Below are 144,179 nucleotides of genomic sequence, written 5' to 3'. Positions count from 1 at the left end.
TCTAAGAGAGTAAATCTAAGGATTGAAGTGGAAAAAGTGAGTTTTTAAGAGAAAGAGAGAGAGACTCTCGGTTTTAAGAGGAAAAAGAGTAGAAAATTATGAGAAAGGTCTGGTTTGGATCTATTTATAGTAATAGAGAATAGCCCTAAGGTTAATGAAAAATGATAAGTCCAAAACCCCCAAAAGTAGGGCCCATTCAAACCCCAAAATTCTGGAAAAAAAAAAAAAAAAAAAAACATGCAAGGGTCGACCCTTCGATGAGGGGGGTCAACCCTTCAGGTAGAAAAGACAATCTAGCAGCATGCGACCCTTAGACAGGAAGGGTCGACACTAATTTCCAGCAACTAACACACAAATTCTGCAATATATAAGGGTCGACCTTTCCCAGACTAGTGTCGACCCTTGAGACCAACGACAAAAGAAAGGTGATGACACAACCAAGGCTAGTGTCGACCCTAAATTCTAATAACACCTCCAGAAATATTACAACATGCAAGGGTCGACCCTTAGGAAGGCTAGTGTCGACTCCAAAACAGAATTTCTAAGTTTCCAAGAAAATTTTTGACAAGAATAAGCACGAACGAAAAAACCCAACGAGTTTAAATCGGATTGTACTCCTTCAAAACCAATATACAACAACTCCAAAGACTCCCAAAACGAAAATAAAGACAATAAACACACCCTCCAATAGATTAAAACACCCAAGTGTTACATTACCGCCCATTGTTCTATCAAATGGATGATTGAATTGGTTATACTTTTGAATAAGTGCATGGCATAGGAATTTCAAAATGAGAAAACCTATCACTGTATTTGGTTTGAGTTTTCTGGATTAAGTTTTTTGAAAATTGAGTTTTTTGATTTTCGTGTTTTTTTGTTTTTAGTGAATATTTTTAAAATTTTGAACATTTTTTTTACTTTTTTAGATGCACCTTACTTAGATGTGTCTAAAAAGTAAAAAAATTGTGAAAAAATATTTTAAAAAATTAAGAAATACAAAAAAATACAAAAAATATACTAAATTCTTGTATTTTTTTTTTGTATTTTTGGTATTTAGTGAATTTTTAAAAGATTTTTTTTACAATTTTTTTACTTTTTAGGTGTATTTATGTTAGGTGTGTCTAAAAAGTAAAAAATTTGCATAAAATATTTAAAAAATTCAGTAAAAACAAAAAAACACGGAAAATAAGAGTGTAGAATTTTCTGAAAACTGTTTTTAAAAAATGGAAACCAAGCAAAGTGTATGATTTTTGGCATTGGCATCTCATATGCATTGCACCTCTTGATATTATTAAATTGCATGCACTTTATTTAGATTATCTCTGCCGGGCTTTATGCTCATCCCTTAGTGGAAACCATTTTCAAGTGATTGTGATATGCCTCAACTGAAGTGAAGGCAAGGAAGAACTTTTGGAGCACGAAGCTCGGTTTCTATTTGTTTTCTTTTTGTAAGCTAAGGGCTTTTCGTGTTTGAGTGTGAACACCATTTTTGTGTAACCGGGCAAGGCCTTGGAACTTGTAGCCAATATGGCATTATTTTGTACTTAACTTGCTTTAAATTTCTATCATCACATGCTATAGATTTATATTTTAGAAATAGTGAATGTATGAATGCATGTGATTTCTTTTATGATTCTTACTAGAAAGTCATGAATAGAAAAGAAAGGGGTTTTGGTCCTTACATTAATGAATGCAATATGTCTCATTCTCTCTCTCATGTTAATGATGGAATAATTGAGAATTAGATCATCTTGAGATAAATTGGGTTTATTGGATGTATATTTTTTCGGGGGACGTTACACTATAAATTAACATTTTTTACTTTTTAGTTTGAAAATTAATTAATTTAAATATTCTAACTATAATTATAATTTTTTTAAAATTAATATTTTTTACTTTTTAGTTTGAAAATTAATTAATTTAAATATTCTAACTATAATTATAATTTTTTTAAAAAAAAAAAAGAAGAAGAAGAAGAGAGAAATCAATCTATACGTAATTAAATCTATAAATATTGTCTAAACGTATAGAATTATTTTTGACATAAATTATTTTGTTAACCAATGCCTATTCCATGGATAAAAATAGATAAAATCTCTAATTTGACATTAGTATTTTTTAGTTGGACTGCTTAGACCGGTCCAAAATGGTAATTTTATATTCTATTTAAAAATTTACAGATTTTGTATGTTTAATCAATTGTGCATAAGTAAAAATTTTGTTTGAAAAATAAGTAAAACAACAACTATTTAAAGTTGTACATTTTATTTACATATATTTAAGATAATTGCATAAGAAAACATATATTTATGCTACTTTTGGATAATGATTAAAGGGAAAACAAAATAAAAACAAAAATAGTTTTTTTTTTTAAACAACCACACAAAAAAAAAAAAAAAAAACAAAAACAAAAACAAAAACAAAAAAACAAAACAAAACAAAAAAAAGTTTATTTTATTCATTTTCATTATATATATATATATATTTAATTTAACCGATCATATAACATATAACATTTTATGTTTTTTCATATTTCATATTTCATATTTCATTTTTATTTATATTTATTTTTAATTTTTTTAAAACATTTTTAGAATGGGTGATATATATAAGAATTGAATAACAACATCCACTACTAAGGGTCATCTTAGTTGGTAAGAGAGTTTGCTCATCTATTCACTGATTAGGGTTCAAATCCCCTACCACTCAAGAAGAAGTTCGATGATTTAAGTGGATCGGCTAACTTTTTTCAATTTGGCTTGTATGGGTAGATCCAAGGGTCCTGCCTTGGAGGTATTCTAGGCAACAAATAAATAAAAATAATAACAATTTGGTCCACACATTTTATTTTTTGAAAACATTTTAGATATATTTTTTAAATGATATTTTTAAAAATTGATATATAAGTACTGAAAAAGAAATTAGGAAGCTTAAAAAAATAGCTAGAATAATTATAAAAAAATAAAAATAAAGTGTAGTATAGATTTAAAACTCGTGAAACGCTGGTTACAACAAAAATAAAATTGGTCATACAATTTTGATAAGTTATTTCATATTTATAAAAAAAACAGTGATTAAAAAAAAAAATCTGAATGTGGAAATAAAGAAAAAGAAACCAAGAGGGAAGAGTAAACAATAATTATAGAAAACAATGGAATGGAAATATAGCATTACAGTTCGGTAAGTGAACAATTTTATTTTTTATCTTTTTTTGGTGGTTTTTTTTTTTTTTTTTTATAGAAAATAATTCGAAGTCACATTTATAATATAAATTACAAAATTGCTTGACACGAGGGAATTCAATCTATTACTTCCAACCAAATATGATTGAATTGGTTTAGTAATGTTGTAGAATAATAACATTTTTAACATATTTTTTCGTGTTTTTTTAAATAAAAATTCTTACAATTTTTTGAACTCTTATGTTGTGTTTGGTTGGAGGATTTGAGGAGGGATTTAGAAAGAAAAATGGAAAGAGAAAAAGTGTATGAAACTATGTGAAATATAGGCATGATTTATTCACATTTCACCTACCTTTTTCATTTTCCTTTCCAAATCCCTCCTCAAATCCCCCAACCAAACACAGTATTAGAGATTTTTAGTATAAAAACATTCAAAAATTTAAATATATAAAAGTAAAAAAAAAATCCAGTAAAAAAAATGCTAAAATTCTCTTTGTATTTTTAGTTTTAGTTTCAGTTAAGACTAAAAAGCGCATAGAAATAAAAAATAAATAAACAATAATTTGATGCAAAGTAAAAGATGAAGGAAAAAAAACTAGTAGAAATTTAATTTTACTTTTTTTAAAAAATTTTTAGTTGTATTTAGAGTAAAAATTTGAAAGATTTTGATAAAAACTAAAAACTAACTTAAGACAGAATAAAAAATTAAATAATTCACTCCTAAACAATCATTTCATAAATTTTTTATTTTTTATTTTTTCTTTTTTGAAAATTTGTGTATTTTATAATAAATAAAGAATAAAGAAGCTTTATGAGATTTTTTTAACTTGAAAAATAAAAGATTTTAGAGAATAATGAGAGAAGATAAAATGACACAAATTTAATGAGTTGAGCATATATATATATATATATATATGGAAAAAGGTTGAGACCCCTTTTTTTCCTTGACTCCTATCACCCCAACGTATTGAAATTGGTCAACTTTTTACTTTTTGCTTTTTATTTTTTTTTTCCTAAAATCACTCACTAACATGTGTCTGTGGGGGTTGTGGGGATAAAAGAAAAAAGGGATCTCTATCATTTCTATGCTTGGCAAGTTGGATTTTAGTCTTGTTTTTGGCTAAAATCTACACAAAAACAAAAATAAAATAGGTTAAAATAACTAATAAGATAAAATATCATATTAAATTCATAATTATTTTATTTTTTCTTTTATAAACATCATATCTAACTACAAAAAAATTCAACTATATTCTCAAATACAAAAATTTTAGCCTACCAAAATAATTAAAAATTAAAATAACTTACTAAAATAACAATTTCTCACATACCCACACACACATACACACACACATATATATACACGCACACATATAGATAAAGAGACTACAAATAAGAAAATAGAATAATTAAAACATAGTGTGTAAGCATCGGACATGTGGCAAAGAGTTACATGGATAGAAAATATTATAAATTTCAATTTTTCTATTAAATAAATGATCAAATATCTCACATAAGTATGAAAGACCCCACACCTATATGAGACATTTACTCATATATTTAGTAAAAAAATTAATGTCCCTAATATTACTCTACATGGACATGACACACTTTTGAAGCATTCTAATATAAGCTTCTACTTTAGCTATATCTTACTAGTTTTCAACCCCGTTCTATGCAAAGTTTCTATTTAAAAATTTAGAATTTAGAATTAATAATTAATAATTGAATACAATATTTTTATATTTATAAATATAAAATTATTAAATAAGAAGGATAAATTACGGGAGTAATTCTCATATTTTGGTCATTGTGTTAGTTTTATCCCTGCAATTTTAATTTATTCAATTTTGATATTAAATTTGTGATTTGTTTCAATTTAGTCCAATTGATTGCAATTCTTAACATTTTTTTCATAATTTACTCAATTTTGATATTAAATTTATGACTTGTTTCAATTTAGTCCAATTTATTACAATTCTTAACATTGTTTTATGAAAAACGCGCATATAAGTGGCTTATGTCATATTTTTAAATGCAAAATTATAAAGTTACTCAATTCAATGAGTTAATCTCAACTAATTCAATGATTATTTTCCGTCAAAAACACTAACCAATATGACACAATGGGTAAAATATATGGACCACCTGTATGATTTGCCTAAATAATAAATATAAATATATATACCAAATAGTTATGCAGTCCAAGTATAAAAATACTTTTAATTTTTTTTTAAAGAAAAAAAAGAAATTTTAGTTTACAATCTCTGATATTTAGATTTTATAAAATAAAGACATGCAATATTTTCATAATATTTGAGATCCCTCAATATTTTTACAAAAAAATTTCGATATAGAAATTTATGCACAGAGAAATTTAGACAAAGTAAATTGTCAAAACAGTTGTCTTCAATTTAATTCATATTAGTTCAAATAATAATAATAATAATAAATTAAATCATGTTGAGATGTTTTGTAAACCTCAAGGGATTGACCTAGTGGGTGCAACTTGCAATTTGCGAGTGTACTCTCTCCAAGTTTCAAGTTCAATATTGACTAGCTGCAATAAGTTTGAATCCAGTTCATACATGATATAGGGAATTATCTTGGTTCCAGTTCATGATATAAGGAATTAGTTGAGATGTGCTTAAGTTGTCCCGGATACCCGATTATGGGAAGAAAAAAAAAAAAAATTAAACCACTAGTTGCATCGTTTTAAAATAATTTTGCCACTACACTTTAAAATAATTTTGTGGAACCACAGCACGGATACATTATTTTAGGCTCACTAGATGGGCCATTCAATGTCATGGAAGACGAAGCATTTTTTGGCCATTAGACGGGTTAATTAATGCCACGAACGCAATGTATGGGCCATTTAATTCTATCAAAGGTAAAGTTTTTTTAGGTCACTAAATAGATTATTTAATGCAATAGAAGGCATAACATTTTTTTTTAAAACAAAATGGTCCTACAATTTGAAGGTCCTTAGAAAATTGGAAGTTAGATCATATAAATCTCAAGCTTTTGATTTGGGCATGGCTTCTGTCCAGTCCTTAATCGGACTGGACCGTATTGTTGGGTCCGTAGGGGCCCACCACGGGTCCCGTTTTGATAATCTGAACCATTAAATGTGTAGAACTCGTCGAGTATTATATGCCTGTAAAAAATCACGTTGATCGGTTATCGATAGCTATGTGATCAAAACAGATTTTTGTTAACCGTTAATTTATTCACCGTCTATTTTTTTTATACAAAACTGATTTGATCATATAGCTACCGATATCCTATCAACGTGATTTTTTACAGGCTTATAGTACTCAATGAGTTCTACACATTGAACAGTTCAGATTATCAAAACGGAACCCGTGGTGAACCTCCACAAATCTAACAGTACGGTCCAATCCGAGTAAGGACTGGACAGAAGCAATACCCTTTGATTTTGAAGTAGTAATAATGGGCCACAAGAGACTTTGTTTATAATGGCATTTAATACTTGAGTGTTGACCCACGTTGGGGGTTAAATTTTGGGCCAAAAATTTTAGGGGATTCTATTTAGGGGCACTTACTAATAAGTTCTATATATAAAATTTAAGATTTGTCTAATTCTAAAACAAAATATTTACAATAATTAGTCTTACATATTTTTGATTGTAACCAAAAACTCTTTTTTTATTATTTTTATCTCTTTAAAAATGCTGCTACATCCAACGACTTCTGTCAGACTCACCGAAATATTCAACATCACCGGAAAGTCACCGGAGCATTACCGGAAGTTTCCCGGAATGTTTTGAGTATCGCCAGAAGTTCAGCAGAGTGTTCTGAACGTTATTGGAAAATGTCAAGAATATTATCGGAAACTCATAGGAATATTCAGAATATTGCCTAAAAAAAAAGAATAAATGGAGAAATTATAGTTAAAAAACATAACAACAACAAACAACTAAGCAAATAATCTGTAATATTGATCAAACCGAAAAGTAAGCTTTGAAACTATAAAATGTCACAATTTCAAAGCATTATTCTACTAAGATAGAAAACATGTTATTAAACTGTAAAATTTTACAGTTCTAAAGAATGTTATGAATCTGCAAATTTTTCCAATTTTAAAACATGATTCATTTCAGCACAAAAAAAACTGAAACTGTAAAATTTTACAGTTTTCACCACCTGTAACTAAAACTTTAAAACAACTTATTCAGAATTTGAAATTTTTCTCCATTAAAAAAATAAAAATAAAAATAAAAAGACATGTATAACAGAGAAAATGTAGAAAAATTGAGAAATCGAAATAAATAATAAATATAGAAAGAATATTGTACTCCGGTAGCTATTTTTGGTTTAAATCTAGTCGAATCTCATGTAGATCTGAGTAGATCTACATCAGATTTGAGTAGATCTACTTCTCTTCTTCGCCGTCGGTGAGAATGAAGTAACGAGTTGATGTCGATGGTTGGTAGTTGCTGGTGAACCCCAATCAATGGTGGTCGTCAGTCACCAGTGACTATATATTAAAAAGAGAAAGAGAATAAGGAAGGTGTGATCACCGGTTGTTGGACATGACAAAGAAAAACAAAAAGGAAAACGTAAAAAATGAGAAAAAAAATACATAGAGAGAGAGAGAGAGAGAGAGAGAGAGAGTAGGACTTTTGGGTCTACTCAAAAAGTTGTTGGATAAATAGTATACACATATTTCAAATAGGACCTACGAGTAATTTTCCCTTCTATTTATACCCAAAAAATTATTCAATACGTTTAATTTCTCTATACTCCTTACTAAATTATTTATGGTTATTATTTAACATACACCCTATATTTTTTTCACAAATTACCCTTCAAAATAAAATTATAATTTATGATACACCTAAACAATAAACAAATCAATTTAAAAAAAATCTCCCTCTTACTGTCATCAAAGACTCCATCATTGAAGTGGTTGGTGCTTTGAAGGTTGTGAAGTTGGTAAAGGATTTGGGTCTTAGGCCCCATTTGTTTTCAGAGGTAGAATGGAGGGGATTCATAGTGAGGGGATTCATAGTGAGAGGATTATTAATGAGAGGATTAAGTAAAATTGTGTTTGTTTTAATAACAGTTTGTTAGGTTTTATTTCTTGGCAATCCCGTTTGACAAAACTCCTTTGAGTTGTAATTTTATTCGCATTTTTATTTCAGTGAGACTTTGAGTGTTTAGATGCGAATCCAACCTGAATCAAGCCTTTCAGAGAAGTTTGTGTTGATAAAGCTTTCAAGATTGCCACTTCGCTGATTATGACGGGGATCGAGCTGCCTATCCGATCATTCAAAGTTGCCTATCCGATCATGTTATATTTTTCCAGTTTTTCCAGTTTTGGCCTGTCCGCTCGAGCGGGGCATCGGGCGCTCGAGCGGGGATTGGAAGCTCTCAGCATCTCTGCAGTCGCCTGTAAAAATACTGGAATGTGTGATTTTACGCTCGAGCGGATGATCCTACGCTCGAGCGCATCTCAGTTTGTTCGCACGCAGTTTTTGGTCAGTCCGCTCGAGCGGGCTGTGTTGAGCTCGAGCGGAGATGGCGGGACAGATTCTATAAATTCGCGTGTTGGGACAGATTTTAGGAGAACTGCTCCAGATCTTCTTTTTGGTTTCTAGGGTTTATATCTGGGGATACTTTGGGAGTTTTCTTTGATGTTTTTATTGAGTATTCAACTCATGATCTAAAGAGAGTACATCAAAGGTTTGTTTGTTATACCAAAAGAGAGAGTTATTCTTCAGTTGTGGATTCTGAAGAATTCGAGCCTGAAGCTTTGGTGGAATCCGGAGTGGCTCATCAGAAAGACAATTCCGTGGTGAAGATGGGGTTGGAAGAGGCACATAGAGGTTGGTTCAATTAGGCGTTGTGGATTCGCTAGGTAATTGAGAGTATACCTGTGTAATTCCTTTAATTCTTCTTAGTGGATTGTCTTGTGGCTGTTGCCCGTGGTTTTTTGATCACAGTTGGAGGTGTCCAATTGTGGTTTTTTCCACGTTAAAATCGTTGTGTCTCTTTGTCTTGATTGTTTGATTGTTTGATTGGGATTGTTATATTCTGCTTAAAATTGATACATAATCACAAATCAACATCTAGGGGTTTTCTAGATTTTTCAATTGGTATCAGAGCGGGTCGTTCTATTTTTTTAAAAAAAATATTTTCTTTTAGAACGAGATCTTGTTTGATTTGTGATAATGGATACAATTCGTGAAGGAAATTCTATGGTTCGACCACCCCTACTTGACGGATCCAATTATCCTTTTTGGAAAGCTCGGATGAGATCTTTTTTAAAATCTATTGATGAAAAAGTTTGGCAATCCGTCATGAATGGGTGGACTGAACCAACAATTACTGTTGATGGAGTTACAATCCCCAAACCAATTGATCAGTGGGACACAACTGATTACCAAAATAGTAGCTGGAATAGTAAAGCTATCAATTCTCTCTTTTGCGCCGTCACACCTGAAGAATTTAGTCGTATTTGTAATTGTGAAGTCGCAAAAGAGGCTTGGGATATCTTACAAACTATTCATGAGGGCACTCCTTCTGTTAAACGCTCAAAACTTCAAAGGCTCACATCTAGGTTCGAAAACCTTTCAATGAAAGATAGTGAGACCTTTGATGAATTTTATGCGAAGTTGAGTGACATTGTAAATTCCAGCTTCAATTTAGGTGAAAAAATTCCAGAATCCAAAGTTGTGGGAAAAATTTTGAGATCCTTGCCCGATCGGTTCCAACCAAAAGTTACGGCTATTGAGGAGGCTCAAGATGTTGACAACCTCAAGCTGGATCAGTTGGTTGGAAATCTCCAAACTTATGAGGCACACAGGAATTTCAAACAGAAACAAAAAGATATTGCTTTTAGTAGTGCTCATAAAGTTAGAGAGGATTCTGATGAGGATTGTGATATAGATTCCAAGATTATGGCTGCTTTTGTTAAACAATTTAAAAAATCTTTTTTGAAAAAGAATCCTAATCTTTTGGAATCTACTCATTCTCATAAATCTAAAGGCAAAGATAAACTCAAAATTAATTCTATAGCCAAGAAGGAGAAAGGAATGATACAAGGAAACTCTGAAAGACTCCAATGCTATGAATACCAAGGATTTGGCCATTTTGCTCAAGAATGCCCCACTCGTTTGAAGAAGAAGAAAGCCCTTGCCATCACTTGGGATGATGAATCTGAATCTGATGAAGATGAAAGTGACAATGAAGGTCAAGGCGAAGAGGGTCATAAACAATGTCTTGCTTTCATGGCGGCTTCTGAAGCTGAAGGACAAACAGATTCTCCAAAGAGGTCAGTTGAGAATATCACTGATGATGAATCCTCGGAGAGCGATCATGAAGAGCTTGAGCAAGCCTATGAAAAGTTGTATAAGGAGTCTCTTAAGTTATTCAAATTGAATGACAAACTCACAAAGAAACTCAAAGCATGTGAATGTGAGAATGTCAAACTTAAGGAGGAGATTTCCGAGGCCAGGATTAATGCCATCAAGGTAGCTGATGGTCGACAAGTTCTTTGTACAAAACTGTTGACTTGTGAGACAGAGAGGAATGAGCTACTGCAAACCCATGCCATGTATGAAGAAAAGATTGAATCTCTCGAGATGTCACAAGTTGCTTTGGAAGAACTAATGATCAAGAAAGAGGAAGAGCTCAAGTGTGCTATGGCTACCATTGGTCTTTGGAACAAAGGATCAAAGACTTTGGAGGATATCATTGGGTCTCAACAAATGAGTTGTGACAAGAGTGGCATTGGCTTTGGTGGTAAGAAAGAGCAAAAACAGATTGCTTCCCCATCTTATGATACAAGAACTCAAGGAAAGGGAGGACAAAAGATTCAACAAGATGAAAGACTTCTCAAACTCCCTAGAGTTGGTAAGGTAAAAGAAAAGAAGGTACACCCTGTTTTTATTTGTCATCATTGTGGTATGCATGGTCATATTCGCCCTTATTGTTATAAGTTGCATGGGAGAGTGCCTCAAAAGGGTAGAAATTCGATTTACATGTCTAGGCGGAATACCAAGATTCATGCGGGTGTTCACTACACCACGACACTTACCAAGACCGCTAGACCTGATTTTGTTAAGACCAAAAAGATTTGGGTGAGAAAAGTTGACTTGTGTTAATTTGTTTGGTCGTTTTAGTTTATAGGTTTTTTGTGTGTTTTTTTTCGGGTCTTTTAATGTGTGCTTGTTTGTTTTTTGTCTTGCTTTGGTTAAGAAAAAAATTGAAAAAAAAAAAAAAAAAAAAAAGAAAAATTCCAAAAAGATTTTCTTAGTATGGTTTTGTCAAGCTTGAAATTTTTGAGTGGTCCTTGGTACATATTGGAATTGATAAGAAAATCCATTACATGTTAATATGTGTGTGCTTTCTGTGGTCATTACTCATTTTGGAGTGTGTGTTCTTTGATTAGTATGTCCCATTCTGTACACATTCTTAGATTAGCAAATTCTGGAGTCTTCCGCCCTAGTGATTATTTTTTTCTATGGACTTCTGTCATTGATCTTTTGTGTTTCTAGAGGAATTGACCTATACTAGCATATCATGGGTGATGTTGAGTTTCTTAACCACCTACCATCTTTTTGCACCTCCATGGCTTTCCCCTTAATTCTTTGCAATCTAGCCATGAGGAAAAGGCTACCTCAGAGTCACCAACCAGGCTATCCTTATTATATCCATGCTTCTCTGGTTCGGTTTCCATACTCTTGAGCGTGTCAGCCACCAATGATTGTGCAAAAGAAAAAGAAAAAAAAAAAAAAAAGGAAAAGAAAAAGGAAAAATACGCACAAGAAAGAAAAGAGAAAATGTGAAAAAGAAAGAAAAGAAAAAAAGAGTGTGAAAAAAAAAAAAAAAAAAAAGGAAAAAGATTCATTGATTGAGGGGGAGCCTCCGCCTTTACTCACCAAATACCCATTGATTCCTAGTGGTTTGACTTTCCTTTGTCGTGCTTAAGATTCTCTTGTTGGAGGTCCAGCTTTCATATCACTACTAGGATTGAATCTAGTGTTTGTCGAACTCCGAGAGTCACACACACACTTTTTATCATGGGATCTATGCTTTTCACATAATGCATCACTTTCTTGCATGAGGAATCTTCTACAGACTGTGCACATTGTGTTTTCTTGTAATGGTGCTTCTTGGATAATCTTATGTGTTTTAAGGTACTAATCTGAAATTCCTTGCTTGCTCCACCATATTATCTTTTTGTCGTTTTCTTCTTGTTCACTGTTTTCAGTATTTGTGGTTGCTTTTAGTGAGGGGGAGTTTGGTTCATCTTGATTTAGGTGTGTAAGTGAGTTTGGTTTTTCATTGCAAGAGTTGTTTAGCATGAACACTTTGATATGTTTGATAAGGGAGATTGGCTATATTGTTTTTCATGTTGCTATGCACTATTTGCCCTTCTTGCATGCCCCTGATATTTACATCGTCATATCATTGCTTGGGGTGGTCTATGATCTTGCTTTTGTTGTTTGAGAGTTGTTTTTCATGAGTCTTAGTCTTCATCTATTCATGTTTTCCATCTCATGTTTCAAGTTAATCTTGTCCTATGTTTATTGTTTTTTCATATACTCTTGTGGGACTAATAGTTGTTTTGGAGATTGTGGCACTAATAGCTGTTTTGCAGATCATGACCTTGAGAAAGAAGTTGGCGTTGTTGGCTGTAATGGGTTGGGGTGTTTAGGATTTTATTTGTTAGGTGTGTTTTGTCACGGCATTGCCAAAGGGGGAGATTGTTAGGTTTTATTTCTTGGCAATCCCGTTTGACAAAACTCCTTTGAGTTGTAATTTTATTCGCATTTTTATTTCAGTGAGACTTTGAGTGTTTAGATGCGAATCCAACCTGAATCAAGCCTTTCAGAGAAGTTTGTGTTGATAAAGCTTTCAAGATTGCCACTTCGCTGATTATGACGGGGATCGAGCTGCCTATCCGATCATTCAAAGTTGCCTATCCGATCATGTTATATTTTTCCAGTTTTTCCAGTTTTGGCCTGTCCGCTCGAGCGGGGCATCGGGTGCTCGAGCGGGGATTGGAAGCTCTCAGCATCTCTGCAGTCGCCTGTAAAAATACTGGAATGTGTGATTTTACGCTCGAGCGGATGATCCTACGCTCGAGCGCATCTCAGTTTGTTCGCACGCAGTTTTTGGTCAGTCCGCTCGAGCGGGCTGTGTTGAGCTCGAGCGGAGATCGCGGGACAGATTCTATAAATTCGCGTGTTGGGACAGATTTTAGGAGAACTGCTCCAGATCTTCTTTTTGGTTTCTAGGGTTTATATCTGGGGATACTTTGGGAGTTTTCTTTGATGTTTTTATTGAGTATTCAACTCATGATCTAAAGAGAGTACATCAAAGGTTTGTTTGTTATACCAAAAGAGAGAGTTATTCTTCAGTTGTGGATTCTGAAGAATTCGAGCCTGAAGCTTTGGTGGAATCCGGAGTGGCTCATCAGAAAGACAATTCCGTGGTGAAGATGGGGTTGGAAGAGGCACATAGAGGTTGGTTCAATTAGGCGTTGTGGATTCGCTAGGTAATTGAGAGTATACCTGTGTAATTCCTTTAATTCTTCTTAGTGGATTGTCTTGTGGCTGTTGCCCGTGGTTTTTTGATCACAGTTGGAGGTGTCCAATTGTGGTTTTTTCCACGTTAAAATCGTTGTGTCTCTTTGTCTTGATTGTTTGATTGTTTGATTGGGATTGTTATATTCTGCTTAAAATTGATACATAATCACAAATCAACATCTAGGGGTTTTCTAGATTTTTCACAGTTGTTAGTGTAGGAATTGTTAAATTATTTTTATATAAAATAATAAAAAAAATATAAAAATATAAAAAATTAAAGATTAATGTTTATAAAAAAAAGTCCCAATATATAAAAAATAAAAAAATAATAAAAAAATTTCTAATCCCCTCACTATTTTTCTAATACCATCTCCACCTCCTCCATCTCAATCCCCTCCCCAACCTCCATCTATATCACCTCCACCATTCTAATCCCGTCCCCAACTCTACAAATAAGCACAACACTAAATAACACCTCCACCATCCTAATCCCCTTCCATCTACATAACCCAAAACAAACGGGCCCTTAGGGATATATACTTAGAGAAGGATTCTCGTACTGTCATCAACTGTATAGAGGCCCAAACTGAAGATCTTTCTGCTATTAGGGACTACGTTGGAAGCATAAGGTCAGCGCTACGGAGTTTTGCTATTGAAAATATACGAGTGTAGATGGAAGAAGTGCCAAGCTCTTTGTCAAAAGTGATTGCTGAGGAAGCTATCAATTCTATGTCTTTGGGTTTCATGCCCACCATAAAATAATAATAACAAACAACAATGATGATAATAAGTGTGAGTTTTGGTGGGACGAATTGGAGTTTTGGAATGAAGAAGAAGATGTAAAAATAATTAAAATTTTTGAAAGAAGATGAAAAAACATGAATATTATACAGGGAGCAAATATTCCGGCAAGTCCGTACTCCTTTCTTCCAAGCTCCTGCCTGTCCGATCGACCTGCGAGCACAACGGCAGTGAGCTACCCGGCGGTGTGTGGTCGGAATACCCCTCCGACGATCAAGTTAGACGCACACAGGGATAGAGAGAGAGAGAGGATTGAGTGTTTAGTGTAAATCTCACCAAATGTTCATCTGCCTCAGCGTGGGGGACGCAGACTTGCTTATATACCTTCTGCGCCCCAAATCTACTCCCATTAGCCTCTCGACACGTTGTGCTGCTATCCCATCTATCAACACAAATCTAGCTGAATATCACCTAACTGCCAGCCCACACCACTGGGAGCTCAGCAGCCGGGTTGCAGCATCTCGGCTGTCAACGGCCGTGCTGCGCAACTAGCCAGAGCGCTCCGCTCACCAAGCTCAATGACGACCGAGCTCGGTTGCATTCCGGCTTAGCCGAGCTCGGGATAAGTCATGCTGGTTAGCCGTCGGCCTTCCTGCCGAGCTAACGCATGAATCGTTGAACCCAGTGAGGCAGCGGACATCTCGGCCGAACCTCACTTGACCGCTAGTACGACATCAATTACACAACTATGCCATTACTGAGCAACTATGCCATTACCGAGCAAGTAGCTCGGTTTCACAGCAACTGTGCCATTACCGAGCGAAAATCCTCTCTGGATAGGCCCAGGCTGCCATGGCCCAAATGTGTTCGGCCCACAATTTGTCCGGCCCTTACCACGGCAAAATACAAATCATAAATCTCCCTCTCAATTGCCTCTTAATTCCATCCGCGCAAACGTGATTGGGATTACCTGTTCTGTCCGGGATAACTCTTCTTCGGTTCACAGTCTGCTAAATGATGACCGGGCTAGTTGACATACCTGTCTTCAAACTTGCCCGGTCGACGCCTCGACTTGCCATCCTGTCTCTTCAATACTGATGCCGCTGTCAATAGGGACACGTGTCGCTCGCTCATTGGCCTCGAGCAGCCAACCGTCCCTTCACATTCAAATTTTTGGCGGTCTTCCTCTCATATACATGCCATTTCCTCTTCATTTCATTCTTACTGTTCCTCCTCCATTCCAAGCGTTCCAGAGCTCCGGTGCCTCTTGCAAGCCTCGTTCCTGCCTTTCCTTGCATTTGTGTTCGAGGAGGAAGCTCCTGCCCTTAACTGGTAAGTCCTTCGAGCCTCTTTTTTGCTATTTTCATTTGGTATTTCACATATTAGGGCACAAAATCCGTAGGTTTTAGGACATAACCCTCCCAAAACCCACACTTGCCCCTGTTCTCTTCGTTGTTCTTCAATCCCAGTGATGAACACATGAACATACGAAGAACTGGAGCGGACCGGGCTCCAAGTCGCCTTTTGATCCAAAAAATAATTAAACCGAGCAATTTACAAGTTTGCCAAAACCTTAGTAGAAACTGAAGTAGACAGAGGGCTTGGCCGCCTGACTAGGCTAACAACTGGTCTGCTTGAGCGACAGAGCTCCTTGGTTTGCCCTCGCGACCAAGGTGGTCTGGCACTCTCCATGACCGAGCTAAAGTCAAGCTCGTTTTGCGCGACCGCGCGTCCACTTACACTTGCCATCTTTTTCCTGCAGAGTCCAATGGGACCACTTACCAATTACCGAGGCTCTCAAAGACCGAGCAGCTATTAAACTCCAGTCTGTGCCAAACCACCTCAGCCGAGCTAAACCAGCCGGCTACACATGGGGCGCTTCCGCTTCCTTATTAATACTCTGGCTGCCCTGGCCGCATTTCAGGAAGAGTACGGTATCCCGGCCGACGTTCACCTAGAGCTCGGCGAAATTGAGACAACCCCTTGGGACAGATTAGACCAGTGCCCCTTTACCGTGCTATCCATCATTAAAGGAGGCCTCCGCTTCCTAGTCAACCCACTGATGACCGAATTCTTGCGCCACACTGGGCTAGCACCAACTCAAGTCTCAACCAACACTTACCGAATAACCAATGGGGTCCACGAGTTAAACAACCGGCTAGGAACCAACTTAGGTTTAGCCGAGATACTTCGTCGATACACCCTTGGGCACACGGGCGACGGCCTCGCCTATTACTTAAAAATTTGACCAGGCAAAGAAAAAATAGTGACCGGCACCCTAGACAAGGACTTACACGACGACGACTTTTTCTGGGTGTCTGGCAACTATGAAATGGCCGACGTACCGGGTTGGTTTATTAGCAAGAACTTCGGCGAGACATGTAAGCCGTGCTAACTGCTCGGTCAATTTATCTTTCTTTACTATTCTATACTTGACACTTTTCTTCTTTCTTTTGCAGCGATCCAAGCCTTGCAAGTTAACTACTACTACCCCAACGAAGCAGCCATCAGGACCGTGCTCTGTTACCGCAACCGGGATTGTAATGAGCCCCTCGGCTACACTCCAACATACTGGTATTCAGCTCTGCGCTGGAGTAGAGTCACTAACTTTCTCCGCGCTCTATCTTCGCCGCCAGATCCCACATTGCCAGACGTCCCCTTCATTCATTTAACCGATGTAGAAGAAATGGCCAAGAGGAGCCGCATTAAGAACTTGATCACTGCCACCTCGTCCGAGATCCCGAGCGTTCCAGCCAACTCTACGGCTACCGGTCAGCGGGACCGTGGTTACGTTGGCTTCTCCCGCCGCCAGGCAAGCCAGCAGAGACTCCCGCCGGGCTAACAAAAGGCCTCGTGCGGACCCTTCTGCCGAGCTAGTAACCGAGCTCAACACCGAGCAGCCTGCCATCACTGTCGACCCAACACCGGCATAGAGGCCCCATCTCAAACACCGGGGCAAGGAGATCCCGGCAACAGCTTCCGTTAAGGGCGACAAAGAGCATCTTCTCGCCTTTGACCTCACCAAGGCCCTTCTCCTACCGAGCGATGTGGTCGGTAGCAACCATGTTCCAGACACTCGGTTGGTAAAGTCGTCGGTCAAATCCATGGCTAGGGTAAGAATCTCAAACTTGTGCTCAAAATTTCACCAAGTGTTTGTTCGGTTTTCTTTCTGATCAATCTCTCTTCTTGCAGGCCATCCAGAAGTAGCACTTGGTTATGGAGCGCATTTACCGGCTTCAGCAGAAGGCAACTGACTCTGCCAGCCAAGTTCAAAGCCTCTAAGCCGAGTTTGGGAGAGCCCAGTCTTCATTGCAAATGGCGAACTCCGATAACTCTCGGTTGCTCAGCCAGCTTGGCTCTGCCGAGAAGGAGAGAGACGCGATTCGGGCCGAGTTAGATGCGCTAAAACAATCACGGGAAGAGGATCTGAAGGGTGCAAACAATGCCGGTTTCCTTGAGGTCGAGGAGAGTTACACAAAGCAGGTCCGCGCCACCTAAGACATTTTCTTCAAGGCTGGGTGGAAGTCTTCTTGTGAACATCTCGGCCAAGGACCGGGGACCAACGTGTTCGCCACTCCTCCAGCTGCCTCCCTACCGAGCTATCTCGTGCCCTACGCTAACGACGTATTCGCCGCGTTGTAGGCTGAGGCAGAGGAAGAAGATGACGAGGAAACCAAGGAAAATGCGGAGGGAGAAAATCACACAGTTCAGCCCGGCAAAACGGAGACCGGTGTCCAAGACCAAACACCAACTGTCAACCTGGAGGTAGCCGAGGACGAATTCACTAACCTTTCCCCCCTAGCTTAGTTTTCTGTCTTCTTTCTTTCTTTTTGGTTTACACATGTAACCGGGCTATCCGCCCCTCATCTTGTAATTACTTTTCACATCAATGAAAAAGCTCCGTTTTCTTCAAGTGTTTGCACGTTCTTCATGCTAGATAACGTCAGCTGTCAGAATATCTCGGCAAGACTAACCACTTTATCTAACTTATCTAACCGGAAAAGGCATCGCGGTTTCCAGCATAAAGTTGAGTAAATCATCAACCGCGTTAAAACATCTCGGTTAAAATCACATTTTTGAACAAATCATCAATGAAATTAACCGGAGTAAAACATCTCGGTTTTGAATCGCAAATTTGAGCAAAACATCAACTCATTCAACCGGAGTTAACATCTCGGTTGAGAGTCTCAGAGTTGAGCAAAACATCAACTCATTCAACCGGAGTTAATATCTCGGTTGAGAATCTAAAAGTTGAGCAAAACATCAACTCATTCAACCGGAGTTAACATCTCGGTTGAGAGTCTCAGAGTTGAGCAAAACATCAACTCATTCAACCGGAGTTAACATCTCGATTGAGAGTCTCAGAGTTGAGCAAAAAATCAACTCATTCAACCGGAGTTAACATCTCGGTTGAGAATCTAAAAGTTGAGCAAAACATCAACTCATTCAACCGGAGTAAAATATCTCAGTTTTAATTTCAAAGTTGAGCAAATCATCAACTCATTCAACCGGAGTGAAACATCTCGGTTGAAAATCTCAAAGTTGAGCAAATCATCAACTCATTCAACCGGAATAAGCATCTCGGTTGAGAATCTCAAAATTAAAAAGCAACAATCAGAATGCTAAGGCAAAGATGAGACGCTTCTATATATTGACAAAAAGAATATTACATTCTGAAGTGTAAGGCAAAAAATTTCTTTGCACAAAAAAGAAAACAAAAGCTAAAAATAGTACAGCTTGAGGTTGGCCGCATTCCATGGCCGGGGTATTCCTCTTCCCTCCAGGTCCTCCAAGTGGTATGCCCCATTGCCCGCCAGACTGGTAATCTTGTAGGGTCCTTCCCAGTTTGCCCCTAGTTTGCTTTCACCTGGCACCAGGGTATTGCCCATGACCTTCCTCAAGACCCAGTCACCTACTTTGAACGATCTGGGGTGCATCGTTTTGTTGGATTTTCTTGAAAGCTCTTGTTGGTGGGTGGCCACATGGATGAGAGCCTTTTCCCGGCGTTCTTCCACTAGGTCCAATTCCAGGGCAATGACTTCGGCGTTCAGTTCGAAATCAAAACTTTCACTTCTGAGGATGGGCATACCAACTTCCAAAGGGATGACCGCCTCCATGCCATATGCCAAGGCAAAAGGAGTTTCCCCGGTTGATCGGCGTAGAGTCGTTCGGTATGCCTAAAGGACACTTGGGAGTTCCTCGGCCCATTTGCCCTTGGGTTTTTCAAGCCTTTTCTTCAACCCATCAAGAATGGTCTTGTTTGATGCTTCGGCTTGACCATTAGACTGCGGGTAAGTCGGCGTAGAATTGTAGAATTCGATTTTCAAGTCTTTACAAAATCTTCTGAATAGGCGACCGTCAAATTGGGTGCCGTTATCAGAGATCAGAATTTTTGGGACGCCAAACCGCGTTACCACATTCTGCCAGACAAACCGTTTGACGTCTTTCTCTTGGATTGTTGCCAAAGGCTTTGCTTCAACCCATTTGGTGAAGTAGTCTGTGGCCGCGATGAAGAACTTCCAGTTGCCTGGTGCAGTTGGGAGTGGCCCCACTATATCGAGCCCCCACATCGCAAAGAGCCAAGGGCTAGTGAGGGGAAGAAGTTCTCTGGTCGGTTGGTGAATTTGGTGGGCAAACTTCTGGCACTTCTCACACTTACGAGCATACTTCTGCGCGTAGGCTTGCATGCACAGCCACCAGTAGCCTTGCGAAATAGCTCGGTAGGCCAAAGATCTGCCCCCTATGTGACTGCCACAGATGCCTTCGTGAATTTCATACAGGAAGGCTCCCATGCTGCTTGGGTGCACACACTTTAAATAGGGACCGGTGAAAGACTTCTTGTATAAAGCGCCTGATGGAGCGAGCCAAAACCGCTCTGACTTCACCCGGACTTTATGTGCTTCCTTCTTGTTGGCTGGAAGGGTCCGTTCTCTGAGAAAGAGGATAATAGGGTCCATCCAAGAAGGACCTAGCTCGGCGCAGAGTACTTCTGTCTGCCCGGTTTCCTCAATGCTGGACCTCAGTAGGAACTCAACCAGGAGAAGGTTGGGAGATGTGCCATCGACCATGGAAGCAAGGCCGGCCAATTCATCTGCTCGGCCGTTTTCTTCTCGGCCAACCTGTTGGACCCTTATTGCCTGGAATTGCTTGATATGGTCTCTGACTAGAGCCTGGTACTTCATCATTTTGTCATCCTTTGCTTCGTAAACCTCAGAAACTTGGTTTACCATAAGCTGGGAATCACTGTAAACCATTAGCTCGGCTGCGTGTATCTGAAGCGCGCTCTTGAGCCTGGCCAAAAGCGCATCGTACTCAGCCTCGTTGTTTGAGGTAGGGAATCCGAGGGTGATAGAATGTTAGATAGTCAGCCCGTTTGGCGAAATCAGAACTATACCTAGCCCGGCACCGTAACGGTTCGAGGCTCCATCAACAAAAAGTTTCCACATTTCGCCAACAAAGAGCTTTCAACAGTCTGAGGGGTCCTGAGAGGCTTGAAGGTTGATGGGATCACGGTTGTTCGGCTGTTTGGCTTCAATGAGTGGTACCATTTCAGCCCCCCTCGGCGATTCGGCGCTAGACTCAGCAAGTTGATCCGCAATGCCTAAGTCCGTAGGCGAATCGTCGGGTTGCAGTATTATGTCGACTGCAGGCTCTGTGCTGAGCGGTTCCACTTCTTCCCTCCTTGGTGATGCGGTACCGGACGGAGCAGGTTGGTCGGTGATACCCAACTCCGTGATCGCATCGTCGGGTTGTGGTATTGTACTAATCGAAGGTTCTTCGATGGGGCGCGCAAGTTCCGCGTCGCCGTCATCGCCTAGCTGTGTTATTGTGGTCTGGCCTGCATTCACCTCCTCATCTGCCACGACAATATCCATCGGGCATACCGGATGAGTTTCAGGTGAGAATTCAGCAACGAAGTCGGCCAATGTCTAAGCTTTTATGGCAGTTCGTGGCTGGAATTTGACGTCGAATTGTCCCAATTCAACCGCCCACTTAAGGATTCGACCGGAGAAGTCCGCCCGTTTGAACAAAGCTTTGAGGGGGAACTCGGTCAAAACGATGATTGTATAGGCATGGAAGTAGTGCGCCAATTTCCTGGAGGCCATCATCAATGCCAATGCAAGTTTTTTCAGCGGTAAGTATCTCGACTCTGCCGGTAGCAAGGTTTTACTGACGTAGAAGATAGGGAGATGCTTGATTCCTTCCGACCGGACAAGCATCGCACTGACCGCATGCTGTGAAACGGCCAGATAAAGGTAGAGCTCTTCGCCGGGCTTCGGTGTTACCAACAGTGGGGCTGAAGACAGATACTCCTTGAGCGCGGCCAAAGCCTGGTCACACTCTTCATCCCAAGAGAACTTTGATTTCAAAGCTTGAAAGAAAGGGCGGTGTAGACACCCCATTTTTGACCAACCTTAAGACTCAGATGTCACCAACTGAGTGCTCGGTGATGTTGCATATTGTGCTCGTTCTGAGGTTTCAGAGTCTCGGCTGCGAGCCTTGCCTCCTGACTTCGGGGCTCTTTTGTGCTTTGCCTCAGTTTGCGAATCGGGTCCCATTTTCTCTGTTTTCTCTTCCCGAAGGGAGGGAGAGGTCTCGTAGACCATCTCTCAATGGCCATAGGCTACGTTTTGTGGTCGTAGGCCATTTTTCCCGTTTGGAGCCCGGTTGCCGGTTTTCGGAGCCGTCGTCCGTGCGCCTCGGTTCGGGACCGCTCAACTACCTCCGTTCGCTCCGGTTTTTGGCACACACCTTATTTCCTCCCTTTTTAGGGACACTGTGGCTCGAGAGACCAACTTCGTGGTCAAACGCCATCTCCGGTGCTTAACAGTCAGTTTTCGGGGCCCCCAGACTGCGCGTTTTGGCCCCCGAACCATCGTTTTGCATCGGTTTGGGTCCATTTTTGGTGGAGACCTTATTTTCATTGTTAGAAAGGTTGTAGAAGGGTGGGAGGCCAGCAATTGTTCTGAAGACCAGCTTTATTCCTTCATCGCTCTCCATCACCCGTTTTCCTCCCTAGAAAGTTGGTGTTAACCACTCTCGGGCCACTTTCACATATTCGTGTTGCACACACCTGGGAAGCCACCAATATTGGTAGGCTGACCAGCAATTTTCTCTGATCCTTTTGAACCCCTCTAAAAAGTGGGTTTTTCTCTCTCCTGGTTCACATTTTCTAGATTTTGACCACATATTTGTGTTGTGCACACATGGGAGGCCACCTTCTTTGGGTGGCCGGCCAGCAATTCTAATCGACCCTTTTGACCCCTGATCGGCCGGCCAGGGGGGTGGTCGGCGGCCCCCTGAACCTTTTGAACCTGGCCGGCCATGATCCTCTCTCTAAGTGTATTCCAGCTGTGCCAGCTGTTTTTCTCCAGATCTTGTATCTGAGGGGCTGCCTTTTTGGGGGGGAAATTTGAATTTGTTTTTCCCCCCCTTTCCTTGGCCTCTCTTCCTCTTTAAAACCAGCACTCTACCACCATTTTGAAGGGTTAGAAAATCAGCTGAGGTACCATTATAGATACAACCATATATCTATCTCTTCCAAACTTCAAAAACATCCTTGACCTTGCACCATTTACCCTACACCTCATAACCTACCACCTCCATCACTCATTCCAGCACCTTGGAGGCTTTTGGACCAAAAGCTCCTGATTTGCTACTCTTCAAGGGTAAGCACCTATTTTCCTTAAACTTGCATTTTTTTACTTCATCTATAAGCTATACTTGCGAGCATTTTTGGGCTCCGACCCGAACTAGAAGTAGTCTTATTTTGAGCTTATCTTCATGTTTGATCAAGGACTTTTCTCTGTTTGAGGTCTCCTCCTCACCCTTTGTGTTTAATCTCTCTTTTAAGGCTTATCTTGCATGATATTTTAGCCTTGTTTTTGAACATTTCTGGGCTCCGAGCCAAACTTTAAAGTGTCTTATTTTGAGCCCCTCTTCAACTTTGTTGAAGGGCTCTTCACTGTTTAGGGCCAGATACTGCCCCTTTCCCTTTATCTCTCTTTTAGGGCTATATTTGCATCATATTTTAGCCTTACTTGTGAGCATATTCAAGATTTGCCATAAACTGTAAAGTATCTTTTTTTTAGCCCCTCTTCAACTTTGTTGAAGGGCTCTTTGCTGTTTGAGACCTTTTACTGCCCTGTTTGCTCAGTCTCTCTTTTAGGGCTGTTTTTTTACATGATACATTAGCCTCATTTGTGAGCCTTTTTGGATTTCGACTTAAACTGAAAAAATTATTGTTTTGACATCATCTTCATGTTTGATTAAGGTCTATTCTCTGTTTGGGGTCATCTTCCTCCTATGCATGCTTCATCTCTCCATGATTAAGCCCATGCATTAGAGCATTTGCGTTGGCCATGGTTTGGCCACTTAGCCACTGAAATCTAGTGGATTTTCAGTGGCTTAGGTGTAGTCTTGAAGGCCAAAATCAGAGGGGGGGGGACCCCCTCTCTCCTTGTCTTGTTTGGTGGCCTTTTTGGCCTTCCAAAGGACCCCCTATTTGCAAGCTTCTAAGCTTTGTTACAGGCCTCTTTTAGTGGTTTTTAGGACCCCTATAGGCCATTTCCAGAGTTGTTTTGTCCTTGTTGATTGTCCATCTTGCATGTGCTTAATAACCCCTTATATGCCCTTCCAAAGGAGCCCCTCATTTTTGCATGTGTTGGCTTCATTTTAGTGGTTATTTGAGCATATTTTGGCATATTTTATTCACTATTTTTTTGCTGGTTTGGTGAGATTTCATATGGTTCATGTACATGCCATACAACTCTTGTTTGCTACTCAAAGTTGCATGCTATTTTTGTCCACCATGCTAGCATCTTTTGGCCATGCTTTGAACTAGAAATGTTCATGTTTTGGGACTGCCTTGGCTCTGTCTTTGTGCTTCATGATCAAATAATGAATGCTTTGTATAGCTATAGGTCAATTCATGTGCCTAGTTTTGAGTTTCGGGGCTCATCTCATGCATCGGGTGCCATATTTCCGTGATTCAGGACCATTTTGTATCATATTTCAGTACTAAAATTTGCATGTTTGCATACCATGTTCCATGCCTTGCCATGCTTTGGTAGAGTGACATTTGATGCCTTAGGCTTGGTCCTCGGTTTGTGTGCATGTGTGCACGCATTTCGAGTGTCTCATTTTCATCTAATGGCCACTGATGCGAGTGTGGCTGAGGTCCACTCATATTGGTGTAAGCCCATATTGCATTGTGTATGCCATCTTAGTCTATAGCATTATGTATGCTAGGTTGTATGTTAGAGCATTGTGTATGCCATGTTACATCGAGCATTGCGTATGCCATTTCGTAGCATTGTGTATGCTAGGTTACATGTTAGGATTGCATTCATGCATGTCATGCATATTGCATTATGTTTGGGATAAGAGTTAGCCCAAGCACGGGAAACGAGGGACGTTTCGTACTCCGAGTGACGGAACGTGTCTCAATTCCCAGTTGCCGACACTCCGGATTAACCATGATGGAGTCTCGGCCTTGTTATGTTTATATGTGCATTCATTTCATATTGAGTCGTGCAATTCGACTCCTCGGCCATCATGCATCGAGATGCGTGATTGGTGACACGAGGATCGAGGTATGCATACATATGTGAAAATACTTTGCCATGCCCCTTTCTTGCTCTCTGTTGCAGCAAATCAGAAACCGGCAGTCTTTTGGAGCTTCGTGCAATATTCCGGGCTTAATTGTAAACAGAGGCTAATTGGGGCATTGCAAGGGATTTCCGCGCAAAGGCAACTCGAGCATGCATCATCCATCATTCGGAACAGAGCTGAGGCGGTCTATGGATTTGCGTGTCATTTACTGCTTTCCTAGATTAACTTGTTAATTAATTAGGATTTTGTACTTATTCGGACTGTTGTATTTATTTGGACTGTATATTATTTATTCGGACCCTCTGCGCGAGGGCAATATTGTAATAAGTGTGCGTGTGTGTGATGCATGTCTTCCAACCCCACGTCTTTCTCCCTTTTATTTACCAGCTTATGATGGTTAGATTAGGGCATGTTTCAATTAGCATACAGTAGGATAGCATGTTTGCATTCATTCATCTGTATTACATGCACTGGGCTCGGCGCATCATACTAACTGCATTGTATTTCCAATTCCAAGTTAAATACATGTTGGCTGTAGCATTTCATATGCCATGTTTAGAGTAGCCGAGCCTGCTATAGTTGCATTTTTGCATGTGTTGCATTAGGCATTTCTGTATAGTTAGGATCATGCATGGATTTCTAACCTAGCTTCTGTTTTGGCTTGGAGTACTCGGTAAGTTTTATACTTTAGCATCCTTGCATGCGTGTGAGTGACTGCCATGAGAGCATGCTTACCATGAGGCTATATGCTTATGTGATATACCTGTCTGAATGCCTGTGGGTGAAGGTTGGGTTATTTGGATTGGAACAAATCATCAACTATGAGTTTTAAGCCCACTAGATAATGGCAAAATCATGTTTCCTCAAGCCCACCTGAGGATGGCAAATCTACGTCTTAGCCTACTTGCGAGTAGCATCATCAAACCATTTTCAAGTAAACAAACATGAAATGTTTCGTTCCAATTCAGGCGATCCAGTCTATACTTGTATGTTGTGCGCATCACATAGTAAACCTAGGCTAATAACCGGAATAAGAACGCATAAATATTTTCAAAACTAGATATCATGGTTAGTAGAGGCCGATCTTTGATCGGGCGAGCGGGAGTGCTCACGAAGTGACCTTCCCCAATCGTACTCAAGTTCCCGAGCCGAGACAAATTTGGTGATGACGGACACGTGGCCTTAGGCAACGAGTCAGGGTTTCCTAAATTTCTCAAAATAAAAATATTTAGGTGGCGACTCTGTATCTGGCAAAGCAGTCCATGTTTGGCACTTCTTTCAAAAAAATTTGTTTTCAAAAACGATTTGCCGGATTTGGACTCTTTGATGATTTCATCGGTTTTGCGTTGCAGTCTGTGAGATTAGATACAGGACCGTGACATTGAGTCCTGAACTGTAGTGAGCCCAATGAACAAAACGAGAGAGATTTCCCTCCCGGGACGTTCGAGGGCACGTCTACAGGTGGCAGCGATCTAATGACCGACTTATGAATCGGTTAAGCGCGGCGGCCATGCCGGCCAGATGCTGCACGTCCTTAGCCGAGCTAGGCTGCTTTAACTCTTGTACGACTCGGATTTGTGCGGGGTCTATCTCGATGCCTTGGTTTGTGACTAGGAAGCCCAAGAATTTTTCGGATCCCACGCCAAAGGCACACTTAGACGCTTTCAAGCATAGCTTGTGTTGTTTGAGAATGGCGAACATCTCGGCCAAGTCGGACAAGTGGTCTGCTTGATGCCGGCTCTTAACCACCATATCATCAATATAAGTCTCCATTGTCCGACCTAGCAGAGGAGCGAACATCTTGGTCACCATCTTTTGGAAAGTTGCCCCGGCATTTTTCAAACCAAAAGGCATGACTCGGTAGCAGAAGAGTCCCCTCGGTGTATTGAAGGAGGTGATCTCGCGGTCGGGGCCATGCATGGCAATCTGATGATAACCGCGGTAGGCATCCAAGAAACTGAGCCTGTTATGTCCAGCCGTTAAGTCCACGAGCTGGTCTATTCTGGGCAGTGGAAAGCTGTCTTTAGGGCAAGCTCGGTCGACGGTCTTATAGTCGACACAAACTCGCCACTTCTCATTCTTCTTTGGTACAACAACTGTGTTTGAAATCCACTGAGGGTAGTGCACTTCCTAAATAGTTCGTGCCTCAAGCAAGTTCTTCACTTCCTCTGCAACTACCTCGGCGTGATGCAGCGCCGATCTCCTTGTTCGCTGAATGACCGGCTTGGCTCCGGAGAAGACGTTTAGGTAATGGCAAATAAAACTCAGATCGAGGCCGGGCATGTCATAAGGCGACCATGCAAAGACTTCGATATTGGCCATCAACAACTCAACCATCTCGGTCCTTTCTTGTGCGGTAAGGCTTGAGCCGAGCAAGAAAAACCTGTCCAGACTCTCTGTATCAATTCGCACTTCGACCAATTCTTCGACGGCTTTGTCCTCGGCCCTAGTGCCCACATCGTCAAGGACTCCTCGGTCTTCCGATCCCTCTATCATTTGGATGAAGCCTTTGGCAGCTCGGCTCCCGTTGACTGCCACGAAGTATTGCTTCGACATGACTTGATCGCCCCAAATCTCCTCAATTGCCCCCGTAGCCGAGGGGAATCTCATCACCTGATGGAAGGTCGACGCTACGGCTTGCATAGTGTGAAGCCATCCCCTTCCAAGGATCAGGTTATAAGTAGATGCACCTGCAACACTCAGAACTCCACTTGCTTGACCACGGATCCCGCTTTGACCAGCAGGATAATTTTTTCCAAAGGCCACTTAGGTTGTGAGTTGAAACCAACCAGTGGCGAAGTTGTCGGAGCCAAGTCTATATCCCGGAGCTTGAGCTGTTTGAATGCGTTGTAATACATGATCTCGACCGAGCTTCCCTGATCGATCAAGATGCGCTTGACATCGAATTCTTTGACGCGGAGTGTGACCACTAAGGCATCGTTGTGCGGCATCTGAATGCGCTCTAGGTTGTAGAGAAACTGATCACGTCTTTTTCTTCAGTCTTGTCCCTTTTGATCGCGGGCTGGACCGACAAACTTCCCTCATGTGCTCCGCTTTCTTGATCATACCTCGGAGTTCACATACACGCGCCGGTTCCACAATGCCATGGATAACATTAACAATGCCCTGAGGGGGTGTCTCCAAGTCATCTGGTTCACGTAGATCAACCGGGGCTTGATTTGCCTTCACGCCCCCGTCAATGTAAAGGTCCAGGTATCCAGCTGGGACTAGCTCTTCCAAGTGTTGCCTCAAAGGCAAACAGTCCTTTGTCTGGTGGTTGCACTCCGAGTGAAATGTGCAACGGTACCGCGGATTGAAACCTTTTTGTCCGTCGCCCAACTTAGCAGGAAACCAGACATAATCCTTGTCACGGATTTCACTAAGTATGCGATAAATTGGAATCTTAAAAACCGTAGTAATGCCTGTCCTGGCCTTCAACCTTCTGTTTGCATCAGCGACGTCATTCCGGGGGTAGTCATCTCGGTCATTTCGACGACCCCAACCCCGATTTTTGCGATTTGAGCCACGGTCTGATTCCTCTGCGCGATCATTTGAACGGTTTGTCTCCTATCCGACCGCGTGTACCTTGCCAGCCGACCTCTTGTCTGTTGCTACCGGTGTTGCCTTCACGGTAGATGCTGCCACATCATCTTCTACTCGGATGTGCTCATTAATGTGCTGCATTAGCTGGCCCATGGATGTCGGCTGGTGCATCGTAAGCGAGTCCCGCAGTCTATGCCCGACCGGGAGACCACGCTTATACTGCGTGATTGCAAGGTTGACCGGGCAATCCAAGATCTCGTTGAAGGTTTCCCAGTATCTGGAGTTGTATGCCTTGAGCATGTCACTCGGCTCCATCTTGACACTGAGAAGGTGGTCAACTTCCTTCGGCGTCTTAGTGTTGGTTTTGAAGCGCAACACAAAGGCTTCCACCAACTGATGCCACTTTTCTATGCTCCCCTCCAGCAGCCTCTCAAACCATTTCAAGCCCAGCTCACCCAAGCTTGATAGGAAGATAAGGCACATAAGGGCATCATTTCGCCTATGTCCGGCCATGACCTGTCGGAAGTGGCTTACATGCATATAAGGATCGGTTTTTCCGTCGTAGAGCGTGAACTTTGGCTGGTGAAACCCTGCCGGAAGCGGTGTTGTTTCTATCTCCAGGGAGAAAGGAGTGGCGCTCAGCCTCGCCAAGTCTGTGTCTAAAAGGAGAGGCGCAACTAGGCGGGGTGGAGGCATTCCTACCTCTTCACTGGCGTGAACCCAATAAGATAGCCGCTGGAACGCCGGCACCCTCTGAGCCTCCCGCCGGCAAGCCCGCTCCTTTAAGACTACCCGCAAATCCTCTGAACGAGCGGAATAAGAATACCTCAACGTCGTCGCCGGACGTGAGGGTTGATAGGTGCTGTCTTGCGCGCTGGACTTCGCTACGTGCACGTCGAAATCTCTAACCTTGTAACTTCTGGTGATTGAGATGGATGGAGTACGCCGCTGGCTCTGACTGCCTGAATGGCGGGGTCGGGTGCGCTCACTGTGGTTTCCTACTCCAGCTACACCCTTCTCTTTGACATGCCGCTTAAGATCCTCCATCTCCGCCGCCATTCACCGGATGACGGCGTCTTGGTCCCTTAGCTTGTGTTCCAGTTGTCTGGCATGCGATTCTCTCCGCCGCCGGTGACTGTTTGGACTCCGTGAATGACCAAAGCTTCTCTCGCGCTTATCTCATGCGTCTCTTGAATGTCCCCCTGGAGAAATCTCCAAGTCCGCCATGGAAAGGATGGCGGGATGTCTTTCTTTCCGTCTGCCTGACTCCGGGGTAACTCCGTCGATGGCAGACAACGGAATCTCGTCGTTGTTCGCCATGGACGGCGATCAGATGAGCCTGGAAGACAAGGTTTTGTTTGTCATCCTTCCCACAGACGGCGCCAATTGTACGGGGAGCAAATATTCCGGCAAGTCTGTACTCCTTTCTTCCAAGCTCCTGCCTATCCGATCGACTTGTGAGCACAACGACGATAAGCTACCCGGCAGTGTGTGGCCGGAATACCCCTCCGACGATCAAGTTAGACACACACAGGGATAGAGAGAGAGAGAGGATTGAGTGTTTAGTGTAAATCTCACCAAATGTTCATCTGCCTCAGCGTGGGGGGCGCAAACTCGCTTATATACTTTCTGCGCCCCAAATCTACTCCCATTAGTCTCTCGACACGTGGTGCTGCTATCCCATCTATCAGCACAAATATAGCTGAACATCACCTAATTGCCAGCCCATACCACTGAGAGCTCGACAGCCGGGCTGCAGCATCTCAGCTGTCAATGGTCATGCTGCACAACTAACCAGAGCGCTCCACTCGCCAAGCTCAATGACAACCGAGCTCGGTTGTATTCCGGCTTAGCTGAGCTCGGATAAGTTATGCTGGTTAGTTGTCGGCCTTCCTGCCGCGCTAACGCATGAACTGTGGAACCCAGTGAGGCAGCGGACATCTCGGCTGAACCTCACTTGACCGCTAGTACGACATCAATTACGCAACTATGCCATTACCGAGCAAGTAGCTCGGTTTCACAGTAACTGTGCCATTACCGAGCGAAAATCCTTTCTGGATGGGCCCAGGCTGCCACAGCCCAAATGTCCGACCCTTACCACGGCCCAATCCAAATCATAAATCGCCCTCTCAAATATGAAGGGAGGAAAAAAAAAGTTTATTTTAGGGTTTAATGTATATTATCCTTATTAGTAAATTTATGTTAGAATATAATAAGAACTAAAAATTTAAAGTTTTAGTTGGGCGTATTTAGTTACTATTTGGGTGCAAATAGAATCACATCTCCAAGTCCAATAGAACCGAAGTAGTGAGCCACAAAAAGCCATTTTAAGAATTGTTAAAGTCAACTTTGATCGGTCCTTTTTTTTTTTATAGGTCCAAACTCAACATATCATGCTATATTTAGACCCAAAACAAATTCAATACTCCATTAAAAGTCCTCAAATTAGTAATCAGACTAAAATACCTTTAGAGATCACCCAATTTACATGCGCGCAACCTTTATCCACGATCATGTCACACCACTTTAATGCTTCCACTATCACACCTCCATCGCTCGACTCTACATTCCCAGTCATCCATATTTGCACTGTTCAACTCCTCCATCTCTGAAACCCTAACCACAACACGAAGCCATTAATCTTCTCCAATCGGCAACTCTCAAGAATACGAAAGATCATCGCATTCAAACACCATCACGACTTTGAAGAAGCTTCACAATTTCTCACTTCCAATTCACAAAAATGGGGAAAAAAGGAAAGATCACATTTCGAAAATCCTAGACTTTATTTTTCAGTCAAGTTTGTAAATTATTCTTTGATATTCTTTATATATCATATTATTTCAACAACACTTTCATAAGCAAACCTTTATTTAAACACATTCTACGTACTTCCAATATATAAACCCTATTTTTACACATTGTACCTACGATTCAAGATCTTTTTTTTGTTTTATTCTTACTTAGATTATACAGCTTCACCAAATGTTACAAAATTTCTTACACGATCCCCTGTTTTTACACATTCTAGTTATATAATCCCCTGTTTTTACACAGAGTACCTGTTTTTACACATTTCAACTTCTTATTCTTGTTGTTATTGCTTGTTATTGTTGTTGTTGTAAGTATTGTTCTTATTATTATTACAGTTATTACAGTTTCATTGAATACTTCATGTTGTTGTTGTTGATCTTTGTTTGTTTGTTCTTCTTCTTCTTCTTCTTCTTACTATATTTGTTATTGTTGTTTTTTCTTTTATTACAAACTTCAAATTATACAGTTTTGTTCTCAGTATTGTTCTTGTAGTTATTCTTGTTGTCTATTGATTGTCAACTAATGTTTATAAAAGTGAAAAATTATATAGTTTCATCACTCTAAAATTAAATATCTAAATTTATTAAAACTACAAACAAAATTGCAAAATTATACAGTTTCATCACTATTCATATCAAATAGGTAAACTTATTATGAAAGTGCAAATCAAATTACCGAATTATACAGTTTTGTCACCATTAATAACAAATAGATGTATTAAATTGCAAATAAAACTGCCAAATTATACAATTTTGTAACTATATTACTCAAATCCTACTTTTGCTTTCCTTTTTTTCAAAAATAGCTATTGGAAGATATTGGAAGAACAATTAGCAAACCTATATGCCCAAAAATACAATTAGAGATTTAAGTATCTCCCCTTTTAACACTCATTCACCTGTATCCACCAAAAAGCCACCAACATCTCTCCTTCCACCAAAAGACCCAACAACCACCACCAAAAACAACTAAAAGAACCCACAAAACAACTACACCACCTACAAGAAAAAGCCTAAGAACTAAACTACAGACCACGACCACATAACAAACACCAAGTTCTCCTCCAACTGCAAAGAGAGAGAGAGAGAGAGAGAGAGAGAGAGAATGCTAACAAAAAAATAAGATGCTCCTCTAACAAAAAAAAAGAGGAAAAGAAAGCTTTAAGAAAGCACATCAACTCTTAAAACACAAACCAAGGCACCCAAAGGAAAAAAAGGAGCAATCCCTCTAACAAAGGCAACCAAAGAAAAGAATTCAAAAGCGCAACGAACCAAGGAAGCCAAAGAAAAGAAATAAACAGTCCCTACAAAAAGAGTTCAATAGTTTAATTACCGTTCCAACATCAAAACGGTAATTAAGTTGTTCAAATGGATCAAATTCACAAAATTACAAAAGACTGAGCTGCAAAAAATTCCTTTTTGGGCCATCATAAATGCTCTCTCCTCAGCACAAAAACTGAAGGCCTCTTGGTGCAGATGCTATAATTCCATTGTTGCAGAAATGACAGCACTCTACCCAAAAAAAAAAAGCATTTATACTTGGCAAAAAGGAAATAAAAGTTAGAAATAGTGATGTGCGGCCTATATTTGGCATCGACTGTGGAGAAGACAACATAGTACCAAATCCTATGTAAGGCCAAAGGATTTTGAGCTTGAATTCTACAAAAGAATATGCAAATCAGTTAAGAGAATAGATGCCAAACTATTGACCAAAAAGTTTCTAGTAACAAAAGAACGAAAAACAACCAACGACCGTCAAGATCTTGTAAGGGTCCTCACCCTTTACTTGTGCCTAAAACTCCTTATGCCTACAACAGGACATACTCTCAGTTGGAGTTTCCTCAACTATGTTAAAAATCTTAACAACATTAACAAGTACAATTGGGTTGAGGCAATAAAAGACATACTGATGAATTCGATGATAAGTGCAAACAATAACTCAAGGCATGTGACTGGATGCGTCATACTAATCTTGGTAAATACGCTACTCAACTATTTCACACAAAATATCAAGCATCCAACTATCTCAAACTATCTAACATATTTCAATATTTATTACAGTAGTGGTATTGCAAGCACAATAAACTCTTCCAACCATCAAACAAGGAAGGCTTTCCAACGTTTATGCGGTAAAACCTTGGCAAAATATACTCCAAGTGGAAATACATCAGCATTGCTGACTTTGAGAAGGTATTCAAACTCTTATATACTCTTAAAGCACAAATCTATTGAACACTTCTTTCACATTGATTACAATAAAAATCATGTTATGAAACTGTAAAAGTTTGTAGTTTTAAAGTACAAATCTATTCAACACTTCTTTCACATTGGTTATAATAAAAATCATGTTATGAAACTATAAAATTTTATAGTTTGAAAACACAAATCTATTCAACACTTCTTTCACATTGATCACGGTAAACATTATGTTATGAAACTGTAAAACTTTACAGTTTCAAAGCACAATTCTATTAAACACTTCTCTCACATTGGTGACAATAAAAATTATGTTATGAAACTGAGTAATTTTGTAGTTTTACTGATGTATGAATAATATATGGCGCATTGTTGGACTGCATGTTGACCAAAATGCTTTAACCCCAATTAAACAAGAAGTAAAATTATTATATATCAATTACAACACATCAACATACTCTTTAGCAAATAAAGATGACCATAACAAGGAAGAAGAAGAACTTCTACAAAGTGATAAGGAAGAATTTGTCGATGAAAAATCACACACTGCAGTAAAAGAATACCAATTAGAATCAGAATAAGAAGAACAAGAACAAAGAAAGAAAAGAAAGTAAGAACAACAAAAGTAACAAATTGAAGAAGAAGAGAGTGAATAAAAAAATTTTAAAAAAATAAAAAGTGATGAAGAAGAAGACACCAATGAACAAAAACATAATGACAAACAAGAAGAAAGTGATCAAGAGAAAGAAGAAGACACTGATGAAGAAGAGGGCCAACAACAAGAAGAAGAACAAACAAACCAAACAGAAGAAGAAGTCCAAGAACAAGAGATAACAGACCAACAACAAAACCAACTCTAAATTTTTTTTTTGAAAAAAAAAAACAGAAGCAGACCAACAAGAAGAAGAAGTATAAGAAGAAGAAGGAACAAACCAACAAGAAGAAGTCCAAGAGAAACTGGAAACATTTTATGAACAAGGTAAACTCTTGTCCAATTATGAACCAAAACTGCAAAATTTAATAAAACTAATCAAAACAAAATGCAAAAATTTTATAGGTGATAAGCAAGCATAGACATTAACCCAAAAAGATGACAAGGAAAAACTCATAGCATCCATGAGAGCACAAATACGGGAAATGAAGCAAAAATTCAAGGCTGAATTGAATAGAAAGTAAGAGGAGTTGAAGACTATGTCCGCCAAAAAAACTACAAGCACAGTTTCATACCAAAAAGAACATCCTTAAGAACAAGTAGAAAAAAGTCCTAAACAAAGATCAATGATTAAGAGAATGAAACAAAAGTCAAGAAAATGAACACATAAGCTAAAGTTTGAATACCAACCAATGACAAAAGTCAAAGAAACTATGGAGAAACAAAAGGAGAGAAAAGAGGGTAGTGATGAAGAGCCTACTAATGTAGCAAGCCAAAAGAGAGTACTGATGAAGGAAAAGAGAATGGTGGAACGAAAAGGCGAAAGAAGACATCAGCAAAGAGGAAGAAGCTGTTAATCAAGGCAAGCCAAAAGAGAATGCCAATAAAGGGAAGGCAGAAGTTGAAGTGGATGCTAATTTGGGAAATGATGATGATTTCCAAGAAGAACCCATCAAAAACAAGCCACTCATCTTACATTCCGCAAAACAAACAAAGTTTGGCACAACCTATCCTATAAAGACCAGGACCAAATTCAACTTATCAACAACACACAATCAACTGCATGTGTCTAGCCCAACAGTGAAAATGAAAATTGCATAACCTTTTTAGATATATGCAGATTGTGCAACAAGGAAGCCCTATACGAAAATGTAAGTCTTAACCTGCACAATCTACAATTTCTACACATGTTCAGCAAACTCTTTCACTAACCTAGCATATTCTCATACATAACATGTTTCAGGTCATTGATGCCTCTGCAAAAATGAAATTGGCACTCCAACCATCACTCGAAGACTTTGAGAACATGATCTAGACTTTGCAAGAAATCCATATGTAGGAAGAGCTTACATCTTCTCGATGCTCATCAATGTAAGCAAAACTATTAACATACTTTTCAATATTATTCAAATTGTAAAAAAATTTATTTTCATAACGTGTCTTACTGCATAACTTTATAACATATTTCAAACATATATAAATTACTGACTCCACTACGAAAACAAGATCAGGCATTGAGAGAAAAAACAATGGACCGCCATTTTCTGGAAGTAATAAAAAATAGATATAACTATTTTCCAATCAACCATGACAATCGTTAGACCATTGTGATTTTTGAAAAGATGATAGGATATGGAGGCACTACAACTCTTTAAGACCAGGAAAAGATTATCCGAACAAGCACTTTGAAATTCCAAAGGAAATTGTAAGTCAAACAAAATTTCTTACATAGTTTCATTCCTTTTAAAACATTTAAGCACCTTGTTACAACTAACAAAAACAATCACTAATTCTTTTGTAGCAACAACGTCAACTCAAATGAAATAGGGAACTATTCAATAATCAAGGAAACATGTTATCCTTTCAAGAGTGTGAGTTAGTAATTACATCTATTGAGGAATGCCTACAACAAACCCCATACTTGTAAGATACAAGATTAATAACTAATGTTTCAATAAGCTAAATTTTCTAATTTCACCTAACTAATTCACTAATCTATAACTTCGCAAGAATGACCGTGCTATTGCTGTCTGCAATGTTATCAACCAATATGTCAATTGGCAACCTGTATAGAAGATACTTCAACCAACTGAGTGGATCAAATTTCAAACAGAAATCATCAGTCAATTCCTCAATTATATGAACCGATCTTGGAACCTCAAGCATTATCAATGTTGACAAAACATACCAAATGATAGAAACAACTAATTTGCTAACATTGCAAAACATACCAAAGGATAGAAATAACAGTAATTGTAGATCTTAAGTTTCTAGAAACAACTGATCAAAAAAAACTTTGTAAAAACAATGAACAAATTTATTGACAATAGAAATACATATATGAACATATTTTTGTACTCTTTTTTACGTATGCAAGTAATTTTTGTTAACAAGTACTTTTTGTTTTTTGTTGATTGATCTTGTTGTTATAGTGGTAGTGTTGATTGTTGTCATTAATGTTATTGTTGTTGTTATTCTTCTTGTGGTTGTTCTTGTAATTGTTATTGTCGTCACGTTTGTGGTTACCTATAAATTAATACAACACATGTTGTTTCTAATAATTTTTAAAATTGCAAAATTATACAGCTTTATCACTTAAATAAATAGATAATTACATTTCAAAATTGTAAATGAAACTACAAAATTATATAATTTTGTCTCTAACAACATTATATAAATATCTTTTTATGAAACTACATAATTTTGCAGTTTTACTACATAATATATGCGATTATTGTTCCCTATGTTTTTTCAACTTTAAATTGTTGTTGTTATTGTTGTTTCTAATAATTCTTACAACTGCAAAATTATGCAGTTTCATTACTCAAACAAATAGATGAATTACATTTCAAAATTGTAAATAAAACTGCAAAATTATAGAGCTTTGCCAGTAAGAACATTATATAAATATCTTTTTTATGAAACTGTAAAAGTTTACAATTTTGACACTAAAACATCTAAAGTTCAAAAAAAAAAAAAAAAAAAAAAAAACTGCATGCATTATCTAAGAAAATTGCAAAATTATACAATTTCAATAACAAATTTTCAAAACTTTTCTCAGCATTTCAAAAAATCAAAAAACCAAGCAACTCCACCCAAAAAAAAATGTTACAAAAAAATTTCAATAACTAAAAAACACATCAAAAAAAATGGAACCAACTTTATTCATTACTTCAATAATGCCGAGTATCATATTTTATTATCATAATTTCTCAATTTCAAATACAAATCTAAAGAATAGACCATAGCCTCAAATATAAGCCTTACACGTTTTCTTATTGTGATTCACATATTTCAAGCACCTCCCACACTTGATTTACTTCACATTCTCACCCCTGAATGATATCCTCTTCTTCTTGTTCCCCTAGGTTACGTCTTCGTTATAAGAGGTTTAATAATTGAACTATCGGCACAATAAAAGTCAAATCTCTCACTTGAAGGAACATGATAAACAAATTCTTTGTACAACTTGATAAGTGCTAAAGAGTGTATAATTATTCTATTATTTTTTGATATTGATACACTTTTATAATATTAATTGCGTCATTTTATTTTTAGTTATGAGTTTAATAGCGTAATTTTACTTTTTGTAGAATAACTTGTAAATAAGTAAAAGTTTGGGTTGATTTGCAATTTTTAGAAAGAAAATGATAGAGACAAAAGAAGGCAACCATTTGAAAATGCTGGGTTTGTGAATAACGCAAAAAGGGAATGGAATGAAGACTGAAGATGAAAAATATGTTTTGGACAACCTCACTGTTTTGGCCATAACTTTTGATTTCAAATTCAGATTCAGATGAGGTTTACATCTGTAGATAGATATATCAGAGATCTACAACTTTCATCTTTTACAAAACTTCCCATTCCAACTACTGCAAGGTCAAAAATGAGCTGCAACTTCAAATGAACTCCAGCCGCCTTGTTGACAAAACTGTCCAGCTTCATTAATTTGGCCATAAGTTTCAACTCAGAAATCTGATTTAGGTGAACTTTATATCCCTAGAAAGAAGACTCACAGACCTACAACTCTTATGCTTTGAGGAAAACGTGTTTTTACCATCTAGGGGGACAAAAATTTAGTGGAATAGTCACCTGTTTGTAGAAAAATGTAATTTGGCAGGTTTGTATTCTTGTTTAGTTTTGTATGAATCTCAATTGAGTTATAAAGAGTTGTTAGCAAACATCATTGCGTTGTTGTGAGTAGATCTCCGAACCTTACTCATTAAAACTTTCATTTACAACTGGTTGTACCCAAAATCAAATTCCGTTTCGAATCAAATTTTCATAAACTCTTTGGACTTGCACATAAATCCCTGTAGAAATGACCTTGGGACTTCCAAGAATTACTATGCTTGATGATGACATTTTCTTACGCTTGGGAACCCAATTACAATGAATAATAAAAACCGACAAGCACGACTTTTTAAAACAATCCACCTTTAAAAAAAAAGATCAATGAAATCATACACATCTCTGTCACTACTACGCAAAGCATGCACAGTGTGACAACAAGAAAAACCATTAAATTGCCACTAATGGAAAGAACAAGTCCGTCCACTAGTATCAACATAAAAAGAAATAGAAGAATGAACCTCAAGCACAGTATTAATAGCAACGATCGCATCCCAAGACTTAGCTAGTTTTAAAGAGTCCACTAGTTTCTTTTCCATAACTTGACACAATTTGATAATCCATCTTTTAGATTTAGCTCTCCTATTGGACAATTGAGTTATGATTTGAACCATAATCATGTCAACCATACAAGTAATAGGCAACTCACAGGCATCACCAATGTAATTATCGTAAGACTCAGTAGCATTAGATGACATCACACCATATCATTTCTTTCTAAAAAATGCATTTACCCACTTATCATTTCACAAACCATCCAACATAAGATCAACTCTACCATTCCAGGCAATACGCCTCAATTTTTTCATATAATTTTGAAAAGAAGCAATAGTTAGTGCATAAGCACATTTAACCAATATTTTCAGCAAAATCAGCTTATAGTTAGTACGAAATCCTACCAATTTGTCAATCAAATTTCTCTTCAAATGGTTCAAGCAATATATATGATGTGCATTGGGAAAAACCACCGCAAGAGCATCTCACAATCCGTGTTGGCGGTTGGACACAGAGGTCAATCTCCGACTCAAACCAATAGCCTTCAACAACTAACTTAAAAACCACATCCAATTATCTTGATTTTTAGAATTAACAATCGCAAAAACCAAAGGAAACAAACTTGAAATCAAAATATCATGAAACACCAAAAATTAGCAGTCTCACAAGACAATAACAGAAACCAAAATCCTCCAACCACCAAAAAACACTAAGAAACCAAAACTACGCTAACTGCAAATAAATATATACATTGATTACCGTCTTTTGATGTTGCTGTAAACAAGTGCCCTTTGTAACGCCCCTTTAAGAATGCATCATCAATAAATAAAAAAGGACGAAAAAATTGAACTCCATACAAACATTTATGAAACGCCACAAAAACCTCCGAAAACAACCACTACTATCCACATCTAATTCAAACACACTTCCGAGATTCGTTCTCATTCCTGTCTCAAGGCACCATCAAAATTGGTCGAAAGAATATCCAAAATTACCAAACAACCCACCTCTTGCCTTATTAACTATTAACCATGCAACTCAATAAGAAACATCTATTTCATATTACTTCTTCAACTTTTTTTTTTAACTTCAATAGGACGAGTCAATGAATTATCACTAATGTCATTATACACAATATCAGATACAAATCACTATAACAAAATTCAAGTTTTATAGTTTGCAATGCCTACAGTAAAAACTCATTCACAGTATGCAAGCAAATGTCGTTATACAGCATGCCATAGAAAATTGATCGTTATTTACGGCTGTAGCTCGATTTTTCGTGCCCCCTTTCGAGAGACGAATAAGCCCTACAGTATCAGACTCTCACGGTTCTGAATCTAATCTCACAAGTGCAATGTGAAATAAAAAAACACCAAAGAGTCCAAATCCAGCAAAACTTTTGAAAAATCGATTTTGAATCAAAATGCCAAAAGTGGACTGCTTTGCTAGATACAGAGTTGCCACCTAAATATTTTTGAAAAATTTAGGAAACCCATGACTTGTGCCAAAAGCCATGTGTCCATCATCACCAAGATTGTCTCGACTCGGGAACTTAGGTACGAGAGGGGAAGGCCATGAATTAAGCACCCCCGCTCCCACGATCAAAGATTAGCCTTAACTAATCATGATGCGATTCTTTTCTACATTATATACTCTTATTCTGATTTATTAAGCTAACTTACTCTGTGATGCGCACACAAGTATAGACTAATTTGTAAAAATTGGAATACTTGATTCATGTTTATTTTGAAAATTGTTTGGAATATGTACCACTTAAAAAAGTGATCACATATGAACATTAATCAAATTATTCTAATTCAAGCAATTAACCTTCATCCACAAGCATTCAAGCAATTTATCATTTAAGCAATTAGCCTCATGGCAAGCATGCTAGACATGGTAATAATCACACTCATGCAATTATGCCAAAAGAAGTAAAAGCGCACCTAGTACTCCAAGCCAAAAAAGATAACAAAGTTAGAAAAATGCATGATCCTAATTATGCAATATGACTAATGCAACACATGCGATATGCAATTACTAGGCTCGGCTACTAATATGACATATGAATCAATTTTGATAGCATGCAGTCTAAGCACGTATTCAAAGAAGTATTTAAACTAATAATGCAAGTTAAAATAATGAACCGAGACTCAGTGCATGTAATACAAGTGGATTCAATCATGGAGAATGCTAAACAAAACATGATGCCCTAATCTAACCATCATAAGCTAGTAAATAAAAGGAAGAAAGACGTGGGGTTGGAAGACAAACACATAATTACATTGCGCTCTCACGAAGGAGAGTCCAAATGAACTAACTAGCTAACTAATTAAAGCTAAGCTAATTACAACAACAAATGAATAATTTAGTTAAACCACTTACCTACTTATTACAAACAGAATTAATCAACTAATCTAACTAATTAAAATAATTACAACACAAGACAAATTAGCTATTCTAACTAATTACTTACAAAACCACTATTTTAATCACAACACTAATATATTTGTAACACGGATCCCGAGGATCGACGAAGGGCCCATGCATGAATGCGGTTTCCACCCGAAAAAGTCACTATTTTCTACTGCTGAATGCCTCTGTTGCACAGTAGAACACTTGCACTGATTTCCAACTCCAGGCCAACTGTGTTCTGCTTCAAAAGGACACTGCTTGATTTTGCACTAGTGGCCAGCAAAGGGCCCACCGTCCACTAGTGATAGCTTGTTGGCCACAGAAGGTGGCCTGCGACCACTGCTGACTGGGTTGTCCTACTGCAACAGGGAGCAAATAGAGCAGAGACAGTGTATTCTCAAGGGTTTGTTTGCACAATTTACCCCTCATTATCATTTGAATAGCTCAAAGGAGTAGTAAGTTTAATTCACAAACCACCAATGAAAACAATTTCATTGCATGATGGCTTATGAATCAAGTGTGCAAATTCAATGAATACAACAAAACAAGACTCTCAAAATCACCTCCCTATCATGAAAGATCAAGGGAAGTAGTTGACAATGAATCTTGAACTGTTTTCATCACTAATGAGTATGAAACGACTCAAGATTCAAGGGTTCAATTAACGTCCGATTGAACCCTAACCAAGTTATTATCTTACACCTTTTTTTAGCCTCAATTTTAATACTTTATTTTAGATTACCATTCATTCTTTAGTCAATTGAGTTCAATGGTGAGCTTTAAGTCCTCTAATAGAAAGAAGCATCAAACCAAGAGTTGTTTTAGTCATGAAAGAGACATTATACCATTGGTAATGAACCTCCAAAGGAATTATACTATTAAGCACGACATCTCAATCTCATGCTTAAACAAAGTAGTTTGAAACCATTTTCAAAGCAAAACAAAGCCAAGAAATGAGGGAGGTTACAGAGGTGATTAAGAGTGATCACAAGTATGGAAAGTCATAAATAAATGCAATCAACTCAAATAAGGTGGTGTCTAAGGCCTAAAACACCAAACTCAAGAGGATAATTACACTACAAGCATGCAAAACAAAGCTCAAATGCAACAAATAGTTAAAAATAGTCCTAAATAAGTCCTAAAACTTGTTGGAATTAAGACAAAAATAGCTAGAATAATAAGCTAAAACATGGAGCAATTTAAGCTAGTAAACAAGCCAAATTAAGGGTGGCTAACCCTTTCATTTTTGGGACTTCAAAACCACTTATTTAGCCTCTGAAAACTTCTAAAAATCAGTGGTAAAAGCTCAAAAAAAAGTTGAGAAAAGAATGGAAAACACAAGGGCAAAAGCTTAGAGAATAAGGTTCAAGGAATGGTGGTTAACCCCTCCAACTTTAGTAGCTTTAAACCACAAGTTTCAGGCCATAAAAATAGTTCAAAAATAGTAAGAAAATATGGAAGAGAAGTAGTGTAGAGATGCTCAAAATTATACCTCTTGAAGTAAGGTTACTCTTTTGTTCACAAACCAACAAGTTCTCACTCTCAAGGGCTGAAATTTGGACTCAATAATCTTAACAAAGAGAGCTCTAATATTGGTTTAGAAAGTGTAGAGAGAGGGTGTATAGGTTGCAAGATAGAGATAGAGAGAGAATTTCAAGTTTTGGAACTTTTGAAAATTTTTGTAACCTTAAACCACAAGGGAAGGCTGGAATATGTAGAAAAACAACACTTCAGGTCGAAAATATCATGCTTGAAACAGTTGGAGCTTTTGGGAGACAGTAATTAAAAATATCTGTGTTTTTCCCTAGTGGCTGGCAAGCCAGAATTGCGAATTGCCGGCCACAAATGGTGGCCTGCCGCCCACAGAAAATCTGCTTCCAGACCCGACTTCAAACGGGCATATCTCCTTCATCTGGACTCGATTTTAAGTCATTCTTGAGTCTAAATTGAAGCCCCGAAAGTATACTTTCCAATGGTGAAAGCCTCAAATCTAAATTCTAATTGTGCTAATAGATATGCCTATTTTAGTGAAGGTTGCTCATTTCTATCTTAACCGGATTAATGCCTAACTTCAAACAACCATATCTCCCTCATCCGAACTTGGCTTTAGGAGATTCTTGAGCCTAAATTGAAGCCCCGAAAGTTCACTTTCCAATGGTGATAGCCTCACAACTAAAGTCTAAATTGTACAAAGAGATAGGCCTTATTTAATGAAGGCTACTCAGTTCTCTCTTAACAATTTCAAGCTCAACCATTTCCCCAACTCGTTTTCTTCCCTCTCCTCTTATTTTCTTCAACTCCAAACCTCTAAATAAGATGTTTTTAAATATTTTTCAAAGATTTCACATCCTTTTCATTTATTTCCACTTTGTCCTTGCTTAGTTTACCAAAAGTGCAACATTTAACGAGATGCGAGCCTTGAAACATCGTAGAAATATTTTCAAAAATATTTTGAAAGAGAGGATTTTAAGGTCTAAAATAGTTTTGGTCCAAAATGGGGTGTAAGGTTGGGATTTAGAAGTTCTTCTTGCTGAAGAAATCGAATGTTTGTATAGCGTAACTTTCATCATCGAGTGATCAACCTGAAGTACCCAAGTTCTAAGGGCAATCAAAAATGGGATGTCTACACTTGCCCCTCTTTGATAGAGCCCAGAGTCATGAAATGACGTGAGTGAATGTCAAAGCCCGAAGACGACCCATTTTGACAAGGCCGTAAGACTTAGGCAAACAAACAAAATGCAGATGCAGTTTGTTGAACCCGAGGGTTGCCTACGTATCCCATTGTAAGGAATCAAACTAACGTAGTTCAGAGACAGAATGCAAAATAAGACACAATGCAACAAAACAATGTAATGATATACAATGCAACGAAATAATCAAACCACAAGCAGTGCAAAACCACACAAATACCATAAAGGGATGGAGATACAAAATCAAACTACGTTTTATGTAGAAAAGACGTGGGCACAGCCAAATGATGCCTAACACAGGCTAAGTGCCTATACCCTCAATACTGGCCTCAGCGCGACATAAATGCTTACACATAACAGAACCATGTTTCAACATGAAAGGGGTGTGAGCACATGCAAAACTATGTTTTTCGTAGAAAGAGAAAGAGTACAAGTAATTGGGTGGGATGATATAAGTGAAGAGTGATCTGCTGAGGAAAAATCGTGATCCTAAATGCTGAATGTAACAAAACAAAGGACGATGCAGTGGATGCAATGGATGAAGTGAATAAAAGGCATAAGCCGAACCACATTCTTGCCTAAAAAAGGCATAGACACAAAATAAACCACGTCTAACATAGAAAAGGTGTTGACACCCTTAATACTGGCCTCAACGCAGCATGGGTACTTACACATGACAGAACCATCTTTCAACGAGGAAAATGTATGAGCTCATGACAAACTAAGCTTAACATGGAAAGGATGCATAATGATAAAACGGTATGATGTAATGGATGTGATGGATAAGGTGACATACTCCAACCGTGCTGAAATCGTGAGAGGAAGGAAACGCTCAAACTACACTGAAATCGTGAGAAGGGGTCCTAAGAAAACCGCTCAGGGTCGCATTCCACGTGTCCTGAGATAAATTTCAAACAGAGAAGAACACTCTAACCATGCTGAAATCATGAGAAGAGGTCTTAAGAAAACCACTCAAGGGTGCATTCTACGGGTCCTAAGATAAATTCCAAATACGCTGAAATCGTGTTAGGAAATGAACACTCTAACCACCTTGAAATCTTGAGAAGAGGTCCTAAGAAAACTGCCCAGGGACGCGTTCCACGCACCCTGACCACTTAGGGACGCGTTCCATGTGTCCTAAGATAAATTCCAAACACGCTAAAATTGTGTTAGGAAAAGAACACTTTAACCACGCTGAAATCGTGAGAAGAGGTCCTAAGAAAACCTCCCAGGGTCGCGTTCCACGCGTCCTGAGAAAAATTTCAAACATGCTGAAATCGTGAGAGAAGGTTCTGAGACGATGTGATCGATGCAAAGAGCATGATGAGATTATGCGATAGATGCATAGGAAATGCAGTAATCAAACAAAGCAGCACTTTAGAAAGTACCTCATGGGGTGAGTGGCGATGAACTGCTCTACTCTGACGGGGATCTCCCCCTCGTGTTCTTTGAACTTTTACCTTCAACTCACAGTTCAAAGGCCCTCAAATGCTGACAAGGGGTAGCATCTGCAAGTAAAAACGACGGATGCTGTTTTTCTTCCTGATCATATTCACAACTTTCCCTACTCTCCAACAGGATGACAAATTAGGTTAGTTCAGTATCCAGAATTGAGCCGCATACACACTACCTCAACCTATGGAGCTGCCATACATATTTCAAGCCGAGGATACACCCCTGGGTGTTTAAACCAGACTTTAATCTTGGAAATTCCAAACCTTTGTGTTCTAGGCATCGCTATTCGAACTCTAGTTTCCACCATCGCAGTTGATCTCCTAGAAACTCATTGCAAACACAACTAAGATAGCTCTGATGGGGAATGGTGTTCGGGGATAGCACTTTGATTTCCATTTTGGCTTGAAGCAGGCTTGAGCTTGAGCTTGAGCTTAAGCTTGAGATACATTCATACTTTGGAGAAATGACAAGGCCTGAGAAGGTGCATCCGAAATACAATCTTGAAATTTTCTGAAATTGAAATACACTAAGATGGTCCAAATTTTCCCTCTTTTCTTTTGCTTTGCAGTCTGGAACCTATATAGCTTCAGATAGGTCCTTGTTCTATTACTCTCTCTTTTGATCAAGGGTGGACCCTGCAATTTATAAAAGAAGGAATTCTATTTTGTACATCATGTTGGAAATGGCACGACACTCTGAGCACAAAACGATTTATTTTTGAAATTGAAACTAAGAATAAATTCTTAATCGGGTATTGAGCCTACGACTGACCACCATCAAAATGACTCAACAAAGGAAAACAAAGTAAAACAACTTAAACACAAATATTTACACTCAAAACGACTCAAAATAAGAATCGAGACAAACAAGAACAACAAAGACAACACTCGGATGTTTACCACCAGTAGGAGACCTCTCAGTTTACGGGGAGCCCACTTCTTCTCCAGGTATTGTTTCTCACACTTTCTCATTTGTGATTCTCACATCACTTTGGCACTCAATCTCTTTTTCTCTGAAAAGCTCTTTCCTCACTTTTTCTCTCATCACACATCTCTCTATTCTTTAATCTCTCTAATTTTTATCCCTTCCCAGATGTGGTTGACGAATAAGCTGAAAGTTGTGGACCCTATAAGGGTGGTCGGATATTCTGCTCTATTTCCAGTTCAGGCTTCGCACTTGGCTTGATACCTCGCTGCTTGAAGGATGAAAGAGTTTGTGGCCCCTGTTACTAGCTTCAGTTGTGCCCTTTCTGGCAAGTACGTTGATAACGGGGAAAAGACAAAAAATCTGACTTGACTGTGCCCCTAGTTCATCATTTTGACCATTTTTTTTTTTAGCTTCCTGTTAAAACAATTTTGACCAACATGAGAGTTAGGTTAATATGCTTGTTCAACTTTCTGCTTTGAAATCATGCAAGTCAAATTGTGAGCATTGAAAATTTTCCTTTTTTTGATCCAAGAAATGGTCCAGTTTTGAAAAAAAAAATGAAATAATTTATGAGAAAATTAGTCAACCTCATTAAAAATCCTCAAAAACTGTTTTTGCAAATGGCCACTGCTCAACCAACGAGGAATTAACTCTTGAGATGCACAACCTCAGATCTGGACTTGAATTGTCTTGTAGCTGAATCTTCCAACGGAATAAGACAATCGATTTTGAATGAAGATGAGCCAATTAAAAATGGATAGGATAGCCAAGTTGAACAAGGATCAGCCAATCAACATGGATAAGATAAGCAAGATGAAAATGGTTGGGGCCGAACTTCAGGATGAAGCTTTCTACGTATCTCAAATATGGGAATCAGGCCTGACGTAGTTCCAGGGCTGACGTAGTTCCAGGGGTTATGGTACACTCGGGTATTAACACTTTCCTTTTACGCTCTAACTTTTGCCAAAGCCGCCCTTCTGGATTTTCAACCTTGCAATCTCTATTTTTCCTTTTCATTTTTCTTTTTTTTTTTTTCTTCTTTGTTCTTTGTTTCCATTTTTCCATTTTTGTTCTTTTTTTTTTCTTGCTCTAACTTTTGCTTTGGTCTCCCTTCCAAGTTTTCGACCCAGCGAGCCTCTCAAGGATAAAAAAAATTAACTTATCCATATTGATTGGTCGTAGAATCTCTAAACCATCTGAATCTAGGAGAATGGCTGCTGTTCACTGATAATGTAGCCTTGATGATGTAAGGGCCCATTCAATTAGGTTTGAATTGCCTCTAGTGACATGGATAGGAACTTGATTGTCCTTCAACAAAAATTTCTTCTTTCAGATTTTGGGATTTGGCTTTCTTATCGATCTCCATTGGCTTAAGAAATGACCCAGTTTTGAATCTTCGAGTGTATCTGACCTTTTTTGCCCCTAGTTCAAGGGATGCTTCTCAACCAACTTTGCAAGCTTCCTTTGATGACATCTGACCTTATTGCCCCTAGTTCAAGGGCTGCTTCGAATCTGGCTATGCAAGCCTTACATTGTGGTTGATTGTTTGAGCATTCTGCATCAAGAGTCAAGTCTCGAGGCCGAGAGTGATCCTATGCTGTATAATCTCAAGATTAATTCCAGGTACGTCTTCATAAGACCACGCAAAACATTTTTGAAAATTTTTAATAAAGTAACTAGTCGCTCGTGCTCTTCTAAAGACAATGTAGAACCAATCTAGATCAAGTCAGGATCTTTCTCAGTACTCACACTAACAGACATGATTTCACTCATCAAGGACTTAGCAGGCCTCTCTTTCTCTCAGTTGATCAAATTTTTATAAATCCCGAGGAATTCCTTCCTCTTTGTTTTCATCACAGTTTTGAAAAACTTTGGTCAATGCAATGATTTAAAAGCATGGAGAAGTAAGTGGAAAAGTACTGTCATTTCATTTAGATCTTCTGGCGCAATTAGCTCAATGGTAGAAACAGACTCAAAGAGTGGAAAAAAAAAAACAAACAAACAAAACAAGACAGTGATGTGATGTGATGTGATGTCCGAGTTAACATGTATGAATCACCTGACTCTAACACAACAAGACTGACTCAATACCCAAGTCTAAAAGTAAAATAAACAACATTTTCAAAGTGCTAAAAAGTGCGTGCCATCCACCACATTTGGAGTAAAATGAGCGCCATTAACAAGTGGTTCATCCCCGATCACACAGTTATATTATCCCCCAAGTTCATCGATCCAGTGCCGATAGACTTTGTAGGACCCGGTGGAATGATGACATTATTGTCAATCAGATCTTAAACTTCATGGCGACAACGAAAACAACCATCAGTGTCATGACCGGTTTGTTGATGGAAGGCACAGTACTTGGCAACATTATACTTGGATAAAAGGGGATCAGGGAAAGGCTGAGGGTCAAGGAGCTTGAGATGGCCTTGTCCTATGAGGATTTGGAGAACTTTGGACAAGATCATGTAAAGGAGATTGAAGGTGCGGTTTCCAGTCCTGCCAGGGTTGACAGAGGGGTTGGCAGGTGTTGATTGGGTTTGATGACCTCTTATGGGTGTAGGGTTGGAGCTGAAATGGGTGTTTCTGGTATAGTAGCCCTTTTCATGGTTTATCCATGGATTCAAAATGCTCCCAACCAGAACGATAAAAGTGTCATCCACAGTCTTTGCAACAACTGCAAGCACTTGCTATTTGTTCAACCCTTTGACTTTTAACGCCTTAATAGCCCACTGAAGATGTTCATAAGGATCAATACTTGCCCCGGCCTTGTTCTTGCCCCTTGCCTCCATTTTGCCAAGGGATTGGGTCGCTATATCGGAGCAGAGCCCAGTTGTTGTCAACATGTCATAACCCAGACTTGAGATAGCTTCTAATTGGCCATTTTCAATTGCAGCTCGCCTCAAGATTGGAGAGCATTTTGGCGTGAAAGTTCTAGCATGTGATGTGGCCGATGATGGAGCCAAAATCCCAAAGGCTAAATCTGCCATAGTTCTCTGAAAATCTTCAATCATGGTCATTAGCTCAGAAGTAGTGGATTCATGGGTTTAAGATGATTGGGGTTCAAGTGCATCCATCGTACACAAGTCCATGCTTTCTGGAATGAACACCTCAAGCTTAGGTAAATGTGCCGGGGTGATGTATATGCTAGGGTCAGATGGATGGTAGTGTATGGATTAGGTTGAGGTATAAAGATAATGGGTTAGTGGTGGCCTAAAGTCCCTTTGGTGGAGCTATGATCTTTTCGTCAATAAGATCCTGAATCTTATGACGGAGGCGGATGCAACGGTTTGTATCATGGTCGTTCTGTTGGTGATAGGCACAGTATTTAGAGGGGTCATGTCTTGGTAGAAGAGGATTTGGAAGGGTCGAAGTTCTAGGAGGTCTAGGTATCCTTTTTCTAGCAACGTTTTCAAGGCTTGAGAGAGACTCATGTAAAGAGGATGTAAATTTTGGGCTTGGGGCCGAATAGAAGTGGTGGGTTTTGGGCTATTGATAGGAGTGGTGATAGTGTTTACTTCTGATCATTTCACAACTGTGCTACCATTGGAGCTGTAAACAAGATTCCTCCTTATAGGTTCATTGCCTTCCACAATGATTCCTTGCCTGATGGCATCCTCAATTTGAACCCCAATTTCATGGAGATCCTTAAAGTTGAATAATTGGACTATCGTTTTCTGCAATAGCCTTTCGTGCAGATTTCTGACAATTATACGAACTTGTTCTTTCTCTGGAGGCCTGCTTGCCATCATAGCCGCCTTTTCCCTCCATTGAATAACAAACTCTGAAAAGCCCTCCTCCAGTTCCTGACACGTTGCCTTAAGATCACGAGTTGTGACCTTGATCTGCATGTTGTAGAAATATTGGGCAACAAAGGATTCAGCCAACTCCTGCCAGCTCTGTTTCATAGAGTCCTCTAATTTAGCATACCAAATGGCAGCTATTCTAGACATGGTTCGGCTTAATAGTGACAACTTCTGTACTCGAGTCAAACCCATTGGTTGTGGGATATCAGAAAACAAACGCAAATGCACCATTAGATCTCCAGAGCCATCGAAGCGGTCAATATGCGGCATCTTGAACCACTTCGGTAAGGTAACCTCCGATTCAGTGTGTCCATCCTCTATGTCTGGAAAAGAGTTAACCCCTTGTGCCTTTTTGAACAGCTTTTCCAGCTTGTTGACTTTAAGCGCGGTTCGATCAACCTCGAATTCGAACAATGCCTCGGTTTGATACACTGGGGCTCTGGAAGTTTGTGCTGGGATAGGTTCTGCTTGGACTGGGAAAACCGGAACACCCTCGGTTTGTGGATCTTGAGCAGTAGTAGCATTAGCTATGGTACCAGGCACAGGGATAGCCGCGGTGGGTACATGTGATGCAGAGGCCGTTGCTGGCTGCGGTTGCTATTGCTGTAGGCTAGTTATAACCTCGGCCTGACGGGTCGCGTCATACTAGAGGAAGTCAACTGTTTGCTGCAAATGGAGTAATAATTCCTCTAAATTTGTCGGAGGCTGAGCCATTATAAGGGTAGATGCCCGAGATGAGCTGAACGAAGATAATCTAACTAGTGAATGTCAGAACAATGGAACTGGTGAACCCTATATGGCCCTCTTTCGTCTCGCCACCGGCAAAAGTGAAGCAAACACTGGCTGCCTCTGAACTAAATTTTCAACCTGACAAAGTTTATCGACACGAGTCCAGAGTACCTGGGGAATATCAAAGCCTTCTGAAGTTATGGTTCCAGGCCTACCTTGCAAAAGAGAAAACAGATAGCACCTCAGCCCAATTTCACTAGGATAGATATGATCACAGCTGAATGAATGTACTCCCCGTTGCATTCTGCCCAAAATAGATACCAACTTTGCAATTGATTTGCACATTCCTGTACAATTTCACTGTAAAGCACATACTAGTTAAAAAGAGCCAAAACACCCCTATGAGGGGGTAGAGTTACCACTGTCCTAGTTTCGTCAAGAACTAGGGTTCACTACTCAAACAAAGTGGTTTCACGCAATCCTATATTCGGATAAGCATCCTGTCCTAGTTTGGAACAGTCTTTATGGCTTTTCGATATGCAACTAGGCCAAGTGGTCAAAAAAGGATACCTCAGCAAGACTACCTAATATACCTCTCACACCTAACACCCAGAAGTGAAAGAATGATCAAATGGTACAGCAGTAGTCCAGATCCAAGGGTTGTGTTCCCATCATGGCGAGCCCGTGACCGGTCAGCCTTTTGGCAAGCTTTAGGCAAGCCTCCGAACCATCATAGCGAGCCCGTGACCGGTCAGCCTTTTGGAAAGCTTTAGGCAAGCCTCCGACAAACCGTTCAAGAATAGCAGATGGCAAACACAGTGACTTAGGCGCACTAATACAAATGCAACGCAAATAGACATATAAGTGTAGATAAACTTTTACATCATGAAGTTCAAGTCAAGTTCCCTAAATTCCCCAGAAGAGTTGCTAGAAACTGTAGCTCGACTTTTCGTGCCCCCTTTCAGGAGATGAATAAGCCCTATAGTACCAGACTCCCGCAGTTCTGAATCTTATCTCACAAGTGCAATGTGAAATAGATAAACACCAAAGAGTCCAAATCCGGCAAATCATTTGAAAAATCGATTTTGAATCAAAATGCCAAAAATGTACTACTTTGCCAGATACAGAGTCGCCATTTAAATATTTTTGAGAAATTTAAGAAACCCATGACTCGTGCCAAAGGCCATGTGTCCGTCATCACCAAGATTGTCTCGACTCGGGAACTTAGGTACGAGAGGGGAAGGCCATGAATTAAGCACCCCCGCTCCCACGATCAAAGATTAGCCTCAACTAATCATGATGCGATTCTTTTCTACATTATATACTCTTGTTCTGATTTATTAAGCTAACTTACTATGTGATGCGCACACAAGTATAGACTAATTTGTAAAAATTGGAATACTTGATTCATGTTTATTTTGAAAATTGTTTCGAATATGTACCACTTAAAAAAGTAATCACATATGAACATGACTCAAATTATTCCAATTCAAGCAATTAACCTTCATCCACAGGTATTCAAGCAATTCATTACTTAAGCAATTAGCCTCATGACAAGTATGCTAGACATGGCAATAATCACACTCATGCAATTATGCCAAAACAAGTAAAAGCGCACAAAGTACTCCAAGCCAAAAAAGATGACAAAGTTAGAAAAATGCATAATCCTAATTATGTAATATGACTAATGCAACACATGCGATATGCAATTACTAGGCTCGGCTACTAATATGGCATATGAATCAATTTTGATAGCATGCGATCTAAGCACGCATTTAAAGAAGTATTTAAACTAACAATGCAAGTTATAATGATGAACTGAGCCTTAGTGCATACAATACAAGTGGATGCAAACATGGAGAATGCTAAACAAAACATAATGCCCTAATCTAACCATCATAAGCTAGTAAATAAAAGAGAGAAAGACGTGGAGTTGGAAGACATAAACATTATAACATTGTGCTCTCATGAAGGAGAGTCCAAATGAACTAGCTAGCTAACTAATTAAAGCTAAGCTAATTACAACAACAAATGAATAATTTAGCTAAACCACTTAACTAATTATTACAAACCGAATTAATTAATTAATCTAGCTAATTAAAATAATTACAACACGAGATGAATTAGCTATTCTAACTAATTACATACAAAACCACTATTTTAATCATAACACTATTATATTTGTAACACAGATCCCGAGGATTGACGAAGGGCTCATGCATGAATGCGGTTTCCACCCGAAAAAGCCATTGTTTTCTGCTCCTAAATGTCTCTACTACACAGTAGAACACTTGCACTGATTTCCAACTCTAGACCGACTCTGTTCTGCTTCAAAAGGACACTGCTTGATTTTGCACTGGTGGACGGCAAAGGGCCTGCCGTCCACTAGTGATGGCCTGCCGGCCACTGCTGACTTGGTTGTCCTACTGCAACAGAGAGCAAATAGAGCAGAGACAGTGTATTCTTAAGGATTTGTTTGCACAATTTACTCCTCCTTATCATTTAAATAGCTTAAAGGAATAGTAAGTTTAATTCTCAAACTACCAATGGATGCAATTTCATTACATGATGGCTTATGAATCAAGTGTGCAAATTTAATGAATGCAACAAAACAAGACTCTCCAAACCACCTCCATATCATGAAAGATCAAGGGAAGTAGTTGACAATGAATCTTAAACCATTTTCATCACTAATGAGTATGAAACGACTCAAGACTCAGGGGTTCAATTAACGTTCAATTGAACCCTAACCAAGTTATTATCTTACACCTTTTTTAGCCTCAATTTTATTACTTTATTTTAGATTACCATCCATTCTTTAGTCAATTGAGTCCAACGGTGAGTTTTAAGTCCCCTAATGGAAATAAGCATCAAACAAAGAGTTGTTTTAGTCATGAAAGAGACATCATACCGTTGGTAATGAACCCCCAAAGGGATTATACCATTAAGCATGACATCTCAATCTCATGCTTAAACAAACAAGTAGTTTGAAACCATTTTCAAAGTAAAACAAAAGCCAAGAAGGGAGGGAGGTTGCAGAGGTGATTAAGAGTGATCACAAGTATGAAAAGTCATAGATAAATGCAATCAACTCAAATAAGGTGGTGTCTAAGGCCTAAAACACCAAACTCATAAGGACAATTACACTACAAGCATGCAAAACAAAGCTCAAATGCAACAAATAGTTAAAAATAGTCCTAAATAAGTCCTAAAACATGTTGAAATTAAGACAAAAAAATAGCTAGAATAATAAGCTAAAACATGGAGCAATTTAAACTAGTAAACAAGCCAAATGAGGGGTGGCTAACCCCTTCATTTTTGGGACATCAAAACCACTTTCTTAGCCTCTGAAAACTTCTAAAAATCAGTGGTAAAAAGCTCAAAAAAAAGTTGAGAAAAGAATGGGAAACACAAGGGCAAAAGCTTAGAGAATAAGGTTCAAGGAATGGTGGTTAACCCCTCCAACTTTGGTAGCTTTAAACCACAAGATTCAGGTCATAAAAATAGTTCAAAAATAGTAAGAAAATATGGGAGAGAAGTAGTGTAGAGATGCTCAAAATTATACCTCTTGAAGCAAGGTTACTCTTTTGTTCACAAACCAACAAGTTCTCACTCTCAAGGGCTAAAATTTGGACTTAATAATCTCAACAAAGAAAGCTCCAATATTGGTTTAGGAAGTGTAGAGAGAGGGTGTATAGGTTGCAAGGTAAAGATAGAGAGAGAATTTCAAGTTTTGGAACTTTTAGAAATTTTTGTAACCTTAAACTACAAGGGAAGGCCTGGTATATTTAGAAACAGTCCGACTTCAATCAGGCATATCTCCTTCATCCGGGCTCGGTTTTAGGTCATTCTTGAGTCTAAATTGAAGCCCCGAAAGTCTAATTTCCAATGGTGGAAGCCTCACATCTGTATTCTAATTCTAAGTGTGCAAAAAGATAGGCCTGATTTAGTGAAGGCTGCTCAGTTCTCTCTTAACGGTTTCAGGCTCAACCATTTACCCCAGCTTGTTTTCTTCCCTCTCCTCTTATTTTCTTCAACTCCAAACCTCTAAATGAGATGTTTTTAAAGATTTTTCAAAGAGTTCACCTCCTTTTCATTTATTTCCACTTTGTCTTTGCTCAGTTTACCGAAAAATGCAACATTTAACGAAATAAAAGCCTCGGAACATCGTAAAAATATTTTCAAAAATATTTTGAAAGAGAGGGTTTTAAGGTCTAAAATAGTTTTAGTCTAAAATAGTTTTGATCCAAAATGGGGTGTAAGGTTGGGATTTAGAAACTCTTCTTACTGAAGAAATCAAATGTTTATACAGCGTAACTTTCATCATCGAGTGATAAATCTGAGGCGTCCAAGTCTTAAAGGCGGTCAAAAATGAAATGTCTACAACGGCATGTAGGTGAAGTCATAAAAAGTAATAAATTAAACACTAATGGCATACTTTGTATATCGTAAATAATTTTTATGACATTTTTTTCATGCTATAAATCATTATTCTTTTCAAGACATAATTTTGCGTGCCGTAGAAGATTATTGTTAATATATTTAAGGCATATTTTCTATGTCGTATATAATCTTTTTTTCTTGCATGTCATAAATCATTACACTTTTCACAGTATAATTTTACATGTCGTAGAAGGTTATTTTTAATATATATGTATATGTATAAATATGCACTAATTATATTGTTTCTATATCTCCTTCTATATTTTCATTTTTATTAAAAGCCATAAGTCATTTGTAGTCTCAATTTTAAGCTCATCATAGCAACAAGTCTAAATCCATAACACAATCTATAATAGAAAAGTTTAACACATAGAAGCTGTCAAATGCCTTCAAAACACAATCCATTAGAAGTTCAATAAAAAAAATAAAAATTAAGAAAATTGCCATAAAAAAAATTGTTATAAAGAGGCTATAAAAGGCTAGTCATTAAGATGCTATATGCACCAATTTCCTCCAACACAAGATGCACCGTTTAAAAAATAAAAATAAGAATAATAATAAAAAAAAGAAGCAAAAAAACCAATTTTGAAACAAATATCATTTTTTAAGAAACAAATTTTGAAACCAAGCAAAGATTACGGGAAAAAAAGGGGTATACTCATAACACCAAGGCAAAAGTACACCCCCAAAAGGAAACATCAAGAATGTTTTCATAGGCTGGGTTCTATGTAGCATCCTTCTTTAATTTAAGTTTCTCATCTACAACTACACATAATATATATATTAATCAGTGTAAGAAAATAGATAGTACAAAGTTTTAAATAGAAAAACATGTTTAAGTAACACTTGGGTGTTTTAATCTATTGGAAGGTGTATTTAATCCCTTTATTTTCATTTTGGGAGTGTTTGAAGTTGTTGTATATTAGTTTTGAAGGAGTACAATCCGATTTAAACTCGTTGGGTTTGTTCGTTTGCATTTGTTCTTATCTAAAAGTCCCTTGGAAACTTAGAAATTCTGTTCTAGGGTCGACACCAGCCTTCCTAAGGGTCGACCCTTACTTGTTGCTGAAATTCTGGAAGTGTTGCTAGAATTTAGGGTCGACACTAGCCTTGGTGGTGTTGACACCAGCCTTTTGTTGTTGGCCTCAAGGGTTGACACCAGTCTGAGAAGGGTCGACCCTTGTATATTGCAAAATCTAAGTTTATGTGCTGAAATTTAGGCCAAGTTTGGGGACTTTAAAAAAAGCCAAAAAGCCAAAAAGTTACTCAAAAAGTTAAAAAGTTAATACTATTCACCAAAAGTCAACAATTACGGCTGCACAACTCCCAATTCAAATTTTTCCCTACAAATCAATTTTTACAATTTTTTATTACACATTTTTCAATAAAAAGTCAAAAAGTTAACCCAAACATCCATATTTTCAACCTCAATTTTTTAGTCCAAAAAGACAAAAAGTGCACTTTTTTAGTCTTCCCAAACTTGGCCTTAGTGTCGACCCTCCCTGTCCAAGGGTCGACACTTTGCCTTGACAGCATTGTCATTTTTTCCTGAAGGGTCGACACCACCACACCAGGGGTTGACATTTGCGTTTTTTTTTTTTTTTTTCTTCAGAATTTTGGGGTTCTTATAGGCCCTACTTTTGGGGGTTTTGGACTTATCCTTTTCATTGACCTTAGGGCTACTTTTCTACTACTATAAATAGACCCAAAACACTCCTTTCTCATAATTTTCTTATCCTCCTTCCTCTCAAATCATGGGTCTCTCTCTCTCTCTCTCTCTAAACTCAACTTTTTTCCACTTAGATCCTTAGATCTACTCACCTAGAAGTATCTTCTCACTTGGGTCCTTTGAGAAAGGTTGTAGAGCGCATCAAGGGCTTTCTATTGATCTGAGAAGTTCGTGGTTTCATTGACCTTGGGTTTTCCAAGTTTTTCTCTTCACTCCTTTGAGGTAGGGACACTTTTACCCTAGTATTTCTTTGTTTTGAAGAGATTTCATGGTATGGTTGTGACGTATGAGCTAGTTTGAGGGTATTGTTGGATTAATCTTATGTTTTACACAAATAAACCATTTTACTTGACTCTTGCTTGAAATTTCTTTACTCACTACAACAAAAAACACAAACGGCGACTAAAAAAAAAAATTCGTCACTGAAAGTGCATGAAATGGCGACTAAAATGGAATTAGTCGCCGAAAAGCAAGGTTTTAGCGACTAAAAGAGTATAGTCGCTGAAAAGCAGGGTTTTAGCGACTAAAATGAAGTTTAGTCGCCGAATATAGGGTTTTTAGCGACTAAACTTTGTTTCGTAGCCAAAAGTCACAGTTTTTGGCGACTAAAATACTTTAGTAGCGAAAAGTTACGGTTTTGGCGACAAAAAACAGGTTTAGTCACCGATTATAGCAGTTTTGGCGACTAAAAACAATTTAGTCGCTGAAAGTGGGAGTTTTGCCGACGAAAATCCATTTTAGTCGCCCAAAGTAGTGGTTTTGGCGACGAAATTTCTGGATAGTCGCCAAAAGTGCTGATTTTTAATTGAGAACTTGTTTTTTAGCGACAAATAAATAATTAGTAGCCCAAAATAATACAATTAGCGACTAAAAAATGGTTTTAGTCGCCAAAAGTCGCCTAATTTTTTTTTTAGCAAATAATTTATTTTTTGACAAAAATTATATTGAATTAAAAAAATTATATTTATAAATATTATTTTGTATTAATTGCGGTTAATATAGTATATAAATAATATATATTGCGTATATGATCATATGATGATATACTGGCAGAGTGGAGGGAGTGTTGTGCAAAGGGTTTGGCGTGTGCAAAGGGTTTGGCGCAAGTTCGAAACCTGTTGGGAGCAGCGGATGCAAAAAAATTTTGTTTCTGAAAACACTTTCAGCGACTAAAGTGAATGGTCGCCAAAGGTATAAATAATAAAATAAAAAATGAACTATTGGCGACTAACAGTTTAGTCGCCAAAGGTATAAATAATAAAATAAAAATGACTATTGGCGACGAAATCTTTAGTCGCTGAAGACATATATATTGGCGACTAACAGTATTTTAGTCGCCAAAGGCATTCGCGACCATTTATTGGCGACAACACGGGCGACTAAACTTTTTAGTCGGGAAAAGTGAAATTTTGACATTTCTACTCTACCACTACCACAACTTCACCATTAATCTCCTCGCCGCTACCACCACCACCACCATCATCTCTTATCCACCACCTTCACCACTACTGCCACTCTCTATCCTCTACAAAAAAAAAAAAAAAAAAAATCATTAATTACAAAAAATATATATTTTCACAAAAAATATTTTTTTTTGACGACGGCAACTCTCGTCGCAAAAAAAAAAAAGGAAAGTTAAACGACATTATTTTGTTATTTAAATTTCATTTCTGACAAAAAAAAATATTTTTTATTCCCGCCTGTTTTTGTTTTCCATTCCCACTCTATTCTCTCTCTCTATCTCTTCTATCCGTCTCTCACTCATCTCTCTCTCTCTCACCACCCATCTCCTCTACCACCTTCACCACTACTGCAAACGTCATGCCACCACCACCACTACTTCCACTGTCGCCACTTCACCTCTACGACTACCATTGCTAATACCATCGCCACCACTCCACTACCACTACTGCCACTACTACTACCATTACCTCTCCTTCACCCCTGCCACTCCATCTACACTACCACTACCACAACTTCACCACTAATATTTTTCGCCATCACCACCACCACCACCACCACCATAATCTCTTATCCACCACCTCCACCACTAATGTCGCTCCCTTTCCTCTACTACAAAAAAATAGTTCATGATTTTTACTAACCAAAAAAAATAGGCTGTAGAAAAATATTTTTCATTGACCACAGAAAATAAACTATTATTTTAGTGGAAAATATTTTTCTTTAAAATATTACCCCTATTTCTACCAAATAAAAAATAATAATAATATTTTTTTAATTAAAATAAAAATGAAACAAATAAATTTTCAATCTTAGTAACTAAAAAAAAAATGAAATTTTTTTCATTAACTACAAAAAAAATTTATTTTAACAAAAAATAATTTTTTTTAACGACAGCAACCCGCGTCACAAAAAAAAAAAAAAAAAGAAGAGTTAAACGGTATTATTTTATTGTTTAAATTTTATTTGTGACCCCCCCAAAAAAAATTTTTTGTCCACCCCCCGTCTCCCTCTCTTTTTTTTTTCATTCCTGCTTTTTTTTTTTTTGCCATCCCCCCTACCCCTCAGGTGCAAAACCAAAATCCCTTATCTCAACATCACTGTCTCTCTTAATCTCTTGTTTCTGCACCGATTACCCTCTCACTCTCTCGTTGTTCATCTCATCGCACTGATTATCATCGCACAGCCGATCTACTCACAGGTAAACTCTCTCTCTCAATCTCTGTCTCTCTCTCTCTCCCGATCGTTGATTTTTTTTTTGTTTTATATATATATATATATATATATATCTGATCTGACCTAATCGGCTCCCTCACTCTCTCATCTCATCAGTCTCACACTCACTCTCTGGTTTTGCATCTCTGCACCGATCGACTCACACACAGGTAAATATGAATCTGTCTGTTAATCTGTGTTTGTTTTGGCACACCGATCGACTCTCACACTCACTCTCTGTGTTTGTTTTGGCCTCTATTTGGAATGTAAATATGAATCTGTTATTAATCTGTAAATTTGAATCTGTTTTGGCCTCTATTTGGAATGTAAATATGAATCTGTTTTGATCTTAGTTGTGTCTTAGTTGAATCTCTTTGTTTTATTAATTGTGTTGTGTCTGTTATTAAATCTGAAATCAGAAAAAATAGGTGGAATAATTTTGGTCTCTAATTGTGGAATTCATATTGTGTCTGTTATTGAATCTGTTTTGGCATCTAATTGTGTCTGTTATTAATTGTTTTGTTTGGAATTCAGATTGACCAACTAGGTGGAATTCAGAAAAAATAGGTGGAATAATTTTGGTATGAATCTGTCTGTTAATTTTGGTATGAATTTAATAATAGGTGGAATAATCTGTATGAATCTGTCTGTTATTAAATATTTAAGAAAGTTCTCGCCAATAGTGATGAAAATAACAGAGAAAAGTAGTATCCAGAACAGAATTGATAAATGCTGACTGACTAAAACGATTGAGTAAGCACTCCATAACTTGAAGAAAAACCTGCAACATGATTAACTATAGTTAGAAAACTATTTTGTTGAGTGCTTTCATATTTAAAATATTTAGGGAAACTTGACCAATGACTTTTAGAAGACTTGATCACTGATGGCTCCCAAAAAAAATAAGTTCATTATATATTTGGAAAGACAATGAACAGGCCAAATCTTAGTGGATTTGTTGCCCTCCATGCCATATTGGTCATGAAAAAGTCACGCAATGTTCAAATAAGTATTACCAGCCCAGATTAGAGGCTTATATCAAACTCCAGCTACCTTCCTCAATTTTCAATCTTCCTCTGCTTGAATTTGCTATATTTTTTTATTTCTCTATTTTTTTGTTTTGAATTTCCTATAGTTTGCATTTTGAAAAAATATTACACGGAAATGCTGATTTTGTACTCATCTTCATTCTTCCACACAAGGTTTTGTGACCAGAGATTAGTCATTTAGCAATTCAAGCCTACAGTAAAGAAACTAGTCTCAGAGTTGGGCAACTTGGTAAGCAAATAAATTTTCTTTTATGATTGTGCTTCAGCTGAACACTCACTGCCCAGTTAATTTCATGAATTTGTGTCTGTTAGTCTATGTCTGTTTACAGTCAAACTGAATCTGTGTCTGTTTACATTCAAACTGAATCAGTTTACATTCAATTTGTTTAATTGAATCTGTGACTGTATTTTATATTTTATTAATATTTTATTATTGAATCTGTTTAATATTGAATATTGATTCTGTTTAATATTTTATTAATCTGAATCTGTTTAAAGGAATTCAATATTTTATTAAAAAGGTCCAAAATAAAGATTGACAAAATAGGAGAAAAAAAGGTTTAGAAATGGACTATAATTGCTATAATTGCTTTAATTTTGCTCTGTTATGTTATTTGTTTATTTTTCACTTTTGTTCCACAAGTTTGGTCATAAAAGAGAGATCTTCATTTTACAATTTCAACTAGTGTTTTTGGTGTCTTGTATTAAATAAAATGAACTTGAGATTTCAATGACATTGTTTGGTATTGTTTGGTTTTGCTATTTTGGAATCTGATTTTCATAATTCTGCTTGTGTTTGGTGTAATATGGAATGAAATGGACTATAATTGCTTTAATTTTGCTCATGTTTGGTGTTTCATAATTTTGTGTTTTAGGCATATATAAGAAAACTTTGTTCATAAGGTTTGATAAAACTAGAGTTTGTCATAGTTTTATGTATATCATTTCACACCTAGATTCAATTAGCAAATATTCTGAAGAAGCAAAAAAATAGCAAGGGGAGTTTAATGTGTATTTTGTTGGGAAATAATTTGAGAGAAGTGAGTGGATCTATAAGTGACACCGAAAAAACTTGAATGGTGTAGACTGTATTGTTTTAGACTAGCACAATACATTGATCTATAAGTGAGTGGATGTATACATATTACCCCTACTCTCTTTGTTGTGTCGTGCTTAGTATCTAATCTTTTATTAAATGTCTTGTTTCTCAAATAATATTGTCATTTTCTACAAGTGCATATCTTGAGTTTTAGATCACTTTTTTGTTTTATTATTAAATTATTCTAACTTAAGAAAGTTTGAAATCATTCATGCCTTGATGATTTATTTTGGCTTCTACAAGGGTATTAATATCTTTTGTAGCTTTATACTATTTTTGCATAAGAGTATCCTTATTGTATGATTTTTAACCCTCAGGATAAAAGATGGAAATGCTGAAACACTCTATCCTAGATCATCCTTTGCCCTTAATTGTACTGGTAAAGGTTTATTTACGTACATTTCTTTTGAGTGCACTATTTTTGTTCACTTCAAGGTGGTTTTGAAAATTTAAAGCTTCTTTGATTCTCTTTTCAGGTGATGTCTGCAAAGGAGATGTTGTTTTGTTTACACAGAAAGTATACAAGAAGTAACTCACTGGTTTCTGCTCTTGTTTTCCTTCTGTATATGAATCTCTTGATTTCCATCGTAGTTTGTAAATCATATTTGCTCGGTAAATGAAGGAGCTAATTCCGAACAGGTTTATATCCAAACAGGTTTGGAAAGAGAACTATTGTTGGGAAAGTTGTTAAGGAAAGCTATGGTGCTGCCAAACAACAACATACATTTACAGTAAGTTTGGGACATGTGTAGCGATGAGTCGCTCAATTACTCAAGCCTCTCTTTTGCTAATGAAATCAATAATCTAGTGTTTTTTTCCTTTTCAATTTCCTTGAGTTAAACATTGTCATAGTTCATCCCTTATAAGTTTTTTTGCACAAAAATTCAGGATCTCCCTCTGTTTTGTCTTTATTAGAAGTTATTATTCTGCCCCTGTTTCTGTGGGTCACCTATTATTTCCTAACTAGTGACAAATGGTAGATGTCTCCAATTGAGGTTAGAGGATTAACACAAGTTGTGGAAGAAGGCAACTATTGATCATAAATCTAGAGACACTTTCTAAGTAGAGTAACCATATTTTTATGTGGATTCAATGTACCCCCAGTACTGTCACTACAAATCTACTACTGTTCTAGATGCCAGATTTTTACCATCTACCTTATCTTTTCTACTTTCACATAGGGATTAACTTGATGAAATGATGTCCTGACTGAACATATTCTATGTAACAGCATGAGGTGACATTGGATGAAATTTCAACATTATGCTGTTTGAAAGATGGATACCCTTGTTATGGTTATAATATTGCTATCTTCACTCTATTTATCCTTGTTTCTATGATCGGTAAAATACATCCTTTTCAGACTTTGATTATGATATATGTATTACTATTGTTCAGTGAACTGACTGAAATGTTAAAACTATTTGCAGACATACTTGGGGATCCAAATATTCAGGTTTTATTTCAAATGCACTAAGTACTCTCCTGACGAAAAGGTAAGGTCATTTATGCTAGTTCATTATTTCAACCTTTTGGGTGTAAATGCATTTTGTGTAGGCCTTGAACAATGAAGCCCAATTGCCATTTTGGTCACTTTTGTGATGTACTAGATTTATGTAAATGGCAGTAGCAGTGTCTATTGTGGGATTGAATTTATGTTTAGCTGGCAATACTATTTTATACCTGTAGAACTGCCTGAAGTAAGCATGTAGTTTGACCTTTTTTTTGGGTGGGCTGCATTCAAGTAATCTTCTACTCACTTTTGAACATAATAGGTTTTGATTCAGGTTGCCTCCTTAACTCATTGAACTGAAAATTAACACAAATAATAAGTTCTATATATATATATATATATATTAAAGTTTTTGAATGTCTATTTTTCTTCTTTTGAGATAAGTTATTTAAACGGCTGGTTTGGCATGCCTACCTAAAATCTGTTCAGTGTTAAGGCTAGGCACTGGCTGTATTGATCTGACGAGAATTTGATAGGGCTCAAATTCAAAAGCAAACTATAATTTTGCTGGAATTTGAGCATCAGTATTTCTATACTTTAAACTGTTGAACCAATTGATGTCATAACAAATCATCCAGAGGTATAGCTATTTGACCACATCATAGCTGCAGTGTGAATTTGTCAAGGCAGCATAGGAACTCAAAACATGTGAATTTGGATACTATTTTAATCATCCTGCCCCTACTGAAGGGCAAGGTTGCATGGTCTAAGACTGTTAAAACATAGCAAGATAATTGTTAATTCTTGACATTGGTATACTTCCAAAGTTGGTTTCACAAATGGGCCTAAGTTGTATTTGAGGTGCATGGTGCAGAATCTAAGATATGATATCATTGATGAGATCCGTATGAGCTACTTTTTCTGCCTAAAAAAATATGATTTCAGCAAATAATGTCATGGTCCAACAGAAAATTGGGTTCATATAAGAGTTAAGATATACTAATTGAATGAATTGATAATTACAAGTCTCCTATTTCAATTTTTGCGAATTGCTTTTATATGTTGTATGTGATGGATTTCATTGACATGCACAGAGAAAAGTGCTGGATAGTGAGGACCTGTTATTGCTTGTCACTTACATGGACAGACTTTAATTGTGGAGAATTTGCTATTTCAATAGAGTATTTTGTCATGGTTGAAAATCATATAATTCTTGTATTTTTGACAGTTACAATCTTTAAAGTATCTATCTGTGGCTGATCCTATTCCTATAAAGATGTGCTTCATCTCAAGTTATTAAATTAGGGAGCTGAAGGTTTAGATAAGGGGGTTGTATGCAAGTTGTTTCTTTTTAATTTAGTGTGCTGGGCTCTTATTATTTCCTCTACTTGGATTGCTCCCATACCAATTTGTAATTATTCAGGCTATGTGGTTTCTGCTTTTAAGACCAATAAGCTTTATTGATCCTTATTTGTTTTATAGTTTTTAGTGAGTTATATGTTGATATCATATGATTTTGATTGTCCATATAATACTCCATTTTATCATTTATGTGATCCTTTCTGCATTGTTGCATATTGTCTTCTTTTGTGGTGCTGTTTTACTGATATTTGTGTGGAGAATCAAAATAATTATGTCATTTTTGGTGGCTGTGGGGAAAGGATTGGGAGCAGTTTAACAACTGGATAAATTACATTATTTTTGGTGTGATCTAAATGTAAGTTTATAAATTAATTAGTAAGTTTATTCATATGCTTCTGACGGTTTTTAAATTAATTTGTTTTTTTTATTTTTCAGGTCAGAAATTTCTTGGAGAGACGCAAAATATTGTCAAAGAATTCAAGAACTTACTTTTTTCAAGTTTTTTATTTTTTATTTTTTAATGTATGTAATCACAGTTAATTTTTTTTTTTTTAATTTCTTTGTATATACTTTTAAACATTTAACTTTCATTTATGAAATATATGATATTATTTCATTCAATATATGGTTGTAATTCAAAATATAGTATATAGTGTGTATTACATTATTCAAATGCGCGTGCAAAAATAATATTGATTATTCTTTAAATATGTCAATTTTTTTTTTATCACAGGTTTTATTAGTTATTAACCACACTTAAAAGGTGTGATCTAAATGTTTCTAATCACACTTAAAAGGTGTGATCTAAAGTTTTTAATCACACTTAAAATGTGTGAACTAAAGTTTTTAATCACACTTAAAAGGTGTGATCTAAATATTTTTAACCACACTTAAAAGGTGTGATCTAAATATTATTAATCACACTTAAAAGATGTGATGAAAGCATTTTTTAATGACACTTAAAAAGTGTGATTAAAAATCTAAAGACCACACTTTAATAAAACTTAAAAGGTGTGATTAAAAAACATACATCACACCAAAAAAGTATGATCTTTATCTATATTTGTAGTAGTGAAAAATTACAAGTACACAATTCTTAATCTTAATTTTTTCTTACACATTAATCTATATAATTTTTTAATACATATTTTTTCATAAAAAGTCAAAAAATTAATCCAAACATCTATATTTTTTTTCTCAATTTTTTAGTCTAAAAAGACAAAAAATACACTTATTTAAAATACCCCAAACAACCCCTCAATATATATATATATATATATGGAACAGATGAGCAAAGATTGGAGGAAGATGTGGGGACGAAAACGTAATCGGATGCATCATAAAAGAGAGAAGCACTAATGATAGGAACATAAGTAAAACAAAAATGCTTTAGACCACTAATTAGTGGTGACTCTAATGATGTGGCAGTGGGTCCCACCCACTGTCACATGTGTTTTGTGCCTTTTTTTTTTTTTTCTTTTTTTTTCAATTGCCACCTTACTAGTGGTGATATTAGTGATGATAAATTAGTAGTCTATAGCATTGTTCTTAGTTTAGGAGGATATTACCAATCTACTTATGTTAGTAAAGTCCAGTAGTTTAGTGTCAGACCCTAAATTTCCTGTTAAGTTTGTTGATTAATAGGTATTTTTTTAATATTATAAAATAATTGATTTTACATTTATTTATTAATGTATATCTATTATTTTTGTATAATGATAAAATATATATATATATATATATCAAAAATTATTTATATATAACAAGACTCTATAATTATTTTTTACGTTGTCCTCAATTATAAAAATTTAAGGTGAGAAGCTTGATTCAAAATTGTTATTTTTTTTTAAATTAAAAAAAAATTGGATTAAAATTTAGGAAAAATTAGTCTAGGGTCCCTCTCCCACTTTTCGTAATGAAAGAGATCCACAAAATTATTTTTTGATGTCTAAGGTCCCTAAACATATATCAAAGAAATTTGACTATTTGTCTCTCCTTTGGAATCAAAAGCATATCGAAGACTACATCATCATCTCTACACTACAGCAATTACCCAAATACTCAATTCAATTGTGTGCTTTCCTTGGTCATACATGGCGCAGAAAACGTATGTGGTGTTTCAGCCTCCTCATCACTACAACAACGACAATGACGACGACGATTTCCAAGATTCCTGCAGATCATCTCTACTACCTAAACCCCGGCCACAATCTCAGCCTCTGAAACCCTCCCCTTCCGCTAATACTGTTCGTCCATCCAAGCGACCCAAACCCCCATTGGGTTTGGGATCCTCTTTTCTCTCAAAACCTGCAACAACTCCCCATCATTTTTATCCAGATTTCACTACCAACCAGCTCACGAGTAGGAACACCAAGATGAAGATCTATTGCTCTGCAACTGTGGACACGGCAATGGAGTTACGCATCAGTGAACCCCAAAACAATTTCACAATTCCACTTTGCAGATGGTGCTAAGCCATGTAAACTCACACTTCTCATGCATATACCCTCATATGGTGCACCCTCCAGAAATTATCTCTGTGTGTCTTTCTGTATTTTTTGGGAATTCCTCTAGATTGTAGAGTCCAAAGAAATTCTTCCCAGAATTTATCTGGGTTGAGAGAATTTCTGTAAAAAGGTTTGTCTAGGAATTTCTCTGGGTTGGGGAAATTTTCTGGGTTCCAAATTAAGCATTCCAGGTTCCAAATTGTGAACTGAATTTTTTTTTCATTTGAACTGAATTTTCTCTGGGTTGAAACCAAAGAAATTCTCTGGTTTTTTAACTGAATTTTCTCTGGACCAATTTTCTCTGTGACGTGAATTTTCTCTGAACTAATTTTCTCTGGACCAATTTTCTCTGGATCAACTTGAGGGACCTTAGACATTATGAAAATATTAGATGTCATTTATACTATAAAATCTTAATACAAGGGACCTTAAAAAAAATCCCTAAAATTTATTTTAGTAGAACTTTTCACGGCATGCTAATGCATGCCATGTAAAGTTATAATATTTTATGACATTAAATATATGTGATCTTAAGTGTAAATATTTTACGACATATTTTTGTAAACTGTGAAAATATACATTTTTTATGACATACTTTTACATATCATAAAAAAAAAAAAATCGAATTGAATTTTTTTAGTAGAAGTTTTCGCGACATGCTAATACATGCCATGTAAAGTTATAATATTTTACCACATGAAATGTATGTCGTCTTAAGTGTAAATATTTTATGACATATTTTTGTAAGCCGTGAAACTATACATTTTTTACGGCATGCTTTTGCATACTATAAATATATGAATTAATGACCCACATGGTATGAATGCTATTATTGAAAAGGCATTAACGGCTTGCAAAAAAAATATGTCGTAGAATGTACTAACTACGACATGCATTCGATGCATGCCGTAAACATGAAAATCGTAAATAGTTAGTTTTGTTGTAGTGAGTCTAGAACCAACCATTTTGCTACAAGATTTACAAACAACAACTTTACAAGTATGCACATTATCCAATTTCATAATAAATAAATAAAAATAACAAAATTCATCAACACCATTCCGTGCACAAACCACCTACGACCCGTAGATGACTTCATCATACATTCAGTAATTACTCTTGTTACATCATTCTTCAAATAATTAACCGCAAAACCACACTCAACTGCATACTTGCCAAAGCAATGTGGAACGTCGGTACTCCACCATCAAATTATTGACCGACATTGTGTATAATTTTCTTCCAACTAGCAGACAACAAAACCACTCTCTAGTTTTAGATAAAAACTAGGCAACAAACCACCAAAATCATTAGAATCATTAACCACGGAACTTTCACTAACTACATAATCAAATCTAGAAGAATTATCATCAACCTCCATAATTTTCCTATCACCCATAACAACATCGACAACACGAGAACTGTCACACCCCCAAACTATGATAATAATAAATTCAACTCATAAGCGAAAGAATAACATAAATAAAATACTTTCATTCATCAGAGTTCATATTATAAAAGATAACACATGCAATATACATTCATTAATGTTCATCATGAACCTATAGCATTTACAATCAGTTAATAATTAACAAATATATATATATATATATATATGTATATATGAATGCCCTACGGGCTTACACCTTTCCAAATCATCGCTTGGTTACAACAAAAGAGAGTCATAAGCTCTGTATACATAAAGCCCTTGGCTTGGATAAACATTAGGCACAAAACAACAAAATAGAGCTTCCAGCTCCTAGATCCTCCCATGCTACATTCTTGGAGGAAGCATGTCACCGGTACCTGAAAATGATTTCCCAAGTAGGGTGAGCCAAAGCCCAGTAGAAACATACTAACACAGCATATGAGAATTTACAAGATATAAGTATGATGCACATATTCATTGTCCTATGACAAAATTCGTAGGACTCTTTCCACAACCATGTTATACTAAAAACTTACATCACAATTTATTCATTTTGGTTTAATAGATACATCCACTATATTTAATCCGTCAACAGAGGTTACACCTCACAATTTCTAACAGATAAATCATCATGTAAACACATTCACTTCCATTTGCCATTTTACGAAAATTTCATTCGTGGGAATCGACACCCATGTATACAAATGGTTTTTGGGACTTTCATCCTGAATAGGGATGGCAATTTGAACCCGGTCCGACGGGGACCCGACCCTCCGTCCCCGATTAGAATAATTTTTCCCCGAAAAAAACTCCCCACGGGCCGGGGATGGTATTAAAAAATGCATCCCCGATTAGTTTCGAGCCGGGGCCGGGGACGGGATAGCTCTCACAGCCCCGGACCCGGCCCGTCCCTGGCCCCGCCCAATTTACCCCGAAGTAAAATTACTTTTATATCCCTTATCCTTTCATATATATATATATATATATACCTACATACCCTTCACTGTTTGGGATCATTCTCAGATTGATCACTCTTAGATTTGGATGTCTCTCTCTCTCTCTCTCTCTCAGGCCTTTGTTACTCTTTCCCTCTCTCTCACATTCGAGACCTCTGTTACTCTCTCCCTCTCTCTCACATTCGAAGCCCTAACCTCTCAAACCCACTTCGATTGAAGCAAATAATCGTCGATCGAAGCAAATAATCAATCGCAGAGATGACACAGACGAGAGTCGAACGCTGAGAGTCGATCATCGCAGCTCCTCTCTCCCTCTCTCTCTCACCCGCTGCTCCACCACCGCCTCTGCTATTCCACCATCGCAGCTCCTCTTCCCTCCTTCTCTTTCTCACCATTTCTATTCTACTCTCTCTCTTTATTTTTTTAATCTATTTTTTTGTTGTTGTTATTGAATCTGTAAGATCTGTTGTTGCTATTTATTTATTTTTATTTTTTTGTTGAATCTGTTGGTGGTGTTGAATCTGTTGTTGCTGATTTTTTTTTTCACCGGGAAATTTTCGGGGTCGGGGAAACCCGATCCCCGTTAGGGGCTGAGGACGGAAAAATTTCGACCATCGAGGATCGGGGACGGGGAGTGTGATCCCCGGCCCCGCCCCGCCCCGTTGCCATTCCTAACCCTGAACACACAGGCCAACTTAGTTTAATGGAGTTCATCTCCTTTCTTCTCTCAAATACCTGAAGTATATCTCATTTCTCCTCCCAAATATCATACATATACAATGTATATCGCTCATAATCATATTCAATGATAATAATGAAAATATTAGTTTCAATTTGCCTAATCCACATACAATGTCTACAACAATCATGGTTATCCTTCGCCGATAACCCAAAACAGTTATCTCTAAACAGATATACAATCTCTATAACAGATAAATTATTAGATTTCCATAGGTGAGTGATTAAGAAAATCTAACAACACTATTCATGTATACAATCTCCTAATTTCACATTCCCCATACCAATTTCATTTTTTGTACAAAATAATTATGCAAGAAATTTCAAGACAAAACTCTTCATTTTCCAAATATCAACCCAAAGGACAAAATCAATTATTTTGACACATGATAACCTCATATCCAAATCCCATAATCATTTATATAACACCCACATAGAAAACTTTCTTTTCAAACTTGAACACAAACCCTAGGTTTGCTTAAAACATCCCCAAATACCACCATCTTCACACAACAACCTATAATCGAGTCAAAACCCATATTAAGGTGTAGAGAGTCTCTACCTATAGCGATCCCGGGTTTACCCTTGTTATACGTGATCCGGACATGTGTCCGTGGATGTTGGTAGTTGTTTATTATCTTGTTTGCATCCTTTTTACTTTGTATTTGAGTTATAGGATGTGTTGAGCGGGTTTGTTACAGGTTGGTTGAGTTTAGAAACCAAAACTAGTTGCCCAGATTTTTGGCCTGTACGCTCGAGCGGAGGTGTTGGCGCTCGAGCGTAGATTACGTCCATCCAGTATCTTGTTGTGCAGTGTTGTGAGCTCGAGCGTAGGGTTGGGAGCTCGAGCGGAGTCCTGGTTCTGCAAAAGTGCTGGGCGAGTGCATTCTGCGCTCGAGCGGGAGGTTGGCCGCTCGAGCGGAAGTCTGTGAGTGGACGCTCGAGCGGGGTGTTTTACGCTCGAGCGGAAGACTGGGTTTAAGTCCCGAAATTGTGACTTTTCAAATCACTTTTTGCTTTCTCTTCTCTCTCTTACTTTTCCAAAATCACCATTGTTGAGCCTCTCACTCTAGATACTACCTTCTCTCTAGGTTTTGATCTAGTAGGAGTGATTTACTCACCTTTGGCCTTTACAAAAAGGTTGTTGATCGTCGAGGACTTCTTTTTAATCTGAAAATCTCGGGTTTTGGAGCACGTTGGGTTTTGTCGTCTTCTCCTTTGGGACTCCGAATTTGAGGTAGGGATATCCTACTCCTCTCTATGGGTTTTGTCTTTAAATTTTGGTATTTTGAGATGTTGGGCTTGGTTTGGTAATTTTGTGAAAGTTTGGGGCTTTTGTGCAATTATCCAAAAGTTGGGGTTTCATTCATAATAAACCTAGATGCATGTTTGGCATAGAAAAATGGAATGATTGTTGAATCATTGATGAAAATGGGACCTAAGGGTTGAAATAGTAATTATGGAAAATGGCCTAATTACATTGTTTAATTAATTGGGATAATTAATTGGTGAGAAATGAGGAAATGAAATGTTGATTGAATATCCATTTGTGCATTTATTTTCTGTTTTAGAAATAACTGCTTTGGGCTATCGGTGGAGGATAGTCGTGATTGTTGTAGACAATGTATGTTGATTAGGCAAACTGAAACTAATCAATGGAATGTGTTATGGAACTTGACAGTTGCTAGAATACATTAATTGTTTGTATTGTGTGATTGTATATAGAACCAATGTGTTTATATACGTTATGTGTAGAGGAGGAGATAGGGGATGTACTCCGCGGTTTAGGGGAAGATAGGGGATGTACCTCTAAACCGGATAGGTATTTGGAGGAGATAGGGGATGTACTCCGTAGACAGAGCTCATATGCTTGTCTAGAGAAGTGAAGATAGAGCTCATATGCTTATCTTTGTGAAGTGAAGTGTGGATACAGCTTGTATGCTTATCTGTGGATATTGTTGATATACATATCTGTTGTAGAGTGTGGATACAGCTTGTATGCTTATCTGTGGATATTGTTGATATACATATCTGTTGAGATTGTGGATATAGCTTTTATGCTTATCTGAATGTGAGATATAGTTTTTATACATATCTGTGGAAATGATGATAGAGCTAGCATGCTTATCTGTTGAAAAAGGGAAAATGGAAAGTAATTGGGACTTGTAAGTCGTTGACATAAATATGTAATTTATGTGATTGTATCAGTGTTGACCAACTATCAATTGCTAATGTTTTAGTCATTGTCCATGGTTGGTTTAGTGTATTTCTACTGGGCTGTGGCTCACCCTATATGGGAATATCATTTTCAGGTACAGGAAGCATGCCACCTCCAAGGACATAGCTGGGAGGCTAGTGGCGGACATACTTTTGTCGCTTAACTTTTGATGTATTACATGTAACTTCAAGCCAAGGGCTTTATGTGTAAACGAGTTCTTTTGTTGTAACCAAGTGTTAACTTGGAAAGCTGTAAGCCCGTAGGGCATTTTGTTATGATGTTAACATGTAATACTTATGTAATGGAACTCTGAAGAATTAAAGAGTGTGGTTAGTTTATATGTAAATGTATGTCTTATCTGATGGGTTTGTTGTTGTTATTTTGAGGGCGTTACACTACCTCAAGAAAAGAAGACTAAGCAAAGCAAAGTGGAACGCTCAACAACGCCGGAACCAAGTTCCAATCGGATCAAAATGAAGCTCTTGGAATGTTCTAACTTATTCTCAAAGACACTAACCCAAAGGATCTAGGTCAAAATATATATAGAGAGAGAGAGTATTTTGGAGGGAGAGAGTCAAGATCTAGGTTTTTGAAAAGTTTTAGAGAGAGAAGAATGAAACAGTGATATAAAATGTCGTTTTTACGATCTTATATATGCATAGTCCACTCGAGCGGAAGAGTTGACCCTCGAGCGTCAGACACAACAATTTGTTCCGCTCGAGCGCAAAATGCACACCTCTAGTACTTTTGCAGACAACAGACAAACTGCTCAAGCACAAGAATGACTGCCCGAGCGCTCATACGCTCGAACATAGGAAACGCCGCTCGAGCGTGAAAAACACCCCTCTAGTACTTTTGCAAACGTGCATAGTACTGAGAGTTTGCAAGCCCGCTCGAGCACAAAAAAGGCCGCTCAAGCGAAGGGCCAAAATTCTGAGCAACACAAGAATTAAAAACTAAGCAAGCAACCTGTTCCAAACACATTCAAAATGCCCAAGTAACCAAATTTAAGGGGGAATAAAGAGAAAAAGACAATGAGCAACACTCAAAAACCATAAACCCAAGTCCGGACTACCATAAACGTCAGGTCAAAACCGGGATCGTTATAAGAACCACCAGAAGCTACCATTGACAACATATTACCTAACTCATAATCACTTTCAATACAATTAGAATATCCAGGAATAGAGAAAAACAAACAAAAGTTACCAACACTTAACTCCTTGAACTTTGCATATATTTTCTCAGCAACTTCATCATAATTACATCCCTCACTAATCTTAATAACAACATAAGACTTACTGTATTTGCACATTAATATGAAACACTCCTCCATATTACAAATCACAAACCAACAAACAATTTATCACAGAGTCCAAACTGCAAAAGTATACAATTACAACATATCAGAATCAAAACTTCATAATTCGCAATTTCAAATTACAAATTCAAAAACATATTACACTATACAACAAACAAAATCAAAAAATATAATAATAATAATAATAATAATAATAATAATAATAATAATAATAATAAAAATCAAACAAACAACATTTATAAATATACATACATATGTGTATCAAGATCACGTAAATTTGCTTATCTATACATATAACATACATATGTGTATCCACACACACACACACACACAAACACATAGACAGAGTGCGTAACACAAAGATCTCTCAAAACATACAAACATATCAAGATTGCAGAGAAAGATCGAGATCACATAGAGAGATCGACCTCGTAGAGAGAGATCGAGATCGCAGAAAGAGAGAGATTAAGCTCGTAGAGGTGAGATCCATAAATCTAAAATTTGATTTTTCATGTATATATCTCAAATCAAAAGGGTAATATAGTCATTTACAAAAATAAGAATAAAAAATGACCTTCAAGTACAAAACCTACAAAATTATGGACTTGTTGGTTTATCAAAAATGTAGTGGAATTAGAAGGAAAATAGATCTCCCACGTAGGAATGTATAGTAATTTTCCCTTTTTTCAGTGAACTAAAATTAATTAATATAGTGGGATTTTATTTTGATATGTAATAGTAATATTTCGGGCAATTACGAGTCGGTCTTATGAATTAGACTTATTTATTGATAAATCTTGCTTCAATTTTTTAATAATAAATTTATAATTATACAAATATTTTTTTAAATACAATTCAACTTCCACACTTTTCCCACCATATCGTCATGGTTAGTTGTTTTTCTAAAACTCTTTTAGAACTTTTTTTGAAAAAATAAATATTAAAAAGATATTTTTAAATTTTAAAAAATTATTTATACCATCTCAAATGATAAAAATTATATTAAAATGATAAGTATTTATTTTTTTTATTTTTTTACCAAATTAATATTTAGTTTTTTAAATAAAAAAAAATTGAAACAGATTTTAAAAACTAAACCAAATAGAAATGTCTCAATTATTTATCACCTTGATAAAATTCTTAGTATTATTACTAATATTAAATGATCATTCTCTAAATACAAAATATATGTCTCAAAATTTTTAATATTTTTTATTATCAAAACAATAAATAAATACATAAAAAAAAGTAAGTCCAAAAACTATGAATAAATATGTCCCATTCTTAAAAACAACCAGTCATTTTATGAAGGCAAACATGACTGTCCACAAAAAAGCTGAGAAATCCCATTGTGTATTCCCTCATCATAAAAATGTATAATTTTACCATAAAATTTTATAATATCAATTACAAAATATGTATTTTGGTCATAAATTGATGTAGCAAAATATCTAAGGTGCATTTGTTTCTCTTTTCAAATCACGATTTGGATAAAATAAATTCAAAATTCTTTGCAAAACTCATAACCAAACAAAATTTTCAAAATTTAATCTAAAAACTCTTTTCAAAACTCATAATCAAACTCTTTTCAAAACTCTATTTTTTGTTTGTTAAAAAAATTCAAAAAAAAAAAGATTTTTAAAATTTTTTTCTTTAAAATTATTTTTTATTTTTAAATTTTTTATTTTTTTATTACTAACTGAATTATTTTCCGTGTCCACTCATTCTCTTGTGTTGAAATTATTTACAGTCTTCTGTCTTAATTTGTCCAAATTTTATTCGTGTTTTTCCACTTTGCTATTAGCCACCCATCCTTCGTCCCAAGTCCTAGGTAAGTCCTTTGGTTAGGCAGTGTTGGATCTTAGGGGTTCTCCGAATTGGGTATGTGTGAAAACTTAGTATGTGAAAACATGATAAAATTAGACAATGTATTGAGCTCACTGTAAATTATTTCAAGCAACAATGAGTAGATTATTTCGAAGTAATTCTTCGGTTAGTTTTAGGTCAACAACTTTGCCCTCTATACCTAATCAAGGTTTAGTAATCAATGATGAAGATGTAGAAATACAAAATGATAAAATTGATCTAAGTTGGAATATACCACGATTACCAATTAAAGAAATTTATAAAACTACTTTTATACAAAATACATTTAATGTTAATCTCCATGTTAAAACTTTAGAACAAGTCTATGCTTTAGAAAAACCTAGAGAAACATGTCAATTATTTGATGCTAATACTGTTAAACGTTATTTGAAAACTGGTCATAATTTTATTCATTTAGGGTTAATTCAAGTTGGAATCAAACCATTAACACAACGAGGTAAAAACACTTCTGTTTTACTATACTTACGAGATGCTCATTTTCTTGATTATAATGATAACTTAATGGGTATGATGGAAACTGGTCTCCACAAAGGACCCGTCCATTTTAATTGTTTTCCTGATTTCACCCTCAGTTTTCAAGACCCTTATATACTAGATGCTTTAACTCTAAATATTCAATTATATGGCTCATTTACAAATATGAAAGAAAAGGTTCATAATATTGCTTTAATTTATCGTGTTCATTACAAATGTATTAAAACCAATTTAAATGTTCAAGCCTTACATAAAAGTCCTAAAGACAAAACCTTACTCATTCAAACTAGTAATAATGATACTAATATAAATATTCCTCAAATGATTGAATGGAAAAATATTACTCTCCCTGACCAATGGGTTACAGTTAATGAAAATTACAAAAATAATCAAAGACAATCTACTTGTCAAGATATTCAAGATATACAACAATTTATTGATGGATCTGTTAGGATTAAATTTGATCGATCTCAATCTTCTCGTCATAGTACTTCTAGTATACCTACTGATGTTGAAACTGAAGATGAAATATTTCATGCACCTTTATTCAGAAAAAAAAAAATAGTCAAATTCATCTAGGTCAACCTTTCCATAATAAAATGAAAGAAATTGATAATTCCACAACTTCCCAAATTAGTAAACCTGTTTATTCAACACACACACACATTTACCTGAAGATGACACTGAATCTCAAGATTCCCCAACACAAACTGATTCGAAGTTACACCCCCAATCAATCCTCAATTAATGACTATCAGTAAACCTTTTGCTCCCGATCTTGATAAATTACACATTGAATTTAAATCTAAAATTAATAAAATCAAACGTCATGCTTATCGACTTAAATATAATTCTAATCAACAATCCGTAATCACTCGAAAATGGTACAAATTTATGATTGAACATAATATTGAAATTCCTTTCTTTGAATATGTAGAAGATCATTACAAAGAAGTTCAAACAATTACAAAACATAAATGGAAAATTTCACCCAATACTACTGTAAGCTCTAGTCATCCTCCTTTGTCTACTATAATTATAGAACATCAAGGATCTACTATTCAGGCTTCTCCTTTTAAATTAACTGGCACTGACCCTGAAATCAAAAAAGTTATTGAACAAAATAATTATACTAACCAATGTCTAAAAACTATTGGCAAACAATTAGATAAAATAGAAACTAACTTAGAAGATTATTCAACTAACCATACCTCTTCCAGTAAAACTTTAGACCAACCAATATTAAATTTACCTAGTAATCGATCTAGACAAGATAGTCTAATAACTAATGATAATTCTACTGTTAAAGTTATCGAACAATTATTTTCTAAATTAACTACTGAAGCAGCTTCTTCTTCTACTGAAAAAGGTCTTACTATTTTAATTCAACAACCTACTCCAGACCTATTTTTACTCAATCAGAAACTGATACAACTGATAATGAAATTAATATCTTAGCTCAACAATTTCAATCAACTAATCTTAATAAACTTCACTATCCTAAACCAACTCCAACGACTCTTACAAAAAATTGATATTCTCGACCCACACCACCTGATCTCCAATATGAAGAAACTAATCTTAGTAATCAATTTTCTATGTCTGCTAAAAAGTTATATGAATGGAATATCGATGGTCTTAGCGAAGATCAAATCCTTAAAAAATTAAATCATTTATCTATGGTTGCAAATAGTTATCTTAGTAACTACCCTGATTATACTCAACCTGAAATTGTTTCCCTAATTACTTCTGGCTTTACTGGTATGCTCAAATCTTGGTAGGAAAAATATCTTAATGAAGATCAAAGAGAATCAATTTTATATGCAAATCAAAAAGATGAAAATGATTTACCTATCTTTGATGAAACTATTGGCTATTATAAACCTGATGGTGTTAATATCTTAATTTATACCATAGTTCGCCATTTTATAGGTACTCCTACTAATATTTATTCTCGTTTCCATGACCAACTTAGTAATCTTACTTGTCCTACATTAAGTGAATTTAGATGGTATAAAGATGTCTTTACCTCTAGAGTTATGTTAAAAGAAGATTGTACTAAATCTTTTTGGAGAGAAAAATTTATTAATGGATTACCTAGTCTTTTTGCTCATAAGATTAGAGATGTACTTAGTCAACCTACTGGTGCAATTGAATATGATAATTTAACTTATGGTGATATAATTAGCACTATTCAAAAAGAAGGATTAAGAATGTGTATTGATCTTAAACTTAGTCAAAAAGCTGTTAAAGATAAACATAAGGCTAAATATGAATTAGGTAACTTCTGCAAACAATATGGTTTACCTCCTGTAGCACCCTCTCGCCGCAAAACACATAAATACACTAAACATAAGTCATCCTACAAATATTCTAATAAATATAAAAAGAATTATGCATCTTCTAAATCCACTGATAAATTCTATACTAAACCCAAAAAGAAATATTATAAAAAATTGCATCCAAAATTTAAATCTAATAAAGATATTACCTGTTATAATTGTGGTCAAAAAGGTCATTATTCTAATAAATGTAAAGAAAAACAAAAATTAAAAGATAAAGTTAATCAACTTCAAATTAATGATGACTCCAAAAATCAATTATTTGAAATCTTCCAATTAAATCAATCTGCTAGTAATTCCTCTTTGGATAATCCTAATACTTCATCTAATTACCATTCACCTAGTGATGATTCTGATAATAATATTGAATTAGGATGTAATGATGTTTGTTGTAAACCAGTTAAACAAATCACCGTTCTTACTAAACAAAATCAAGAAGAAACTGTCCTTATTGAATTAATTAGTAAATTAGAAGATCCAGAATTAAAATACAAATATACTGATAAATTGAAATCTTTATTAACCAATCATGACAAGAAACCTAAGTTTGATAAACCTATTATTAGTCTGTCCAAAACTTTAGAAAGATTTAAAAATAAACAAAAAGAAGTTACATTACAGGATTTACAACATGAAATTAATCAGATTAAACAAACCATTAACGATTTACAAAGTAAAGATAGGGCTTTAGAAGATGAAATTATTATATTAAAACTAAATAAAAGTTTAGATAATTTCCAAACCAATGATGAATCACCTAATGAATCAGAACATGAATCTGAACATACTAATTCTGATAATCTTTTGTTTGATAATCGATCACACCAATCCAATCATGAAGATAAAAGATTAAATCTTATTAATAAAATTCATATCCAAAAATGGTATTCAAAAGTCAAAATAGTAATCAATGATTTTGAATTAGAAGTAATTGCTCTTATTAATACTGGTGCTGATCTTAATTGTATTCAAGAAAGATTAATCCCTACTAAATATTACGAAAAAACAAATGAAAAATTAACTTCTGCTAATGGTAGTAAAATGCGTATTAAATATAAATTACCTAAAGTCCATACACGTCAACATAATGTCTGTTTCAAAACCTCATTTGTTTTAGTTAGAAATATGACTGATAAAGATATTTTAGGAACACCATTTATATTCTTATTATATCTATTTACTACATCTAGTGAAGGAATATCAACTCATGCTTTTGGTCAAATAGTTACTTTTAAATTCTTATCACCACCTGAAGTATTGGAATTAAATCAATTAAAAGATTATTCTATTTCCCAATCTATTAATCGATTAACTCGTCAGTTACGTTTTCTCAAAGAAGAAGTCCATTATAAACGCATTGAACAACAATTAACTAATCCTGTTGTTATATCTCAAATTGAAAAATTTAAATTAAAATTAGAAATAACTGTTTGTTCTACTTTACCCACTGCCTTTTGGCATAGGAAAAAACACGTAGTCACTTTATCATACATTAAGAATTTCAATGAAAGACAAATTCCTACTAAATCTCGACCTATTCAATTGAATTATGAATTAGTTGACATGTGTAAAAAAGAAATCAATGAACTATTAAAAAATTGAATTATTAGTCCTAGTAAATCACCATGATCTTGTCCTGCTTTTTATGTTAATAAAAATGTTGAATTAGAACGAGGTGTCCCTCGCTTAGTCATCAATTATAAATCATTAAATAAAGTTTTAGAATGGATTCGCTATCCTATTCCTAATAAAAAAAGACTTAATCAAAAGACTTAGTCAAGCTGATATTTTTAGTAAATTTGATTTAAAAAATAGTTTTTGGCAAATACAAATTCATCCTAAAGATAGATATAAAACTGCTTTTACTACACCCTTTGGTCACTATGAATGAAATGTCATGCCTTTTGGATTAAAAAATGCACCTAGTGAATTTCAAAATATAATGAATGATATTTTCAATCCATTTAGCCATTTTTCCATAGTTTATATAGATGATATTCTCATTTTTTCAAAATCAATTAGTAAACATTGGAAACATCTTACAGCTTTCTTTTATACTATTAAAAGTCATGGTCTAGTCATATTTGCTCCTAAGATTAAATTGTTCCAAACTAAAGTCAGATTTTTAGGGTATGATATTCACCAGAATATAATTCTACCAATTAGTCGCTCTATTGAATTTGCTTCTAAATTTCCTGATGAAATCTTAGATAAAACCCAGTTACAACGTTTTTTTGGATCACTGAATTATATTACTGAATTCTACAAAGACTTTAAGAAAACTTGTCAACCTCTGTTTGACCAGTTAAAAGACAATCATCCTCCTTGGTCTTCTACTCATACTGCTATTATTAAACAAGTCAAACAATATGTCAAGTCTCTTCCTTGTCTTGGTATTCCTACTGAAAATTCATTCAAAATTATTCAAGCTGATGCCTCTGATATTGGTTATGGTGGCATCCTTCTCCAAAAAATTACTCCTCATTCATCTGAACAAATTGTTCGTTATCATTCTGGTGTCTGGAATAAAGCACAAAAGAGTTATAGTACTATTAAACAAGAAATTTTATCTACTGTTTTATGTATTAGTAAATTTCAAGATGATATTTTAAATCAAAATTTTTTACTTCGTGTCGATTGTAAATCTGCTAAGTATGTTTTAGAAAAAGATGTTCAAAATCTTGCTAGTAAGCAAATTTTTGCCCGATGGCAATCTATCTTAAGTATTTTTGATTTTGACATTGAATATATTCCTGGCTGTCAAAATTACATTCCTGATTTTCTTACCAGAGAATTTTTACAAGGTAGATAATAATGCCTATTCCCTCTATTTTATCCCATAAACAGAAAATTAAACACTACAAATCCCTGATTAAGCATACTGCTCGTCGCATTGCCTTTCTCAAATTAACCCATTTACCTACTCAAAGAGCCCAGTACATACAATTTCATCGGATTAAAGCTTAGAAACAACAACTTGCTCATTATATTAACTGTTTACATGAACATACTGATCAATTAGCTATCCTCAGTGGATGCTAATTTATCTCCTCTATTTCACAGATGTCTCGTCCACGACCTCCTTCCAGAGCCTTAGTCCCATCTAGTCAACCATTTGTTCCTCCTCCGTTGGAATTAGTCACCAAATACCATCCTGCTGAATTGGTTAACCGTTACCAAATTCTTGGTAACATTCCTAAACCTAGTTATACATCTGCTTTGGCTACTGATCCTTTTGCTTCATCTAGTCAAGCAGTTACTCCATACCCTCCTAATCCTATTAAATCAACCCAATCTGATCATGTTAAATCCATCACTACTAATCTCTTTTTCAAAGAACCTAGTCACCCAAAGAGTCATACTGTTCATGATCTGGTTAAATCTTATTTCCCTTCTGGATGGCATTTTATTCCTCTCTATCCAAAAAAAAAAAAAATTACTTTCTATAAAGACATTCTGTTCAACCATCAGTCAATTGTGATTAAACACATTTATGATCGCACTTACACAAGTAAAATTATGTACCATTCACTCTATATTCACAACTTTGTTTCTCTAGTGAATGGGGTTCTCCTTATCAACTACGAGATCTGCCTGGTCATTCAATTCAATACAGTTACTATGATTACATTAATGTTTGGTTCAAAGTTCTTTGTATCAAAATGAGTCAAATAATCACTCCTGGTTTCTCCAGTTTGATCAAAAATTCAAATTTGAATTACCTACTTGGTTTCTACGATGGTGGACTCAGTATGGCGCCATCCCAGAAATCTTCCCATCCATAATTATGGATCAAGTCAACTATTTCTCCACTGTTTTCTCATTCACTCCACAGCAAAGGAAATTCCCTCCATTGCTTATTTTTATATCCAAATACAAAATCCCTTGGATATTCAAATGGCAATATGGCCTTTCTAATGATGTTATTTATTGGCAACACATGGTTAAATGGTGGGATAATTTCAAGATTCCACGCATTGTTGAAATTGTTCAAACTGAATTTCCAATCAACATTCATGCCCCAACACCTGCCATGATTAAAGCTCAACAGAACCCAACTGCTCCATTAACACAAGGAAGCCAACTTCCTCCAATCAATCTTGGAAGCCCAACATCCAATTCTTCCAAGCCCAAGTCATCCAAATCAAAGATTAAATCCAAGTCAGCAAAGCCCAGTACTGACTAGCTCAAGTCAAAGGATAAGTCCAAATCAAAGGTTAAGCCCAAGTCCAAGTCATCTAAAGATGAGCTCCTCCAAATGGCTCGTCTCCTCATGGCCCAAGCCAAGTCAGACTCGAATAACAGCAGTTCAAAAGATAGTTCAGACAGTTCAAACTCTTCTGAAGGCTCAACTACTCAAAATCTATATGGACCCGAGTTTCAAGATGCTCAGGACCCATATGCCTGATTCAGTGATTGGATTCTATATAGGTATAATTATCAGCTTCAATCAATACTCGTCTTTTGAGAAAAGCTATTGATATATATATATATATATATATCTATATTGATTCCCTCAGTCACATGCCTCCAAGCAATGAATAGTTTACTGTTCACTATTCATAAAAAAGTCAACATTACTATTCATCATTCATCATGATTCATCCCACCGACAAATTCAACACAGTAAAAGGCAGCCATCAACTTTAGTCACTCAGAGAAAGCAGCAGACAGCCCCCATGTGCTCCTGATGCTTATTTCAAGTCAGATTAATCACTCACAAGGCTAACAGTAGTCACTCACAAGGCTAACAATAGTCTCTTTTGATTATAAAAGAGCCTCTTCAGTCAAGAACAAGGCAGAGTTGGAAAATTGAGAGCACTCATTTCCTCAAGAAAATAGCTTTCTCTGTAATTTTATATTTTTGAAAATTGTTTTCAAATTATGTATTTGGAAGAACTGCTTACTTCATTCCAGTAATCAATTGTAAGTTTTATTAATGTTTATTTAAACTATCTTCTATGTTTATTATTTCCTTATTTATTTTAGTATTTTAGTGCTATTTCCTGCTGTTTCCTCTCCTCCTTCCTGCTTCCGTCTCCTTTGGTATAAAAAAATATGTTGTTATTTTTTTAAGTATTGGTCAAATAATTTGTTGTGATTTAAATATATATGGGCGATCCAAATTTTTTTAAAATTTATAAAAAAAAAGTAAATATTTAAAATAAAAATATTCAAAAAAAATTAAAAAAATATTTAAATATTAAAAAATAAAATAAAAATTATTTAAAATGAAAATTATATATTTGAAATAAAAATAAAATATTTAAAAACAATATATCGCACAAATTTAGTAAATACGGCGCATATTAAAAAATAATATAAATATTTACAATAAAAAATATTTATCCTAAAAAAAATAAAAATAAGAAAAATTTTAAGTATTTTTTTTTAAAAAAAAAACTCAAAACAATTTTAAAATAAAACTTAAAACCTATTTCAAAACCTATTTCAAAACTTATATACAAATAAATTTTCTCTTTTCAAATCTCATTTCCAAAACTCATCTTTTAAAGCACAACTCAAAACTCAAATCTCATTTTAAAAAATTAAACGGAGCCTAAATTTTTAGGGTCATGTTTAAGTATGCAACCCCTTTAAGGTTGCACACCATATGCAACCCAATTGTTAGCCGTTAGATTACAATAATTGATCAAGACCATTGAATTGTTTAATCGTGAAAAAGTTGAAACCGGGGCAAATGGTTAATGCTTGTGTTTGTATTTACATGATTGCATCCCAATCACTCTCTGTATTTCGTCTCTATCTCTCTCTGTGTAAGGTTGAGTCAGTGTAACCCTTGATTTCCATTAACAGCAAGAAGCCCCTGCTGGGTTGGTTCCATTGACGAAGCTTTGTAGGGAACAGTATAACGGGCGATTTCCAACAACAACGGAACTACAAGGCTGTGTTGGTTCGATTGCTGAAGTAAAGCCCTTCTCTCCAACTAGATGTAAGGTATGGAGCTGTCTCCCTCTCTTTGTATCCCTCTCTGTCTCTCTGGCCTCTTCACTTCAGCTATTTCCCATCAACTAAACCCCCATCCTAACTTCAACCGCCCTACGCTTCGCTCAAACGGAAACCCCTCCATTGGCAACTAACCTTTCTCTTTCTCAAGCGAGTGTTTGTGTTTGCACAAGCAACTAAACCGTGTGAAAATGTCATGTTTGTGTTTGTGTTAACATTTTTCGGTCATCAAGTAATTGTTTGTACTAATGTCATGTGCAGTATGGCCCCAGCGGAACTTAAAAGGGAAGGTGATGATTATGACATTCCAAATGAAGCAGATGATATTCGTTTGATGAATGAAAGTCGGGCGGAACCTTATCACGGTTGCGAAGCTAGTCCGAGCAATGAAGAAGCAACCAATATGAACGTTGAAGATGGCAGAGCCGATGTGAAAAAGAAATGATTGACGATGCTCATCGCAATGACATGGTTGGTGATGTTGAACGTGCTATTCTGGAACAGAAATTTGATTCAGTCGAAGATGGAGAAGCTTTCTACAATGTGTATGCTAAAGCCAAGGGATTTAGTATACGAAAATCCAGATTTAACACAAATAAAGAGGGAAAGGTCGTTAGTAGGCTGTGGTTGTGTTCAAGGGAAGGTCAGAGATTACCAAAATACTTGGACCGTGTTGCTGAGAAGAGTAGAGCTCCCAAGGCACTAACAAGAGTAGGTTGCAAAGCCCAATTTCGCATATGGTACGATGCAGATGCTGGTGATGGGGGAAAGTATGTTGTGACTCACTTCGTCGCAGACCACAACCATAAATTGGCAGAACAACACTGTGTGATGTATCTGAGGTCACATCGCACTTTAAACAGCGCTGACAAAGCTCAAGCAATGGCTATGCGCAACGTCGGTGTGAAGACTAACCAAATCATGGACTATATGGTAAATCAATCCGGGTCTTATGAGAATGTTGGTTTCATCCGTATGGATCTGCACAACCATATTCAAGCCGGACGTAGAGCTGAAGTTGAGGATGGTGATGCGCAGGGTGCGTTGGTTTACCTATGTGCAAAACTTGATGTTGATGCACGTTTTTTTTACAAGTATGATGTGTGTAACGATAACAAGTTAAAAAATCTGTTCTGGGTAGATTCGAAATCGCGGGCCGACTACGCAAAGTTTGGTGATGTGTTGATATTTGACTCAACTTACAGAACCAATGCATACAAGAAACCTTTTGTCATGTTGGCTGGTGTGACTGGCCACTTTAGGACCACGATATTTGCATGTGTTTTGCTAGCTAATGAGATAAGTGAGACATATACATGGGTTTTGGAAACATTTATGGAGGTGATGGGCAATAAAGCACCTGTGTCCGTACTGACAGATGGGGATAAGGCGATGCGAGAGGCAATCAGAAGAGTATTTCCAAACGCAAGACATCGATTATGTAATTGGCATCTTAGGAAAAATGCTGTTTCAAATGTTCACATAAGTGGCTTTGCACATGCTTTCAAGCAGTGCATGGACATGGAAACGGATGAGACAAAGTTTGAGCATGGCTGGACGACAATGGTTAAAAAATTTGGACTTCAAACCAACAGTTAGGTGTTGGAGACATATGAGAAGCGTCATATGTGGGCTGAGGCATATATGCGTGGACATTTCTTTGCTGGGATGAAGAGCACTCAGCGCTCGGAGTGTATGAATGCTTATTTCAATCCCTTCCTCCAACACAAATTGAAGCTATATGAATTTGTTAGGCACTATGATCGGGCTCTTGCAAGGATAAGGTATAACGAGGCTGGAGATGATGCTGAAACAAATAACACTTTTCCGGTATTGATTACTCCATTGCGAGATATAGAGAGACATGGAGCTAAGCTATTCACCCGAAATATATTTAGAATGTTCCGTGATGAAATCTTAGAAGAGGGGAAGTTGAATGTCAAGGACGTGTTCCCTTTGCCGGATGGTTAGAAATGCTACTATATTCATAAGTACAAATTGAAGAATAGATCATGGATAGTAACACACAGTCCAGCGGATGCTGCAATGAGATGTTCTTGCATGAAGTTTGAGTCGTTGGAGCTACCTTGCTGTCACATGATATGTGTTATGAAAGTCAAAAATTTAACGCAAATTCCCCCAACTTGTGTGCTGCATAGATGAACAAGGGCTGCAAGCAAGAATGGCCAGCAATGGCCTCAACCCTCAATTGATAGCACTACAACACAGACGGCCTGGTATGGGATATTGAGTTCTTCCTACAATGAAATGTGTTTCTATGCCTCGCAATCAATGGAAGGTTTCAAAGAGGCTAGAGATGCATGTCTTCCGATGACGAGCCGGATGAAGGAGTTATATGAGAGGAATCTGAACGATGGGAATGGAGACAAAGGGAAACATTCATTCCCTCGACAATTTGGAGTAGAAGATCCTGATGTTGTGAAGACAAAAGGGAACCCGAGACGGGCCTCATCCAACTGTCAAAGACCAAGAAAATGTGGGAATTGCAAATGCATTGGGCACACAAAGTGAACGTGTCCTAAGGTTCGGTTTAGCCGAACAGTGGGTAGTAACTCAAGTGCAGATACAACCCACATAGCTGACTGTGAGTACAATGCAGAGTCATTACCCGTTCGCTGCAAAACTGGGTTGGTGGATCCAAGTACACCGCACATGAAGCAACGGCGACTATTTTCCGATGCTTCTCCTGATTCTAAGCAGCCCATTGGCCAATACGTTAGTGTTGAAGCAGCAGTGTGCAAAAATGATTTGACCACAATTGATGAGGTGAATCAGGTAATTGTATAATTTGTATGATTTACTTATTCCCTTAATTTATTAGGTAGACAATACTAGCTATTGAAAACACATGTAAATAATGTATGTAATTTTTATTTTGCACGGATTGCTTCACGTAACGTGTAAATAATTGGTTACGTACAATGCCAGGAAATGGCACAATGTTACTTATGTACAAGGCCACGAGTTGTAAATTTCCCATATTGTTTAGAGTGATGTTGTCATTTGTGTTTGCAGTGACTTGTGATATTGAAAGCTAATTGAAGGTGAGATATATATGGGTTGTCTGTGTATTGTTTTGGGTGGGAAATTGGCTTATGTCTGTATTCCAAGATTCTTATTGGGGGTTGCTTGTTTCTGTTCCATATTTGGTTGCATCTAACTAAAGGGTTTTTTGTGGTGTGGTTTATTAACTAACGATGTGTTTCGCTTCGTATTGATTTGTTATGACTTGTTTCGGTAAATTAGTATTATATTTCGAGTAAAATACGAATTTTGTCCATGTGGGTTTGCAAAATTACATACCAGCACATGCATTTTGTATATAATCCAAATGGCAGTTAATTTTGGGTGTTACTTGGAGAAAGTAACCCAACAAACTCGTTACTTTATCTCCATGCCGATTGCTATATGAATTACGAGTAACGAATAGGAGTTGTGAAATTATTTCATGTTAACTATGAAAGTGATGGGTTTATTGTTAGTAAAATTATGGTCGGCCTATATCGACAGCAACGAAGCAGTAATTTAAAGTTGACAAGTTAAAGAAGAAAATCAAGCAATTGTGGTATTGGTTCGAATGCCTGAAAAGGATGAAGACTTCTTTCGATGAACTGATAGTAACAAAGTAGAAAGTAGAAAGTAGAAAGTAGAAAGTAAGTTGTTGTGTGTTGTGTTGTTTGTAACAAAGCAGAAAGTAGAAGGGAAAAAACTACTCAGAAGTTACAATGTAGAAAGGAAGTTGTTGTGTTGTTTTTCATGTCCTCTCTCTCTGCAAACATTCTGCCCTTTATAGCTATTATTTCCCACGACCCCATGATCTGTCGATTCTGCAACTGCTTCTGTGCAACTTCTGTAACTACACGGTCATTTCCGTGTCTTGAAACCACATAAAACCTTCACTTGTACCTGTCGAAGTGCATATAATTGAAGTTGCCACCTGTGCCCAAGTCCTTTTAGCCTTTCCTCGACAGATACTGACTCCCAATTCGTTCATGTTTCCTCTTGCAGGCTGGCCACTAAATCCATGAGCACTGTCACTAACTGCTCCAGCGTGTAAGTCAGGTGGCATGCAAGATTCAATGTTAGTTGATAACCCTTGTCTTCGGGTGGACTTGCCATGTGTCCTCAATTTAATGGAGCAGCTGTTGGTAGGATGTGGGAAAAATAGGTGCAAAGAGGAATTTTTAAAAAATAACCAATCATAATTTAGCTGAAAATATGAGTGAACTTTTTTTTAAAAAAAAAGTAGTTTCCATTTTTTTGATTATAAACCCGAGATGTATATTTTGTTTTTGATATAAATAAGTTGTGTATTTTGGTTACGTAAAATGTAGGACAATAATTGTGTTTAAGTCATTACAATACAAAAAAAGGTTATTTCAAACATATTTTCAAGTTTACCGACATTGAATATATTTTGATTAAATTACAGGAAAAAATCAATATTTGCCAGAGTTTGATGATTCAAAGTCGGGCAGTAACAGTGAGTGGCCAAGGGTTGTGGTTTAGTGGCCCAGTTTGCAAGGATTGTGGTTGTGTTTAATGGACAATATTCTGTCGATTTTTGTCTCATAATGATGAGGGACATGCCCCACAATGGTGAAAATGAAGGTCGACAGGGAAGAGTCAATATTTGGCATAGTGGACTTGAAGATTCGAAGTTAAGGGGCAGTTACAGTGGCAGTTATGGTGTAGACGTGTGGGATCATGCAATGATGGGCCACAAAAATAGTATACGGATATCGAAACCAACGATCTCCCTTCTAGGCTTTCCAAGTATACTAAACCTCCACTTCTATCTGTCGATCTCCCTTTTCTTGTGTTTATTTCATAACCACCAACTGTTTCAAGCTTCTGTCGACAGAGCAAGGCTCCTGCTTTGTCTCACGCTTCCTCCTGAAAGTGTGCCCACTAACTCATAATGATAAGGGACATGGCCCACAATGGTGAAAAGGAAGGTCGACAGGGAAGAGCCAATATTTGGCAGAGGGGACTTGAAAATTCAAAGTCAGGGGCCAGTGACAGCAGCAGTTATGGTGTAGACGTGTGGGATCATGCAATGATGGGCCACAAAAACAGTATACGGATATCGAAACCAACGATCTCCCTTCTAGGCTTTCCAAGTATACTAAATCTCCATTTCTATCTGTCGATCTCCCTTTTCTTGTGTTTACTTCATGGCCACCAACTGTTTGAAACTTCTGTCGACGGAGCAAGGCTCCTGCTTTGTCTCATGCTTCCTCCTGAAAGTGTGCCCACTAACTCCATGACTGGTGCTAAAAACTTCCCCCCATCACTTCTAGGTGACCCACATGCAGAGAGCCCACTTTCAAGTGCTGGACATTCCTTCAGACTTGGCCACGTGTCCTCGATTAAGTGGACCATCTATCGATAGAGACTGGCAAAACTTGGTGCAAACAATGGCCCCCTTGTTCAAGTTAAATATCATATGAATTAACCTTGCGGAAGTTATTGAGACCCCCTCCAATTACCCCACCCCCACCCCTCCTCCCCCCCACACACACACACGTGGGGGCTGGTGATTACAGTGAGAAGGAAAAAAAAAAGAAAAAAAAATTAAAAAACTGGCCAATCAAAGAGAGAGGGTGTCATGGGGGTGGCCCCCTTGTGGGGGTCCAAGTCATGTGATATTGAAGTTCAACAAGGGGGCCCAATAGCAAATTTCTTAATACGAGCCCAAAACAAACATACACTACAGCCCAATATAAGCGCATTTAAATATACTGGCCCCATCATAAGCTATAAAAGACCCACCTTTTCAACTTCAAACCACTTTATTTCCCTCTTATTTGAACTCCCAAGACTGTACTCCTTCTTGTCAAGCATTGCCGTTCAAAACCAGAGCACCACAAAACCCTAAACCATGGCGCCGAAAAAATCTCAACCATTTCTATCTGAGGAGAACAATGAAAGCCTACTCCGCTTCCCAGACCCTACCAGAGCACGTATCGCTCCTCTAAGATTTGGTGCAACCCTATTGCCCAGCACAAGCTCTGTCGCTAAGGTTACTCTAGGCCCTACCTTCGCGTCTTACTTCCCAGACGAGCTAGCTCCATACTATCCCCTTGGTAACGGTGAGAACCTTCTTCTCAACCAACCTGGACTTAAGTGGACTAACTGGAATGTCAGCAAAAACCCACTCAGATCGTGGAGGTCACCAGACTCTGTTTGGCGAAGCTGGGCCAGGAGAATTGAAGGTCACGACGGTGAAGTATGGAAGCACCAGGGCATTAGTGAAGCAATTAAACTGTCGACTAAAAATTATGACATGGACAAAGGCCTAATTGCTGCTGCAGTATGCTTTTGGTCGCAATCTTGTAACTCCCTACTCCTCAATTATGGTATGATTTCCCCTGCCATCTTAGATGTAGCTCACTTGACTAGTCTCCCAATCTTGGGCAATCCAATTCATGCTCTCCTTGAGCCTCCAAAAGTGACCTTTACTTTAAACACTGACATGTGCTATACAGATTTTGCCAAAAAATACAAAGGCAAGCCTGGTTCCCCTGTCCAGGACAAAGAAAGAACTGCCTTTTACTTACTTTGGCTTTGTGAGTTTGTTTTTTGTGTCCCTGGGTACAAGATCACGAAGGAATACCTCCCCCTTACCTTGTGTATGCAAGATGGCCAACTTATGGCTTTAGCCCCTTATCTTCTTGCCACCCTTTACAAGGCCCTATTTTCCTTTGTCGACAAGAAGATTTCTGGCAACTGTGATGGCCTCTTCTGGCTCTTCCAGGCCTAGTTGTATGCCTATTTCCCTGAGGCACGACCCCGACCAGCTAACACGTTGAAACCAGTTTTCCACTCGTATGCTGAGCAATTGCTCACTTATAACAGCCAACCCATCCTCACTTTCAGAAATCATCTTACCATGTTTTACAACCTTCCTTCGAAGAGACCTTCCAACTTGTACATGCCATTTCAAAACTTTGAATTCACCTCCAGTCGACTTTGCTTCCTCTTCACAGACCCTTCTGATTTACACAATGACCAAGTCCAAGAACAAAATGAGACTTGGAGACACATTCTCACGTCTAGACATGTCTTGGTTGGCTGTTCCATATCCTCCAGCAAGATGTCCAACTGCAGTTTTGAGACATACTGTCCCAATCAATGGTCCAGGCAATTAGGTCTTTCCCAGGGTATCCCTTATCCTTATTTCCAGCCAACCATCCATGAGGAGATTGGGTCCAGAATCTACTTCAAAGATCCTAGGCAAGCTAAATCCATTCTGATAGAGAACATCAAAATTTTCCAAGATTTTGGCCCCTTCTTCTTCAAACCTGCTTCGGACTACTCCATTGCTTTTGACCATTGGTGCGGACTTATGACTACCATTATTTTCTGCAAGCCACTTGAAACCTGCCTTTACGATACTTGTCTTCATAATCAGGGCCCCATATCCTCGCATTCCAAGCTTAAGGCTACAGGTATCCTTCCTTCATATACTTCATATTCCTGACTGTGTCATGCATTTTTTGTTTTTTTTCTCTACAACACTAACTTGTTTGACCTTTGACAGTCAAAATTGGGCCTGTTGCTGAACCATTGGTTAGGGACCAACATAAAGGCAAGGCTCCAATGGATTAAACTACTCAGACAAACACCCCCTCAGTTCTGAAATTGATGGCAGACTCTTTTGCAGCCTCGCAAAGACAAGCACAGAGAGAAACTACCACCCGTACCCCTGCCGAGACAGAGGTCACGACGAAGAAGAGAGAAGAGCCTTCCATTGGTCCTGCTCTAAGTACAGACCTAAGTGATTGGGATATCCCTCTCAGCCAAATGGTTGGCCAAACAACATCAAATCCTTCAGGCCAGCTCTACCAAGTATGCCTTCACTTCACATATTTACATCATCTCAATTTCCATTCACGCCCGACTGATCGCTTACTTTTGTGCAGAGAAAAAGAAGGAGATTACTGCTTACTGCTGCTGATGATGAGGATCCTTCCACTTCTCCTCAACACATTCATGCAATTCCCAGTCCCATCAGCAATGTACCCAGAGAACCCACTATACAACCAACTCCACCACCACCTGAAGCTTCTCAACAAACTTCCTTACAACCTGCTTCACAGTCTTTGCCACAGCAATCTACACAATCTGCAGCACAACATCCTTCCACTTCTCCTCAACACATTGATCCAATTCCTAGTCCCATCACCATCACCAATGTACTCAGAGAACCCACTGTAGAACCAACTCCACCACCACCTGAAGCATCTCAACAAACTTCCTTACAACCTCCTTCACAGTCTTCGCCACAGCATTCTACACAATCTGCATCACACAATCCTTCACAGCTAGAACCTCCTCCTATTGCTCCCAGGGATGTCACAGTTGGGGCTGTCCTGATGGAGGTTGATTACCCAGGGGGCACTGAGCCTGTTATTGTCCCTTCTGTCTTTAGCCCTCAGCCATCACCACCCAACCCCTTCAATTCCCAAACTTCAAACAAAGAATCAAAGAGGATTGATTTTGACATTTCAATCAATAACCAATCCTCTCCAACAGATGACAATACAAATTCCCCTCAACCAGAAGTTCATAACAACCAAGGTAAATAGAAATACAAATGTGACTGTTCGTTTGAAAAAAACAAACTTCTCTTTAAGTAACTGGTATTGTTTTCTAATTTACAGGGATGGACATTATACGCGACGCATCTCGAAAACCAATGTTTGAGAAAGAACTTGAAGGTCCTCATGACTTTCCCCTGTTAGCAGAACCAGAAAAAGAGCCTAAAGGCTCTGATGCTGCCATTTCATCAGTACCCGAGACAACTCCTCCTGCTGCCACAACCACAGCCGAACAAGGCCAACTGTCTGCGCGCACGTTATCAGGACAAGTACTACCATTTCCAACCTCATCCTATTTAATCTTTATTACTTGCAAGCATATATTCTCACCAAACTATGAATGTTCACAGGCCATCGTTCCATGTCAGGATATTTGGGCCGAACTTTCTATTCTTCAACAACATCTAGACGAAATATCCCCATTGCCTCAAAGGCTTCATCTCTTTCATGCTGAAACTCAACAAACCTTAACCACCTTCATCAACCTCATTAACACCCCAGTTGAAGAAATCATTCTCCACAAACCTGATGAAACATTGGCCTGTCTTTCTGCAGTTCTAAACCTCTCCCCTAATCTTTTCAACCCCATTCAACTAAAGCAATTGGCCAAGATCATCATGGAATGGCCAACCTTTTCAGAGATGGTTCAGACTTGCTCAAAGGATATTCAAACCAAAAACGATTTCCTAAACGAAGCCCACACCATATCTACTTCACTCAAACTCAGCCAGCAAACCTCTACAGCCATTCTTCAGCAACACTCAGCGCTTGAACTTAAGGAAACCAAACTCATGGCAGAACTTGCCTCTGTCCGGCAAAGAAAGGCTCATCTGCAGCAGCAACATGACCAGCTTAATCAAGAAGCAAGGATGATGCTCCCCCAAATTAGACATCGTTCTGCATCAATTCAGACAACTAAAGCTGAGTTGGACCAAGCCCAAGCCATGTTGGCAGATGCTCAATCAGAATGGGGTGTTCTAGCCGCCATTCTCTTCCCAAAATCCTAGGCTAGTTTATATATGTATTCTTTTGTATTGCATAGCTAGGAATGATTTGAAAAGCTAGGAATGATTGCCTTTTTAATGATAAGATTGTTGATGGGCCTGAATTGGCTGAGATGGTGAAAGTGAAGGTTGCACTTTGGTGTAAGCAAAGTTATAGAGGCCTACAGTATTCAGTGGATGACATTGTCAGTAATCTGGATAGGACCAAAGTTTGATTGAGGGGGTGGTGTTTGGTGTTTTTTGCTGCAAGGGTGCAGGATTTTGGTCAATCTGTTGTATGCTGATGGAAGCAAGGGGAAGTGGGTGTATACCTGGTATTAGCAAATCTTCTTGGTGGCTAATTTTGCTCTGTTGTGCTTCAATTTTGCTATGCTTTGCCTTATTTTTGGGTTGTTGCTCTGCCTTAGTTTATGAGGTCAAGCATGCTCATTTCTGGTTGCTGCTCTGTTGTGCTTCAACTCTGCTCTGCTATATATGTACTCTACTGATGCTATATGGGATCAACGAATAGGCTTAAGTCTGCTGCTGCATATTGGCCTTTTTGCAATTGTTGGAATGATGTTTTGGTGTGCTGTATTGAAGGTCTGCTGCTGGCCTTGTTGTAATTGTTGGTCTGCTGCTGTAGTTATTTTTTAGTTTTGGAGGTTGAAGGATCAGGCTCAAGTCTGAATGGTGGCTGCTGCTGTGAGGTTTGGATTAGGTCTAATGGATCCGGCTCCTAGCTGGTGTCTGCTGTGATCTGTGTGAATTTAGACTCAAATGGGGTGATACTTGGTAGTGTGATGCAACAGTATGTTTTTAGGTGATTTCCAGGTTTGGTTATATCCATTCAGTGTAGAAGGTCAGGAAGAGTGTTATTTGTCATACTCACAAAGCAGGTTACATTGTATGTCCCAATCAAGGCCAATTTGTTAAACCATGACAGAACAATGCATGAAACATATGAACGGGGGAATAGAAAAAACAATCGAGTTATTGGCATACCATTAGCAGGAAAACATATCCAGTTGCACCGCGAAGACCTTTAGACTTGCGAACACCATTGTGAAGGCATTGCAGTGTCAACTTTGCCCAATTACAAGCTCGCATACCATTCACGTCCTTCACGGCATGAATGAACGATGGATTCAAGGCGGTCATTGTGGTAGGACACAACATGGCCCCCAAGACGTACAACGTAAATTTCCTCCAAAACTCGTCCTTCGCACCATCAGTCTCGGTTAGATAAAGTCTCAACTTGTTCAAAGGAATGATTCCGTTAACAACTCCAACCTCATCGTAGATATTGGGATATGCTTCTAATGACCCAGCCAACTGCACGTCATCGCCTTCACACCGTATTCCCAATAAAACATTAACTGCCTTACAGGTGAGCCTGAGTTGACGACCATGAACATTTAATGAACTACTGTCAGGATCGAAGTTCTGTACCAACCATGTGCACAAGTCGTGATCTATACGTGTACACTTTATCCCCAGGAAGCCAGCAAACCCAATGCCAATGACTGCCTGCTTTTGTGCTTCATTGACCCGGTTAACTAGCTCAACAATTGACTTCAATGATATGCGGAGTTGGCTTTTACCCTGCACATTTTTTACCCTTAAATTAATACAAAAATACAACCAACAATGTCAGCAAAGCGGGACCTAGCCCAATGCATTTACGAAAACATGAAGTACGTAATGACCTTTTCAGACTTCGGTGCACATGGTACTACTTTGGCGTGTCCCTCGGCGCTCGCCTTAGCCAATTCTGCAAACCTCTTTTTCTCATCAGAGGGGAGTGCCTTCCACCTTTCTCCAATCTCCTTTCTACTCTTTAACCACGAAAGTGACAGACGTACAAGACAAGTAACAACTATGAGTCCAAAATAACTGTAACTAGAACTTTATGCGAAACGCAATCCGCGTGCATTGTTGGTAATTAAATAAGATTGCAAATACAAATAACAGTTGCAGGAAAAAGTCAGTGACAAAACGTAGCTCGACTTTTACAACGAATTGAAATTTACGAAAACAATAGGAAGGTGAAATTATTACATACTACAATCCTACAAACGTGAAACAATCACAAGCCCACTACGACCATTGAATACAACGTGTGGATAGCAACCCAGCCATGTGTTTCCATCATAGCGTATTATAGAGAATACAGATTTCGACACTCACCATTTTTTGTCGAGTGTTGTTTGGCCCTTGCATTTCCTTGAATTGTTGCCGGCTGCATGCAAGCATCGTGAAGTTTATCATCACTGAATCTTAAATATGAATACATATATATATATGTATATTTATATATATGCAAGTATTTATGTCAAGCTGGCCCCGAAATCTGTATAAGACACCTTTTGTACATCCGGGACTGAATCGACACCAATTTAAACATTTTCAGACATGCGGAACGAAACCAATTTCAAACATCACAAACTGAACTTCACCAAGGCACGTAGTTTCACTACAAAAAATGTAATTCCAGATTGTCAAAATGAACAACCAGTAGCTGTAACAAATGAATGGTGCAACTGGCCGCTTTCGACAAGACCAAGCGATAGTGTCAGACATTTGGATATGTTGTTCGGCAATTGTCTTCAATCTTTTCATTCCCCTTTATGAAAGAGCAAATCATACAAATTAGATTGAAGGGAAAATTACAGGGGTGGTGAACACATTTTGTCCGTTGTCTAATTTGAATCGATGTACTTTAAACTCCCTCAATTCTGACACTCCATTTTAAATTTCCTGGACAATTTTTGTCAAATTGCTAATGCCGTTTGTGATTTTTATAACAAATATTGTAATGTCAATTGATTGAGATTATGTAAGTTCAGTAAAGTTATAAGTTGACTACAACAAAAAGTACAGTTGCCACGTATATGCATATTTTCTGATGGAAAACAGGGAAGAGTTGTAATCAAATAGACGTAATTGAAACAAAAGTTCACATGCAGATGATGCAAAGCGAGGCCATTCAAAATTTGTGCAAAACAAATAACACAAACACAAAACTAGATGGGCTGCTGTAAGAATTGATCCCAAAAAAACATTCAGCGTATTCCTTAGTGATAGATTTTGTTTGTTTACAAACATATGTACGAAACCAACTGGTATCAAGTCTTGAAGGAGAAAACTAACATTGTTGGTGCGAGGTGACCAATATCCATCAGATGCAATGATGACAATTCCTGCAAAGTATTCCAATCAATATTTACAAGAACACAAACCAACGACTGCAACATGTGGCTGTTAACCTGAAAATTTTGCGTAAACACAGACAACAAAACGCAAAATTTCCCAACACATATACAGATTTTGAAACCGACAAAAGAAAGAACACACATCAAAATTTTGCATTTAGTTCACACAGCTTACAATTGAAATAATTATGTGTACAAGCAATAAATGCATAATTTCCCAAAAATTAAAGAGGAAGGACTACATTTTGTTTTTCATTTAGGGCTGAAGGACTACATGCATGTGGGGGTATATTTTCTGAATACCAACACGTGGCATGGTGACGCCGACGTGTCAGCCGAGGTGCCACGTGCCTTGGTAGTTAAGCCGAGGTAATTTCGGAGAAACCGAGGTCATCTCCGAAGATGTCGGAGTCCGAGATAAGGGGTAAGAGTCCTAAGACAAAAAGGGGACTTAACCTGGATAAGGATAAAGCTCTTAGGGAGTTTATCTTTATCTCTTATAGAGTCCAGAATAAGCAGTGAATTGGAGTTCATAGAAGTCATACTTCTAGTGGGACTTGGATTGAGGATATTATAAAAGAGAGGCACCCCCATGGGTCTAAGGTATGCAATATATACTTTGAATATTCAGTCTAGTACTTGATTATCTTTGAGAGATATACTGACTTGATCGTCGGAGTGCCCCGGGTGGAAGAACCACCGCCGGAGCTTTTTCTTTCTGTTTCAGGTTACTTAAGCCATCTATTCCGCTTGTGCTCTCCAGCTGATCACTAAACGGGCAGTGTGGTAAGATTTTCACCCACACAATTTGGCGCCGTCTGTGGGAACGAAGGAAGAATAGATGGCCAGTAACGGACAGCAGGAAAATATTGGGGATGACGCTCCTTCTGGGAGTAGCAGACCAATTGACATTGAAGGAAACAACCCCAACACAGAAGCCCGTGACCAGGGCCACAGAGAGAACGACGTAAACCAGGAAGGCGACGCGTCAAAAAGAACAAACCAAGGAAAGTACTACAATGAAGATAACCTCCAGGTATGGAGGGACAGGTGCCTACGGAGGGATGAGGAAGTAAAAGAATTGGCGAACAAGTTGGCAGACCTTTAGTCAGTCGTCAACTTCATGATGCAAAATAATGTTATGCAGCCACCATACCCGCTGCAGGATACGCCGATACCAGCAACTAACACCCAGAAGGGTGGAAGAAAAACAATCCCCAAGGTCCCTCAGCATACCAGGAGCGGAAGGCATTCTCATCGGCCTTCCAGGGAAGTCGGACGGGAAAAGCCGAGGCAAGAAGAGTCCCGAAGGACACACCACATGAAGAATCCAGACCCCAAAGAACATCGACATGTTCAGGGGCAAGTACTCCACTTTGACACAACCCATGAGGAAAGGTCCAAACGGACCCACCACGAGGCCGAAAGCAGTATACCTAAAAGACTGAAATCTAAAGACAGCCGAGCTCCAGGGAGGAGCAAAGAAGACTTAAGGGACTACCTCAAGAGGAGACAACAGAATGCAGAAGCCGAGGTAAACTCCCCAGTAAAACCGAAGACAGCCTTCTCGGTGGAATTGGACAAATTCGAACCACCCAAGAGGTTCAGCATGCCGAGGTTTCAAATCTATGATGGTAAGTCAGATCCAAACTTCCATGCCGGCTATACCTAAATTCAATGGCATTATACAGCGGGAACGAGCAGTTGCTCTGCAAAGTATTCCCCTCATCTTTTGGAGAAATTGCATCTGATTGGTTCCATAAGTTACCCAAAGGGAGCATAAAGACATGGGAAGGCCTGGCCGAGATGTTTGTGGCCAGGTTCGTGACCAACAAACTGCAACCCCTGAGGGTTGATGCTTTGATGGCTCTAAGAATCACCAAGGAAGAAGGCCTTAGGGCCTATGCGAGGAGATACTACGAGGTGTTCAACCGAATACCTGAATGCAACCAGGAAGTAGCAGTCGTGTCTTTCAAAAACGGCCTAAAAGATGACTGCCCACTACGGAAATCTTTGGCAAAAACATTGCCAAAAAGCATGGAAGAACTCATGGCAAGAATTGAGAAATACGCCAGGGCCGAGGAAGATACATCGGGAAACAAGGAGGTGAAACAAGAAAAAGGAAACGGCTCGTCAAAGCGAGGCCGAGTCAACAATGGCCGACCAAGCAAGAAATAGAACTAAGAAATAAACAGGCAGTAACCACAGTATTTCGGATCCCAATCCATAAAATCTTAGATCGGATTCGAAATCAACCTTATTTCAGGGCCCCGGCAAGAGCACCAGGGGAATTCATGGGAAGGAACGTCGGTAGACGTTGTGCCTACCACAATGAAGCAGGACATCCCACTCAAGGCTGCAGAGCCTTAAAAGCACACTTGGAGGACCTGGTAAGACAAGGCCTTCTAAGGGACCTGGTCGATGAGGCCAGAACAAGGGAAGAGCATGCAAGGTTGCCTCAAGCACCAGCAGCACCCCCTCCCCCAGCACAGCCATCACAAGCAGGAGAACCAAGGGTGGTCAATGTGATCCACTCCAGGGTCAACGAAAACGAAGTCAGAGGAGAGACCCAGAGGGTAAGACATTTACAGCATATCTACCAAGTCGGGGAAAAGAGACATCGGCCAGAAGAATGCCAAGGGCCAATGATAGCCTTTACTGAAGCCGACCTAGAACTGGTCCAACATCCGCATAATGATGCCTTGGTAGTATCCCTCCAGGTTGGGGAGTGCCAAGTAAAACGCATCCTAATAGACCAAGGCAGCTCCTGTGACATCATGTATGTCAGATGTTACAAAGAACTAGGCCTTCACCCCGATGACCTAGAACAATCAAGCGGCCCAATGGTCGGCTTTAATGGAACACCGACATGGCCACTAGGCGCAACAAGCTTAGAAGTACAAGCCGGCACTAAGAAGATCAGGACAGAATTCCTGGTAATAGACACACCCTCACCATACAACATCATTCTGGGAAGGCCGTGGTTGCACGCAATGGGGGCAGTTCCCTCAACGTTGCATCAACTACTCCGGTTCCCAACAGAGCATGGGATTGAAGAAGTTAGAGGGGATCAACTACAAGCCAAAACTTGCTCCATGGCAGCAATAAAATCCACCTGTAGCATACGGGAGCCAAAGAAAGCAGAAGTTGAAGAAGAGGACATGGAAGTCCTAGAAGACGTCAGGAAAGAACCAACCGAGAAGAGCGAAGAGGCGCTAAAGAAAATCCTCGTCCAGGAGGGCGACGAAGAACGATTTTTTCTTCTCGGCTCAAGCTTAACTAGAGAAGAGGAAAAGGAACTGGAAGATTTTTTAAGGGCAAACATAGAGGCGTTCGCCTGGACACCTTATGAAATGCCTGGCATTGACCCCGAGGTCACTTGCCACAGTCTGAATGTCGACAGATCGGCAAAGCCGGTGATTCAACGAGCCAGAAGGCCGACGTTAATGCACGTCGAAGCAGTAGAGGAAGAGGTAGACAGACTTCTTGAAGCCAGGGCCATCCGAGAAGTTCAGTACCCGACGTGGCTGTCCAACACAGTAGTAGTAAAAAAGAAGAATGGCAAGTGGAGGGTTTGTGTAGACTTTACCAGCCTCAACAAAGCTTGCCCCAAAGACAGCTTCCCTCTACCCAAAATCGACCAACTGGTAGACGCCACTTCGGGACATGAAAGGATGAGTTTTTTAGACGCATATAGAGGGTACCACCAGATTGCCATGTACCCTCCAGATGAGGAGAAAACCGCGTTTATCACCCCGAAAGGCCTGTACTGTTACAAGGTAATGCCTTTTGGGCTGAAAAACGCAGGAGCAACCTATCAGAGGTTAGTGACAAAGATGTTTAAACACCTGATTGGCAAAACAGTAGAAGTTTACATCGATGACATGGTCGTAAAGACCAAAGAATCAAAAGGTCATCTTGCCGACCTAAGAGAGGTCTTTGACATACTCAAAAGATATCGGCTCCGACTCAACGCCTCAAAGTGTGCCTTCGGAGTTGGGTCAGGTAAATTTCTAGGATATCTGGTAACAAGAAAGGGCATTGAGGCCAGCCCAGACCAAATCAAGGCCATCCTGGAACTACAAAGCCCGACATCGGCAAAACAAGTTCAAGTGCTCACTGGAAGGGCCGCAGCCCTAAACCGATTCATCAGCAGAAGCTCAGACAAGTGCAGACCCTTCTTTAACCTGGTGAAAAAAGCCACAGACTTCCTATGGACAGAAGAATGTGAAGTTGCCTTAGGCGACCTAAAAAAGTACTTGACCACAACCCCGGTCCTTTCTAACCCAATTCCAGGAGAGGAATTGTTTTTATACTTAGCAGTCTCTGAACACGCAGTCAGTGCAGTGCTAATCCGAGAAGAAAAAGGGGAGCAGAAGGCTGTCTATTATGTAAGTAAAACTTTGGCTGACGCAGAAACAAGATACCTACCACTGGAAAAGTTAATGCTAGCCTTGGTAATGGCTTCAAAGAAATTGAGCCATTACTTTCAGGCACACAAAATTGTGGTCCTAACAGAGCACCCACTGAAGTCCTTATTACATCAAGGAGACTTAACAGGAAGGATAGCAAAATGGGCAGTAACACTGGGCCAGTTTGACCTAGAATTTAGGCCAAGAACAGCAATAAAGGGCCAAGTTTTGGCCGACTTCGTCGCAGAACTCACACCTGAAGCCATCACACCTCGGGCTCCGTCGAGCCAAGATGAACATCACCCCAACAAGCAAAAGGAATCCCAGTCAAAGACAAAAAAGCAAGAGAAAGAAAAGCTCAGACCATGCAGCATCTACATCGGCGATTCATTCAGACTATTCGTCGATGGAAGTTCAAACCGCCAGGGAGCAGGAGCAGGAGTACTGCTGATATCTCCAGATGGAGAAATTGTAGAACAGTCCATCCGCCTGGGGTTCAAAGCCTCTAATAATGAAGCAGAATATGAAGCATTAATTGCAGGGCTAAAGCTAGCAGCAGCAGCAGAGGCAGACGAGGTAATTGTTTTTTGTGATTCACAACTGATTGTTAACCAGTCAACAGGAGAATTTGCAGCCAGAGACGAAAGAATGTCGGCATATGCAAAAGAAGTTATCCGACTAGTAGCCCTATTCCAGAACTGCAGATTACTCCAAGTTAGCCGAGATGACAACACCCACGCCGACGCATTGGCCAACCTGGCCAGCTCAATTCAAACTGGAAAAACAAGGACAATTATGATCGACTACATGTCGGCCCCGAGCATAGATAAACAGAGCACGAAACGAGAAGCAATGTGCGTGGGCTTGGGACCAAGCTGGATGGATGCAATCATTGCATTCCTAAAAGAGGGGAAGCTGCCAGAAGACCATAAAGAAGCACATAAAATAAGGCTGAAATCGGCCAGATTCAGTCTAACAGCGGAAGGCCATCTCTACAGGAGGTCGTTCACTGGACCACTTTTAAGGTGAGTACACCCTTTGCAGGTTGAAGACTTCCTTTACGAGATTCATGAAGGAATTTGTGGAAGCCATGCTGGGGGCAGATCGCTAGCCCACAGGGCCATTACCCAGGGGTATTGGTGGCCCTACATGCAAAAGGATGCCGAAGCCTATGTAAAGAAGTGCGAGCAATGTCAAAGGTTTGCACCTTTGATACATCAGCCGGCTGCCGACCTAAACCCAGTATCCAGCCCTTGGCCGTTTGCCCAATAGGGCATGGATCTGGTTGGACAACTTCCCCAGGCAACTGGGCAGAGAAAATACTTGCTGGTAGCAACAAACTACTTTACAAAATGGATAGAGGCAGAACCTCTGGCCAAAATCCGAGATGTGGACGTCAAGAATTTCATATGGAGAAATATTATCACAAGATTTGGGATTCCAAGAGCGATAGTTGCTGACAACGGAACACAGTTCGACAGCAAACTTATCAAAAACTTTTGTGCAAAATTCAAGATCAAGAACTATTTCTCAACACCAAGTTTTCCTCAAAGCAATGGGCAAGCAGAGGCGTCCAACAAAGTGATACTGGATGGAATAAAGAAGAGGCTCCAGGCAGCAAAAGGAAAGTGGGTGGACGAGCTACCCAACGTACTTTGGGCATATCGGACTACGCCGAGAAGATCAACAGGAGAATCCCCTTTTGCCATGGCCTATGGCACAGAAGCAGTTATCCCATTGGAGATCGGCATCCCAGGAGTCAGAACCCAGGGAGTAGAGAATGGCACCAATGACATACTCTTAGCCCGAGACCTGGATTTATTGGAAGAACGAAGAGAGAAGGCTGCGATTCAGCTCGCAGTATACCAGCAACAGCTTGCCAGAGCTTACAACAAGAAGGTTAATCCAAGAGAATTTCAAGCTGGTGACCTAGTCCTAAGAAAAGTCGTCGGAAACAAGAAGGATCCCAGGGAGGGCAAGCTTGGCCCAAACTGGGAAGGACCTTACAGAATTACTTCAGTATTAGGCAATGGAGCATATCGGCTTGAAGACAATGAGGGCAAAGCATTGCCCAGACCTTGGAATACTTGTAATTTGAAATTCTTCTATCATTAGATAAACATCACTGTATGGCCGATATTATCAATAGAGTCTTTTCGGAATTCTTTCAACATGTATGATTGATGTTTATTGAAGACATATCAAACTCAGGCAAACTAAATTAAGCTGATTCCTTATCTTCACTTGTTGAAATTTGTAGCAATTTACAAGTTGAAGTTAAGCCGATATTATTCCTTAATTCACTTGTTGAAATTTGTAGCAATTTACAAGTTGGAATTAAGCTGATTCCTTATCTTCACTTGTTGAAATTTGTAGCAATTTACAAGTTGAAGTTAAGCCGATGTTATTCCTTAATTCACTTGTTGAAATTTGTAGCAATTTACAAGTTGGAATTAAGCTGATTCCTTATCTTCACTTGTTGAAATTTGTAGCAATTTACAAGTTGAAGTTAAGCCGATGTTATTCCTTAATTCACTTGTTGAAATTTGTAGCAATTTACAAGTTGGAATTAAGCTGATTCCTTATCTTCACTTGTTGAAATTTGTAGCAATTTACAAGTTGAAGTTAAGCCGATGTTATTCCTTAATTCACTTGTTAAAATTTGTAGCAATTTACAAGTTGGAATTAAGCTGATTCCTTATCCTCACTTGTTGAAATTTGTAGCAATTTACAAGTCAAAGATAGGCCGAGGTTATTGCTTAAGCTCTCATAGCAATGTGTGGGTTGTTTAAACCCCAGGGAAGATGCTTAACACTTGTTGAAATTTGTAGCAATTTACAAGTTTATGTTAAGCCGACATATGATCACCCGTAGAGGTATACAGAAAGATACAGGCTAAGTATATTGTTCATTACTTGTTGAAATTTGTAGCAATTTACAAACTTGTTAAGAATTGAGAAGAAACTTGCAAAATTCACATTCCGAAATATATGTTTTATACTTGTTGAAATTTATGAAGAGTTTGCAGGTTAGTAACTTGCCAAAGTAAAAGTTTTATGTTTGTACCCGAGGTATGAAACCCCGAGAAGATTGCACAAAGGAAGCAACACGAAGAAACATGCAAAAAAAATTTCTAAGTACGGGACTATGCAAAAGCAGTCAACAGTATATCGCAAGATTAAAACATCCAGAGGAAGAACTGTGGCAATTACACATTGAAGAAACCACGTCGGCAAAAAGAAAGAGTTTTACATTATCCAGAAAGTAAGAAAGTACAAAATGCAAAAAAACAGAAAAAAAAAAGAAGGAAAAAAGTACAGAGGACAATTTTTTCAAGACTCTTGAGCATCAGCAACAGCAGGAACTGGGACCGCGGACGATTCAGGTGGAATCTCCTCGGCCGCTTTTTCGGCTTGTATCTCGGCATCGATCTCAGCAATTGTGGACACAACACTTCTTTCTGCCAGAGGAAGATTGAATGATAGCTGCCCAGTGGCAGTCTCCTTGGGTGCCCCCTCGACCCCACCACCCTCCTCATCCAAAGTCAAGTCCATAACCTGCTCAGCAAGAGGAGGGGACTTGATCTCGGCACCATTCTTGGGTTTCCTCACTAAGGCATCCTCATCATCTTTTTCTTCATCTTCATCCACAGCATCGGCCTCAGACTCTGATTCACCTTCAGGAGGAGGTGGAGGAAATGGTAAAGGAATAGCGTCGGCCTGGCGCAATGGCGAGTCAGCAGAAAGATCAAGCTTCTTTATCAAGGACATCCAACCAAGGGAAAATCCCCTGTTGCATGCCTGCCTGACTTGAAGCTTGTAGTCTTCTGCAACATCGGCCATGCCTTGAGCATAGGCCTTTTCATCGGCCTCCTTGACCTCGGCCTCTTTGGTGGCCAGAGCCTGTTGGAGTTCTTTCTCCGCTTGAGCCTTCCTAGCCTCAGCCTCTCTTTTCTCGGCTTCAGCTACCTTTTTTACGGCTTCAGCAGCCTCGGCCTTCTCAAGGGCTAAAGTTTGGAGTTTCGTTGCAGCCTCGGCCTGATCCTCTAGTTTTTTCATTTTTGCTTCAAGGGCCCTTATCTCTCTCTTCATTGAAGATGCTTCCCTCTTCATATCAACCAATCTTTGACGATTTTCAAAGGATTGCATTGAAAATGAATGGGCATGTTGGATAGCCTGAACAAAAACAGAAGTATCAGAAAATTTTCTCAGAAAGAAACAGAAAAGAAAAACACAAATACAAATAGAAATACTTACTTGAGCAGAGTGTTGGAGCATAAGGGCATAATTTTCGTACTCACTGAGCTTGCCATTTCGCTCCAAGTCATTTGGTAGAAGAAGAGCAGTACTGAGGGCGACAGCAACATTAATGTCGTCAGCACTCTCACTAGCCATAATGGGCCTATCCTCCAGGGATAGGTCAGGGGCCCAGAGGACGTCGGGCTTCTTCGAAGCCGAGGTCGTCGCAGACGATGACCTTGGCCTCTTTGTTTGTGTAGACCCTGAGGGTTGGCCCTCAGCAGACCTCTTGGTTGAAGTAGAGGTTGATCTTTTGTTTTCTGCAAGTTTAGAAATCGGCAAAGCATCCTCAGCCTCAGCATCTGTAGCCTTGGCCTTAGGCTGAGCCTTTTTCACTTTCTTTGGTTTGGGTGGGAGCATTGATTGCACTGGTGCGGCTTCGGCGTCGGTTGGGAGATCGGCAAGAAGATCTTGAACGATAGGCCTTGGACGAACCATCTCGGCAGTCTTTACTAGCCTTCATCGACGTTTACGTTCAGGAATTGGTATCAAGTAGGGGGCCGAAGTTGATGGAAGATCGGCTGGGTCAGACGTGGACTCTTGATCTGTCCGAGATGTAGAGGCAGTTAAGGTTGTGGCTGTGGGTGGAGAAAGACTTTTCTTCCTTTTTCTTGGGACGTCGGGTAAAGTGGACTTGTATGTAGGGATGAAATTTAGTAAAAGTGGGGCTTTTCGTTTGAGGATTGGAAGGCCAAGAAGTTTTTTCAGATCTATTCCCGGGAAGAAGGATTGACGAAAATTTTTCGGTGGCTGATGAAGATCTGCAGAACAAAGAAATAGACGTCAGAAACAGAAGTTTTAAGGACTTAAATAAAAACAACTAAGTGTTGACTCAGGGCTCTTACTCTTGCCCTCTGTAATTGTTCGGGGAAGAGGGTAGAGGTGGACATCTTCATCTGGGCCAAATTCCCAATTTCCAGAAGCAATGAGAAAATCATCTCCAGCCCCCTTGTTGGAGTCTGGGAGGTCGGCTACGATTTTGTACTGAGTAGATCTCGGTTTAAGGTAATAAACGAAACCCCTATCCTTCAAGTCAAGAGGGCACATGGTATAGCAGTATTGAAGGTCAGCTAGGGTGATTCTAAGGTTTTCTTGCCTAGCTAGGGCTATAATACCGTTAATTACCCTATAGGAATTGATAGTAAGTTGCATAGGGTTCAGCTTATAGAAACGGAGAACTTGACGAAAAAGGGGATCAAGTGGAAGCCGAAGTCCACATTCGGTAAAAGCAACTATTGGAAAAGGCATTGTATGATCTGTGGGCATGATGGTATCATTATCCCCAGCCAGCTTCAGATGAACGTCGGCTGGGATAGAGAATTCTTGCCTAAAGTATTCAAGTTTTGTTGGGGTATTTACCCTATGCCTCCACATACCCATTATGTCGGCTTAAACTAAGAGGAATATGTTTCAGAAGATGGGCATTTTTCAAGTTTCCCTAAAAGATTAAGGGTTCTACAAGACCAATCCCAAAACTATGAACTATGAAGATAAAGATCAAGGGCACAGATCTGGGGCAGATACAAAAAAGAGAAAACAAAAGACGAAGTTTCAGATTCAAGAACAGAGGTATAGTTATCAGAAACAATAGAGATATGGAAACAAATCAAGAACAGCGGTAAAGAGAATGATGAAAGAGCATAGAAGTTCAAGGTATAGCCACAAATTCAAGATACGAATAATTCCAAGACCTCGAACAAGATCAAACAATGGCAACAGACAGGCAAAAGCACATAAAAAGAATGGACGAATTAAAGGAAAGGGTCTTACCAGGACAAATGAAGCCGAGGCAATGCTCGCCAAACCCAGAAATTGGTTGCAACAGCAAAAGAAGGCTTTACAAAGATGAGGGACTAAGAGCAGTTCCAGAAGAGAGATTGAAGCGATGGCAGATTTGAAGAAGAATGAGCTTTCGGAGAGAGAAAAAGCAAGAAGACAGAATGAAAAAGTGAAGAAGAGACAGAGGCAAAAGGAAAGTTTTGTCAAAAATGTGAAACGGCGGCAAAATTAGGGTAATCATTGCGCCTAGGGTAACGCACGCGTCAGACGGCACAGACGAAATGAACGGACAGCTTCAGGCGCGTCACTAACACGCTCCAATAAAGACGAAACACGTAAAAGAAATAATTAGATATGCATGACAGCTCATGCGCGTGGGAGAGTACGACCGAAGCCTTGTTCTCCGAAAAGAACACGTCGGCTGAAAGTAGATAATCTTGGCTAAATAGTTTTTAAACCATTACTCAGAAAATAAGTAACAGAATATCAGAATAGGTTCCATCACCTCAGAAAGCCGAGGTAATAGAACCTAGGGGGCAGTTGTGGGGGTATATTTTCTGAATACCAACACGTGGCATGGTGACGCCGACGTGTCAGCCGAGGTGCCACGTGCCTTGGTAGTTAAGCCGAGGTAATTTCGGAGAAACCGAGGTCATCTCCGAAGATGTCGGAGTCCGAGATAAGGGGTAAGAGTCCTAAGACAAAAAGGGGACTTAACCTGGATAAGGATAAAGCTCTTAGGGAGTTTATCTTTATCTCTTATAGAGTCCAGAATAAGCAGTGAATTGGAGTTCATAGAAGTCATACTTCTAGTGGGACTTGGATTGAGTATATTATAAAAGAGAGGCACCCCCATGGGTCTAAGGTATGCAATATATACTTTGAGTATTCAGTCTAGTACTTGATTATCTTTGAGAGATATACTGACTTGATCGTCGGAGTGCCCCGGGTGGAAGAACCACTGCCGGAGCTTTTTCTTTCTGTTTCAGGTTACTTAAGCCATCTATTCCGCTTGTGCTCTCCAGCTGATCACTAAACGGGCAGTGTGGTCAGATTTTCACCCACACAATGCACATACTTTTATGAAGGCCCGATTACAAAGGACAAAGAAGCAACTAAACTATTACATGACGGGGTTAAACAATCTGGACAGGATTCTGCTGTCACTGAAATTGGTGCTCATCCCAGGCACAAAAACCAGATGAAACCCCATCAAGTTGAGGGCTTCAATTTCCTACTGAGCAACTTGGTTGGAGAGAATCGAGGTGGCTGCATCCTGGCCTACGCTCCTTTACCTTCAGGTGCTCAGACAGTGGGCAGATCAGAGAAGAATACTTTTCTGGGCGTACAAGCAAGTTTCTTCAATTGTATGTGACAATGAAACAAGTAAGACTGTCGCTGCCTGCCAACAAATATTATTAACGTACCCATCCATTCTCATTCTGGGTGAAGGTCATACTCCCATAAATGAAGGTACACATTTCATGAACTCGCTCAATAAAGTCGAGACAGCCCACAACTCATGAATGACAGCTACCTTTCTCTTGAAATGTAACTGCTATTCAACAGAAAGATGATAATTTCAAGAGAAAGGTAACTGTCATTCAAGAGTTGCGTGCAATGACAGGCAAGGCTGTCCATTTCTATGAATGAGATTTTCTTCATGAATTACCTAGGCTTGTTGACTTTTCTGCATTTCTTCACCTCAGCCCTACAACAGTTCGTGAAGTCGAAGAACTGAACAACTTACTTAAGAAGTTGAACATTAGCTGGGATGGGAACACACTCTATGTGCACGCACAGTTGACATCTCTCCTAAAGAGTTCACCTACAGACACGTCAACCACAGAAACAGAGGGCATTGACGATGCCTGGATGGACCACATCTTAGAAAAGTTGGATATTAGAGAAGGACTGAAGGCAAACTTCTTCCTTAATATGTTAGGCTTGTCCAAATCAGGTGGGGAGAAGGTATTGGTTTTAGCCATCGTCTCCAACCGCTTAAGTTATTGGTAAGGCTAGCCATGAAGGTGAAGGGTTCGACTTTGGAAAAAGAATTGGGTGTGGGGAACAAATAGCTCTCTACAAAATTTGAAAATCGTCATCCTCATTTCAACTCTTTCAATTGGCTTTCCTATGTTTTAAGTTCAATACCGTCAACTATGCATGAACTTCAACACCGAATCAAACAGTTGTTTCCTGTGTTACACGAACTCAGGTACAGGTGCCGGGTGCGGGTATGTATGTATGTACAAGTCCAACTCATTAAATCTTACATTCAACGGTACGCGGTCTGGAGAAAAAATATCATATTTTTAATCTAATATGTGACCTAAAATGGTACTATATGTAACTTACAGTGTTAAAATGACATTTATAGTAATTTGACAATAATTTGCACATATAATAATTGTGCTATATACAATTATATAAGAAGTGTCCGTTGAAAAGTATCTGACACATATCTCATACCCTTGTCCGACTCTCAGGTGTCCGACACGGGTATTTGATCTATTTTGAAGACTCTGTGTAACACAGATTGTTTCTAAACATAAGTTCTGGCAATATAAAATCACTGAGTAGTACAAAATTGAAAGCAAAATTCAACCGAGTGTGCTAGCCGTTGCGGAATCAAGATTAGTCATTGTTTGTTTATCGAGTTTCTTATTTTTGCTTTTTTCCGTACTTCAAAAAAAATTTGTTTTTCCTGTGCCAACATTACACAATTTTTTTGTTAAGTCTTCTTTGGTTATATATAACCTAACCTAACAAGTTCGCCATGTAAATGCAGAACACCTTTTATGCTTGTTGCTAACTACTATGATACCTATGTTCAACTTGCAGCACTGATAGCAGAGGGAAGACTTCCTATTCGAAAGGGAGAAAATACAAAAATAGAGTACAGAACAGTTCCTATTGGGTCCATTTCGGGTAGCAGAGGGAAGAGTTCATATTCGAATAGCACAAAATACGAAAATGGAGTACAGAACAGTTCCTATTGGGTCGATTTCGAGTTGGGTGTGAAGGTATATGCGAATGAAAGAAGACAAACAAGGAGACAGAGAATGTACCAGTACGAAATAAAGGAAATACCAACCGGAGCAGACAAACCGACGGTGGTGCTCGATCAACCCTTGCGGTTGTGCTCCAGCGATAAAAATCAACTTCAAACAAGAATTTATGCATCCACTTCCATGGCTAGCCTTCCCAAGAACTTAAATGATTGATGTTCGCCAAACTCAAGTAAATAAGCTTTGTTCTTACAATATGATTTTTGCCCTAAAATATTTTTCTCTGTAAAACCCTACAGCTACGGGGAAATGGAACAACGGAGAGACGGGGAGAGAGAAAGACAAACAAAGAGAGAGGATCCGAGATGGAAGAGAGACGGACAGGCCGAGGGAACTTATACCTTTTCTGAACACTTCGCATTTTTTAAAATCTTATACTTTTCTGACTACTTACACCTTTCTATGAAAAGTTGCATCATTTATAAATTAATTTTGTTCATAAAAGTTACACCTTAGAACTTACACTTTTTGTAAAAACCAAACTTCATTTATAAATTAATTTTGTTCATAAAAGTTACACCTTGGAACTTTCACTTTTTTTAAAAACAAAACTTACACATTTTCTGATGTCCCTTAAAGATTTTGTGGAAAAACATACTCCTTTCGTGAAAACTTGAATTACACGTTTTATGAAGCGACTTACACCTTTTGTGAAAAAGCATACACCTTTTTAGAAAATTTATACCTTTTGTGAAATAAAATTTTTCATACAATTTGCACATTTTTAAAACATTCACATTTTCTGAAAACTTATATGTTGTAGTGAAATTACTTACACCATTCCTCAAAAGTTATACCTTTTGTAAATATTTTTATTCAAAAAACTTTACACATTTTGTTTGAACTTACACATTTTCTGAAAAAGAATCTTACACCTTTTGCCAATTTACTTACATCTTTTGTGGAAAAACATACACCATTTCTCAAAAATTACACCTTCTGTGAAATACTTTCTTTCCAAAAATATACATCTTTTGTTCAAACATACACCTTTTCTTAAATCTTACACCTTTTTCTGAAAATAGTTACACCTTCTCTGAAACGTTACTTCTTTTGTAAAATAAACTTTGCATAAAAGTTACACATTTTGTAAATCGAAGACTTAGACTATTTTTGAAATCATTTACACCTTCTGTGAAAAACATAAACCTTTTTTGAAAAGTTACACCTTTTGTGAAATAAATTTTTTCATACAATTATACCTTTTGCTAAAAACATACACCCTTTTGTGCAAATACTTACACCTTTTTCTGAAAAGTTGCTTCATTTGTAAGTTAATATTTTTCATAAAATTTACACCTTTTATGGAAAATTTGGTTTCATAAAATTTATACCTTTTGTGAATCCTTACACTAAGTTTAAACCTTTCAGTGGATATACTTACACCATTTCTGAAAAGTTTTGTAAATATTTTCCCCAAAAGGTGTACACTTTTAAAAAAAATGTAAGTTTTTCACAAAAAGTGTAAACTTTATGAAAACATATTTTCATAAGAAAGTGTAAATTTTCAAAAACCGTATAACTATTTTCACAAAAAGATTTAAGTTATGTCACAAAATGTATAACTTTTGATTTTGGAAAATGTGTAAGTCATGTAAAAGGTATTTCACAACAGGAGTAACTTCTCAGAATGGGTGTAAGTTTTTAAGAAACGGTGGAAATTTTAAAAAAAGATGTAACTGTTTTCACAAAGGATGTAAGTTATGTCCCACAAAGTGTAACTTTTGTTTTCAAAAAACGTGTAAGTTCTAATAAGAGGTGTAAATTTTATTCAAAAAATTATTTCACAAATGGAGAAACTTTTTAGATAACATGTAAGTATTTCCAACAAAAGGTGTAAACTTCAAGAAAATGTGTAAGTTTTTTTTAACAAAAGGTGTATATTTTATGAAATGTAGTTTTCCATAAAAGGTGTAAATTTTGTCACAAAAGATGTATGTTATTTGACAAAAGGTGTATGTTCTGTTTTCAGAATGGTGTAACTTCAAATAAAAGGTGTAAATTTTTGTATTGAAATTATTTTACAAAAGAGGTAATTTTTCCGAAAAGGTATAAGTATTTGAACGAAAATGTGTAAATTTCCAAAATAAATTATTTCACAAAAAATTCCAGAATTACTGTAAGTGTTTTCACAAAAGATGAAATTAACTTCAAAAAAGGTTTACGTTCCGATTTTCGCAGAATAAGTAAGTTGCTACAACGCAATCAAACTGTATTTGTGTTGTTCATGGTTCGATATCGATATAGACAGACAGAGACGAAGGGAGGGAGAGAGACGGACCAATATCGACAGACAGAAACCGAGATAGGCATGGTTGGACAGAGAGAGACGAACCCAAATCAACACAGACAAACCAAGATCGATACAGACAGAGATCGGCAGACAGAGAGAGCCCAGATAGACATGCTTTGACAGAGAGAGACGGACCCAGATCGACACAGACAAACGAAGATCGATACAGACAGAGATCGGCAGACAAAGAGAGCCCAGATAGACATGCTTCGACAGAGAGAGACGGACCCAGATCGACACAGACAAACCAAGATCGATACAGATAGAGATCGGCAGACAGAGAGAGAGAGACCGATATCGACAGAGAAGAGCCAGAGATGCACAAAGAGAGACCAAGATGCATAGAGACAAAAAAATCCTTTGATTTGGAACAGCGGCGGTGGCAATGTCAGTCGGCGGTGGGCAACGGTGGGCCGCGATGGTTGGCTGGTCGGTGGTGATAAAATTTTCAACGTATAAGTCGTCGATAAAATTTAAAGCTTCTTTGGGAACTCATATCTTTTGTAAAAACGAAACATTCAGCTTCATTGTATCACAAAGTTTACACCTATTCCTAAATTTTACACCTTTTCTAAAAATTTACACCTTGTCGTGGAAATATTTACAACTTTTTTGAAAAATTACACATTTTGTAGCAAAACCTTTTTCATAAAATTTACACTTATTATTTGAAGTTACACCTTTAGTGAAAAACAAAACTTACATCTTTTCTACGGTCATCTACACCTTCTTCGGAAAAACATACACCATATTTGAAAAAGTTATACCTTTTGTCAAATAATTTCTTTTAACAAACTTTATCAAAGCATATTTTCCATAAAACGTGTAAATTTTCAAAAAATGTCTAATTGTCTTCACCAAAGATATAACTCCTATTTAAAAGGTATAAATTTTTTAAAAAATTTTGTTTCACAAAAGGAGTACCTTTTCAGAAGAGGTGTAAGTTTTTAAAATAAGGTGTGAACATGATGAAAACATATTTTCCATAGAAAGTGTAAATTTTTGAAAAAGGTTTAAGTGTTGCTGGCAGAAAAGGTGTAATATCCCATAAAAAGCGTAAATTTTATGGAAAAAGTTATTCACAAAAGCAGTAAACATTCAGAAAAGGTGTAAGTATTCCCAGAAAAAAGGTGTAACCATTCAGAAAAGGTTTTTGTTTTTAACAAAAGGTATAAATTTTATGCAAATATTCTTTCCATGAAAGGTGTATATTTTCAAAAACTTGTATGTGTTTTTCACAAAAGATTGAAGTTATGTCACAAATGGTGTAACTTCCCATTAAAGGTGTAAATTTTATAGAAAATATAATTCAGATTTCCATAAGAAAATATGTAAGTTATGTCACAAAAGGTGTAAGTTCTAATGAAAGGTGTATATTTTCTCGAAAAAATTGTTTCACAAACATAGTAACTTCTCATAAAAGGTGTAAACTTTCAGAAAACATTTAAGTTTTTAACAAAAGGTGTAAACTTTCAGAAAACATTTAAGTTTTTAACAAAAGGTGTAAACTTTATGAAAACATATTTTCCATAGGTATAAATTTTTTCACACATGATGTAAATTATTTGACAAAAAGTGTAAGTTCGGTTCTTAGAAAAGGTGTAAGTTCCAATAAAATGTGTAAATTCTTTTAATAATATTCTTTACAAAAGTAATAACTTCTCAAAAAAGGTGTAAGTATTTCAACGAAAATGTGTCAATTTTACAAAATAAATTATTACACAAATGTGTAACCTTCCACAAATAGTGTAGGTGTTTTCACAAGAGATGTAAGTAACTTCGCATAACGTGTAAGTTCCGTTTTTTCACAAAACGTGTAAGTTCCTAAAATCCAATCAAACTGTATTTGTCTTGTTCAAATAATGGCAATGTGAGAGAGAAGGGCGTTTCGGAGGGCTTGGTCTTTCTCTCAGTAGAAGTCCGTTTCAGAGAAGACGAGTTTGGGAGGGCTTGGAATAACGACTCCAAGTCCAAATCCAATTAAGTATGTCAATGTGAAAGAGAACCGTTTTTAATATAGAGCAACGGACAGAAAGAGAGAGAGAGAGAGAGAGAGAGAGAGAGAGAGAGAGAGAGAGATGGACTGAGATCGACAGACATAGAGACCTAGATAGATAATGATCGACAGAGACAGCCAGACCGAGATCGACAAACAGGGACCGAAATCGACAAAGAAGAGACCCACATGGACACAGACAGACCAAGATCGCTGAAGACCGACCGAGATAAACAGGGATCGACAGAGAGAGACCGACATCAACGGAGAATAGACCGACATCGACAGAGAGAGACCAAGATCGATAGCGAGAGAGAAAAAAAACCTTTCATTTGCGGCAGCGATGGCCGTGGAGGTGGCGATGTCAGACGGCAGTGAGCACCGGAGGCCACCGACGCTTAGGTGGTCAGCGGGGGTCAGGATTGGTGGTAACTATTCTGTGTGCGTGTCAGAGAGAACAGAGAAGGTGTTGGTGGGAAACAGAGAAGAGGGGGGCCGATGGTAATAAAATTTCAAACCTTTAGCGACTAAACTCTTATTTGTCGATAAAATTTACACTAAATTAAATGTTACACTTTTTCTGAAACATTATACATTTTCTGAAAAAAATTTTAAACTTATACCTTTTTGTCAAAATACTTTCACCATTTTGTGAAAGGTTACACCAATTTCTGAAAGTTTATACCCTCTCGTCAAAACCCTTGCACTATTTTCTGAAGGTTTACACCTTTTACTGAAAGTTTATATTTTCACATTATTTAATTAATTTACCTGCAAGGGACCCGTTTAGCAGGTCACCAATGTGTAAACTTTCAAGAAAATGTCGTATAACTCAATACATAGAAGGTGTAAATGCAAAATAGAAAGGTCGTAAATGTCTTGCATACCATATGACTTAAAAAAAGTCCAAACTTTTATAGTTGATATTGTAAAAGTTTATAATTTAATTATAATATTTTTTATTATGTCAATTTATTATAAGATTATATATTTTATATTTTATATTTTATATTTAATATTATAAAATTTTATAATAAAATTATATGTTTTGTGATACGGTGCATATTATATGCACTCCAAACGAATGCACACCATAGCATTTCATTGTAAGCTACCCAAGTTGACTTTGGTGCCAATTGAACTTTTACATAGTGGACAGAGATTAATAGGACACGAAAAAGGGACATTTTTGAATACTTCTTAAATATTCAAATTTTTGAACACTTAAATCTCGTTTGTCAAGTAATTTTTTTAATTAAAAAGTTAAAAAGTTATTAAAAAAATTAAAAAATTAATAATTTATATCAAAAACTTAAAGATTTTCTTTTCTCTCTACTTTTTACACATGTTTTTATAAAAAATCAAAAAATCATGTCAAACATACTAGTTTTTTTATATCATATTTTAGTTAAAAAGCCAAAAAATTACTAAAAAAAATATATTCCCAAACGAGGCCTTAATATTAAGTAATGATTAAAATTCTAAAAAATTTATTAATTTTTTTATTAAATATTTTACATACGTGTGAGATCCACGTAAAACTCACATAGTGTAAGTCTTATAGCCATGTGAGATATTTTGATAAAAAATTTGATAAAACTTTTAGAGTTACTAACATTTTTTCTTAAATATTATTTAGATGATTCCTCCTTTTGATAGTACGTGAATCATCACTTATTTATTAATTTTTTTATTATATTATTAATTTAGATCACTACAAAAAAATTTATATGATATTTCAGAGATATTCAACAATTATCCCAGCAAGCAATATTCATTTATTGAAGACGAAGAAAAAATCACACCAACAAACTATATCCTTGAACAACAAACTTTTTTGTTGAAAAGTATTATGCCTCCGTTGGGTAGTGGGTTGGTTTTTTGGCTATTTTAACCTGGACTAAAAAGTTTGGTTTGAAAAAGACGTTTTGACTTTTTGACTTTTTTGACTTTTTTGTGAGAGAAGAGTGTAATAATTATGGGTTGGATATAATATTTTGTTTTTTGTGACTAAAATAGCCTATTTTATCTTTTATGATTAAAATAGCAAAAAAAAACCTGGAATAATTCTTCCCAAATTTAAAATTTGTTGAAACCCATTATTTAAGTAGATCATCCACACCAATAAATTGCAATGGTGTGACATCCACACATTTTCAACTCATAGCAAATGAATTTTATGCCATCTAATAATCACTGATGGAATTTGCTCTGGTCACCATTTTAATGGGGTGAGTATGGTTACTTAAATTAATTTTAAGATCATATGAGTGATTTTGTATAATCTTAAAATTATATTAGATTTAAAATAGTTGAGTATTTAATTTTAAATAATTATAAAAATTTACATCGATTATTCAATATTTTTCATAATAACAGTGTTAGGGACCCAGCACCTCACCTTCCCATGGGAGGCAACAAGTGAAAAAAAAAAAAAATATATATATATATATATATAAATCAATCAAAAAAACAGTGAGAATGATGGGTCTCTCCACTCATGTCTAAGGCATTTTTCTTTTCATAAACAATAGTGACAGTGACTAATGATTTAAGCCAAGAAAGAAGTAGTGATGGACCGGAAGCTCCCAAAGATTTGACAGTATGTGTAGGTGCATTACAAATTTTTTTTTTTTTTTTTTGAATAATCATGAAAGAAGTAATGATGGCGCGAAAGCTCCCAAAGATTTGACAGTATGTAAGTGTATTACACTTTTTTTTTAATAATATAAGGAAAATGTTAAAAACAATCTTAAGGGGTGTTATTAATACTAGTGTTAAAAAATATATATATATATATATAATGTATTGAAATATATTAAAATATATAAAAAATATTTTGTAATATATAAAAATTGTACTGTGACTATAATTTTTTTAACCTGTTATAGTTCTTGCTAACAATCTTTAAAATATAGCGTTTCATTTGTTTGGATTAAAAATATTTTCTACCAAAAAAAAATTAAAAATATTTTTTATGTTTGATGGTGGTAGTCGTGGGATGAAGGTAGGGCGGCGTGGTGGTGGGGTGGAGGCAACACATGCATGTCCCTTCTAAACTTATGCTATAGTATAGGTATATACATAGTTCTTCAATTTGCCTGCTCTAAATTTGAATATATACGTTTTTTTTCTTTATTTTAAATTGGTTGTTATAATTTGCTCTATTCAAATGTTTATTTTATGATGAAATCACCTTTATGATATTATAAAGTTTACCTTCAAATGTTTATTTTCTATTCTTTTTTATAATGCTTGCTAATATGTTCTTCTGGTTATTTTTTATTTTTTTCCTTTTGTGATGAATATATGTATAAAATATGTAGAATGATTACTAGTTGTTTGATCAAATCTCTCTAATCATCTCAGTCTAAGTTGATGTCGTGATTAGAATGAGGGTTAAGTTTGTTAGAGTTGAAACAAGGCGGGTGGTAACACCACTATTGCAGACATATCATTTTACTTTACTATTGCCCTTTTTAAGTCAAAATCTTAGGTGATGGTGGTGTGGTGGTGATGCGAGAGCGGTGGTGATGGATCCAAGATTATCACCATGGAGGTGTGAGTATATTTGGAGGTCCTTATGATTTTATTTATTTTAAATTTTTTAGTATAATATATAATATTTTTAAAAATTTTGGGGGTTCGGTTGCCCCCACCCGTACCCCCTAGATCTATCATTGGCGGTGATTATAGTGTTATATATTTCTTGTGGTAATGTTATATTTTTTTTTTTCCAAACATAATCTAACTACAAAATGTGTAATAATACCACAAAATACGTAACAATATCACAAAAATGAGTAACTTTATTTCTCAACTATAAATTGCCGTAACTCTTTTAGAAAAATATGTAATATTTACCACAAAAATATGTAACACACCACAAAAACATGTAACAATGTGCATATATATCATAGTGTTTTCCTTTTTATAAATATATTTGTTATTTATTTTTTCAGAGAGAAACACCATAAAAAAAATATTACAATTATCAAATTGACTTAATTTTTTTTTCATGAATGATATATATTGCGACCTCACAAAATAAATAGTTCGAATAATCAAAACAGGATTCATGATGAACTCAACTGGTCCTTCAATTTTTCTGAAATTCAAATTTAAGATTAAGAGAAATCTAAAGCCTCGTTTGGGATGTAATCCTTTTAGTCTAAAAGTCAAAAAGTCACTAAAAAAACTTAAAAAGCTAACAACCTATAAAAAGTCAAAGATTTTATTTTTTCTTTACTTTTTGCACATCTTTTCGTAAAAAACGAAAAAGTCATCTCAAAATACTATTTTTTTTGTATATCGTATTTTAGTTAAAAAACTAAAAAATTACTAAAAAAATCTGTTCCAAACGAGGCCTAAATCAATATTAATTGACTAGTCTATAGTTCCTCAATAAATGAGTTGAGTAATTGTAGTGTTGAGGGTTTGTTTGAGAAGCGGTTTTGAAGTGATTTTTTTTTTTTTAATGTCAAAAAAAATGATTTTTTTAGTTTTTAATTAAGATATGAGAAGGAAAAAAAAAATTGAAGTGTTTAAGAATGATTTTTTGATTTTTTATATATAAAAAAAATAAAAATAAATTCTTTAATTTTTTGACCGTATTAATAAATTTTTAACATTTTAATTAGATTAACCTATTATCATATGACCCGTGAGTATTTTAACTAGTTGACTAGGCTTTGTTTGGGAACATGATTTTTTAGTAATTTTTTGATTTTTTGACTAAAATATAATGTAAAAAAGTTAGTATGTTTGAGATGACTTTTTAGTTTTTTTATGAAAAGATATGCAAAAAGTAGAAAGAAAATAAATTCTTTGATTTTTTACCTAAGTTGTTGACTTTTTTATTTTTTTAATGACTTTTTATTTTTAAAATAAAAATACTATTGTCAAACGAGACCTAAATTATAACCTATTGTCAAAAGGTCCATGAGTATGGGGTGGCCAGATTAACCAAAACGCAGGTTTAGCTATTCTTCTGGAGTAGTACTTAGAATCTACAAGAAAAAAATTCGAAATTTAACTCCTCTAACCTATGAGACTATATCAATCTATACTAATGTAGAAAGAGAGAGTAAAAAATGGTGTTGCCAAAATCTGTAATGTGGATTTTTATTACTATTTTAAAATGTCCAATAAAATTATACTTTTATAATTTAAATACATGTTATTTTTATCAATTAACCGTAAATCCATTAGAAACCGTCTCTGCGTAATTGCTGCAACCATGATTTTCAACAACCCTATTCATTCTGCAGGCTCCGTTTGTTTTTTCGTATAATTTTTTAAATAAATACGTAGTTTATTTTTAAAAATAAATTTATTTTTTATTTTTTAAAAATATAAACGTAATAAATTGAATATGTTACTGTTATCGAATCGATTTAATTTTTTTTATGAATAATATATACAAAATATCTTATAGAATAAACTATTCAAATAATCAAAACAAAACTCGTACCGCAATAAGTTCCGCATGTCTCAACAATGCCCATTATTCCAAATCCATGAATGGAGAAGAACCTAGCTCTTTTCTTTTTAATAAACGTAATAAATTGAATATATTACTGTTATCAAATTGATTTAATTTTTTTTTGTGAATAATATGTACAAAATATCCTATAGAATAAACTATTCGAATAATCAAAACAAAACTCGTACCACAATAAGTTTCACCGGACAATTCCCATTATTCCAAATCCATGAATGGAGAAGAGCCTAGCTCTTTTCTTTTTAATAAATGTTGTACACATAGCGTGTGTGTTTCCATTTAATATTTATAATACAAGTAAAGACAACAATACGACAGGATAAATTAATTAAACTGAAATCTAATCTAAATATTAGTTGTTATTATTATTATTTATTTATTTATTTGGTCAATCATGATAAATTTTAGGATAAATTTCAAACACGCCCTTAAAGGTTTACTTAAATTATAAATTACTTCTGTAGTTTTAGAAATTACATTATGTTTCCTAATGTTTCTATTTTCATTACAAATATGTCATTTTATTAATAAATTATCAAGTTAATTAATAGTTTTCAATCATGTTAAAATTTTATTTCAATTAATAATTTATATAATTTTATTATTGTATAGGTGAACAATTAGAAATTTTACTTTTTTAATTAATTCTGTTAAATAAAAAATTTTGACAATGAGATATTTGTAATTTTTTAAACTACAAAAAATAATTTATATTTTAAGTAAACTTCAAAAGATGTATTTATAATTTATCCTAAATTTTATTGAAATTAAGAGGCTATATGGGGAACTCATTCGGGCATGTACGAGGAGCGTCGATGGTCTAGGCATACTTAGCAACACGATGTGCCACACAGTAACAATTCCGACCGACAAAACAAAAAAACTAAATTGAAGGAAGAGAAACAAAAATGTAATCCGAGTCACTGAAAAAGATGTTCACCTTTGTTGAAAGTGAAATCTTCATATTAAAAATATATCCATCATCGTCGTAGAGTCACCTTCCATGGGAATATTAGATACGCCATCACTATAACAATAATTAAATTTAGTTTTAAATGTCTAGTTGTGTCAAGTCACATCTTCTTGTGATGTTCTACCTTAGTTTGTCTTCACATATTTTCTTCTAATAAAAGCTATCATTAGTTTTACTTGTTTTGGTGATTCTATTCTAATGATTAAAGTAATTTTTACTTTGTAACTGAAAAATCTAAATAATATTCATGATATTAATTTGTGATTATATTTTAATTTAAAATAGTAAATAATAGTTTTAATAAAATAATTAAGACAAATCGACATAGCGATTTAACGTGAAAAAAATCACAATCGAAACATCTCCAATTGTAATAAAATAATCATAGGCTAAAACTACAAACAATCTACTAAAAAAATAAAAAGGAATTACACACTAGTACTCTTAATTACCTAGTGAATCCACGTTCGAATTAAACCAAATCCAATGTACCTTTTCCAACACCGTTTCCAACTCGGAATTACTTTGCTCAACGTTGACTCCAAAACATTGATGTCGAATCCACAACGATGAGCTACTATGAACTCCACCAAAGCTTCAGGCTCAAATTCTCCGAAATCCACCGAAGAACACCTCTCTCTTTATATGAACAAACAAACAAAATCAATCATTGATGTTTGACACTCTGTTGTTCGTTAATCAATTGATCATCTTCTATACATTAAGGACACTTATATAAAAATACCTATTAATGAAAAACACTTTATATTTTTCTCCTCTTTGAGAATCTGGACGAGTTAAACCCTAAAAATATCAAACGACGCACTTTATAGAAAACAGAGCCGCAAAAACCGCTCGAGCGGTGTAAGTAAAGGCAATGCAAAACATATAGGCCAACTACTCAAGCGCACACTTCATTGCTCGAGCGGTAATACTAGAAGCTCCACTTCACTGTTCGAGTGCACAAATGACCGCTTTAGTAGTTAGACAACTTCAACTCGATTTCCATACATAGCCAGTGATATGACAAATAAGAAATGCTCAAGGTACGAAATGTCAGTACAAATTTCTCTACACAAGCACAATTTGAGTTGGATTCGTATCTAAACACTCACAATCTCACCAAAACAAAAGAACAAATAAAATTACAATTAAAAGGAATTTTGTTAAACGAAATTATCAGTTACAAAAACCTAACAGTAACATATTTTTTAACTTATGTACGATGGTCTAAACTTGGAAGAGTCTCTATTCACATATCTTAGAGCGTCCACAGTGCATAAGTTAGTTTGTGCATTAGTGTCATGTATTAAACTAGCAACAAATGATAGAGAAGAATTTTGCTCCAATGAAAGAGAAATTACTAAATGCTTCTAGAGTATGTTTTCATGGTACTTCAAATTATTAGTTATTAGTTATTGATCTTAATCATGAATTCCATTGTTTTTGTATTTGAATTTTGAGAGATAAAGTATTAGGTGTCAACTAATAAATGAAATAAAATATTGCACCAAGAGCATTGAATAAGTTGTATGAAGAAACATTAAGATTGTATTTGATTCATGAATTTAGGGAGAGATTTAGAAATTAAAAGGAGAAAAATAGGTGAAATGTAAATGAAATATAATTATTTTTCACATACATTTTCCCTTTTTATTTTCAAATCTCTATTTAAATCCATAAATCAAACACAGAGTAAGAAACATGCTAGTGTTGTAGATTTTTGGGGTGCTCACTGCAATAAGCGAGTCCTTTAACATACAAAAGAGAGAGGAAGGAGGAGAGTGAGGACACTACAACAAAAAGCACTTTTGGTGACTAAAATTGCATTTTTCGTCACTGAAAGTAGTACAATTGGCGACTAAAATGGAATTAATCGGCAAAATTGATCACTTTTGCCAACTAAAAGGCAGTTTAGTCGCCGAATGTAGGGGTTTTAGCGACTAAAGGTTCTTTAGTAGCCCAAAGTCCCGGTTTTTGGCGACTAAAAATGATTTAGTAGCCAAAAGTGATGGTTTTGGCGACTAAAAATAGTTTAGTCGCTGAAAGTGAAGCTTTTTGGCTACAAAAAAAAAATAGTAGCTAAAAACACTCCATTGTCGACTAAAATTCAGTTTAGTAGCCAAAATGGGACGTTTTTGGCGACTAAAAGCAGGTTTAGTCGCCAAAACTGCTTATTTCTAGGCGGAACTTAATTTTTTAGCGACTAAATAATAATTAGTAGCCAAAATGATAAAATTGGTGACTAAAAATTTAATTTAGTCGCCAAAAGTGGCCTAAATTTTTTTTAAGTAAATAATTTATTTTTTACATAAATTATATTGAATTAAAAAAATTATATTTATATATATTATTTTGTATTAATACCGGTTAATATACTATATAAATAATATATATTGCATATATATTCATGTGATGTTGTAGTGGCATAGTGGAGGGAGTGTGTTGCAAAAAGGTTCGAAATGTGGGACAGTTGGGGTTTGAAACTCAGAAAAAGCAAAAAAAAGTGGGGTTTTTTTTTTTCGACGGAAACACCTTTGGCGACTAAAATTATTAGTCGCCAAAAGTCTTTATTTTGGCCACTAAACGGTTTAGTCGGCGATTGATTAAGTATTGGCGACTAAATTATTAGTCGGTAAATGTATGATTTTCAAAAGTGTAAAACACTATTGGCAACTAAAATTTTGGTTGCTAAAGACTTGTACTTTGGCGACTAAAAAAGTTTTAGTCGCCAATACCTCCGCCGACCACATATACGCGACAAATGTGGCAACTAAAAAATTTTGTCGGGGAAAGTAAAATTTCGACTTTCGACGACTAAAAATTTGGTCGCCAAAAGTGCTTTTTTTTTTTTTGTAGTGGGAGAATGTTGTAATAAAATTAGAAGTGGGGCTTACATGATTTTTTACATTTTAATTCTTCAAATTTTATACTTAAGTAGGTATTGTTTTAACTTAATACACATTTTACATTTTTATTAAAACACTTACTCACTCTCTAAATTAACTAGTACTTAACACAAAATTAGATCTCACTTTTATCATTTTTTTACCATATAACATATTTTAACTAACATTTTTAATAGATATGGTGTGAATGCCCTTTATCACTTCTCCTAAAAATCGATGGGAAAAATAGTAATTCAGTAGGATAGTCTCAAAATAATTGCACTAATGATAGAATATTTTTTATACAAGTTTGACACATGAAAAAGACTTGTATTAAACACAAGAAATGACTTGCATCACCTCATGAAAATGAGCTTATTTTTTTCAACAATATTAAAAATCCCGAAAAATTAACAAAATTTCATCCAAAAAATTAACATGTGAGCTAAATTTAATCCAAGTGCAGGAGTCATCACAAAACAACTAAATTCATCTTTTAGTATATTTCATGGCAAAAATTTTGAGGACTTAGATCTAGCTCGTTTTCCAATATATAATTAAAATGCAATTTCTCCAATATGGATTGATGTTAGTACCACGTGGATTAATCTAATCATTACAAATTGAGTTATTAATATTTATAAAATTTTTGATTGATCTATAGTTACTTTTTCAACACCCACTAATGTGATATTTCTCTAATTATTTAAGATTGTGTTTGTAGTATAGACATAAGTAGAAATTTAGGGGAAAATATATATATATATATATAGGTGAAATGTGAAAATATAATTATATTATACTTATATTTCACACTCATTTTCTTTTTTCTTTCCATATCACACTACCTAAATTTATACAACAATATTCTAAACTCACCCTTATCAATTCAGAATTCATCGAAAAAAGAAAAATTAATAACTTAAATTCATTCAATATGTGAATCTCATATTTTATTAATTCAATCTCTATCACAAAAATATATTAGGGGTAAATTTAGAATTCATAAGAATGAATTCTTAGCATTTTTTAAATTTATATTCTATGCGCATCCTAATTGTCCTCTAGGACTTGAAGTTTAATTATTTCAAGAAAATCACAGCCCAAGAATTAGTCTCTGATTTAAATATGCTCTACCATTTATTTTCTTTCTTTATTTATTTATTTTATTTTTTGGGGTTAAAGCTCCACCTTTTGCTTTCTCGTATATATTCTCTCTTCTCGGAATTCTCAAAACTTCTCTATGTTTGCACGAATTTTTTTTTTTAAAGGTCTCAAGAATAAAGTAGCTCACCGAATTGTTCAATTACCTTTTAGGAAAAGGACGTGACTGTTGTGCCTAGCAATCACTGGTGTGGGATTATATGAGCTCACTTTGACATATATTTTGGTAATTTAAATTGTTTATTTTTTAAATATATTAAATAAAATATATTTATAAAAAAATAAATTAATCGGATATCATTAATTATTTTATCGAATTGTATTTATATTTAAAAAAAATGACAAATATTATTTAAAATATAAAACTAAATATAAATGTAAATAGATGAAAAATTAAAGATATTTAATTAATTTAATTTTTTATAAATATATTTTATTATTTATATTTTAAAAAATAAACGATTTGAATTATCGAAAAGAATCTTTAAATAAACTGGTATAACTGTACAACCGTAATTACCGTACGGGAGGTACAATAAACCCCTCATTTCCAATTTTTTTGAGGATCAAAGGGCAATGCTAGTAGGATTAAAGGGCAATGCTACACACAAAATTGAAAATCATGCAGTTAAGATCACAACTAGGATCGATAATAATAGATGACAAGGAAATGTTTTGTATGTACCATACTATAAAAATGTGTAATTTTATTACTAAATTTCATAATATTAACTATAAAATATGTAATTTTATCATAAATTGATATAACAAAATATCTAAAATTTTATGATTGATATTGTAAAAGTTTATTGTTTAGTTACGAGATTACATCACAAATTGCTGTAATAAAATGTTTAAAATTTCATGATTAATATTGCAAAAGTTTGTGATTCGATTACCACATTTTTTATTATTCAAATTTGTTACGATATTACGCATTTTATAATTGGTATTACGAAATTTTGTTAAAATTATACATTTTGTGATAGAATACATAAAGTATGCAGCTCTAAAGGAGTGAACACCATAGCATTTTTCACGATGACATTATACATATATATATATACACATATATATCATAAGAATTGTTATACACTGTTAGGTTAAGATCATATAGGAGACATAAATTGCTTTTTATCAGCTAACGAAAGAAAAATAAAAATAAAAAATCCAAATGGCTTTAATCCATGTACAAACCCATGGAGAAATATTAGTTATCCGTTATTCAATTTCACAGATCCTATCTTGTGTAACCATTTAAATAATATTTCAATGGGTGAATTACACTAATAATCCCTATAGTTTGGGGCCTGTGTCACTTTGATTCCTGACACTACAAAAAAAATTATTTTTTTGCGACGGCGTTTTGCCGTCGCAAATGCCCCAAACGCCGTCTCAAAAGGTTTTTGCGACGGTTAAATGGCTTTTTGCGACGGCAAGTGGGGGTCGCAACAAAGGGGGTTGCAAAAGGGCTTTAGCGACAGCAAGTGCCGTCGCCTTTGTTTTTGCGACGGGAAAATTCCTTTTTTGCGATGGCAAATTTCTGTCACCAATAATGGATGAAAATATGAGTTTTTTGCGACGGCACGGTATTGCCGTTGCTAAAGGGGTTTTTGCGACGGCAAAAATACCGTCGCTAAAAGTGTCGTAGCTAATGACTATTGTCGACGGCAACCTGAGCCGTCGCTAATGACTATTGTCGACGACAATGATACCGTCGCTAAAGGCCTTATTTTTCAATTCAATTCCCTACCTTTTGCGACAGTATAGGTGCCGTCACAAAAAGCCTGGTTCAATTTTCTTTTTGAGACGGGATGTTCTGCCGTGTCAAAAAAAATTATAAAAAAAAAACCTGTATTAAAATTATTAAAAATATAAAAATAACCTATATTAAATGAAAAATAGCTATAAAAAAAAATCGATAATTATATAATAATATAAATACATACATAAGCAAAAGTTCACACATGATGAAAATTCATAATGTTGTTCCATTCATAACAATACATAAATAAAAATTCATAACAATAAAAATTATGCCACTACATAATGTTGCATAATAAATACATAATGTTGTTCACAAATTTAAATAACATAAATCAAAATCAAAACCAAAAGTTTTCGTCTTGATTTTTTTATGGGTTGCAAAAACAAAAGTTGGTCATAATCTTTACACGCCCGCATTCCACAAGAAGCAACTGCTACTCAAGAAATATCTAAAAATAACAAAATAAAAATAATTAATAACAATATAATGGTTGAAAAATCTAGAAATCTCCTAGATGTTGATTTGTGATTATGTATCAATTTTAAGCAGAATATAACAATCCCAATCAAACAATCAAGACAAAGAGACACAACGATTTTACGTGAAAAAAACCACAATTGGACACCTCCAACTGTGATAAAAAAAACCACGGGCAACAGCCACAAAACAATCCATTAAGAAGATTTAAAGGAATTACACAGGTATACTCTCAATTACCTAGCGAATCCACGCCTAATTGAACCAACCTCTATGTGCCTCTTCCAACCCGTCTTCACCTCGGAATTGTCTTTACGATGAGCTACCCCGGAATCCACCAAAGCTTCAGGCTCGAATTCTTCAGAATCCACCGAAGAACAACTCTCTTTTTTGTAGAACAAACAAAACCTTTGATGTATACTCTTTAAAACATGAGTTGAATACTCAATCAAAACATCAAAGAAAACTCACAAAGTATTCCCAGATATAAACCCTAGAACCCAAAAAGAAGATCTGGAGTAGTTATATTAAATTCTGACCCAACACGCAAATTTATAGAATCTGTCTCGCGATCTCCGCTCGAGCGCCCAACATCCCGCTCGAGCGTCTTCAGTAAAATATGCGCGTGATATAACAGAGGTCCGCTCGAGCGCTAGAGAACCCGCTCGAGCGCGAAATCACACCTTCCAGTATATTTACAGACCTGACAAACTTCTGAAACCCAGCATTCTCCGCTCGAGCAGACAGGCAACTTGGAATGCATTTTTGCATTTTGCTTCGGGGGCGCTGCCCCTCGACCCCGCCGTGGCGCTGCCCCGGACCCGCCAAGGGGCGCTGCCCCCTCGACCCCTGCGAGCTGACCGGGCAGCTCGATCCCCGTCATAATCAGCGAAGTGGCAATCTTGAAAGCATTAGCATCACAAACTTCTCTGAAAGGCACAATTCGGGTTGGATTCGCATCTAAACACTCATAGCCTCACTGAAATAAAAAGTGTGAAAATAAATACAACTGAAAGAAGTTTTGTCAAACGGGATTGCCAAGAATAAAACCTAACAATGGTGTTAATATTTTAATTACAGAAAATATAAAAAAATTAACTACTATATAATTACAAAGATAGTTTAGTAAATAATTTTGACTAGACCGAAATCCGACTCTAACTCCCAAATCGGGAACCCGATTCGAGCCCCGTCTTCTCCCACAAGTCTATCATGCCTAGGCAGTCGTGTGTGCCAAGTTTCGTGCTAAACCGACGCCGTTTGGTGATTTTGGGGCATTAACACATCGAATTCAAGTTTCTTAATGAACTAATTTGCCTAAAGTGAAATCCGGCTGTAACTCCCAAACCGGGAACCCAATTGGAGTCTCGTCCTCTCCCACAAGTCTCTCGTGCCTAGGCGGTTGTGTGTGCCAAGTTTCGTGCTAAACCGACAGCATTTGGTGATTTTGGAGTGTTAACACCTCGAATTCAAGTTTCTTAAGGAACTAGTTTGCCTAAAGTGAAATCCGGCTCTAACTCCCAAACCGGGAACCCGATTGGAGTCCCGTCTTCTCCCACAAGTCTCTTGTGCCTAGGCGGTCGTGTATGCCAAGTTTCGTGCTAAACCGACGCCGTTTGGTGATTTTGGGGCGTTAACACCTCGAATTCAAGTTTCTTAAAGAACTAGTTTGCCTAAAGTGAAATCCGGCTCTAACTCCCAAATCGGGAACCCGATTCGAGCCCCGTCTTCTCCCACAAGTCTCTCGTGCCTAGGCGGTGGTGCGTGCCAAGTTTCGTGCTAAACCGACGCCGTTTGGTGATTTTGGGGCATTAACACCTCGAATGCAAGTTTCTTAAGGAACTAATTTGCCTAAAGTGAAATCCGGCTGTAACTCCCAAACCGGGAACCCGATTGGAGTCCCGTCTTCTCCCACAAGTCTCTCGTGCCTAAGCGGTCGTGTGTGCCAAGTTTCGTGCTAAACCGACAGCATTTGGTGATTTTGGAGTGTTAACACCTCGAATTCAAGTTTCTTAAGGAACTAGTTTGCCTAAAGTGAAATCCGGCTGTAACTCCCAAATCGGGAACCCGATTGGAGTCCCGTCTTCTCCCACAAGTCTCTCGTGCCTAGGCGATCGTGTGTGCCAAGTTTCGTGCTAAACCGACGCCGTTTGGTGATTTTGGGGCGTTAACACCTCGAATTCAAATTTCTTAAAGAACTTGTTTGCCTAAAGTGAAATCCGGCTCAAACTCCCAAACCGGGAACCCGATTGGAGTGCCGTCTTCTCCCACAAGTCTCTCGTGCCTAGGCGGTGGTGCGTGCCAAGTTTCGTGCTAAACCGACGCCGTTTGGTGATTTTGGGGCATTAACACCTCGAATGCAAGTTTCTTAAGGAACTAATTTGCCTAAAGTGAAATTCGACTCTAACTCCCAAACTGGGAACCCGATTGGAGTCCCGTCTTCTCCCACAAGTCTCTCGTGCCTAAGCGGTCGTGTGTGCCAAGTTTCATGCTAAACTGACGCCGTTTGGTGATTTTGGGGCATTAACACCTCGAATTCAAGTTTCTTAAGGAACTAGTTTGCCTAAAGTGAAATCCGGCTGTAACTCCCAAATCGGGAACCCGATTGGAGTCCCGTCTTCTCCCACAAGTCTCTCGTGCCTAGGCGATCGTGTGTGCCAAGTTTCGTGCTAAACCGACGCCGTTTGGTGATTTTGGGGCGTTAACACCTCGAATTCAAATTTCTTAAAGAACTTGTTTGCCTAAAGTGAAATCCGGCTCAAACTCCCAAACCGGGAACCCGATTGGAGTCCCGTCTTCTCCCACAAGTCTCTCGTGCCTATGCGGTCGTGTGTGCCAAGTTTCGTGCTAAACCGACGCCGTTTGGTGAATTTGGGGCGTTAACACCTCGAATTCAAGTTTTTTAAGGAACTAGTTTGCCTAAAGTGAAATCCGACTCTAACTCCAAAACCGGGAACCCGATTGGAGTCCTGTCTTCTCCCACAAGTCTCTCGTGCCTAGGCGGTAGTGTGTGCCAAGTTTCGTGCTAAACCGACGCCGTTTGGTGATTTTGGGGCGTTAACACCTCGAATTCAAGTTTCTTAAGAAACTAGTTTGCCTAAAGTGAAATCCGGCTCTAACTCTCAAACCGGGAACCTGATTGGAGTCTCGTCTTCTCCCACAAGTCTCTCGTGCCTAGCCTGTCGTGTGTGCCAAGTTTCGTGCTAAACCGACGTCGTTTGGTGATTTTGGGGCGTTAACACCTCGAATTCAAGTTTCTTAAGGAACTAGTTTGCCTAAAGTGAAATCCGGCTCTAACTCCCAATTCGGGAACCCGATTTGAGTCCCGTCTTCTCCCACAACTTAGAATGTAAAGAATGCAAAGATACATTTTTGCTTAGAATGCAAAGATACATTTTATACCTGATCTTCTGGTGTTGGTGTATATGGATTCTCGTCTTCTGCAGATTCTCTAAATGCCCGGTGGCCACTCAATGCATCAGGAACCTATGATAGTCAATGCATAATGTGCTAATCATATTCGAATTTTATACATAATCTTGTGTGAAAATTGAACAATCAAACAATTTAATTTATATCGAACCCTGTCTGTTGGGATCCACACTCGCCCCCTGTGACACAAAGGCCATCATCTCAGCTCTCATCTGCTGTAAATGTGTAGAGAACTCTGCTCGCAGCTCCTCCCTCAACTCATCCCTTAGCTCTGCACGAACCTGCTGCGTGAGCTGATCAATAGTCGATGGCTGGGGTGTTGACTGTGATGGCCCAACACCATCTTTATACACCGCTCTCCGAGGCACAATTCTCCCGTATGTGCGACAATATCCATGTCCGTCATGACCTATCAACTCATGGAAAATGGCATTCCTAGCCTCCAAAGTCCAACAATCCTCAGGTAGCATAGAGAGTTGACGATTAAACTCATCTTGTGTTGAATAAGACATACATGTATATGCCAAATTAAAATGGTTGACACACAAAAAATAAACTTTAAATACAATCAAAGATGTTTGGAAACTACCAAGGTCTGGATAACCTCTGGGTCATCTGCTCTACTTGTCATAAGCTAAACATTCATCTTATCAGTAGACTCCCCCTTATTGGTCATCTACATTTTTTTAGAAATATGAAAATTAGAATCCAAATAATTTGCAACTATACAATGTTTATTTATATACAAAAATAAAACAATAAAATGTAAACCTCTTGCCGTATCTGAGAGAAAGTAGTACGTCCTGTGGTATGAGCTATGCCGTGAGCTCGCCGATTTTTAGCGTTCCTACTTGCAATTTTCTATAACAGGTTCAACAAATGTAAGTATGTAAATATGATTTGTACGTTTACATATCATAAATATAACTTATTTGTATACCTCAGCATCAGAAGTATGCCAATACTCCACTAGTTCTTCCCACTGGCTTGGCACAATGTGCAAAGGAACATCATCCTTCAGATTAGGATCAGAACTTCTAGGCTTGAAATACGTAGCCTTAATCTTGTTCTTATGATCCTTCCATATGCTGTTGCAGTTTTTCATGCAGATTGGCTTGTACTCCTCTGGACATATATTCAAATTGTCCTATAAAACACAATTTCAAAGTTTAAATAATAATAACATAATTTTGGAATTCGAATTTGTAGACAAAAATATAGTTTTACCTTCACATCCTTCCAAATAGCATCAACAATATCATCAGGCACATTGTTCCAGTCAAGAAAAATAAAAGGAACAATGTTACCATTCCGCACAATAATGTTAAGTTGAGTAGTTAACTTAGCCACGTTATCCCCTATTAGGCAGTAATTTTCATCAAATTGTATGTCCAGCTTTTTACCAGTACCCCAATCTTTAATGCCCTTGGCACATCCTCTACCACGCCTAATCGAGGTTGATGAAGAACTAACATGACCTGCGAGATACAATAACAATAAACAATATGCAGTGGTAATAAACAAATGCAAATTTAAATAATGTGAATGCAAATCGAATTCTTATACCTGAGGTGGGCTGTGAAAAAGTTGAAGGGTCTGCAAAATACAATGAGAATAAACAAGTTATATATAATGAGCATAAATAAATGTATGTTTAAATAATTTTCATACAAATCAAAGCAAATTTATATATCTGCGGATGGCTTATAAGCTGATGACTCTAGTCGGGATGATAGCTGCTGTGGTGCCACTGATTGTGGACGCACCGATGGTAGGCGTGGAGGCTGAGTACATGGTAGCTGCTGTGGTGCCACTGATGGTGGTTGATGCGGTGGTACTAATGGCCCCTCAGATGGTGGTGGCACTAATGGCCCCTTCGATGGTGGCCGATGTGATGCCTCCTTTGATGGTGGTACTACTGATGTCCTGTTATGTAGCATATCAGACATCATGCGCCGGGGATGATCAGGCTTCCTCTTCCTTCCCATAATAATCCGCAAGCAATATAACATTAATTGACATTAAAAACATAGACAATGGTTTGTCATCAACTATAATATGACATTAATTGAACTAATACAATTACAAAGACAAAGTAAATTAAGAAATTGATGATTAACTACAACCTTGGCCTTAATTGAATTACTAATGTTGATTAAATATCAGTCTATTTGAACATCAACTGTTTCCCCTTCTACGGCTTCCCTCATCCAACCAACTTCTTCATCACGAAGCATTATATTTTCTTCCAATTGTTGGCTCATGTATGGCTCGATTTGTGGATCAGTCGAACTCATATCAAATAAACCTCTTTGAGACATCTTCACCACGACTTGCCAATCTGGTTGTAACGGGTCTGCAAGATACCAAACTTGCTCTGCTTGGGACGCCAAGATGAAAGGTTCATTGGTAATTCGATCATCTCGGTACAACAAATGATTGAAGTTCACCAACGTAAAATTGAAGACATCTTATTTCTTTTCGTGAATGTTGTCAATCCAATCACACTTAAACAACACATGTTTCTTCTCATTAGAATATTGAATCTCAACAATATCTGTCAATTGTCCATAATAGTACACAGACCCCACACGAGGATTCTTATCTTTTCGACTAACATAACTTATGGTATCTGCCTTCAAAGCTACACCACAATTTTGTGTGGCTCGACGATCATCCATGGCCTTTACTCGATACCGAAACCCATTTAGTATATACCCGTTGAACCTCCTTGCCAGGTTATGAGGACCACTTGCCAATAGAATAATCTCTTCAGAAAATATGACATCAGTAGTCCTTCGCAAAGTTTGGACCTATTTAACACGAAAATGTAAAATTTAAAATGTAGTTCGACTTAAGTAACTAGAATCTATAGAGTTAAATACATACATGTTCCTTGAACCAAATGTGAAAAGTTTCAAAATGTTCACACCGAAGCTGATGATCGTCGACACGAGGCATTTTGAGCTTAAGTGCTTCAAGGTGTTTGCTGTGTACATTGAAATTTTAGCAATACAAAAAAATTTGTTGAAAATTCAATAAAACATAATAAAATATTGAGTGAGTGACTTAACCTACTTTATGAATGGTTGAACCGCGCTTGTATTGAATAAGATGTACCGATAAGCTTGTACCCAAGAAGTATTATCAAGATAAAAGCTTGTGTTTTCACCAATAGCATGACCCAAATTATCAGCACCACTATAGTTCCTCACGGGTCGACTAGATTTGGTTTCCACATCATTCAGATATTGTGCACAAAAATTCATGCATTCTTCCATAAGATATCCTTTAGCAATTGATCCTTCAGGATGAGCTCTATTACGTACGTATTGCTTCAAAGTAAGAAGATACCTCTCAATTGGATATATCCATCGAAACTGAATCGTTCCACCCAATAAGGCTTCATCAGCTAGACGTATAGGCAAGTGCTCCATTATATCAAAAAAACTCAGAGGAAATATTTTCTCTAGATGACAAAGTGTTGCAGCGATACGATCTTGAATATATTGCAAATCCGTCGCACGATTCACTTTCGAACACAATTGTCTAAAGAAATTGCTCAATTCAATCAAGGGTTCAATTACATTCTTCGGTAACGATCTTTGAATAGCCAATGGAATAAGTTGTTGCATCAGAATATGACTATCGTGGCTCTTAAGACCCCCAATACTTCTATCATGTGAGCGCACACGACGTGATATATTGGATGAATACCCGTCGGGAACTCTTGTTTCCTTCAACACTTTCAAGAACAAATCTTTTTCATCCTTGGTCATCGTGAATTGTGCTGGTGGTAAATAGGCTTTATTCAACCCTCTTAACTGCAAATATAGGGGTTTTCTAATATTCATATCTTGTAAATCACGCCGAGCATTAACACCATCTTTCGATTTTCCTGCAACCCCTAATATTGTCCACAATACATTGTCACAAACATTCTTCTCTATATGCATTACATCGAGGTTGTGTCTTATTAGATTGTGCTCCCAATATGGCAATTCATAAAAGATACTCTTTTTCTTCCAGCTATGGGTGCGATGTCCAGCTTTCTCTTTCTCTACCTGTCTCCTATGCTTCTCCTTAAGATCATCCCTCTTGTATTGGGTTAAAATACCCTCAGATTCTAATTGTAGCAACATCTCAGTTCCAGACAACAATTTTGGTTTGAGTCTGACTTCCCGACGACCATCAAATGATACTTTATCCTTCCAGAATTTATGGCCAGTAGGTAAAAATCTGCGATGACCTAAGTATGATTGTTTCCTACTATGCTTCAACCAACACGATGTAGTTTCCTTATTACAACAAGGACATGCATATTTGCCTTTAGTGCTCCATCCTGACAAGTTTGCGTATGCAGGAAAATCACTAATTGTCCACAGTAAAGCTGCATGCATTTGAAACATTTGATTTGTTGATGTATCAAATGTTAACACATCCTCATTCCATAGTTCTTTTAACTCCTCAATCAACGGTTACATATACACATCAATCTTGTCACCAGGTCCTTTCGGGCCGTCAATAAACACGGATAAAATTAGAAATGGTTGCTTCATGCACATCTATGGCGGCAAGTTGTATGGAATGAGCACAACAAGCCAAGTGCTATGAACTATGTTCATCGTCCTGAATGGGTTAAAACCATTAGATGCTAAGCCAAGCCTTACACTTCGGCAATCATTACTAAAGTCAATATTCCGACGGTCAAAATCTTTCCATGCAAGGGAGTCAGCAGGATGCCTGAAGACACCATCATCAGTTCGTTCCTCTACATGCCATCTCATGAACTTGGCCGTCTTGGATGACATAAACAACCTCTGCAACCTTGGCTTTAAAGGAAAATACCTCATCTGTTTTGCAGCTATTTGTTTGCCACCTTTGTTAGGACCATTTGAACCACCATCACCATTTGATTTCCATCTAGAACTGTTGCATATGACACATTTATCAAGATTGGCGTCCTCGTTTCGAAACAACATGCAACTATTGGGACATGCATCCCACGTCTCATACGTGATGCCCAAATCTGTTGTGACCTTTTGAGCTTTATAATATGAGTCCGGGAGTTTCACACCCAACGGGAATGCCCCATTCAATAACTCAAGCAACATGTCAACAGACTTGTCTGTCCACTGATTAAGCACCTTCAAATGTAGAAGTCGAACAATGAATGACAAAGATGTGAACTTCTGACAACCCGGATACAATTCACTTTGTGCATCTTGAAGAAGTTTGAAATACTTTGCAGTCTCTGCATTTGGAACGAGCTGGGGTTCAGATACATGGGGATCAGGCCCCTGTGTTTCATCACCCTCAACACTTGTACCGGCATGTGGATTTCCCATAGCCCCATGTATCATTCCAATCATATCATCCCCAATGTCTAAATTAGCTAATGTTTCATTCTCTCGATTACCATGCAGAGATACGTAAGATTCCCCATGATTAATCCAATGTTTGTATTTTTTTAAAAAACTATTCAAAATCAGATGCTCCCGTACACCCTCTCGTACAAAATAGTATCGATTTTCACACTTCCTACACAGACAACTGATCATCGAATCTTCAACCCTATTAGTGTAGGCAAACACAAGGAATTCATCAATCCCATTAATGTATTTGCTCGACATCCTATTTGGCAAATCAATCCAACTCTTATCCATCATATGCACACATCCACAAAAATATCTCACCAAAGTAACTCTAAATATAATACCTACGCAAACCAAGTAAATGATATCATTCCTCTCCGCAAACCAAGAAAGAGGGAAGACAATAAACCAAAATCAAATTCCTACATTAAACAGTGCTTAAATGGATTAACCCTTTCTTTTTACTTCTTTATTCGAGGTGGGAAGAGAATACCACTCTTCAACTTAAAACTTTGTTGATAAATACCATAAGCATCATCTAATGGCCCATTTTTCTTGTAGTGTATTATGGACATGGTAAGCTTAAACCCATAAATACCATAAGCAGCATCTAAGTTCCACAGTCATTAAGCTTAAACCCATTTTTCTTGTAGTGTATTATGGACATGGACTTGTGGCCAAACGCACAATTATTGATTGTCTGCAAGATTCCTGATTAATTACACTTTATGACATGATATATGTATATAAATAAATGTACCATAATATATATATATATACAGATATAATGTTAATATTAAAATAGCATAAGTGCATTATGTACCAACACCAAGTATTTAATTCCTTGCTTTTATGTTGTCATTCTTGTTAATCTATATATATATATATATTTTTTTTATTTATCCTTATACTTTTACACCATCTACATTTGTTTGTTTCAATCCCTTTCAACCTTGGCAAAAGAGAGTCAATGTAATAATGACCGTGGAACTTATCGAATGATTTTTAAAAAAAAATTGAGGAGAGCTCAGTTTAATTTATCTTTATATTTTAGTATACTAAAATCCACATAATATTGGCTTTGTCTGTTCAGTTTTTTTCCTGCAGGTGATATCCGACAAAACCCTTGATCTTCCCATGACAAGAACTCAGATAGTTCAAGCCATGGCAAGTTGGCTAATGGCATCCCTGTGGAAGAGACCTCTGAGTTTTTAAACTTCCACGGAGGTCCCAATCCAATAGTACTACAAGTGGCTCTCATAACAGTTGTAGCTTGTGTTGTGAGCAGGAGTCATCACAGAAACCAACACTGCTTCACAGGTGGAACCAACAACATAGTTGATTAAAAAAATAATAAAAATTGCATTATAAACGGAATCTTATTCAACATTGTAAGGAATTATTTCATATCATGGAATGCTTAAGGGATGATCATTTTATTATATTTCATCTTATTCTAATAAATCAAATAAAGTAATAAGGAATTGGGATCTTGGGACTCAAACTGAGTGCTAAGTTTGGTTGCCCTTCGGGTAATGTTTAGTTCATTGTAATATAATAGAGGAGAATGTAATGAAATGATCATTTTATTAAAATATCTATTCCTATTTTAGTTGATTAAAAAAATAATAAAAAATTTATTGCAAATAAAATTATTATTTACTATTATAAAAAAACAATCATTTTATACAAAAAAAATTTAAGTAATAACTATTTCATTGGATCTCATTTCAATGAAACAAATAAAATATATGACAAATTGAAGAAGCTTCTTTATGATGAGTGGGTTGTGGTCTCTATTATGTATGTTTACAATATTGAAAGGTCACTACAAGAAATGTCACTTTTGGCTACCAAAATATTGGTCGCCAAAAGTCACTTATTTAGTCGCCAAAATGAATTAGCGACCAAAACTTTTCGTCGCTAAGCTCGTCGCCTTTACCCTGTCGGCGATAGTATTGGCGACTAAAATCTGTTTGGTCGCCGAAAGTGTAGACATTTGGCTACTAAATTGGCTTTAGTCGGCAAAAGGTACGTTTCCCCTACTAAAATAATTGGTCGATGATAATCAGCCTTTAGCTACGACTTTGATTTTAGTCGGCAAAATATATGTTTCTGCCACTAAATAATTGGTCGCGGAATTAGGCTTTTTGGCTACCAATCTGTGGTGGTCGAGGAAGGTTCACTTTTAGCTACTAAATCATTGGTCGCTGAAAGTGCACATTTGGCTACTACTTTGAGTTTAGTCGGCAAAAAGTCTGTTTCTGCCACTAAAGTATTAGTCACTAAAAATGCTACCATAATTTAAGAATAACTATTATAGACCAAACATTTTTGTCACCAATAGAATATATATTTTTAGTGACTAAGTAATTTTTGTCATTGTTACTTTTGCCCACTAAAAGTTTTGTAGCCAAAAGCCTGCTCACATTCACTTCTTCATTTTTTGCCACCAAACATTTTAGTAGCCAAATGACACCATATTTTTTCCGTGACTAAAAAATTTAGTAGCCAATACTTTCTTTATCTCTTTCTCAGTTGTTTTAGCTACTAATTATTTGGTCGCAAAAAATTAATGGGTTATGTTTTTGCTACTAAATTCTTAGTCACCAAAACATTTGATTACATATTTACCTACCAAAATATTTGGTGGCCAAATACGTTACACATTTTTTTTTTAATTAAAATATTTGGTGCACCTGTATCCATTATTAATCAGCATTCCTGTATCCATCAACAGTAAATATGTTATGAAGCATTCAACAACAATTACACACATTTCAGTTCCAACCATCCAAAAAATTAATATTGAACATCCAATTATATATATATATTACAAATTTCATAAGAACCAAGTCTAAGCCCACGTCAATAATTTAATTTAATTTAATTCAATACATAATACTGGAATAACCAAATTCATTGTGCACCTACAACTTTTGTACAACAAAAATTATATTATGTACTGCCACAAAACTATTATGTACCACGTGCTATGTTAATTGCTACCAACAAAAATTTTTTTACAAACCACTATATATATGGATAGAGATATGAAAAAAATGCCCTCCCGTACTTGTCAACAAAAACATATCCACATTTGTATGTCCAAAAACATCTGCAAGAAAGGGGGAAAAAATCATTAGTTCGGTGCGTGTAATGGCACTTCTGGATGACATATATATATCGTAATAATTTCAAACATTAAAAGACAAGGACAGTGATATCTATTAACTAATGCAAGACATCCAAACATGAACCCATCATGAGTTCTTGTTTTAGCTTTTTTATCTCTAAATCTATCGAAGTAAATTTTAGTACTTAAATGTGAAAGTAAATTGTGTAGGTATTATGAAATTACCAAAATTTTGGGTGTACTTACCATTTCATCCAAAAATTATTTGTTATAAAAATGTAAGAAAACCCATCATTACAGTTTGTCTGGTATCCATAAAACTCACTATGGTTATGCTTTTGTGACCTCCACGAAGCTTCCAGTTACGTTAGTTCAGTGTTTTTCTGACCTCCACGGATGGAAATTAATATGGTCTTTTTCTTCGTAAAAGATTCTAATTTTCTTGATATACTCATTGAAATTTTGGAAACACTTTCCTTAAAGAATAAACTAATTAGTGGGTTTATAGATGTATATATGCTTCTGTTTGTGAATGAGTAATGCCTTGGGTTCTTTAAAGGCTTATGGGGACGAGCTATATAAGATTATGCTTAACTATTCTTCCATTACACCATCTAATTTTGATACGTACCTTCAATACTTAGCTTCTTTAGTCCTAAGTTCCCTATTCTGTTGCTGAGGAATTATCCTCCCATCAGCCAAATCTTGAGGCCATGTTATGTATATGAACTATCTATTGTTCAACTGTTGCACATTTTGTAGTGGTGATAGTTAAACTTATCAAATACACAATTGCACCTAAACCTTAGCTGAACTTTACAAATCCTTTGTTCCAATTTCCAAAGGACTAGGTCAACAGGATATATCATTCGTCACATTTAGTTCTTGTCCTACTTACGTATTGTGGACACCTACATGTCACATTTATCACCGAGAAGCTTCCTATTACGGAAAAACAGTGGCTCGGGGGCTGTTTTGCATTTTCGCCCCCCGAACCCCTTTTTTCGACAAAGTTTATGACATTTTCAACTCTAATTCCCAAAGTAGGTGTCCTATTTATGTACCGTCTGTCCGTAGATGTCACATTTATCACCGGGAAGCTTCTCGTTACCAGGAAATAAAATTTCGGGGGCTACTTTGCATTTTTGCCCCCCGAACCCCTATTTCCGACTAAGTTTATGACATTTTCAACACTAATTCCCAACGTAGGCATGCTATTTACGTACCGTCTGTCCCTACATGTCACATTTATCACCGGGAAGCTTCCCGTTATGAGAAAACAGTGTTTTGGGGGATGCTTTGCATTTTCGCCCCCGGAACCCCTTTTTTCGACTAAGTTTATGACATTTTCAACTCTAATTCCCAAAGTAGGTGTCCTATTTATGTACCGTCTGTCCGTAGATGTCACATTTATCACCGGGAAGCTTCTCGTTACCAGGAAATAAAATTTCGGGGGCTACTTTGCATTTTTGCCCCCCGAACCCCTATTTCCGACTAAGTTTATGACATTTTCAACACTAATTCCCAACGTAGGCATGCTATTTACGTACCGTCTGTCCCTACATGTCACATTTATCACCGGGAAGCTTCCCGTTATGAGAAAACAGTGTTTTGGGGGATGCTTTGCATTTTCGCCCGCCGAACCCCTTTTTTCGACTAAGTTTATGACATTTTCAACTCTAATTCCCAACGTAGGCGTGCTATTTACGTACCGTCTGTCCCTACATGTCACATTTATCACCGGGAAGCTTCCCGTTATGAGAAAACAGTGTTTTGGGGGATACTTTGCATTTTCGCCCCCCGAACCCCTTTTTTCGACTAAGTTTATGACATTTTCAACTCTAATTCCCAACGTAGGCGTGCTATTTACGTACCGTCTGTCCCTACATGTCACATTTATCACCGGGAAGCTTCCCGTTATGAGAAAACAGTGTTTTGGGGGATGCTTTGCATTTTCGCCCCCGGAACCCCTTTTTTCGACTAAGTTTATGACATTTTCAACTCTAATTCCCAAAGTAGGTGTCCTATTTATGTACCGTCTGTCCCTACATGTCACATTTATCACCGGGAAGCTTCCCGTTATGAGAAAATAAAATTTCGGGGGCTGCTTTGCATTTTCGGCCCCCGAACCCCTATTTTCGACTAAGTTTATGACATTTTCAACTCTAATTCCCAATGTAGGCGTGCTATTTACGTACCGTCTGTCCCAACGTGTCACTTTTGTCACCGGGAAGCTTCCCGTTATGAGAAAACAGTGTTTTGGGGGATGCTTTGCATTTTCGCCCCCTGAACCCCTTTTTTTGACTAAGTTTATAACATTTTCAACTCTAATTCCCAACGTAGGCGTGCTATTTACATACCGTCTGTCCCTACATGTCACATTTATCACCGGGAAGCTTCCCGTTATGAGAAAATAGTGTTTCGGGGGCTATTTCGCATTTTCGCCCCCCGAACCCCTTTTTTCGTCTAAGTTTATGACTTTTTCAACTCTAACTCCCAACGTATGTGTCCTATTTACGTACCGTCTGTCCCAACGTGTCACTTTTGTCACCGGGAAGGTTGCCATTACTTTTAAACACATATTCGAGTTACTATTCAAAATACCACTGTTGAAGTTTACATGTTACTCTAAACGAAGATTGAAATTCGCTATGTTTTTTTAACATGTTTCTACTATAGTTAATCTTAATCAAGTACATATTTTAAATACAAGTTCATTGTTAAGAAAACTCAATACCAAACTCTAGTAACTACACAAGAAATCATTAACCCCAAATAACTCAAAAATTGATGACATTTTCAACTCTTCAAGCGAACATATTTAAACAAAGTAAGTGTGACATTAATGAAATTGTTCTTACCAAAAACCACACGTCGGATGCCCAACTTAGATTCCCAAGAGTTGTGACAGTTTGGCGACTACGTTATTGAGATGCTCGACCTTTGTATTTGTCTTGTCCCTTGCCTTTTGTCCCTCCTCCCGCTTTTTCAACATCTCATTGGATAATTGAATGCGCTCCTCTCGTTCTTTCAACAGCTCATTGTAACATCTCTCGCGCTCCTCTCGCTCTTTCATTAACTCATCATGATCCTTTTGCCGCTCCTCACGAAGTGCCTCCACCTCAGCTCGCATTGCCTCCATGTCCTTATCGTGTGCTCGTGTTGCAAATATGGTAGACGGTTGTGGGCCACTCCCAAATCCAAGCAAGTACCTTTTCTTCTGTCCAAGCACTTGCCTTGAAATCTCCTCTTGTGTCAATGGCGTCCCTGACTCGATGGCAGCCGCTTGTACATTGACCATCTCTTGCTGTCATTTCAAATAAATAAGACGAAAAAAACTTTGGCAACATATATGTATTATTAGGTACTAAGTACAAGAAAATATTGAATACATATATTTCGTTGTCACATACTTACATGCAGCTCACGGCATTTTGGATGGATCCAATCATTCGTTTTCTTTGAAGTGTGGTTGTCCTCATAGAACTTTGGGAAATCCAACTCTCCATCTTTTGCTACCTGTTAACACATCAATGTATAAATCAATGACACTTTATGCACCAAACAGACAAATTTCCATGAACAGATTTTTAAACAAATTGCTGGACAGATTGGGAGACAGATTTGGAGATAGATTTTCTGCCAGATTTTCAGACAGATTTGCAGCCAGATTTGGAAATAGAGGCAGCACTATTCTAGTTCGAATTCAAAGAGATTATCATTAACAGATTTATATGAGCTATGTTACTAGACTAATGATTGGGTGTTATTCTTAAGTATGAGATGATCTTTTCCTTATGGGCCAATTGAATATGGTGTTATTCTTAAGATATTTACACTGTAGTACTTAGCACCAAAGTTTGTCTTTCTCACTAAGAATTTTCCATCCAAGTTTAATGAGAAGGGATGCATTGTGATCTTTAACTTTTCTAATACCTAGTCTCCCTTCAACTTTTGTTTTACACACATTATCCCAACACACCAAATGAACTGGGAATAATTGAGGTCACAGACAAAATGAGAGTGGTTTTGCCAGCAAGAGATAGATTTCTAGCTTTCCACCCTGAGAGTCTAGTCTTCATCCTTTCTATGATCTCATTGAACATGGTCTTGTTAACTCTTTCATGGAGAAGTAGGGATCCCAGGTATTTACCAAGATCTTACGTCAGGGGGATCCTACTT

The sequence above is a fragment of the Camellia sinensis genome, chromosome 7, assembly GCF_055761805.1.
Source record: "Camellia sinensis isolate YWXY chromosome 7, ASM5576180v1, whole genome shotgun sequence".
Lineage (NCBI taxonomy): Eukaryota > Viridiplantae > Streptophyta > Magnoliopsida > Ericales > Theaceae > Camellia > Camellia sinensis.
This window is presented reverse-complemented; position numbering follows the sequence as displayed.